Source organism: Erythrolamprus reginae, chromosome 2 (genome assembly GCF_031021105.1).
Source record: "Erythrolamprus reginae isolate rEryReg1 chromosome 2, rEryReg1.hap1, whole genome shotgun sequence".
Classification (NCBI taxonomy): domain Eukaryota; kingdom Metazoa; phylum Chordata; class Lepidosauria; order Squamata; family Dipsadidae; genus Erythrolamprus; species Erythrolamprus reginae.
Genome location: NC_091951.1, coordinates 9,280,756 through 9,413,304, shown reverse-complemented (window position 1 = coordinate 9,413,304; position 132,549 = coordinate 9,280,756). Strand labels below are relative to the sequence as shown.

Here is a 132,549-nt window from a genome sequence, read left to right as displayed (position 1 = left end):
AGTTTCATTTGTTAATCTAATAATTCTTTATACTTTGGTATCCTTCTATCCTGCATCAAATTAGGGTGGCAGATCGCCTCTAGTGGAGATATCCATTCTGGCACTGTTAAAAAGTGATCTTTCTTGATATCTTTCCAAACTTCTAATAAATACTTTCTTATTGTATGCCTTTTAAAATAAGAGTGTGTCCTATCTTTATCATACCAAATGAAGGCATGCGATCCAAGCATCAAGTGTTGGATGAAGGTGGTGCCGTGGATATTGCCTACCTGGACTTCAGCAAAGCCTTTGATACGGTTCCACATAAAGAGCTGATAGATAAATTAGTGAAGATTGGACTTAATCCCTGGATAGTTCAATGGATTTGCAGCTGGCTGAAGCATAGACATCAGAGAGTTATTGTTAACGGCGAGTATTCTGAGCAGAGTCAGGTTACAAGCGGTGTGCCACAAGGGTCTGTCCTGGGTCCTATTCTTTTTAATATGTTTGTGAGTGACATAGGGGAAGGTTTGGTAGGGAAGGTTTGCCTATTTGCCGATGACTCTAAAGTGTGCAATAGGGTTGATATTCCTGGAGGCGTCTGTAATATGGTAAATGATTTAGCTTTACTAGATAAATGGTCAAAGCAATGGAAACTGCAGTTTAATGTTTCCAAATGTAAAATAATGCACTTGGGGAAAAGGAATCCTCAATCTGAGTATTGTATTGGCAGTTCTGTGTTAGCAAATACTACAGAAGAAAAGGATTTAGGGGTAGTGATTTCTGATAGTCTCAAAATGGGTGAACAGTGCAGTCAGGTGGTAGGGAAAGCAAGTAGGATGCTTGGCTGCATAGCTAGAGGTATAACAAGCAGGAAGAGGGAGATTATGATCCTGCTATATAGAATGCTGGTGAGACCACATTTGGAATAATGTGTTCAGTTCTGGAGACCTCACCTACAAAAAGATATTGACAGAATTGAGGGGGGGACATTGAGGGGGGGACATGATCGAAACATTTAAATATATTAAAGGGTTAAATAAGGTCCAGGAGGGAAGTGTCTTTAAAAGGAAAGTGAACACAAGAACAAGGGGACACAATCTGAAGTTAGTTGGGGGAAAGATCAAAAGCAACATGAGAAAATATTATTTTACTGAAAGAGTAGTAGATCCTTGGAACAAACTTCCAGCAGACGTGGTAGATAAATCCACAGTAACTGAATTTAAACATGCCTGGGATAAACATATATCCATCCTAAGATAAAATACAGAAAATAGTATAAGGGCAGACTAGATGGACCAGGAGGTCTTTTTCTGCCGTCAGACTTCTATGTTTCTATGTTAAGTCGTGCCCTTCCAAATTTAATATTCTTCTATTTTCTAATGTCACCCATTCCTTTATCCAAGTTAATGTGGCTGCCTTATAATACAATTTCCAATTGGGCAAGGCAAAACCACCTCTTTCCTTTATATCTTCTAATATACTTTACTTTATTCTTGCCTTCTCCCCCTGCCATATAAATTTTTTAACAATTGTTGTTAAATCTTTTTAAAAAATTCCCCCTGGATTTTAAACTATTCCAAATTTCTAAGTCTTTTTAAATTTCTTTGATTACTTTTATATAATTATCATTTTTTAACGATATAGTTTTGGATGTAATCCAGATTCCCTGATATTTTACTTTCTTTACTATCTTCATATCTGTAATAATTTCTAATCTTCTTTCCTGCATATCTGTCATATTTTTAACTATAAGTTGAGTCTTATTTTTATTAATGTTTAATCCTGCTACCTTGCCATATTCTTCTACTGTATCAATCAAAATTGGTAATGTTGTCAGTGGATTTTCTATTATAAAAGTCATGTCATCAGTGTATGCTTGAATTTTATATGATTCTTTCCCAACAGTTTATCCTTGTATTTTGTGTTTTGCCCTACTCTTAATTAATAATGCTTCAAGGGATAAAATAAACAATAAAGGTGATATTGGACATCCTTGTCTCACTACTTTAAAAATTTCAAATTTTTCCAGTTGTTCATTGTTTAATATAATTTTAGTTGTTTGTTTAGAATATATAGCATCTATTAAATTCACAAATTTTGTACCAAATCTCATTTTATTTAATTGCATCTTAATAAATGTCCAATCTACATTGCCAAATGCTTTTTTGGCGTCTAAAAACATTAGTGACATTTGTTTTCCTGGATATTGTTCATAATATTGCAACGAATTAATAATCATTCAAAGATAATTTTTTATTTGCCTGCTCGGTAAAAATCCATTTTGATCTTGGTGTATTATCTCTCCTAAGATCTTTTTAAGTCCTTCTGTGTAGATTGAGGTAAATATTTTATAGTCAACATTTAATAATGATATAGGTCTATAATTTTGTATTTTATCTTTATCTGTCCCAGACTTGTGAATTAATGTTATTAACGATTCTGACCATGATTTTGGGATTTTACCATCCATTAAGCTTTCATTGAAAATTTCCAACATGTTGTTTATTATTACTTCACTTTCTATTTTGTACCATTTCGCCGGTATAGCGTCCGGCCCAGTTACTTTGTTATTCTTTTGTTTTTTAATGGTTGTCTGCAATTCTTATATTGTAATTAGGCTATTTAGTCATGCTTGTTATTCTTCCGTTAATTGTGGTAAATCTACTGAATTCAAATACTTAAAAATCTCATCTTCTTTAATTTCCTCTTTCTTATATAATTCTTTATAAAAGTCTTGTACTATTCTTGCTTTTTCATCAGTTCTATATTTTTTCGTACCTTTATTGTCTACTAATTCCTTAATTATTTTTGATTGTCTATACTTCCTTAGTTTATATGCAAGCCATCTTCCTGGTTTATTAGCATGTTCAAAGTATTGCGGTTTGGCCTTTTAAATTTTTTCTGCTATTTGCTTTTGTTCAATAAGCTTAATTTTATGCTTAATTAATTCTGTTTTTCTTTTAATCTCATACTCTTTAGAATTATATTGTGATACTAGTTCTAGTTGTTTTAATTCACTGATCAATTGTTCATATTGTATCTTCTGTTCTTTATTTTTCTTTGCTGTATAGGAAATCGTTAATCCTCTAATATATGCTTTAGCTATATCCCATAAGTTTTGAAAAGAGGTCTCTGAGTTTTTATTAATTTTAAAAAAAAAATCTAATTCTTTTTCTATCCATTCTTTATACAGTGTTCCCTCGCTTTTCGCGGGGGATGCGTTCCGAGACTGCCCGCGAAAGTCGAATTTCCGCGAAGTAGAGATGCGGAAGTAAATACACTATTTTTGGCTATGAACAGTATCACAAGCCTCCCCTTAACACTTTAAACCCCTAAATTACCATTTCCCATTCCCGTAGCAACCATTCAGATTATTACTCACCATGTTTATTTATTAAAGTTTATTTTAAAAAATACTTATTAAAGGCAGACGAAAGTTTGGCGATGACATATGACGTCATCGGGCGGGAAAAACCGTGGTATAGGGGGAAAACCCGCGAAGTATTTTTTAATTAATATTTTTGAAAAACCGTGGTATAGACTTTTCGCGAAGTTCGAACCCGCGAAAATCGAGGGAACACTGTACTGCTTATCTCTTATAACGTTCCTATTCATCTGCCAATTCACCTGTCTCTTATTATTTTTCCAGTATATCACTATAGGACTATGGTCGGCCCATATATTTGTGTTAATCTCAATTTCTCTAATTTGTTCTGCAGTTATTTTAGAAGCCCAGGCCATGTCTATTCTTGTCCAAATTTTATGGGGATTGGAATAAAAGGTATATTGCCTAGTTAAAGGATGTCTTTCCCTCCAAATATCATGTAATAATAACTCTGATCACATTTTCTGAAAGGTAGTTGGCAAAATGTTTTTCTTTTTTTTATCTTTTTTCTTCCCGGAATGGTCTAATGATCTATTAGAAATTGCATTAAAGTCGCCAATTATAATCATATTTTCAATGTTTAATTAACTTATCTTTTGATGTAATTGTTTATAAAATTTCAATCGGTTTTCATTCGGAGCATAAATAGAAACAATGATAAGAGTTTTGGTGTCTGTGTTTACCTGTACAATTAGTATTCTTCCCTCCTGATCTGTGTATAACATAGAAACATAGAAGTCTGACGGCAGAAAAAGACCTCATGGTCCATCTAGTCTGCCCTTATACTATTTTCTGTATTTTATCTTAGGATGGATATATGTTTATCCCAGGCATGTTTAAATTCAGTTACTGTGGATTTATCTACCACGTCTGCTGGAAGTTTGTTCCAAGGATCTACTACTCTTTCAGTAAAATAATATTTTCTCATGTTGCTTTTGATCTTTCCCCCAACTAACCTCAGATTGTGTCCCCTTGTTCTTGTGTTCACTTTCCTATTAAAAACACTTCCCTCCTGGACCTTATTTAACCCTTTAATATATTTAAATGTTTCGATCATGTCCCCCCTTTTCCTTCTGTCCTCCAGACTATACAGATTGAGTTCATTAAGTCTTTCCTGATACGTTTTATACTTAAGACCTTCCACCATTCTTGTAGCCCGTCTTTGGACCCGTTCAATTTTGTCAATATCTTTTTGTAGGTGAGGTCTCCAGAACTGAACACAGTATTCCAAATGTGGTCTCACCAGCATTCTATATAGCAGGATCATAATCTCCCTCTTCCTGCTTGTTATACCTCTAGCTATGCAGCCAAGCATCCTACTTGCTTTCCCTACTGCCTGACTGCACTGTTCACCCATTTTGAGACTGTCAGAAATCACTACGCCTAAATCCTTTTCTTTTGAAGTATTTGCTAACACAGAACTGCCAATACAATAGTCAGATTGAGGATTCCTTTTCCCCAAGTGCATTATTTTACATTTGGAAACATTAAACTGCAGTTTCCATTGCTTTGACCATATAATTGTTTGGAGTTTATTGAATTTTCAATGTATATTGCAATACCTCTTTTTTTTGATCCGCCAAACCGGTATAAATATTCCCAATTTTAGAATTTAATAATAGTTTTCTATTAGTCTTTTTAATATGTACTTCTTGTAAAATCAAAATTTGTGATTTTTGTTTTCTAAGTTTAGAAAATATTGGGTTTCTTTTTCTTGGTTTCTTTTAGTCCATTAACATTTACTGAGAAGATTTTCAAACCTTCTGATGCTGTCATTTATAGTATTTCTTGGAATCTTTAGATTTGCGCTGTGGTTTTTCCTTCTTGCTCCTTGTTGTTCCTCCTTCCCTTGGGCGGTGCCACCAGTCTCTTCGTCTTTTCTTGCAGATATTTCCAGCGTTGGTTGTTCAAATTTACGTATTCCACTTGTTTCATAAAATTGTCTGGCATCTTCAAGGTTTTCTATTTTTACTCATTGTGATTGCCAGTAAAGAGAGAGTCCTTCTGGTATAAGCCAACGGAAGGTTATATTTTCTTTTATTAAAATTTTGGTTAAGAAGTAGTAATCCCTCCTACTTTCTCTTACTCTTCTTGGGACTTGCTTCAATATCATAATTTCTTTCCCTTTATCTTGTAATTTTTCATTTCTTGTCCATTTCAAAATGTCATCTCTTATGGTCTTCCTCACGAATTTGATGTGGACTTCTCTCAGTAAATTATTTCTTCGAACATAGCTAGTTTGCACTCTAAAAACTTCGTCTATTTCTTTTATCAGTTCTAAAGGATCCACCTGTAGTATGCCTCCAATTATTTCTGCCATTTTTGTTTGTAGATCTTCTTCCTATTCTTCTGTTATATTCTGAAATCTCAAACGGTAGGAAGCCCGTTGTATTTCTAAGTGTGTGATAGATTCGTCGTATCTTTTATTGAAAAAATCTGATCTATCTTCAAAGTCGTCCATTCTTTGTTCTACTTTGGCAAATTTTCCCTTCAGCTGTCTTGATTCTTTGTTCATTTTCTTTCAAAGTCTGTTGTATTTCGGCAATTTTCTCATCAACTTCTTTCATGTTCGCTTTCATTTCACATGTGTCTGCTTTCATCTCTGCAGTGTCTACTTTTAATTCAGCTATTTCCGCCTTTAACTCTTCACGCTGTTGATTGGCATCATTTTGAGACTTTAACATGAAATCCTGCATTGTGTTTAGTGTTTCTTGTATCGTCTGAAGCGATGGTTGTGCTTGTGCCTTTTCTCTCTCTTTTTCTTCAGCTGACATACTTGCAGTTGCACTTTGATGTACAGGTGATGGCAGCGGTGAAACTTGTGTAGACGTTGATGAAGTTAAAGTTTGTTTTTTAATTGTCTTTGTGTATGTGGATGTCCTCGACATCCTATTTATAATGGTGGTTGATATCTATTTATTGTTGTTTCAATTGTATATAAGAATCAAATATGTATGTTCTTTTCTAAAAATTTCCCCAATCTTATTTTTAAAATTTACAAAAACCCAATAAACTCCAAACCAATCAAAGTTTCTTAGTAAATATTATCCCACTTATGAATTAATTATTGTGTCCTCTTAATTTCAAAACTTCATCCGACATAAATTCTTAACTTCTAGGTTTTTAAAAAAATTCTGTCAATATAATATTTTAGCTGAAAAATAATATATATTAAAAAATAGGTTTTTAAAAAATTCTATCAATATAATATTTTAGCTGAAAAATAATATACAGTGATCCCCCGGGTATCGCGACCCCGATCATTGCGAACGGGCTAAATCGCGATTTTCCAGCAATTGATACCATCTCGATCGTTGCGAAACGCTTTACAGGCTACATCGCGATTTTTCCAAAAAAAAAAATTAAAAATACGTGCGCGGTTTTTCCCGCCCGAACTGACCAAACTGACGTGTAGCATTGCTGGTTGGCCGAAATCTCGGCCAATCAGCTTTGCCATAGCAATAAGTTTGCCCGGCAATGGTGATACAGCAAAATTTCAGCCAATCACCGTTGTCATTGTTGATGGACAGAAATCTTGGCCAATCAGTGTTGTTTGCTCAGCTTTGCTTTGCTAAAAAACTTTTGCAACTTTTGCAGCCATTTCTTGGAGCCGTTTCTTGGAGTTGTGTCTTGCATCTGTGTCTTGGATTTGTTGTGTCTTGGAGCTGTGTCTTGCATCTGTGTCTTGGAGCTGTTTCTTGCATCTGTGTCTTGGAGCTGTTTCTTGCATCTGTGTCTTGGAGCTGTTTCTTGCATCTGTGTCTTGGAGCTGTTTGTGAAGACTTCTTTGAAGATGGCACCTAAACGTTGCACCCGTAGTGGAGCCGGCGATGCTAAAAAGACCCGGAAGATGCTGACAATCAAGGAGAAGATTGAACTTTTGGACATGCTGAAAGCGGGACGTTCTAATGTAGAGGTTGGTCGGCATTATGGGATCAACGAATCGACTGTGCGATACATTAGGAAAGATGAGAAGAAGATAAGGCAAACTTCTCTGATATCATTCAACAAGGCTGCAAAAAGAATAGTGACGCCTAGAAACAAACGCCTTATGAAGATGGAAGCTGCTTTGTCTGTGTGGGTACAAGACTGCCGAAAAAAGAGCATTGCTTTGGATACAAACACTATACGAACCAAGGCGCAGCAATTGTACAACCGTCTTGAAGACATAGAGGGAGGCGATGCAGATGAGGGAAACGCAGGTAAGGGCTGGGGTTTTTTATTCTGTCATTACTGTACATACTGTATTTAAGTGTTTTTTAAGGAAGGAGGGAGGGAGGGAAGGAGGGAGGGATGGAAGGAAGGAGGGAGGGAGAGAAGGGAAGGAGGGAGGGAGGGAGGGAGAGAAGGATGGAAGGAGGGAGGGATGGATGGAAGGAGGGAGGGATGGATGGATGGAAGGAGGGAGGGATGGATGGAAGGAGGGAGGGAGAGAAGGAGGGAGGGATGTTAGGAGGGAGGGAGAGAAGGGAAGGAGGGAGGGAGAGAAGGATGGAAGGAGGGAGGGATGGATGGAAGGAGGGAGGGAGGGATGGAAGGAGGGAGGGAGGGATGGATGGAAGGAGGGAGAGAAGGAGGGAGGGAGGGATGTTAGGAGGGAGGGAGAGAAGGGAAGGAGGGAGGGAGGGAGAGAAGGATGGAAGGAGGGAGGGATGGATGGAAGGAGGGAGGAATGGAAGGAGGGAGGGAGGGATGTTAGGAGGGAGGGAGAGAAGGGAAGGAAGGAGGGAGGGAGAGAAGGATGGAAGGAGGGAGGGAGGGATGGAAGGACTGTATGCTTTCATTCAAGTCACTTCTCTCTCCCTTTCCTGTCATCCTCTGTAGATGAAGGGGCTGTTGACTCTGAAGACCCCCAGCCATCAACATCTTCTGCTTCTTCAGCCCCAGCCACATTCACAGCAAGCAAAGGGTGGTTTGACAGATTTCAACGGCGCTATGGCCTGAAGAGTGTGTCATTGCATGGAGAAGCTGCCTCAGCAGATACAGGTGCAGCTGAAAACCTTGTCCGGCGCACGTTTAAAGATCTAATTGCAGAAGGGGGCTACCTTTCAGAACAGGTGTTCAACATGGACGAAACAGGCCTGTTCTGGAAGAGGATGCCTTCACGGACTTTCTTGATGCAAGATGAAGCCAAAGCCCCTGGCTTTAAGGCCATGAAAGATAGAGTGACTTTGATCATGTGTGGGAATGCAGCAGGCTTTTTGCTGAAGCCAGGGCTAATTTATAAGTCACAAAATCCAAGAGCCCTCAAGAACAGAAATAAGAATGCATTGCCAGTGTACTGGATGCATAATCCTAAAGCATGGATTACAAAACCCCTCACGCGGGACTGGTTTCACCAGTGCTTCATCCCACAGGTGCAGGTTTATTTGGCTGCCAAAGGACTAGATTTCAAAGTGCTTCTCCTAATGGACAATGCTGGAGGCCATGATGACCTGGCACATGAACATGATGGGGTGCAAGTCAAATTCTTGCCACCAAACACCACATCGCTTATCCAGCCGATGGATCAAGGTATTATCCACGCATTTAAGGCACTGTACACATGCAATTCTCTTGGAAGCATCGTGGAAGCAATGGATGCTGATCAAAACTTCACATTGAAGACCTACTGGCGTCAGTACACAATTGCATCTTGTCTGAAGAACATTCAGAGTGCCTTAATGGATATGAAGTCACAGACAATGAATGCCTGCTGGAGGAAATTGTGGCCAGAAGTGGTGAATTATCACAGGGGATTTGCTCCCGAAGAAATTCAAGATGCTGCAGTCCAGAACTCTGTGAAGCTGGCACAGGCACTGGGTGGAGAAGGCTTCGTTGACATGACACCAGAGGTTTGCTTGATGAGCATGGCCTACCGCTGACAGACAAAGATCTGGAGGAGCTGACCAGGTCAGCGAGTGAAGAAGAGGAGGGAGCTGAAGAAGCTGAGGAAGAAGATGTTGGCCTAACGCTTGAGCGGCTTGCAGAAGTGAACAGAACTGCTGCACATCTCCAACGCATGGTGGAACTTTGGGATCCCAACATGACTCGCTCTATACACTTTAAGGCCTCCCTTGACAACACCATTGCACCATACAGAGCCATGTTAGCCAAGCAACAGAAAATGCGCCAACAACTGCCCATAACTATGTTTGTCACGAAAACCAAGAGGTCTGCCACAACATCACCTGCAGCGTCCATTGTAGACATGGTGATAGAAGAAGATCCCGATTTATCCTAGTTATGCTAACCCCCCCCAAAAAAATGTAAAATGTAAATAAATATTTTTATTGTTTCTATCAGGATGACTAAGTGTTATTCAATGTGTACAGTACAGGTTACAGGTACAGGTAGAGGTACAGTACAGTACTGTACTGTACAGTACATTAAGGGGATGGGAAATGGTAATTTGTGGGTTGAAAGTGTTGGGACTGAGTGGCATAGAGAAGAATGAATGAATGACTGAGTGAATGAAATTCAAACACAGGTGAGGGCTGGGTTTTTTTTATTCTGTCATTGTTTAAGTGCTTTTTACGAAAGGAAGGAGGGATGGAAGGAGGGAGGGATGGAGGGAGGGATGGAAGGAGGGAGGGATGGAAGGAGGACATGAGGGCCAAAAAACCTGGTTCAAATTGGACTGGGAAATCAGAAGTGGTAAGTGTTCTCACTGAGAGCTAGCAACTTGGGAGGGCCAAAAAACCTGGTTCAAATTGGACTGGGAAATCATAAAGTGTAGTGTCCTCACTGAGAGCTAGCAACTTGAGAGCACAAAAAACCTGGTTCAAAATGGACTGGGAAATCATAAAGTGTAGTGTCCTCACTGAGAGCTAGCAACTTGAGAGCACAAAAAAACCTGGTTCAAAATGGACTGGGAAATCATAAGTGGCAAGTGTCCTCACTGAGAGCTAGCAACTTGAGAGCACAAAAAAACCTGGTTCAAAATGGACTGGGAAATCATAAGTGGCAAGTGTCCTCACTGAGAGCTAGCAACTTGAGAGCACAAAAAAACCTGGTTCAAAATGGACTGGGAAATCATAAGTGGCAAGTGTCCTCACTGAGAGCTAGCAACTTGAGAGCACAAAAAAACCTGGTTCAAAATGGACTGGGAAATCATAAAGTGTAGTGTCCTCACTGAGAGCTAGCAACTTGAGAGCACAAAAAAACCTGGTTCAAAATGGACTGGGAAATCATAAGTGGCAAGTGTCCTCACTGAGAGCTAGCAACTTGAGAGCACAAAAAAACCTGGTTCAAAATGGACTGGGAAATCATAAGTGGCAAGTGTCCTCACTGAGAGCTAGCAACTTGAGAGCACAAAAAACCTGGTTCAAAATGGACTGGGAAATCATAAGTGGCAAGTGTCCTCACTGAGAGCTAGCAACTTGAGAGCACAAAAAAACCTGGTTCAAAATGGACTGGGAAATCATAAAGTGTAGTGTCCTCACTGAGAGCTAGCAACTTGAGAGCACAAAAAACCCAGGTTAAAATTGGACTGGGGGGGGGGGCCAGCCTCCGAACTGCCGTCGCCCCACCGTCTGCGCCCCACCGTCTGCGCATGCGCGGCCTTAAAATAATAATAAAAAAGATTGCGCATGCGCAGATGGTGTTTTTACTTCCGCAGCGCTACTTCGTGAAAACCCGCTCATTGCGGGGGGTCCTGGAACGGAACCCTCGCAATAACCGGGGGATCACTGTATATTAAAAAAAATAAAGACAACTTATTGTATAATTATCAATCAATATTCCCACAAAGAATACTTATTTCTATATTCCACACTTGAGAAAAAGGACAAAATAGAATTATAAGTATTTTTAAAAAATTATAAACTCAATACTTAATGCTCAATAGGTTATATTTATAATGGTGAATATATATATTAGCTAAACAAAAAACCAATATAACTTAAACAACAAATAAAACTTAAAAAATTATTCAAACTATGAAAACCTTAATTAGATTTCTTTAAAATATTTTATATAAATTTATATGAGAAGAGAAATAAATTTAACTGCAGTTTAAAAAAGATAGAAACACCACTCCAAGGGAAGGTAGGAAATTAGAAGTTAGCAATTCATTATATTCATTTAATTTTATACAATAATAGTAATAATGCAAAGAGATATATTAAAAGAAACACTGAAAAAGAATCAATATATCAATATTATACTTATAAATTCCAAGATGGTGATAGTCTCTTGTTGATTGCAGATTGCAGATTCGCTCGGTGAATCCTCTGGACTGGCACAGGAGTTCATGGCCATCATGGCAGCCAAGGACCTGACCCAAGTAGTACAGGGTCCGACTCACGAGGGTGGGCATGCACCCGACATGGTATTCCTCTCTGAGCAACTGAGTAATGGTCTGAGACTAAGGGGCTTAGAAGTGTTGCCTTTGTCATTGTCAGACCATTTTCTGCTGTGGCTTGACTTCCTGGCTCCAATCCTCCCCCGCAGGGAGGCGTAACCCATTAAGTTGTTCCGCCCCAGGCGCCTGATGCATCCAGAAGGTTTTCAGAAGGCACTTGGGGTTCTTCCAGATGCACTCGTCCACAGTTCAGCAGAGTCTCTGGCTGAAGCCTGGAACAAGGCAGCAGCGGAGGCCCTTGACCGAATTGTGCCACTGTGACCTCTCCGCGGCGCTAGACCCCGTAGAGCTCGATGGTTCAATGAGGAGCTCCAGGAGTTGGAACGCCAGAAGAGACGTCTAGAGAAGCGATGGAGGAAGAGTATGTCCGAATCCGATCGAACACTTTTAAGAGCTCATATTAAGACATACATAGTGGCGCTCAAGGCGGCAAGATGTGTGTATCATGCCGCCTTGATTGCATCAGCGGAATCCCACCCAGCTGCTCTGTTTAGGGTAACCCGCTCCCTTTTAACAAGGGGGGAGTTGGGGAGCCCTTACAAAGTAGTGCCGAGGACTTTAACACATTTTTTGCTGATAAAATTGCGCTGATCCAAGCAGACCTCGACTCCAATTGTAAAAGAGAGTTGACTGACAACGAGTCAGTCGAGGTGACTGGGGCTAAACGTCCACCTGTCTGGGGGGAGTTTGACTTGGTGACACCTGATGAAGTAGACAAGGCCATTGGAACTGTAAGCTCAGCCACCTGTTTACTGGATCCGTGTCCCTCTTGGTTGGTTTCAGCAAGTCGAGAGGTGACAAGGAGCTGGGTCCAGGAGATTGTCAACACCTCCTTGGGGAGGGGGTCCTTTCCGGCTCCTTATAAGGAGGCACTTCTGCACCCCCTCCTCAAAAAGCCTTCCCTGGACCCAGCCGTGCTCAATAACTAACATCCAGTCTCCAACCTTCCCTTTATGGGGAAGGTTGTTGAGAAGGTGGTGGCGCTTCAACTCCAGCGGTCCTTGGAAGAAGCCGATTATCTAGGTCCTCAACAGACTGGATTCAGGCCTGGTTACAGCATGGAAACTGCTTTGGTCGCATTGATGGATGATCTCTGGCGGGCCTCTCAGCGGCTTTCGATACCATCGACCATGGTATCCTTCTGAGCCGGCTGGAGGGGTTGGGAGTGGGAGGCACTGTTCTTCAGTGGTTCTCCTCCTACTTCTCTGGTTGGTCGCAGTCGGTGTTAGTGGGGGGGTCAGAGGTCGACCTCTAGGTCTCTCCCTTGTTGGGTACCTCAGGGGTCAGTCCTCTCCCCCCTGCTATTTAATATCTACATGAAACTGCTGGGTGAGATCATCCAAGGGCATGGGGTGAGGTATCATCAATATGACGATGATACCCAGTTATACATCTCCACCCCATGTCCAGTCAACGAGGCAGTGGAAGTGATGTGCCAGTGCCTGGAGGCTGTTGGGGCCTGGATGGGTGTCAACAAACTCAAACTCAACTCAGACAAGACGGAGTGGCTGTGGGTCCTGCCTCCCAAGGACAATTCCATCTCTCCATCCATTACCCTGGGGAGAATCACTGACCCCCTCAGAGAGGGTTTGCAACTTGGGTGTCCTCCTCGATCCACAGCTCACATTAGAGAAACACCTTTCAGCTGTGGCGAGCGGGGGATTCGCCCAGGTTCGCCTGGTGCACCAGTTGCGACCCTATTTGGACTGGGAGTCACTACTCACAGTCACTCATGCCCTCATCACCTCGAGGCTCGACTACTGTAACGCTCTCTACATGGGGCTACATTTGAACAGTGTTCGGAAACTTCAGATCGTGCAAAATGCAGCTGCGAGAGCAATCATGGGCTTCCCCAAATATGCCCATGTTACTCCAACACTCCGCAGTCTGCATTGGTTGCCGATCAGTTTCCGGTCACAATTCAAAATGTTGGTTATGACCTATAAAGCCCTTCATGGCACCGGACTAGATTACCTTAGGGACCGCCTTCTGCTGCACGAATCCTAGCGACCAGTTAGGTCCCACAGAGTGGATCTTCTCCGTGTCCTGTCAACCAAACAATGTCGCTTGGCGGGACCCAGAGGAAGAGCCTTCTCTGTGGCGGCCCCGACCCTCTGGAACCAACTCCCCCCAGAGATTAGAATTGCCCCCACCCTCCTTGCCTTTCGTAAACTGCTTAAAACCCACCTCTGCCGCCAGGCATGGGGGAACTGAGATACACTTTCCCCCTAGGCCTTTACAATTTTATGCATGGTATGTTTGTATGTATGATTGGTTTTTATATAATGGGTTTTTTAAACTGTTTTTAGTATTGGATTTTGTTATATACTGTTTTACTGCTGTTGTTAGCGGCCCCAAGTCTGCGGAGAGGGGTGGCATACAAATCCAATAAATAAAAATAAGTATAAAGTTCTCTTCTAGTGTCCATTAATGCTGCAAATTAATCCCAAAAATTGGTATTCCAGAAGCAACTCCAAAATAATACTCTTATTAGTATAAATCTAGTTGTATTCAAAAAACAAATATTTCCAAACCAACGACAACAGTCCAAATTAGTCTTTGTAGCAAGAGTTTTAAAATGTCAGTTAATCCATCAGAGTCCAAATATAATGATTGAATTTATAATAGTTTTAAAATGTCAGTTAATCCATCAAAGTACAAATACAATGATTGAATTTATAATAGTTATAATCCAATAGTTTAATCCATGATAAAATAGTTAATTGTAATCCAATTCGAAGTTGTAATCCATTTTAAAAGTATAATCCTCCGATCGACAGAAATGGCAGAGAAGAAAAAAAAAAACACCTTTCATTTTCATTGGTAGTATCACAGATATTCCAAACGATCCGAAGAGGAGCCAAAAAAGCAACAGGATTCAATTAATATTAAATTCTTCTCTATTCTTATTCTTTATTCTTTATTCCTTTGACTGTTTTAAAAGCAAATTTTGTTCTTTTTTCCAGAAATAAGAAGCATAAAGCATAATCCTTCCACTGCAAGCACAAAAAAAGAAACCTGGATTTCCAGCTTTGTTTTCCTCTCACAGCCAGTTTAAATCTTTTACAATCTTATAGAAGTATCACTCTCACCCCTGTATGTCTCTTCAGGATGAGGTTGTAATATTTTAGTCTTTAGATCTTAAATTCACTTTAGTATTTAAAGAAACGAAAGTAAAAAATTAGTCCCAGCCACAAAATTTCATCGGCGTAAGGATATGATTTTTCTTTCCTTACAAACTTTCCTTTCGCCTTTATTTTTAAGTTTGTCTTGCTCTTGCTTCCGAAAAAAAAAATATCATATAAGAAAATTTATAACAAAGTTCTTTTCTTCTTCTTTTTCTTTTCTTTTCTTCCCACTGGTGAAGCAATGGCTTCCCACTGGTGAAGCAATTGAGCTGCAATGGCTGATGCCTCTAAGATAGAGGCTCAGTTCTTCGCTCTCCAAAGCTGCGGGGTGATCCTTTCCCTTCAGAGCCTCGGCGACAGCCCCTCGGGTACAGGAGAACCCCCTTTTCTAGGATCGGTCCATCCGGGCCCGATCCGATCGCTGGGGGCGACCTTTGGAGGGGTGAAGGGGGCCTCGGAGACAGAGCCCTGTCCCAAAGCCTCTGCAGCAGTCCCGGTCCAAACTGGAAGTCCATTCTTTTTTTTTAATGAATATTTTTCCCACATTATTTTTTCTGTTCCCCCCCCCCCTGTTTCCCCTCCCCCTTTTTGCTCATGCACAGAAGCTGGGTTTCCAGCACTTCTCATTCTGTGCCATCTTGTTTTTGGCTTTTTGGGGGACAGGGGGTATTTTTATTTTTTGCTGAAGTGAACTGGCAGTGACGTAAGTTAAAAACCACTCCTGGCCAATAAAGAAAAATACTGTATTGTCCGGAGTATAAGACACACCTTTTTCCCTCCTAAAGGAGGGTGAAAATGTCAGTGTGTCTTATACACCGAATAAAACAATTTCTGACCTCCCAAAGCTCTTGCTCTGCATCCCATTTTTGTGAAAAATGAAGAACAACGGGGTGGGCAAAAGGTCTGTGAAGCCTGCAGAGAGCTACTGGGGGCTCAGGGAAGGCAAAAATACACCCATTTGTGCAAATATATGGGCAGAAAATTGACCTTTTTTCAAAAATGGGGGCAGTTTATACTTCCCCAAGCCCCCAGGAGATCTCTGCAGGCCCCTCAGACCCTTTGCCCACCCCATTTTTGTGGAAAAAATGGGCTCATTTTTGAAAAAAAAAAAGGGGGGGGTGCACAGAGGTTTGAGAGGCTGGGGAGGACTAAAACTTTTTTTTTTAACTTACTTCTTTGAAATCTTGGTGCATCTTATAATCTGAAAAATATGGTACAAGAGATGCCACATCTTTCCTAATGGTCAAGCCTCACTTGTACTATGTCATTTAATGTCCTATATCAGTTTAGCCTGAATATTTTCTTTCATATAATTCACTAAGAAATAAATTTGTAATATATGAAGGGTTTTTTTTTTTTAGAAAAGCCAAGTCTTTCATGGATCAGGGTATATGGTCCTTCTGAAAGTCTGCTTTTTCTAATTCTGTCACCCACCTTCCTTGGAGGAGATGGTCCCTTCTGCACAAAAACGACAGTTGTAGCAACAGATGTGATTTCCCTCTTGAGTCACCTTCATGAATCCCTGAGGGCAGCTTTCCACACACCTGGAAGGAGGCAGGGCCTGAATAGAGAGAGAAAAAGAACACTGAAAAGGAGCTTATTTTAGAAAAAGAGCAAAGGAAGAAGGGTTTGGGAATCTTCCAGCTTTACTAAGTGTGAAGCCTTTGAACACCCTGGAACTCATCAAACCTCTTCTTGTTTTCCTATTTATTTTCTCTTTTTCCCAGTGTACAAATTTACTTTAAATTTTCTATTTCCATACATGAGGGAAATGTCGAAGGATTCTTTGTTTTGGTGAGATGAATCATGTTGCCTTGTGATTTAATTCACAGATAATTAATTAATTTTTAAAAAGTGTATCTTATACTCTGAAAAATACAGTATTAACATCAGGAGTGGTTTCTAACTTACCTCATTGCCAGTTCACTTGAGAAAAAAATAAAAATACCCCTGCCCCCCAATTTCCATCTGTCAACAATTGTGTAGGGTCCACTTCTTGATCGGGTGGTTGTACTAGATGACCTACAAAGCCCCTTCCAACTGTGAATTAATTAATCAATCAATTAATTAATTAATTAATTGTGGATTAATTAATTAACTAACTGTGGATTAATTAATTAATTAATTAATTAACTCTGGGTTGATTAATTAATTAACTGTGGATTAATTAATTAATTAACTGTGGATTAATTAATATATTTCTCACAGATTGACAGAGTTGGAAGGGGCTTTGTATGTCATCTAGTCCAATCACATGATCAAGAAGGGGGCCTAGACCTTTTTTGACAGATGGAAATCCAGAATCACTGCATTTCCATGTAATCCATCTAATATTTTTGTCTGGCCTTTGGGTACTTTGAAAAATAGGTTGATTCTCCTCCCACCTCTGTGGTTCATATTTTATTAGTTGTCCAGTAAGACTCCAAGATCCCTCTCAAAGTAACTACTATTAAGCCTGGATTAACCCAGTCTATACATATGTACTTTTGGTTTTTCTTTTCCAGCATCCAGCAGGAATGAAATGTTTATGTTCAATGTCAAACTTGTTTGATATTTTTTTCTTTTTTGTACACAATTTTTATTTTATGTTGTTTTTTGTGTTAGATGTATATTTTTCTATTTTTCTGTTTTTCGATTTTGCATTTTTTTCTTGCTAAAACTATATATTTCCCTGCACTAACAGTGGAATCATCCTGATAAGGCTTTCAGAAAGAGCTGAATGAAGTATTTCCCCTTACCTTATTCAATAGTTCCATCTTTGCAAGAGCTTGTTTCCTGATTGTAAAATTCATATCTAAGAATCCTGGTCTTTCTAAAGCCCCAAATATCACTCTGTTGACAGATGTATTAGTTAATTTCATCCAGTTTATAACGTAAAGGTCTGTTACCAGCTCTCCTTTCTCATTCAGATACACCCCATTGATGCAATTATTATAAAATTGAGATGTTTGAAGGAAAGAATGAAGCTGGAATAGAAGAAAAAATGAGTGTATAAAAAAGGGGCCTAGGACTCTCTATAATGGATCCTCACATTTGCACAGGAATGAAGCAAATATGCTGATGAACACAGAATAAAATCCCTGTAAAATGTCCCAAGAAACCTGCAATTCCTTTCAAAACTATTATAGAAGATTGATTGAAACATAGAAGTTTGACGGGAGAAAAAGACCACATGGTCCATCTAGTCTGCCCTTATATTATTTCCTGTATTTTATCTTAGGATGGATATATGTTTATCCCAGGCATGTTTAAATTCAGTTACTGTGGGTTCACCAACCACATCTGCTGGAAGTTTGTTCCAAGCATCTACTACTCTGTTAGTAAAATAATATTTTCTCACGTTGCTTCTGATCTTTCCCCCTACTAACCTCAGATTGTGACCCCTTGTTCTTGTGTTCACTTTCCTATTATTAATTCCTTTTCGAACTCCGGGGCTTCAGGGAAGCTTCTGTGAAGCCTCTAGAGGGCGAAACAGCCTATCTAGGGCTGAAAATCAGCTGGCCAGCATGTGCACTGGAGATGATATAGGGCAACACCTCTCATGCCCTCCAATGTGGCTCCATGTACGTCTTGTGGCACACGTGCTATAGGTTCGCCATAGCTGAGCTAGGTGATATTGATCTATCAGATGACTCTCACTTTGTTAAGGACCTAGGTGTACTTATCTCTGATGATCTATGCTCCAAAGTTCACTGTAAGAACATTGCTTTAAAAAAATCATTAAGAGTTGTAAATTCAATTCTACAAAGCTTATCTACCAGTATTAGATTGCCTAAGACAAACAATACTTCTTGTTAGACTGCATTGGCCACCGTAGTATTCTTGCTTGTAAAAAAAAGTTAAAGAAAAAAATATAGAAAAAATATATTTACCAAGGTGTTAACAAAGAATATATTGCAAAAGAAATGAGCTGATGCAAAAAGGAGAGCAAGAAATAGAAATGAAATACCTGCCATGACTTCAACATAGGAGTTTCCAGCTTTTTACCATCTTTGAATATTGTTCTCCTGGATCTGGATCTGGATAAATAAGCTGCATTCAAGGCTCGTGTCACAGCCCAAATGGTGTTGTAAATGAAATAGTTATCCAGAGTCAGGATCTGGTCAATCTGCTCTTTCTTCATACCCTCCAGTTCTTCTTTCTGTCTACATCGTTGAAAGTCTTTCACCGAAAACGCATCTTTGTGGTAGGAACATAGGAAAGAGTTCCTTGCAAAGCGTCTTGCAGAAAAATATAGATCCCAAAATAGACGGTAGTCTATCAGTTTAATGTGGTCCATCAGAAAGGAAAAAGCGCTATGGATGTATTGAAGAGGAAAGTTCTCTTCCATCAAATACATAGTGAAGTCCCAGCGGATGGTGGTGAGCAGGACTTTTCCTCTAAGAGATTCAGTAAATGATTCATAGATTATCATTAAAATATCAAACCCTATTTTGATTGAAGTATAGTCTGCATTAAAAATAAAGATGTTCACTTTTTTCCACTTGTGGAATAACTCAAAATCTACAATAATTTTGTAAAATGTTCTAGAAAAGATTTGCGATACAACTGGACAAATGCCATTCCTTATCAGCATCCCACTCAATGTCCTCATGAAATGTTCTCCATTCTCAGTGTCTGGAGCAATCAGACCAACCAAGGTCCACCTTAAATGGAGAAGCAGCTTGACCATCCCAGGGTATAGGATTCCTTCAGCAGGAAGAACTGAGTAGAAGAAAGGAAACTGAGTTTTGTCACTCAAAATCTGGGAAAAATAACTGTAACTTATCTGAAAAGGACAAAAAAGAAGATGCTATTTTATTTGAGACCCATAAATTCAAATATCTGGTCCTAATGAAAGAATTATTCTACTCCGTACAATAAATAAGCTTTTGTAGGGACATCTCTGGTCATTATTATCATTCATTGCTTCTCTACTCACTTCAGTGGAGCATTTTGTTCTTGCATACAATCAACAGAGATACACAGTAAGGAAATTTGCCAGGAAGATGTATCTGTTTGGATTCTTCTCTCCAACTCTTAATTAAGGTTAATTAATGCATTAGTCAGATCACACCTAAAGTACTGTATTCAATTCTGGTCACCTCACTACAAAAGGGACATAGAAACTCTGGAAAAGGTTCAGTAGAGAGCAATCAACATGATAAAGGGACTAGAAAACAAGACACATGAAGAGAGGTTACTGGAACTGGGCATGGATAGTAATGAAAAGGAGGGCCAGGGGGGGACATGATAGCATTACACAGATACTTCAGGGGTTGCCACAGAGAGGAGGGAGTCACACTATTTCCCAGAGCCAGACCAGGAGCAACGGATGGAAACTGATCAAGGAGAGATTCAACCTGAAAATAAGGAAGAACTTTCTGGTCGCGAGGGTGATCAACCAATGGAATGGTCTGCCAGCAGAGGTTGTGAATTCCCCAACACTCAACATATTCAATCCTACACCACCTGACTCAGATGGTGTAGGATTCCTGCTTGAGCAGGTGGTTGGACTAGATGACCTGCAAGGTCCCTTTCAACACAAACAAACAAACAAACAAACAAACAAAAAGTTTCTCATCACACATACATGCTAGTCGTTCCCTACTCTAGGGGCTGGTGCTCATCTCCATTGCTAAGCCCAAGAACCAGCACTGTCTGATGATTCCATGGTCATGTGGGCAGCATGAGAAAATGCCAAAGGCCCACAGAATGCTGTTACCTTCCCAATAAAGTGATCTCTATTTTTCTACTTGCATTTTTAACATGCTTTCGAATTGCTAGATTGGCAGAAGCTGTGACAAGTAACGGGAGCTCACTCCATTACATGGCGCTAGGGATTCGAACTGCCAAACTGCTGACCTTTCTGATGGACAAGATCAGCATCTCATCCACTGAGCCACCACATCTCCTAACACTTAATTAGTTAATAATTACTTACTTAATTAATTCTTCTTCATACAATTCTGATGATAAAACATTGATCTTCATTTACAGCTGAGGATATCTGACTGAAAATTGACTAAAATTGTATCCTCAGCAAAGACACACCTGTGGGGTTTTGTAGGTGCCCAACATGGTTGAAATCTGGTTGGAGATTCCAGTTTCAGCCCCTTCCAGAACGGCCATCAAGTTTCTCTGCTTTCCACAGCTGTAGTTGGGAACATTGGCCTCCCCATCTGAAAGCAGGTCCAGCAAAATCTCTGAAGTCATTTGTACACTGAAATAATTTTCATAGATACTATAACCCAGGGTGACATTGGTTGAAATTTGGGGATTCTGTTTGATCTCTTGAATGGCAAAGAAGAAGGATAACATTTTCGAATACTCTGTACCTGTCATCCTGAAAGTGTGAGTGCATTAGAACATAATCCATAGAAATAACATTGTATTTACAATTTACCACCTTTTTTACAATAATATTTTCAACCCAGCTTGGTGGGAAGTTTGAGGGACTGTTTCATTATATATTTGGATGGGTTGTTTCAAATTTCCAAACAAAGAACTGATGTATTTGAAGAAAACTCTTGGATACTTTCAATTTATAATTTTACTTTAAGAAACGGAATGAATCTTATGTGTGAGTGAATCTAAACATTAGTTTTGGCTAAATTGGTATTAATTAATAATGTTTACATACAATAAAACACTAATCAGGAGAAGACATTTAAATACATTTAAAATAAATAAATAAAAGCAGTGCAAGAAGATCGATTTACTGTTTTGATTGAATCACAGGTATTGTGTCAAAACTTAGTGGATGAAATGTAGCCTGTGTTGCAAAGATTATGCCCCCGATGAGAAACTCTCCTGGACTGTAATGGTTTTTTGGATCCACCTTGTCCCTCTTCAGAGTCAGAAGGCATTTGGCTTTGAGACTCCCCCATGCTGCTGGTGGCCACAGAAGTAGCAGAAGCAGCAACATGACTTGTGTTCCTGATCCAGTCTGCAGCCCTGTGTTTCTTTTGGAAAAAAAGAAGTGCATGAAGAAAAAAAAACCCAAAGCCTCTTGTCAAAACAGAAGTTTCAGAGGTTTTTCCTAATCCAGACAGAATCCAGCAAGATTTAATGTTTTAAAAGGGGGAACAAATGCAGCCCCTGCCTATCCTAAAAGGTTCTCTCTGCATTTATGTCCCCCAAAGATGTTCCAGGGCTAAGACATTATGTAACAAAGCTGATATGATATTATGGCTGTGTTTATGTGAAATCTGAAAGTTCTGAGGAAGAAGAAAAATGTCTTTAGAGACGTAGCACCAAGAAAACAAATCAATCATTATGATTTGGATAATGGCAACAAGGAGAGACACCGTCTCCCTTAAGTCTAAGTGGCTCAACAGGCAGCTGCCCATTGGGACAAATCACAGATGGGATGGAAAGTTTGAGGATGAGCCAAGAAGTGAGACAGGACAAATTGCTCCAAAGCTTATTTTTATTTATTTATTTATTTATTTATGCATTCATTCATTCACTTATTTATTTTGTCCAATACATTATACACATTGAAGAGAAAGATATGTAATAATATAAGTAAAGAAAAGAATAGAAGAAAATATACAAATGTATAGGTGAACATATTTGAAAGGAAGAAAAGATAAATGAGATAAGGAAAGACAATTGGATAGCTTCCTTTAGGAAATCTTTTGATATATTCTACAATCAAGAGAGATTTTCAACATTAGCATGAACTCTGAAATCTCCATATAGATATATGATTTTTACTACCTATTTTCCCAAACGAGCAGTAAAAAAAAATCCTTAAATTTTTTGTTTTGTTTTAAAAAAAGGTTCCAATGATTAGCAGTTTGACAATCAGCTGAGTGGGCAGTTGGAACTTTTTTAAATTATTTTTTTAAAGCATTTTTACTACCTATTCACCCAAACTGTGACTCTGTAAGGTTCCTGTTTATTACAGGGCCCATATTGTGTGAAGTCCAGCTGCTTCTGCATTGTGTGTAAATCAGCTGCGTAGGAGTCAGTTGTGTAGTGTGTGAAGTATGAGGGTTGGTTTTTGAGATTTCTGTGACTCTGTGAGGTTCCTGCTTGTTGTTGACTCCAGCTGTTTCTGCATTGTGTGCGAGACAGTTTTGTAGCTTTTGTGTTGTTTGTGTGTGAAGTGGAAAAATGGTTTTTGAGCTCTGTGAGGTTCCTGCTTGTTGTTTGTGTGTGACATGTGAAAGTTGGTTTTTGAGCTCACCCAGTCACATGACTAAGCCAAACCTGTGTCTTTTAGTAACATATTTTGGACTCATCCTCAGGGAACTTCTCTTCCTCTCCAGAATATATGCTGGAGTTGGTTTTTGAGCTTACCCAGTCACATGACCATGACCACCAAGCCATGCCCACCCAGTCACATGACCAAGATACACCCACCAAGCCCTGCCCAAAGAACTGGTAGGGAATTTTTGTATATTTCAACCCTAGTATTAGCACTTCATACTACCCTGATTCTATCCCTCTGTTTATGCAGCCTAGAACTGTGTTGGCTTTTTCGGTCATTGAATGTTGTAGAATGGGGCAAAATTGCCTTTTAGTAACATATTTTACACCCATTCTCAGGGAACTCCTCTTTCTGTCCAGAATATATGCACTGGATTGTTCGATGTATAATATTTATGCGGTCTGGTTATGCATGGCTTTTAGTTGTTAATTGGGATGTTGATGGCTGGTTATTAAGTCACTGATTGTTGTTCCTTGTGCTGCCATGCCCTTGACTCCTGAGAATAATTTCTCTAGCTATGTTTGTTCCTGGAGATAGAGGGGTTCACTGAGGATGGGCTCCAGCACAAGCTCAAAACCTTGGAAGAATAAAATTCTTGTCCCAGTAATTGATTCAGATTCGATCCTGCAATGTCAAGTGTTGTTATATACTTAATAAATTGCATTTTTTAAAAATTGAAACATTTCTCAAATCTCAATATGATGCTAGAATTTTGGAACATGCGTTAACTGAAAACCTCATATCACAATCTGTTTACCTTAAGCATGCACACTTCCCCCCTTTTTGTATACACGATACACTCAGAAGCAAATAGGAGAGAGTAAATTTTTTTTATTATAAAGTAGACATCCATTTATATCAATTAAAAAACAGAGTTGATGAGGTTTTTTTAGAGAGAGACAATGCTAAAATGTCAAATCCTATTTCTAGAATTAATAAATGCTATTTTGTAGAACACCTACCCAAAATTCACCTTGGGTATTCACTTTGACATCACATGTTCTTTTGTATTCAGATCTGGCCTGAGGAAAATAATATAGCATTTGGGGGAAAAGATGAAGCCCAGCAAGCCAGCGCTGGAAGCCAAGATGGAGAAGACCTGCACAGCCACCATGTACTTCCCCTTGGTGCTCAGATAGGTGGGAACAAAGGTTATCCAGACACTGCAGAAGACAAGCATGCTGAAGGTGATCAACTTGGCTTCATTGAAGGCTGCAGGAAGATTCCTGGCCAGGAAAGCCACTGTGAAACAGATGGCAGCCAGGAAACTCATGTAACCAAAGGCAGAGTAAAACATGGTGACAGACCCTTCATTGCATTGTAGAATGATCTCTTTGGATTGAGAATGCATGTCAGTGTGAAGAAATGGGGGATAAGTACCCAACCAAATGCTGCAGATGACAACTTGGACACCAGAACAACAAAGGATGAAGGAGTTAGCTAGGCTCTTCCCTAACCATCTCTGCACTTTGTTCCCTGGTCTTGTGGCCAAGAAGGCTAACACCACTGTGACTGTTTTGGCCAAGACGGAAGAAATGGCAGATGAGAAGATTATACTGAAAGCCATTTGTCGGAGAAGGCAGGTTGGTTTTGTTGGCCTTCCAATGAACAGGAAAGAGGTTAAGAAGGAAAGCAGGAGGGAAGCAAGGAGGATGAAGGAGAGGTCCCGATTGTTGGCTTTCACAATAGGTGAGTGCAGGGATTTAAGGAAGATACCCAAGACAAAGCCTGTGGTTAAAGACAGGAACAAGGCCATGGAAGCCAAGATGATTCCCACATTTTCCTTGTAAGAAAGGTAGTTTTCAATCTTAGGGATACAATCAACTCGATTGATATCTGAATGGAAATCTGGTGTACACTTGGTACATTTTTCTGCATCTGAAAGGAGCAAGAATAGGATCTCATATTAAGCATGTATTAATCAATCAATTAATTAATTAATTCGTTCTTTCATTCATTCATTCATTCATTCGATTTCTATACCACCCTTCTCCTGAGACTCAGGGTGGCTTACAACAATATACACACAATAGAAATCTATATAAAATTAAAACTAAACCCCCCACAGTTAATAGTACTTCTATAGACATTATAAGTAGTAATGGGGAAAGAGGGCAACCCTGTCTCACACTTTTCTGATATATAGGTTCTCTGTTTTGTCTCTGTTGATCAATATATTTGCTGTTTGTTGGGTGTATATACTTTCTATCATTTTAATAAATTTGTCACTGAATTGCATTGTCCTAATTTGTGTTATTATAAAATTCCAAAAGAAAATTCTTTTCTTTTGTTAATGTTACCATTTCATAATTGAAGAGGAAGGGAGGGAAGAAAGAAGGAAGGGAGGAGGGAGGGAGGGAGGAAGATCATTTACCATACCACATCTCTTCAGGGATCGAAGAGAATTTTGTAGCCATGAATGTTAGTTATCCATAGAAATGTTTCCATTTAGAATTAACGAACTGCAATAATACCTGATTTTCTCTTAAAACCCAATGAATGTCTTTATGCCCTGTTACCCTAGAGATTTTTACTTCAATGTTCACAATTAATGTTATGGTATAGTCTTCCCAGAAGTCTGCCCATTTCTTTGGTGTCACCCACCATCTATAGTAGAGATGGTTCCTTCTGCACAAGGAAGACAGTCATAGCAGCAGATGGGCCTCCCTTCTTGAGCCATTTTCCTAAATCCAGGATGACAACTATTCACGCACTTGGAAATAGGCAGGGGCTGAGCAGACAGAGGAAAAACATCCAGAATATGAATCATGAAAGGGTGAAAGAGAGAAAGGGATGTGGATTTCCAGTTGAAGATCTACTTTTTCTAAATTTTACCCCCCAAAAAAGGAGCTCATCAAACTGATTTGATTGAATGTTACTGTCAGTCTTGGAACCATTTTGGAAATCTTCAAGGGCTTCAAAAATAAAGCAAAGTGGAGGGAAATAGAGAAAACTGGGGGAATTGTAGCCAAATTAACATTATTTCCCATGGGGACCAAGGACCAGGTGCTCTACCCCTGCCCCCCAAACGTTCTCATTGCAAATCTATCAAATTATTCTAAAAAATTAGACTGTGCTCCCCTCTCTCTCTCTCCCTCCCTCCCTCCCTACCTACATGCATACATATATACAGATATGTAGATTGTTCTGAGTTCGGGTTTTGCCCAGTGTAATATTTTGAGTGTCTATACGACGTTTCGGTGAAATCACATTCACCATCATCAGGCTGAAGTTGTAAGCTTCGTGCTGCTCTAAATATAGTTTGTTTGCAACTGCCATTTGTTCCTTATAAATAGTGATGGGGTGGAGATTTGGTTTGAATGTAGCAAGTAGATTGGGTGGCTATGTTTTAGTGATTTGATTGGTTGGTGGAATCACATTTAGTTGAAGGATTGACATGGTGATGATTATGATATGTTTTTTTGTTTAGGGCTGGTTTCCAAATTTCTGGTAGGCGGGACGTGTCATCATGCTTATTCATGCTGAGGGGTGTTTTTCTATCTCTATGGCTTCCATGATTATTCTGTTCTGTTTTGGAAAGTAATTTAGTTTTTTCGGTCTTGGTATATTCGGGTTTCTTCCCATGTAGGATTTAGAAATTTCTGGCGATGTTTTGATGAGGTCCCGCTCGTCATCTTCAGGCTGGTGCTTCTGTCCTTGTTCTAGGGCGAACACAGCGAGACCTGAGCTGCCTTCCTTCTATAAATACTGGTGGCTGGGTGTGGTTTGATGGCTCAGCAATTGCCTGCTGTATAGAAACTTCCTGGTAAGTCAGTGGGGTAACACTTGGGGTCGTTGATTTAACTGAGGTATGCTGATTAGTTAATAATTGTGGATTAGGGGTGATATCCTGAATAGTTGGAGCTTGCAGGCTACTTGGTTGTTTTGCAATGTGTGTTCTGAGTCTGGTTTCAGTTTCTATGGCTGGGATACATTTGTTAATGAGGGCTGGTTTCCAGATGTCTGGTAGGCGGGAGGTATCATCCCGCTTTTTCATATTTTGGGGATGTTTTTCTATCTCGATGGCTTCCATGATTATTCTTTTGCTGTAGTGTTCTGTTTTGGAAATTAATTTAGTACTGTCAAAACCGTACTAAATATTGCTGAGCCATCAAACCACACCCAGCCGCCAGTATTTATAGAAGGAAGGCAGCTCAGGTCTCGCAGTGTTCGCCCTAGAACAAGGACAGAAGCACCAGCCTGAAGATGACAAGTGGGACCTCGTCAAAACGTTGCCAGAAATTTCCAAATCCTACATGGGAAATTTCTGGCGACGTTTCGATGAGGTCCCACTCATCATCCTCAGGCTGGTGTTTCTGTCCTTGTTCTCAGGCGAACACTGTGAGACCTAAGCTGCCTTCCTTCTATAAATACTGGTGGCTGGGTGTGGTTTGATGGCTCAGCAATTGCCTGCTGTGTAGAAACTTCCTGGTGAGTCAGAGGGGTAACAATTGGGGTCGTTGATGTAGCTGAGGTATGCTGATTAGTTAATGGTTGTAGATTAGGCGTGATGTCCTGAGTAGTTGGAACTTGCAGGCTACTTGATTGCTTTACAATGTGTGTTCTGAGTCTGGTTTCAGTTTCTATGGCTGGGATACATTTGTTAATGAGGGCTGGTTTCCAGATGTCTGGTAGGCGGGAGGTATCATCCCGCTTTTTCATATTTTGGGGATGTTTTTCTATCTCGATGGCTTCCATATTTTTTTACAACAAATATTTTTTTACTTCCAAATATATTTACAACAGCACGAAGCTTGAAACTTCAGCCTGATGATGGTGAATGTGATTTCACCGAAACGTCGCATAGACACTCAAAATATTACACGGGGCAAAACCCGAACTCAGAACAATCTACGTACATATACCCGTGAAAATCTACGAAAACATATATATATATATGTATATATGTATATATATATGTATATGTGAATATATATATATATATATATATGTGTGTGTGTGTGTGTGTGTGTGTGTGTGTGTGTGTGTGTGTTTTCGTAAATTTTCACGGGTATATGTATGTAGATTGTTCTGAGTTCGGTTTTTGCCCTGTGTAATATTTTGCATGTCTATGCGACGTTTTGGTGAAATCACATTCCATTTTTACAACAGCACGAAGCTTGAAACTTCAGCCTGATGATGGTGAATATGATTTCACCAAAACGTCGCATAGACATGCAAAATATTACACAGGGCAAAACCCGAACTCAGAACAATCTACATATATATATGGGTATGGCTAGCTGATGAGGCCAAAATAAGGCCGAAATAGATCTATCCTAGTCTCCTTTAATTTTCAAATTCAGCTTAAACATGTGACATATATATATATATATATATATATATATATATATATATATATATATATATATATATATATACACACAGCAGAGACTTTCCCCATGTAAACCAGCCCCAGGGCACCGTTGTTGTCATTGTTGCAGTGCAAAGCCACGCAGTCCCGGATCGCTCGCTTCTCCAGCCAACAAAGCCAGCTGTCCGGGAAGACACATTTGAAAAGCGCACGTTTAAAAAGTGTGCTGTTTTCCCGGGCAGCCGGCTTTGTTGGCCAGAGAAGCGAGCGATCCAGGACTGTGTGGCTTTGCACCACCACAACAACAACAGCGGCGCCCTGGCGGCCTTCAAGCATGGCCCTTCGCAGCGCCCCGCCACCCGTTCCTGCAGGAAGAGCCTCACTTACACTATAGGCCCATCGGCCCTGCAACTAGTTTACGTGGGGAAAGTCTCTGCGCAAAGCAAAAATTCCAACGAAGCTTCTTTTTTCTTCAGTAGTTGGTAAGGAGGCAAAGAAGGGGCCGAACTGGTTTTGCGAATTCGCGCTTAAGGCTTTCCCCTCATCCGCGCCGCATCCACAACAAGCCCAGAAGAAGGTTGCTTCTAAGTGGCAAACGGCGTTTGGAAAGGGGTGGTGGAGGGGGAGAAAAAAAGCCCCAGAAAGGAGTAGCCGCCTTTTCACCAAGCAAACTTGCTGCGGCACGCTCAGTTCTCCCCTCCTGCCTTCCACCAAGTTGGAGCTCTTTTTTTCTTTCTTTTTCCCCCCCTCCCCTCTTTGGAGGCACAGATTTTTTTTCTTTTCCCTCTTTCCAATCAGCAGGCGTGCATGTAGATAAGTCCAACCACTTCCACCACACCACCCGTTCCTGCAGGAAGGGGTCGGGCGTGCTACTGGGAGGCGGAGGTGGTGTGGGGCCGGGCGCTGGGTGCTATGGAGGGCAAAGGGGTGGACATGGCTGCTGCCTCATATCTGGAGAGCCAGATGGGGATGGAGGCGATGGCGAAGTCCGGTGCTGGTGCCATGCAGGGCCACTCATCCAGGGGGCCGTGGACCGGCAAGCCGCCCTCCGCTCTCTCTCTCTTTCTCTCTCTCTCAGCACAGCTTAGAGGTAACAGTGCTCAGGGACAGCAGCGGAGCTCGGAGGCTGCAGCAACGCAGCACCGAGAAGGACCGTCTGTTGGTTTCTTGAAGCCGCCACCACCTCTGTTTGGGCGAATTCAGGGGGGTTCCTGAATCTCCCATCCATTCACCATGGAGGAGGAGGTGGGGAGGAGGCGGGGAAGAGGTAAGGGGCGGGAAAGAAAGCGGGCCTGCAATTGGCCCCTTTCTCACCTTTAGGGAGAGGAACTATTGTTGCTCTGTCATAGGGCAGCAACAGTTTCTCTCTCTAAAGGTGGCAAAGAAAGGGGCCAATTGCAGGCCCGCTTTCCTCCCCGCCCCTTGCCTCTGTACCGCTTCCTCGCTCATCAGCAGACTGCGGTGAGTGGACAGGAGATTCGGGAGCTTATTATATCTATTGATACAATCTCGTGCACTGCCACGGGCCGGATAAATTGCCTCAGGGGGCCACATCCGGCCCATGGGCTGTAGTTTGGGGACCGCTGGTTTAGGCTAACCTCTTTCTCTGTGCCTAAGGCTTTGGAAAGAATGTCAGCCATAGTGTCAGGCAAGTCCTCGCTTCTTTCCTCTTTTAGGTTCTGAAAGCGGAGAAACTGGTTCGCTTTTTCAGATTCGAGCTGGATCACTGACAGTTCCAGCTCTTTATTTGCCTGCATTAATCTCTCATTCATTTCTTCTATATTTCTATGATTCTGAACTATTCTGTCTTGAATTTTTGAAGTCTTGAATTTTTTGCTCGTGTTTTAATATTTGCTATTGGAAAATTTCATGTTTTTGTCCATATTTTGAATTCTTTCTTTTAACTCGCTTGTATCATTCTTGATCTCTCCTAATTCTTTTTTTAATATCGTCATGATTTTTGGTCATCATTTCTTGCATATGTAACATCATGCTCTGAAAGTCTTTGAATGAATTTGATCTTTCTCTAGGAAGCGTATCCTTGAGAGATCTCTGAGAGGAAGGGCTTGGGATGGCGGAGGTAGACTGGTTAATTGGTCTTCTCCCCGATCCGAGTCTAGTAAGATTGGAAAGACTTATCATTTTTAAGATTTCCCACCAAGAATCCCACTTATTAACAACTTTTTTGATTCCTTCCACTCTTCCTAATGTTATGCTTAATTCAAACCTGAACACATTTTAAGATTCTTATCTTCTTCTTTTTCTTCTTACTTTTTCCAGGCTAATTTTTCTAACCAAAGTCTATCCGAGTATTATAAGATAAATCTATGTTATCAATACATCATTCTTACAGAGATACAAATAGTTCAGTTATTGCAGTTAACAATTATAAAGATAATTAAATATATATATAGTTCTTCAAATATATGGGATTGCAATTCATCAAATGTACGAAACCCGGATTTTGTAATATATCCAAAAACAAAAGAGACAAAGAACAAACAAACAAGCGATCCAATATAATTAGTTCCCCGCAGTAATATTACTAGCATTTCTGCGTAAGTCAAGATAAGTAAATAAGTCAGATCATAGATCTTAATAACTTTGTATGTTCAAGTAATAACAAAGACGGGTATTGAAGATTGTATTAGCCTGTATAAATGTATAAATATGAGTTTAACTAGGTGCAAGTATTTATATAATACAATACAATTATTTGCTATTATTTAACTCAATTAAATTCATTAAGTGTTATAAAATTATTATCCTCACTAGCTAAGTATTTTAAGAAACATAGAAACTTATTTAATTATATGTTAATTGTTTAATACTAATTTATTGGTTGATACTAATTGCTTATATATATTTATATATATATATATATAAAGATATTTCATTAGACAAAGAAGAGAAAAAATCAAGTATTAAAGAGGGTATAGTTACTATAATTGATATTTGTCACAGATCATTTACACATCAGTTCATCAGTTCAACATTTTATTTATTTATTTATTTATTTATTTATTTATTTGTTTGTTTGTTTGTTTGTTTGTTTATTTATTTATTTATTTATTTATTTATTTATTTGTATGCCGCCCCTCTCTGGAGACTTGGGGCGGCTAACAGTGACAATAAAACAGTGTACAATAGTAATTTGGTATTAGAAATGATTAAAAATCCATTAATATAAAAACCAAACATACATACATACATACCATGCATAGAATTGTAAAGGCCTAGGGGGAAAGAGGATCTCAATTCCCTCATGCCTGGCAGTAGAGGTGGGTTTTAAGTTGTTTACGAAAGGCAAGGAGGGTGGGGGCAGTTCTAATCTCTGGGGGGAGTTGGTGCCAGAGGGCCGGGGCCGCCACAGAGAAGGCTCTTCCCCTGGGTCCCGCCAGGCGACATTGCTTAGTTGATGGGACCCGGAGAAGATCCACTCTGTGGGACCTAACTGGTCACTGGGATTCGTGCAGCAGAAGGCGGTCCCTGAGGTAATCTGGTCTGGTGCCATGAAGGGCTTTATAGGTCATAACCAACACTTTGAATTGTGACCGGAAACTGATCCGCAACCAATGCAGACTGCAGAGTGTTGATGTAACGTGGGCATATTTGGGAAAGCCCATGATTGCTCTCGCAGCTGCATTCTACACGATCTGAAGTTTCCGAAAATTTTTCAAAGGTAGCCCCATGAAGAGAGTGTTACAGTAGTCAAGCCTCGACTTATGTAACACTTTTAAACAATAATGCTAATATGCTGAAGCTCAAGATTTCCTCTGAATGGATTACAATATTCTTGAAAATATTGACATGTCCAGACTTAGATATGTCATGAATACAATTGTTCTGCCTGGCATGACAGCTGAGCAGTAATTAAAGTCAAAATCAAACACACAGACTGGAGTTTCAGAAACACCAAAATATACAGTATTGCCTTAACAACTTGGCTGAAAGACGCAATTACGGCAAAAGAATGTCTGTTTACGCCAAAACGTCTGGGTTATCTTTAAGGCTGATAACGAATGTTCAAACTGCCCCCCCCTCCCATGTAGATAATGTCTCCGAACTGGGCTGAAGCAAAGGTATTCACTCTTTTTTTCAATAGCTACAGTCTTTCATAAAACAATTGTCCAAAAACTGGGTTTCTCCAAGGAAGCAGGGATGTTGGTTTAGAGAAAACTCTGGATCTGTTTTTCTTTCTTTGTTAAACCATGAACATAGAAACATAGAAGACTGACGGCAGAAAAAGATCTTATACTATTTCCTGTATTTTATCTTAGGATGGATATATGTTTATCCCAGGCATGTTTAAATTCAGTTACTGTGGATTTACCAACCATGTCTGTTGGAAGTTTGTTCCAAGGATCTACTACTCTTTCAGTGAAATAATATTTTCTCACGTTGCTTTTGATCTTTCCCCCAACTAACTTCAGATTGTGTCCCCTTGTTCTTGTGTTCACTTTCCTATTAAAAACACTTCCCTCCTGAACCTTATTTAACCCTTTAACATATTTAAATATTTCAATCATGTCCCCCCTTTTCCTTCTGCCTTCCAGACTATACAGATTGAGTTCATTAAGTCTTTCCTGATACGTTCTATGCTTAAGACCTTCCACCATTCTTGTAGCCCATCTTTGGACCCGTTCAATTTTGTCAATATCTTTTTGTAGGTGACGTCTCCAGAACTGAACACAGTATTCCAAATGTGGTCTCACCAGCGCTTTATATAAAGGGATCACAATCTCCCTCTTCCTGGTTGTTATACCTCTAGCTATGCAGCCAAGCACCCTACTTGCTTTTCCTACTGCCCGACCACACTGCTCACCCATTTTGAGACTGTCAGAAATCACTACCCCTAAATCCTTCTCTTCTGAAGTTTTTGCTAACACAGAACTGCCAATGCAATACTCAGATTGAGGATTCCTTTTCCCCAAGTGCATTATTTTACATTTGGAAACATTAAACTGCAGTTTCCATTGCTTTGACCATTTATCTAGTAAAGCCAAATCATTTACCATATTACAGACCCCTCCAGGAATATCAACCCTATTGCACACTTTAGAGTCATCGGCAAATAGGCAAACCTTCCCTACCAACCCTTCCCCTATGTCACTCACAAACATATTAAAAAGAATAGGACCCAGAACCGACCCTTGTGGCACACCGCTTGTAACCTGTCTCTGCTCAGAATACTTGCCATTAACAATAACTCTCTGATGTCTATGCTTCAGCCAGCTTGAAATCCACTGAACTATCCAGGGATTAAGTCCAATCTTCACTCTTTATGTGGAACCGTGTCAAAGGCTTTGCTGAAGTCCAGATAGGCAATATCCACGGCACCACCTTGATCCAACACCTTTGTGACATAGTCAAAGAAATCAATGAGATTAGTCTGACATGATTTTCCTTCAGTAAAGCCATGCTGATTTGGTTCCAATAAGTTATTGTTTTTTAGGTGCTGATTTATCCTCTTTTTGAGTAGAGTCTCCATCATTGCCATGTTTCATGTGGTTCACCTCCTATCTCTCCGGTCGGCTGCAGTCGGGGTTGGCAGGGGGGGTCACAGGTCGACTACTAGGTCCCTCCTTTGTGGGCTTGGGCTTGAGAGAGGGGTTAGCCCTCTCTCCCTGCTGTTCAATATCTACACGAAACTGCTGGGTGAGATCACCCGAAGGCATGGGGTACATTACCATCAGTATGCTGATGATACTTAGTTATACATTTCCACCCCATGTGCCAGTGTCTCCAGTATCTGGAGGCTGTTAGGGTTTGAATGGGCATTAACAGACTCTTCCTCGATCCACAGCTGACCTTAGAACCCCATATTTCAGCTGTGACAAGGGGGGCATTTGCCCAGGTTCACCTGGTGCACCAGTTGTGGCCCTACCTGGACAGAGAGTCTATACTCAAAGTCAACCATTCCCTTATCACCTCAAGGTTTGACTACTGCAGTGTTCTCTACATGGGGCTACTTTTGAAGAGTGTTTGAAGACTGCAGGTAGTACAGAATGTAGCCACACGAGCAATCATGGGCCTTCCAAGAAATGCCCATATCTCTACAGCACTCCACATGCTACACTGGTTGCCGATTAGTCTCCAAACACAATTCAAAGTGTTGGTTAAGACCTATAAAGCCCTGGGGACTTCCGGTCTGGAGGAGACCGCATCGGGATCTCCCTGGCAGCGCTCTGCCCTGAGATCCTTTCTACCCCCTCCGAAGGTCGCAATTGCGATCGGATCGGGCCCGGATGGCCCGATCCCAGAACAGGGGGCTCCCCTCTGCCCGAGGAGCCGTCGCCGAGACTCCGGAGGCAGCGGTTCGCCCCGCAGCTTCGGAGACGGGAGAACCGATCCTCCTTGCATAGGAGGATCGGCCAGCGCTTTCTCCCCTCACCCAGTGGGAAGCAAGAAAAAGTTTAACAAGTGAAAGTACTAAAACCAACTTGACTGAAAGAGAATACATCAGAGAAAGGACCTAAGGTAAAAAAAACCTCTTTTTGTTTCGTGTTTAAAAGCAGAAGATCTGATCGTGAAAGTTCTAAGTGAAAGTTTGGTTTTTTTTCAATAAGGCGAAGGTGAAAGTTTTTTTCCTTCTTTGGATTCATCTGCAAATAACAGCCGGATCTAATTTTTTCACTTTCATTTTTTCCATCTTGCACTTGAACTTTGGAACTTAAAAATATTTTTTTCTACTTTATGGATTAACAAAATAATTCAAGCTTGATATGACTATTTAGAAAATTTAAATTGCTAAAGAAATTTGTAATGATGAATAGAATTCGTTTCTGATAGATTGCTAAAAATATAGTGTTCCGGGCTTAAATTTTGATAGCGGAGGAACACAGTCTTGCTGCCTTTTTTCTCATCTTGTTGTCTTTTTTCACAACAATGAAATAACTCAATAACTACAAAATAAATGGAAAATAGAAGGAACTGAAACCTTTCCTTTGGATTATTTACTCCTGGATTAACCTACTTGGATTACTTGCTGAGCGCTTTTGGATTATTTGCTGACTGCCTTTGGATTATTTGCTGAGAACTTTTTAACACCTGCCTTGCTGTACGAATTTTAACCTGACTCCATTTTGGGATTTGTTTCTTTGCTTTTATCTTGAACTTGGAAAACAAACTGACTTCATTTTAAACACAAGAAATCTACTAATTTGACTTTCCCTTTGAACTTGAAATTGGAACTAAACATAACTTTATCCTTTGAGACTTGGATTTACATCCCTTATTCTCCAGCACAACTACTGGACCTATAAGAAGAATATAAGTATACAATATTGATATTGAAATTGTGTTTCTTGAATAATTATTCTTTTTTTTTTCCTGATCTCTCCTTGATTCTTTTCTTTCTCTTTTTTTGTGCACTGCCAGTTCTAAAAGAAACCTGATTTGAAACATATGCGTTGTTAACAAACCTTGGTCCCCTGCTCTATTTTAATTAGCTGAATTAAAATATTACCTCCTTTTTATTTTCTTTTTCCCCTAAAACAATTCTCTCCACTCCTTTTATTAATTTTCTCCTCTTTTCTCTCTCCCTCTTCTTTCCTTTTTCCATAATTTTTCTTTTTCATGCTCTCCTTTATTTCTTATGAATAGTTAATATCTTTTTTTTTTATTTACCTTGCCCTCCTACCAGACTACCTATTTTTAACTCTTACTTTTTACTTATTTTTTTTAAAAGGTTTTACACTTGTTCCTTCTGGTATTTCATATTTAAAGTTTAAAAAAAAAAAGAATAATAATTTTGTTGTTAATTGTTGGTAATTGAATTGGTATATATAGTCATACTTTAAGGGAAATTGTTAACAAAATAGATTGACAGATTTGGAATTTATAGGAATTCTTTTCCTTTTACTACATATAAATTGAAATTAATTTAAATTAATTCAAATTTTAAAGAGCGGATTCAAATTTGACAATGTCAAATACTTCAACCTTTGTTAAAACGGTTAAAAAACAAACTACAGCAACAATTCCCTCCCCACAAGGGTCACAGCATCCTTCTCCGTCGCACCAGGTGTTAACCATGTCTACCAAGGACAAAGACAAAGATAAAACAATGCAATCTAATTTTGCAACACTACAAGAAACTTTAAATACTTTGAAGGACTTTATGTTTAAATCCCAAGAAGAAGCCACCCAACAAAGAGAGGCCATAAAAGAAGATGCAACACAACAAAGAGAAGCTATAAAAGCAGACTTGGCAGAATTCAAAATGGAGATGGCTCAATTGAAAGTTGATATGGGTGAGATGAAAGACCAGATAAAGGAGATTCAACAAACACTACAAGAAAGTGATGACCGAGTTTAAAAAGTTGAAGAGAAATCTGACAAAAATGAAAAAAGAATGGACTACCTTGAAGGGAGAGCTGATGCAAGATACAGAAGATATGATGAATCAATCACTCAGTTGGAGATGCAACGAGCTTCTTATGGACTTCAATTTCAGAATATAAAAGAGGAAAAAGATGAAGACTTAAAAATGACTATGGCCGAAACTATTGGAGGAATACTCCAAGAGGATCCCACAGCACTACTGAAAGAAATCGATGAAGTCTACAGAATCTCGAATAGCTACATTCGTCACCACAACCTCCCAAGAGAGATTCACATCAAATTTACAAGGAAAGCTCTGTGAGATGACATACTTCATTGGTCAAGAAATGCTAAACTCCAACATCAAGGAGCTGAAATAAAAATATTAAAACAAGTTCCAAGAAGTGTCAGAGAAAGCAGAAGAGATTACCACTTTCTAACCAGAATTTTGATCAAAGAAAATATAACCTACCGTTGGCTTATTCCACAAGGCCTTTCTCTGACATGGCGCTCTACAAGATACAAATTGGAAAATGTAGAACAAGCTATGTACTTTTTTGAAAATAGTGGCATCAACCGCCTGGACTATGCAAATAAGCAACAAGTGGTCGAACAACAACCCGTCCAACAACAACCAGGGGAAAAATCAACAACTCAGCAAGAAGAAGATTTGGGGGCTACTGCTCAGGTAATAGAGCAGGACCAAGGTGCCAGAAGAGTTCAACCTCAGCGAGAAACCAAAATACCTATCAAATGACAATAAGTAAAGATTTAAAAATATTTTCTGTAAACGTTAATGGACTTAATGAACCAAGGAAAAGGAAACAATTTTTTTCTAAAATCAGAAATCAAAATGCTCAAATCACAATACTACAAGAAGTGCATATTAAAAAAAATAACCAAAAATTACTGTTGAATCCAAAAATTGGAAAAATGTATGCTGCATTAGCAGATCAAAAAAAAAGAGGTGTGGTGATGTATGTTGAGAATTCTATAAATTCCAAACAAATATTTAAGGATAATGAGGGTAGAATATTGATTGTACAAGTTGATATTGAACCTAGACCTTTAACTGTTGTTTCTATCTATGCTCCTAATGAAGATCAAATGACATTTTATAAAAATTTACATCAAACAATAATAGACCTAGCTATTGAAAATGTATTAATAATAGGTGATTTTAATGCTATTGCGAACAGACAATTAGACCATTCAGGGGGGGGAGGCAACAATAAAAGGAAAAGAAGCAAAAAAGCAAGAAGGAATTTGCTACCTAGTACCTTCCAAAAAATGAAAGTGGAATTATTGTTAAATGATATTTGGAGGGAAAGATACCCCCATAAGAGACAATATACTTTCTACTCTAACCCCCACAAAATATGGACAAGAATAGACATGGTATGGGCACCAAAAACGGTTGCAGAACAAATAAGAGAGGTAGAGATAGACGTTAATACATGGGCCGATCACAATCCAATAGTGGTTTCTATGAGAATGAATAACAAACAGAATAATTGGCGGATGAATAGAAATATATTGAATGATAAGAAATATAAGGATTGGATCGAAAAGGAATTAAAAATATTTTTTGAAATCAACAAAACTTCAGAAACTACGCCACAGAATTTATGGGATACAGCTAAAGCTTATATAAGAGGATTAACAATATCTTACATTGCAAAACATAACAAGGAAAATAAATTAAAGTATGCACAATTAATAAATGAATTGAAACAATTAGAATTCTTATCGCAGCAACACATTAAGAACAGAGACTTAAAAACAGAAATAAATGTAATTAAACATAAAATCAGAATTATAGAACAAAACCAAATAAATGAAAAAATTAAAAGAGCAAAGCAACACTACTTTGAACATGCAAATAAACCAGGTAGATGGTTAGCATATAAACTTAGAAAACAGCGTCAATCAAAATTAATTAAAAAACTAGAAGACAAAGATGGTAAAATAAAATATGATACAGAAGGAAAGGCTGATATTGTGTATAATTTTTATAAAGATCTATATGCCAAAGATAATGTTAGTGAAGATGAAGTCTTTAACTATTTACAAGCTTCAAAATTACCACAAATAACAGAAGATCAACAGGCCACCATGGAAGGACCGATAACAATGGAAGAACTTTTAACAACAATTAAAAAACAGAAAAGCAACAAGGCCACAGGCCCAGACGCCATACCGGCAGAATGGTACAAGATAGAAAATGAAACAATAAGAAACCACATGTTAGAAACCTTTAATCTATGTAGACTTGAGGGTAAAATTCCTAAATCTTGGTCAGAATCACTGACAACTTTAATACACAAACAGGGCACAGACCCAGAAAAAATTAAAAACTATAGGCTCATATCATTATTAAATGTAGATTATAAGATATTTATCGCCATTTATGCAGACAGACTCAAAAGAGTTATAAATGGAATAATACACCAAGACCAAAATGGGTTCCTACCAGGGAGACAAATTAAAAACAATCTTAGAACAGTAATAAATGCATTAGAGTATTACGAACAATATCCAGGCAAGACAGCATCTCTAATGTTTCTAGACACTCAAAAGGCCTTTGATAACGTCAATTGGATATTTATAAAAATGCAATTAAATAAAATGAGATTTGGCCCAAAATTTGTTAACTTAATAGATACTATATATTCAAAACAAACAACTAACATAATATTGAACAACAATCAATTACCAACACTTGATATAAATAAGGGAGTTCGTCAAGGTTGCCCTATATCACCATTGTTATTTATCATGATTCTTGAAACCCTACTAATTAAAATAAGAGCGGATCCTAAAATAAAAGGTCTAACCGTAGGAGATGAAACTAATAAAGTTCAAGCCTTTGCAGATGACTTAATGTTTATAATTGAAGAACCGATAACAACAGTTCCTACTCTATTGCAAGCTATTGAACAATATGGAAAGGTAGCAGGTTTAAAGATAAATAAAAGCAAAACACATTTTTTGACTAAAAATATGAACAAAACACAAGAATCTAAATTAGAAAGCATCTCTGGAATAAAGACTGTAAAAAAAGCAAAATACTTAGGAATAAATTTAACAGCGAAAACAATAACATTAAAAAATGATAATTATACAAAATTACTAACAGAAATTTAAAAAGATTTAGCAATGTGGAATAATTTGAAAATATCATTTTTAGGAAGAATTGCAACATTTAAGATGAATATTTTACCCAAGGTTTTATTTCTCTTCCAGGTAATTCCAATAAATCCAGGGGGAATTTTTTTTAAAACTTTAACAAACCTAGTTAAAAAATTCATATGGCAAGGGAAAAAAGCAAGGATAAAATTGAATTGCTTAGAAGATATCAAAGAAAGAGGAGGATTTGGCCTTCCAAATTGGAAATTATACTATCAGGCTGCCACATTAACATGGCTTAGAGAATGGATAACTCTAGAGAACAAAAGAATACTAAACTTAGAAGGACATGATCTCATGCTCGGATGGCACGCATTTGTATGGTACGATAAGGAAAAAAATCATTCATATTTTAAAAGGCATACATTAAGGAAGTATCTACTAGAAGTCTGGAAAGACATAAAGAAAAATCACTTTTTAAATATCCCAGAATGGCTAGCTCCCCTAGAAGCAATAACGCATCCAAAGTCCATAAAAGACAAGAAAATAACTTATAGATATAAGGAACTACTAAATGACCAGATGAAGTTAAAATCTAGGATTAAATTACAAGAAGAAGGGATAATAATAGACTGGTGGCATTATGCTCAGATTCGATCTAGATACCAGAAGGATAAAACTCTTTATATTTTCAATAAAAGTAAGAATATTTTAAGCAATCTAATTACTACCAATCCAATAAAAATGATAGGGAAAATATATAAATTTCTCATCGCTCATAAAAATATAGAGTTGACTTTAAAAGATACTATGATAAGATGGTGTAGAAATATTGGCAAGGAAATAGACATAGATACATGGGAGAAAGTTTGGATTAACAACTGGAAAATGACCAAATCAGTCTCATTAAAAGAAAATCAAATCAAAATGTTCTACAGATGGCATCTCCCACCAAATAGGATAGCAAAAATGTTTCCCAAAACATCCCCATTATACTGGAAATGTAAGAAGGACATAGGAACCTATTACCATCAATGGTGGACATGTGGTAAAGCTAAAATATATTGGAACATGATCGAGAAAATATTAAAAGAAATAACAAAGCAAGATATAGATAATACCCCGGAATTTTACTTATTAGGAGTTACCAATCAGACTTACAAGAAAGAAATTCTTTACTTAATTATACACATATTAACCGCGGCTAGAATAATATATGCGCAAAACTGGAAAGGGGAGGAAATCCCCAAGGAAGAAGAAGTTATAGCTAAAATACTAGATTGCGCTGAAATGGACATGATGACAAGAAGATTAAATGATCAAGAAGATACTAAATTCTATGAAACATGGAACAATGTTTATAAATGGATAGATAAGAAAAAATAAGATATATACATTTATTTTTAGCTAATTTTTTGTATTTGTTTTTACCTAGGTGATAACAATATTAATACTAGTTTAAATGCATTTTTTGATGATTATGACATAGTAGTTTATGTATAAGTATAACTATAAGCAACATATTAAGAATCTTGATGTATAATAGTTGAAATTAGTTTAAATGTTTTGTTTGATGAATATGGCATTTTACTATAGTAATTAAGATTACATTAAAGGTATTTTTTGATGACTATGTTATACTAACTTTATCTAATACTTATATTGTATTCAAGATTTGTAAAACCTTAATTCAAATTTACTAAACCTTATAACATTTAACATATATTCAATTATGTATTCTTTTTCTGTATCTGAATGTATACTTTCAAAAGAAGCGGGGGAAATACACCCCCACTTTATGTTTAGTGTTTGCATGTGTGTCTGTTTATTTTATGAAAATTAATAAAAAAATTGAAAAAAAAAAAAGACCTATAAAGCCCTACATGGCATGGGACTAGATTACGTACAGGACTGCCTTCTGCCTCATACATCCCAGTGGCTGGTCAGTTCCCACAGAGTCGGCCTTCTCTAGGTCCCATCAGCCAGACAACTGGTGGGGTCTAGGGGACGGGCCTTCTCTGTGGCTGCCCCATCCCTTTGGAACAAACTCCCCCCAGAGATTCATACTGCCCCCACTCTCCTGGCCTTCTGCAAAGCTTTGAAGACCCACTGCTGCTGTCAGGCTTGGGGCCATTGAAAGGAAGGAACAAAATGGAAGGAAAGGAAAGGAGGAAAGGAATGGAACAGATGAAAGAAGGAAAGAAAGAAAGAAAGAAAGAAAGAAAGAAAGAAACAAAGATGGCTCTAGCACAATGTTGGAAACAACCTGAAACACCGAACGATTCACTTGTCATTAAAAAAATACTAGAATGCGCAGAAGCAGATGCGTTAACATTAAAACTAAGAAACAAAGAAGACACCGATTACTATAAAATTTGGAAGGATGTTTACGACTGGTTAGCCAAAGGAAGGAAAACTAAATAATAAGATAGATAAGAATAAGATTATTGTTTCCTTTCTATCTAATATTTCATTTGGAAAATTACAATGAATTTAAGTATACATACATATGTACTTTATATATAGAAATAATAATTTTTAAGTTACTAATAACAAAGATAACCTCAACATAAGGCGGTAAATAAATAATAAACAGGTAGATAAACTCTTAAATAATCAAAAAGAATGACGGAACACCGATAACACATTATTAGCCGAATGACAAATGAAACTTAAACTTTTGTCTTTGGTCTCTCTAATCCCTTCTTATTACCCAAGAAACATGAAATATGTTTAAGATAATATGCACTTATTCCTTAATTTCTTTTTCTTTTGTATTGTTTTTTGTTATTTTATTTTGTTTTGTTTTACGTTGATTGTTGTAAGTGTTGATGTTTTTGACTATGGTTTCGAGCGGTATGTTATATGTGTTGTTTAATGGAAAATTCAATTAAAATGTCTTATAAAAAAAAGAAAGAAAGAAAGAAAAAGACTTATGACCACAATTGAGCCTAAAATTTGGTTGCTAAGCAAGAGCATTCTTGCTCTTGCTTAGCAAGAGTTAGATTTAACACATTATACTCAATCCATGACATTTCCTATCTCTAACAGTGATATGCAAGCTAGGGAAGTACATCTGAAGGCATGTGTAATGTTTTAATGTACAGATGGTATGGTTAAATTTGTGGCAGAAAGTGGACTGTGGGTATGTTTTTCCTATCGTAGTAAATGAGGTTGAATATGTATAATTTTAGAATAGCTGTGCGTATGTGTGTGTGTTTGTGTGTGTCTGTACATATAGTAGATAATGTATATTTTTGAGTGCCTATGTGTAATATGTATGTACACATATGGCATATATAATAGTATATTTTGGATGCTCCGTAATAGTAAATATCTTGTATCTCTCTGAGGAGAGGCCAGGCATCCTAATCCAAACCCTTGATGTGAACTGACGTCAGGTTGGCCACCTTTAAACCAGTCATATGACCTTTAAGCCACCCCCCCAGTCACATGATCGGCAAGCCACTCCCACCTGGTCACATAACTATCCAGCCACACACACAAAATAAGCCATGCCCACAGTGTGGTAGTAAAAATTTGTGTAGCCCTTCACTGACTTGGAGTCATGGATCCAGGTGTTGCCAAGCCAAAGTTCTTCCCCAGGGTGATGAAGCCCAATTTTTTTTTATTTATTCATTTGTCCATTTGTCCATTTGTCCATTTGTCCATTTGTCCATTTGTCCATTTGTCCATTTGTCCATTTGTCCATTTGTCCATTTGTCCATTTGTCCATTTGTCCATTTGTCCATTTGTCCATTTGTCCATTTGTCCATTTGTCCAAAACACAAATACGTAGGAAGAAAAATAGACATGTAGTAATATATATAAGGGTAAAAGTGAACTTAGAGGAGAAGATATATGAAAGAAAGAAAATATATATGATAAGTGAGAGAAAGGAAAGACAATTGGACAGGGGACAAAAGGCACACCAGTGCACTTATGTACGCTCCTTACTGACCTCTTAGGAACCTGGAGAGGTCAATCGTGGATAGTCTAAGGGAGAAATGTTGGGGGTTAGGGGTTGTCACAATTGAGTCCGGTAATGAGTTCCATGCTTTGATAACTCGATTGTTGAAATCATATTTTTTACAGTCAAGTTTGGAGCAGTTCGTATTAAGTTTGAATCTGTTGCGCGCTCTTGTGTTGTTGCAGTTGAAGCTGAAGTAGTTATTGACCGGTAGGACGTTGCAGCATATGATCTTGTGGGCAATACTCAAATCGTGTTTTAGGCGCCGTAGTTCTAGGCTTTCTAGGCCCAGAATTGTTAGTCTGTTTTTGTAGGATATTCTGTTTCGAGTGGAGGAGTGAAGGGCACTTCTGGTGAAATATCTTTGGACATTTTCAAGGGTGTTGATGTCTGAGATGTGGTATGGATTCCAGACAGATGACCCATCTAGGATGGGTCTGGCAAATGTTTTGTAGGCTCTTGTGAATAGTGAGAGATTGCCTGAGCAGAAGCTGCATAGGATCAGGTTAACAACTCTAGAAGCTTTTTTGGCGATATTGTTGCAGTGGGCTTTAGCACTTAGGTCATTCAATATTAGTATTCCAAGGTGTTTGACTGAGTGTGGGTTGAACACACCAAGGTGCATATTTGATTTATACAACTTTATTCTGTGAAAAAGGGCGGAAGGAAGTCTCCTCAAATACTTTGTGTCAACCCCTAATGATCAGAGTCTTTATAAGCAAAACCCACAATCCCCTACATCAATGATGGCAAACCTTTCTTTGCTCGGGTGCCAAAAGGGCCTGTGCAAGCCCACATCCATAATGCAATGACCTCCCTCCTGTGCATGTGCACACAATTCCCCTGCTGCCCTCCTGCACGCATGCATGCAGGGCTCGCTGAAGCCTCCAAAGCCTGAGAATGGCAAAAAAATTGATTCCAGCTGATTTTCGGCCTTCCGGATGGTGAGGGTATCTCATCTTCATTGGCTGCTGATCAGTTTCTGGTCACAATTCAAAGTGTTGGTCATGACCTTTAAAGCCCTACATGGCAATGGACCAGATTACCTCTGGAACCACCTGCTACCGCACGAATCCCAGCGACCGATAAGGTCCCGCAGAGTTGGCCTTCTCGGGGTCCCGTCGATTAAACAATGTCGTTTGGCGGGCCCCAGGGGAAGACCCTTCTCCGGCCCTCTGGAACCAACTTCCCCCAGAGATTAGAACTGCCCCCACCCTCCCTGTGTTTCGTAAACTACTCAAGACTCTTTTACACTGCCAGGCATGGGGGAGTTGAGATAGCTCTTCCCCCTAGGCCATTACAAGTTATGCATGGTATGTTTGGTTTTATAATAAGGGGGTTTTAGTTGTTTTTTATTATTGGATTGTACATGTTGTGTTTATTATTGTTGTTAGCCGCCCCGAGTCTGCGAAGAGGGACGGCATACAAATCCAATAAATTATTATTATTATTATCTTCACCTTTCACCAGGCTCCGGGAAAGCGTCCAGAACATGTGGATGGTGAAAAACAGATCCAAATAAGCAGAAGTTACAAATTGCAAACACAAGGGGAAGTTTCAAATAACTTCACTAAATATAAAAGTAACCCAAAATATATTATGGGAGAAGGCAAGAGGAAGGATGTAAAGTTAGCTATCAATAGAAACATAGAAACATGGAAGACTGATGGCAGAAAAAGACCTCATGGTCCATCTAGTCTGCCCTTATACTATTTCCTGTATTTTTATCTTAGGATGGATATATGTTTATCCCAGGCATGTTTAAATTCAGTTACTGTGGATTTACCAACCACGTCTGCTGGAAGTTTGTTCCAAGGATCTACTACTCTTTCAGTAAAATAATATTTTCTCATGTTGCTTTTGATCTTTCCCCCAACTAACTTCAGATTGTGTCCCCTTGTTCTTGTGTTCACTTTCCTATTAGAAACACTTCCCTCCTGAACCTTGTTCAACCCTTTAACATATTTAAATGTTTCAATCATGTCCCCCCTTTTCCTTCTGTCCTCCAGAATATACAGATTAAGTGAGGTCTCCAGAACTGAACACAGTATTCCAAATGTGGTCTCACCAGCGCTCTATATAGTGGGCTCACAATCTCCCTCTTCCTGCTTGTTATACCTCTAGCTATGCAGCCAAGCATCCTACTTGCTTTTCCTACCGCCTGACCACACTGCTCACCCATTTTGAGACTGTCAGAAATCACTACCCCTAAATCCTTCTCTTCTGAAGTTTTTGCTAACACAGAATTGCCAATGCAATACTCAGATTGAGGATTCCTTTTCCCCAAGTGCATTTGGAAACATTGGAACATTTGGAAACATTAAACTGCAGTTTCCATTGCTTTGACCATTTATCTAGTAAAGCTAAATCATTTACCATATTACAGACGCCTCCAGGAATATCATGAAAGGAATGAAATTGAATATGACTTAAATAAGCAAATGATCAACTCTGACCTATGGACAACAACATGGTTATTGCTGATATCGGCTGATATTTCATCAATTTTCTTAAAGGTTGTACAATGTTTGCTGAGATTTGTATAATAATGACCCTATGATTCTATCATATAGGGCCCTGATGGCGAACCTATAGTGTGTGTGCCACAGTTGGCATGGAGAGCCATAGCTTAGGGAATGAGCCGGGTGGTGCAGCAGGTAAAGTGCTGTACTGCAGGCCACTGAAGCTGACTGTAGATCTGTAGGTCAGTGGTTCAAATCTCATCACTGGCTCAAGGTTGACTCAGCCTTCCATCCTTTTGAGGTGGGTAAAATGAGGACCCGGATTGTGGGGCCAATATGCTGGCTCTGTTAATAAGTCCTATTGCTAACATGTTGTAAGCCGCCCTGAGTCTAAGGAGAAGGGTGGCATAAAAAATTGAATAAATAAATAAACAAATAAATGTGGGGCATTGCCCTATGTCAGTTATTTATTTATTTATTATTTTATTATTACTTGGATTTGTATGCCGCCCCTCTCCGAAGACTCGGGGCGGTTAACTTTCAGCCTTCCAGAGGGTGGGGGGAGGTCATTTTCGCAGCCTGTAGATGATGAAAAAAGGACCCCACTGGCCTATTGGAAGTTTGTTTCTGAACTTTCTGTTGGGCTGTTGAGCTATTTTTCACCCTCCCCAGATTTTTAGGATGCTTTCCTGAAGCCTAAGCAGGGTAGAAAATGGCCAGACCGGAAATTCAGAAACAAACTTCTGGTTGGGCCATTTTTTACTCTCCCCAGGTTTCAGGAAAGCCTGGGGAAGATAAAAAAAACAGCCTGCTAGGTTTCTCAACGCTGCCAAATACATTCTTTAGTTGCTTCTGTTGAAGATGGCTGGCAACAAACCCTCTGCACATGCACAAAGGCTTCTGCGCATGCACAAAAGCTTCTGCCTGTAGGGAAACTGCCCTTCCCCAGTGGGCCGACCTCTAGGAAGGCACAGGATGCCATAATTGCCACATCAAAATGAAGCAACGGAGAAGGTTTTCTCAGTTAGATGGACTTGATTGAATTGAGATCGTTCCTTTTATTGTATTTTACTTTTCCTGATATGTGGTACAGAATAACCAATCCACAAATGCCACATACATTAAGCCATCCCCCAACTACCATTCAGACATGCGCTGTATAAGGCAACCTCCTCATGACTTCCCTATAGATGATTAACGGAAGCTCCATTCATTGCCTTTTCCTGGATTGTGTGTTTACTGGTGATTGGCAAAGGAATGAGAATAAGGCATATATTTCCTTATATGGAAGTTAGCTCTACGTTATCTTCATGCTGTATATCAAGTTAATTATTTTCCACATGATCATGGACTTTTGCTCCCTTTCTATAGAGGAAGAATAAGGTTTTATTCAGCACCCAATTAGGCTAAAACATCACCCTCCAGTAATATCTTATCCCAGTGTTCAGTGCCTAAGAACCTATGATTACAACATCTGCCCCTGTGCAGAAGGTCAGTGCCTGAATGTAACATGCATGTGCATGCAAAGCGGGCACTTCCAACACAATGTGTGCACTTTCTCACCAGTAGGAAAGGTAAGAGACACCCACCCCTGATCCATTTCCTTCAAATATTAATCCCAACAATTTCAGCATTAATTTTTCCTGCAAATACACTCCACATTGAGGATAAGTAGAGTAAAAAACATATAATCACATAGTCATTTGTGGTACTCTCAGATTTAATAAGCAGATTAGAAGAACAGAAAAAATAATTGACTGAAGGCCAGAAGATACCATGGGTGATGTATGTATCAATTTCTAGGAGGATAAAATGATCTTAAGCATGAGGCAGAGACATTAAGACCAAAACAGAAGAAATTTGAAAATTGAAAATTTAGAATATAAACTTGGATCTATTAATAAAACTTTTGAAAAGCAGTTCCATAACAATAAGTTTCCCAATCTATTTTATCTTAAGATGTTCTTTTGTATTCAGCTTTGGCCTTAGCACAATAATGTAACACTTAGGGATGAAGATGCAGACAAGGAGACCAGAACTGGAAACCAAAATGGAGAAGACCTGCACAGCCACCATGTACTTCCCTTTGGTACTCAGATAGGCAGGAATGAATGACACCCAAACACTGCAGAAGACCAGCATACTGAAGGTAATCAGCTTGGCTTCATTAAAGGCCCCAGGGAGATTCCTGGCCAGGAAAGCCACTGTGAAACAACTGACAGCCAGGAAGCCCATGTAACCAAGAGCAAAATAAAACATGGTGACAGAGCCTTCATTGCATTTCAAGACAATCTCTTCAAGCTGAGAATGCAAGTCATATTCCAGGAAAGGGGGACAAGTCCCCAACCAAATGCTACCAATAACAATTTGGACACTTGAGCAAGACAGGACAATGGAGTTGGCTAAGCTTTTCCCCAACCATTTCTTCATCTTATTTCCTGGCTTTGTAGCCAAAAACACCAACACCACTGTGATTGTTTTGGCTAGCACTGAAGAAATGGCAGCTGTAAATATGGTGGTGAAGACCATTTGTTGGAAACAGCACATTGCTTGCACTGGTTGGCCAATGAATAGGAAGGAGGAGAAGAAGGAAAGCAGAAGTGAAACTAGGAGAATGAAGGAAAGGTTGCGATTGTTGGCCTTCACTATTGGAGTTTCTAGGAATTTAATGAAGATTCCCAGCACAAAGCTTGAGATTAAGACCATGAACCCAGCAAAGGAAACTAGAAGAATCCCCAAATGTTCTTCATAAGACAAATAAGTTATAATTTTAGGAACACAATGGTCTTTCTTCTCATTTGGATGCTGATCATCTGGACACCTAGTGCACTTTTCTGCATCTAAAAAAATTACAACATTAGATTAGATTAGATATATTCGATTTGTATGCCGCCCCTCTCCAGAGACTCAGAGCGGCATTAGCATTTCTTCCACTGCCTATTACTTTCCATACTATCCAGTATGTCTCATAGGTAGAAGCTGAAAACCAGGAGACTCAAAGACCATTTCTGATGGAGTGCAATGTGAATGTTTACATAGTGTGTGCAAAATATGATGTAGAGATGGAGGAGGAGGAGGAGAAGCTCATTAACAAAGGAAATAGGGAGTTGATGAAGTGACTGATTTAATTGTGTTATTCTACCATTGTGATAATCACTCACCTTCCTGAACAGAGATGGCCCCATCTACACAAACAACACAATGGTAACAACACATGGGTTGCCCTCTTTCAGCCATCTTGTGAAATCCAGGGTGACAACTTTCCACACATTTGGAAGGAGGCAGGGGCTAACCATAGAAACAAGAAAAACAAGGAAAATATCTTAGGACAATTTTAAGTCCATATAAAGCCTCAGTAAGTAAGGCTTACTAAGGTTGAAAGTATGTAACCCTTTGTCAAGCCGCTGTAGAAGTTGGTGATAAATTAACGGCTTGCCACACTATCTATAGAAGACCTGATGTTTGTGGAAACTTGGGAAGGGTAATTTCAGGAGGGAACAGATGCAACCCCCAAAACATTCTTTTAAATGATTCAAGGACATGCCCACCATCTTGTGCTAGGATGGCTCCAGAAATAAATTGGAACTTTGAGGAATACATTGACTTGGACTCTGATTTAGTTCAGATGTTACCTGGAACCTTGAAACCCTTCCTTATTTACTTAGTAAGTAAGACTTACAAACTTAATTACTGTGTATATTTGAATGGCTATTGCTTGTGGGGGGCTTATAAATGGGGGTTTTTTTAGTAATTAATATTTGACTTCTTTTTATTGTATTGTATTTTTTTATATTGTTGTAAGGTGCCCTGAGTTAGATTGGGATTGGGCGGCATAGAAGTCAACTAAAAATAATGGCTGACATTAGAAAATGTCGTAAATGTCACCGTTAGAGGTGTTGATTTGGGACAGAGCAAGGATGTGGTTAAGGTGCTGAGGTGTCTCCCAGGGGCCACTGCCAGCAGGGACAGGAGGCGGATTACAAACATTGTTAAGACTGTGAGTAAAGGTAATAACGTTGATGTGGTGGTGCATCTTGGCACAAATGATTTGTCCCAGAGAAATGTTAATGTAGTAAAAAGAGATTTTCAATGTCTAAGTGTGGAGCTGGGTAAAATAACTGATTCAGTGACTTTCTCAGAGGTGTTACCGGTTTGTGGCCAAGAGGATAAAACAATGTGTATCAGAGAGTTTAATGTGTGGTTAAGGCAGTGGTGTAAAGCTGAAGGTTTTGGCTATGTAAGTCATGATGTCAGTAGGTGGTCTAATAGGGAGTTGTTTAAGAGGGATGGTTTGCATCCATCATACAGAGGTACCCAGGTGCTCGGTGAGGAATTCAGAACTTTTTTGGACAGGCATTTAAACTAGGTAAAGGGGACAGAGATGTAACTGATGTGGGTGATTTCTGTCCCCGACCAATGAGGATAAAGCAGTTTTTGGAAGCTTATGAAAAGGGAGCTGCAAATAATATAGATGTAGTTGATGATAAGGGGCAAACTAATAACGAAAATAATGTTCTTCGGGTAATATGCACCAATGCTCGAAGCTTGAGCAACAAGCTCTGTGAATTAATGGCCATAATATCTAGAGATAATTTGGACCTGGTTGCCATAACTGAGACATGGTTTAAGGATTCTAATGAATGGGAAATATCCATACCAGGATATACACTGTATAGGAAGGATAGAATAGAGAGAAGGGGAGGTGGAGTAGCCATTTATATTAAAGAAAGTCTAAAAACAACACTAATTCAAAATACGTGTCAAGATCTAGAGACTCTCTGGATTTGCATGCAAAATAAAGAAGGTTCTGTCATTAGAATTGGGGTGATCTATAGGCCTCCAGGGCAATCCGAGGAATATGACAACAAGATGGTGGATGAAATTACCCAAATGGCAGTAAAGGGAGATATTGTGGTTATGGGTGATTTCAACATGCCTGATGTTGACTGGAATATCCCCAGTGCCCTTACATGCAAAAGTAAGAATATAGTAGAGGCCTTTACAGGAGCAGCTCTGGCACAGCTGGTTAAGACACCAACTAGAGGGGAGAATATTCTAGATTTAGTTTTTACGAATGGGAATTGGGTTTCAGATGTCAAGGTGGGAGAAAATTTAGGTTGCAGTGACCATCTATGTTTGTGGTTTGATGTAAAAACTCATTGTGAGCAATCCTATAATGCAACCAAAGTATTGGATTTCAGAAAAACAAATTTTAATGCAATGGGAGAATATTTAGATAATGAATTAAAGGGGAGGGATAAAATGGCAGGAGCGAGCATCCAGTGGACTGTATTAAAAAAGGCCATCTTAAAAGCCACTGGACTGTATGTAAGACAAATAACTAAAGGTAAAAGGAAGAAGAAACCGCTATGGTTTAGCAATGATGTAAGGGCTATAGTCAATGAAGAAAAGGCTGCCTATAGGAGGTATAAAGAGTCTGGAAGTATAGCTGATAGGGAGGTATATAAAATGAGGCAGAAGGAGGCGAAACAGATAATATATGCTGCTAAAGCCTCAAAAGAGGAAGAAATTGCCAAATCTGTAAAGAAGGGGGATAAAACCTTCTTCAGATATATTAATGATAAGAAGAAGAAAAACTGCGGCATCACGAAGCTTAGTACCGGGAATAATACATGCATTAATGGGAATAAGGAGATCGCTGACCATTTCAATAGCTACTTCTGTTCAGTTTTCTCAAAAGACACCTTACAAAATAATACTATAGAGGGATATAGCATTGCTTCCAGCTGTACGGATTCAGCTCCAGTGATCTTAGAAGCCGATGTCTTAGAAGAACTTGAACGATTAAAGATAAATAAGGCAATGGGTCCAGATGGCATCCACCCCAGAGTTCTTAAGGAACTCAGATCTGTCATTGCTACCCCCCTGACTGATTTGTTTAACCAATCCTTGTTAACAGGAGAAGTTCCTGAGGATTGGAGAATGGCCAGTGTTGTGCCTATTCACAAGAAGGGCAGTAGAGAAGAAGCTGGTAACTACAGGCCAGTTAGCTTGACATCAGTGGTAGTTAAAATGATGGAGACTCTACTCAAAAAGAGGATAAATCAGCACCTAAAAAACAATAACTTATTAGACCCAAATCAGCATGGCTTTACTGAAGGCAAATCATGTCAGACTAATCTCATTGATTTCTTTGACTATGTCACAAAGGTGTTGGACGAAGGTGGTGCCGTGGATATTGCCTACCTGGACTTCAGCAAAGCCTTTGATACGGTTCCACATAAAGAGCTGATAGATAAATTAGTGAAGATTGGACTTAATCCCTGGATAGTTCAATGGATTTGCAGCTGGCTGAAGCGTAGACATCAGAGAGTTATTGTTAATGGCGAGTATTCTGAGCAGAGTCAGGTTACAAGCGGTGTGCCACAAGGATCTGTTCTGGGTCCTATTCTTTTTAATATATTTGTGAGTGACATAGGGGAAGGTTTGGTAGGGAAGGTTTGCCTATTTGCCGATGACTCTAAAGTGTGCAATAGGGTTGATATTCCTGGAGGCGTCTGTAATATGGTAAATGATTTAGCTTTACTAGATAAATGGTCTAAGCAATGGAAACTGCAGTTTAATGTTTCCAAATGTAAAATAATGCACTTGGGGAAAAGGAATCCTCAATCTGAGTATTGTATTGGCAGTTCAGTGTTGGCAAATACTTCAAAAGAAAAGGATTTAGGGGTACTGATTTCTGACAGTTTCAAAATGGGTGAACAGTGCAGTCAGGCGGTAGGGAAAGCAAGTAGGATGCTTGGCTGCATAGCTAGAGGTATAACAAGCAGGAAGAGGGAGATTATGATCCCACTATATAGAATGCTGGTGAGACCACATTTGGAATACTGTGTTCAGTTCTGGAGACCTCACCTACAAAAAGATATTGACAAAATTGAACGGGTCCAAAGACGGGCTACAAGAATGGTGGAAGGTCTTAAGCATAAAACGTATCAGGAAAGACTTAATGAACTCAATCTGTATAGTCTGGAGGACAGAAGGAAAAGGGGGGACATGATCGAAACATTTAAATATATTAAAGGGTTAAATAAGGTCCAGGAGGGAAGTGTTTTTAATAGGAAAGTGAACACAAGAACAAGGGGACACAATCTGAAGTTAGTTGGGGGAAAGATCAAAAGCAACATGAGAAAATATTATTTTACTGAAAGAGTAGTAGATCCTTGGAACAAACTTCCAGCAGATGTGGTAGATAAATCCACAGTAACTGAATTTAAACATGCCTGGGATAAACATATATCCATCCTAAGATAAAATACAGAAAATAGTATAAGGGCAGACTAGATGGACCATGAGGTCTTTTTCTGCCGTCAGACTTCTATGTTTCTATGTTTCTATGTTTCTAATCAAAGATTGCTTAATCTAGAAGGTCACAACTTGATGGTCGGTTGGCACGCATTCGTATGGTATGATAAATTAAAAACCCACTCATATTTTAAAAATAATGTTATTAGAAAAGCATTGATAGAAGTGTGGAATGAAATAAAGAAAAATCACTTTTTAGTAATGCCAGAATGGGTTTCACCCTTTGAAGCCATTCTACACCCGAATCTTAAAGGAAAAGATAAGATTTGGAAATATAGTGACTTGTTAGATAATCAATTAAAATTCAGAACAAAACAAGAGTTATACGAATTAGGTATAGATTTAGATTGGTGGCATTATATGCAGATTAGTTCTAGATATCAAATAGACGTAAAGACTTATATTTTTAAAAAAGAAAATAATGTATTGAGTAAATTATTATTCCAAAATCAAACAAAGACAATTGGAAATGTTTATAAATATTTACTAAATTATAGAACGATAGGTTGGATATTGAAACATAACATGATCAGTTGGTGCAAAAATTTTGGTAAAGAGATCAATTTAGATACTTGGGAAAAGATATGGATGTACAATTGGAAAATAACAAAATCAATCTCTTTTAAAGAAAACCAAATTAAGATGTTTTATAGATGGCACCTTCCACCATATAGAATTTCTAAAATGTTTCCATCTGTATCGCCTATTTGTTGGAAATGCAAAAAAGAAGTTGGTACATATTATCATGCATGGTGGACCTGCCCTGAGACTAAAATATTTTGGAATAAAGTAGAGAATTGGATAAATGAAATAACAAAGGAGAAGATTAAAAAATCTCCTGAATTTTTCTTATTGGGTATTTCAAATATAAAGTATAAAAAAGAAATCTACTATTTAATAATACATATATTGGTGGCGGCACGAACAGTATTCGCACAAAAATGAAAAGAAAAGACGATACCGAAAGATACTGAGGTATTCAAAAAAATTATAGAATGTGCAGAATTAGACATGATGACTAAACGTTTGAACAACCAAACCGAAACAGAATTTTACAAAATATGGGATAAAGTATATGATTGGTGGAATGTTAAAAATAGTATTAAAAATTAAATATATAAGAATAAATGATTATTTGAAGAATTATAAGATAGAATTAAATAGTTTATATTATAACTAACTTAGAAGTGCTTATTTTATCTTCTTTTTGTATTACTAATAACTTGTTTATTTCTTTTTACGTATATATATATACACAAGTATATTATTTTTTTAAATACAAAGAAATTTAATTAATAAGTTTAATGTTAAAAACATAGAATTAAATTTAATAATAATGTAATCCACAAGTATGGTATTTCTGCATAGATCTGGTAATAGTCAGTGTTTTTTATATTCTGTATTAGTTAGACTTCTACTATAAGCAGAGCAATGGTAGCTCCTTAAATGTTCAATGTTGTATGTCTTTGTTTGTCCTTTATTGAAAATAATAAAAAATATTTTAAAAAATAAAATAAAATAAAAAATAAAATAAAATAAAATAAAATAAAATAAAATAAAATAAAATAAAATAAAATAAAATAAAATAAAATAAAATAAAATAAAATAAAATAAAATAAAATAAAATAAAATAAAATAAAATAAAATAAAATAAAATAAAATAAAATAAAATAAAATAAAATAAAATAAAATAAAATAAAATAAAATAAAATAAAATAAAATAAAATAAAATAAAATAAAATAAAATAAAATAAAATAAAATAAAATAAAATAAAATAAAATAAAATAAAATAAAATAAAATAAAATAAAATAAAATAAAATAAAATAAAATAAAATAAAATAAAATAAAATAAAATAAAATAAAATAAAATAAAATAAAATAAAATAAAATAAAATAAAATAAAATAAAATAAAATAAAATAAAATAAAATAAAATAAAATAAAATAAAATAAAATAAAATAAAATAAAATAAAATAAAATAAAATAAAATAAAATAAAATAAAATAAAATAAAATAAAATAAAATAAAATAAAATAAAATAAAATAAAATAAAATAAAATAAAATAAAATAAAATAAAATAAAATAAAATAAAATAAAATAAAATAAAATAAAATAAAATAAAATAAAATAAAATAAAATAAAATAAAATAAAATAAAATAAAATAAAATAAAATAAAATAAAATAAAATAAAATAAAATAAAATAAAATAAAATAAAATAAAATAAAATAAAATAAAATAAAATAAAATAAAATAAAATAAAATAAAATAAAATAAAATAAAATAAAATAAAATAAAATAAAATAAAATAAAATAAAATAAAATAAAATAAAATAAAATAAAATAAAATAAAATAAAATAAAATAAAATAAAATAAAATAAAATAAAATAAAATAAAATAAAATAAAATAAAATAAAATAAAATAAAATAAAATAAAATAAAATAAAATAAAATAAAATAAAATAAAATAAAATAAAATAAAATAAAATAAAATAAAATAAAATAAAATAAAATAAAATAAAATAAAATAAAATAAAATAAAATAAAATAAAATAAAATAAAATAAAATAAAATAAAATAAAATAAAATAAAATAAAATAAAATAAAATAAAATAAAATAAAATAAAATAAAATAAAATAAAATAAAATAAAATAAAATAAAATAAAATAAAATAAAATAAAATAAAATAAAATAAAATAAAATAAAATAAAATAAAATAAAATAAAATAAAATAAAATAAAATAAAATAAAATAAAATAAAATAAAATAAAATAAAATAAAATAAAATAAAATAAAATAAAATAAAATAAAATAAAATAAAATAAAATAAAATAAAATAAAATAAAATAAAATAAAATAAAATAAAATAAAATAAAATAAAATAAAATAAAATAAAATAAAATAAAATAAAATAAAATAAAATAAAATAAAATAAAATAAAATAAAATAAAATAAAATAAAATAAAATAAAATAAAATAAAATAAAATAAAATAAAATAAAATAAAATAAAATAAAATAAAATAAAATAAAAAAATACTAAGAATGTACGATTTAGTAAGGCTTTTAAAAGTCTTAATAATACCCACACCTGGAATATAACATTTAGATGTGGTCTCCACAATCCAAAAAAAGTGTTGAGATTTTGAATATGATGCAAAGAAGAGCAACAAAGGTGATTAAAGGCTTGGAGACTAAAGCATTTGATGAACAGTTGCAGGATTTAGGTTTGGCTAGTCCAGAGAAAAGAAGGACTTGAGACATGATAACAATATTCCAGTATTTGGGAGGCTGCCACAAAGAGGAGGGGGTCAATTTATTTTTCAAAGCACCAGAAGGCAAGACAAGAATCATTGAATAGAAACTTATCGAGGAGAGAAGCAACTAGGAAATTAAGGAGAAACTAATAGTGAGGACAATTAACCAGTGGAACAGCTTGCTTTCAGAAATTGTGAGTGCTGGAGGTTTTTAAAGAAAAGGCTATCTGAAATTGTATAGGGCAGCGATGGAGAACCTATGGCACGGGTGCCACAGGTGGCATGTGGAGCCATATTTGCTGGCATGCAAGCTGTTGCCATAGTTCAGCTCCAACGTGTATATGTGTGCTGGTCAGCAGATTGTTGGCTCACACAGAGGCTCTGGGAGGGCATTTTTGGCTTCCAGAGAGCCTCTGGGGGATGGGGGAGGGCGATTTTACCCTCCCCTTGCTCCAGGGAAGCTTTTGGAGCCTGGGGAGGTCGAAACACGAGTCTACTGGGTCCACCAGAAGTTGGGAAACAGGCAATTTCTGGCCTCCAGAGGGCCTCCAGGGGGTGTGGGAAGCTGTTTTCGCCCTCCGAAGGCATTGAATTATGGATGTGGACACACGCGCATGCGCGATAGCGCACACCCATGCTTTTTTGGCACCCGAGGATAAAAAGATTTGCCATCACTAGTATAGGGTCCCCTGTTAGAGCAGGAGGTTAGATTAGAAGACATTTATTTATTTGTTTGTTTGTTTGTTTATTTATTTATTTGTATGCCGCCCCTCTCCGGAGACTCGGGGTGGCTAACAGTGACAATAAAACAGTGTACAATAGTAATCTGATATTAGAAATGATCAGTGACAATAAAACAGTGTACAATAGTAATCTGATATTAGAAATGATTAAAAATCCATTAATATAAAAACCAAACATACATACATACATATCATGCATAGAATTGTAAAGGCCTAGGGGGAAAGAGGATTTCAATTCCCCCATGCCTGGTGGCAGAGGTGGGTTTTAAGTTGTTTACGAAACACAGGGAGGGTGGGGGCAGTTCTAATCTCTGGGGGTAGTTGGTTCCAGAGGGCCGGGGCTGCCACAGAGAAGGCTCTTCCCCTGGATCCCACCAAGCGACATTGTTTAGTTGACGGCACCCGGAGAAAGCCAACTCTGTGGAACCTAACCGGTCGCTGGGATTTGTGCGGCAGATTTAATTTCCTCAAGATGAATGACTTCTGATGGTGCTTGCATATTTCAATATAGAAACATAGAAGTCTGACGGCAGAAAAAGACCCCATGGTCCATCTAGTCTGCCCTTATACTATTTTCTGTATTTTATCTTAGGATGGATATATGTTTATCCCAGGCATGTTTAAATTCAGTTACTGTGGATTTATCTACCACGTCTGCTGGAAGTTTGTTCCAAGGATCTACTACTCTTTCAGTAAAATAATATTTTCTCATGTTGCTTTTGATCTTACCCCCAACTAACTTCAGATTGTGTCCCCTTGTTCTTGTGTTCACTTTCCTATTAAAAACACTTCCCTCCTGGACCTTATTTAACCCTTTAATATATTTAAATGTTTCGATCATGTCCCCCCTTTTCCTTCTGTCCTCCAGACTATACAGATTGAGTTCATTAAGTCTTTCCTGATACGTTTTATGCTTAAGACCTTCCACCATTCTTGTAGCCCGTCTTTGGACCCGTTCAATTTTGTCAATATCTTTTTGTAGGTGAGGTCTCCAGAACTGAACACAGTATTCCAAATGGGGTCTCACCAGCGCTCTATACAGCGGGATCACAATCTCCCTCTTCCTGCTTGTTATACCTCTAGCTATGCAGCCAAGCATCCTACTTGCTTTCCCTACCGCCTGACTGCACTGCTCACCCATTTTGAGACTGTCAGAAATCACTACCCCTAAATCCTTTTCTTCTGAAGTATTTGCTAACACAGAACTGCCAATACAATACTCAGATTGAGGATTCCTTTTCCCCAAATGCATTATTTTACATTTGGAAACATTAAACTGCAGTTTCCATTGCTTTGACCATTTATCTAGTAAAGCTAAATCATTTACCATATTACAGACGCCTCCAGGAATATCAACCCTATTGCACACTTTAGAGTCATCGGCAAATAGGCAAACCTTCCCTACCAAACCTTCCCCTATGTCACTCACAAACATATTAAAAAGAATAGGACCCAGAACAGACCCTTGTGGCACACCGCTTGTAACCTGACTCTGCTCAGAATACTCGCCGTTAACAATAACTCTCTGATGTCTACGCTTCAGCCAGCTGCAAATCCATTGAACTATCCAGGGATTAAGTCCAATCTTCACTAATTTATCTATCAGCTCTTTATGTGGAACCGTATCAAAGGCTTTGCTGAAGTCCAGGTAGGCAATATCCATGGCACCACCTTGATCCAACACCTTTGTGACATAGTCAAAGAAATCAATGAGATTAGTCTGACATGATTTGCCTTCAGCAAAGCCATGCTGATTTGGGTCCAATAAGTTATTGTTTTTTAGGTGCTGATTTATCCTCTTTTTGAGTAGAGTCTCCATCATTTTAACTACAACTGATGTCAAGCTAACTGGCCTGTAGTTACCAGCTTCTTCTCTACTGCCCTTCTTGTGGATAGGCACAACACTGGCCATTCTCCAATCCTCAGGAACATCTCCTGTTAACAAGGATTGGTTAAGCAAATCAGTCAGGGGGGTAGCAATGACAGATCTGAGTTCTTTAAGAACTCTGGGGTGGATGCCATCTGGACCCATTGCCTTATTTATCTTTAATCGTTCAAGTTCTTCTAAGACATCTAAGACACTATAAATATATAGTGATACAGCTATATCTGAGACTTCTCTGGATTTACCTGAATAGCAAAAATGAGAGCAGGTTCTCTTTCTGAGATCTCCACAATCATGCTATTATATTAAGAATTTGAGAAATCAAAGATTTCAGTTTCTGTACCTTGTTGAGTAATTTCAGGTGCCTGAGAGCATCCTGATTGATTGCAAATTTGAAGTCCGAGGATCTTTGTTTTTTTAGACTCCCAAATATCACTTTGGTGACAGAGTTATTTGGAAAAACTATCCAATTCATGATGTTGAAATCAGCTACCAGGTTTCCTTTTTCATCCAAATGTACTCCGTCTAAGGAATGATTGTACAGTTGAGATTTTTGGAGGAAAGGGTGAAGCTAGAATAATAACAGAAAAAAATAAAAGTGTAGCATATTTCTTAGCAAACAAGAAGCCTATTTGCTCTGACAATGGGTCATTTTTCTCTTGTGATTTCATTTAAATTTGTTTGTAAAGCTGCTCAGAGTTTGATGGCTGGGGTGATGCAACAGGTAGAGTGCTGTACTGCAGGCCACTGAAGCTGACTGCAGATCTGAAGGTCAGTGGTTCAAATCTCATCACCGGCTCAAGGTTAACTCACAATTCCATCCTTCCAAGGTGGGTAAAATGAGGACCTGGATTGTGGGGGCAATATGCTGGCTCTGTTAAAAAGTGCTATTGCTAACATGTTGTAAGCCGCCCTGAGTCTAAGGAGAAGGGCGGCATAAAAATCAAATAAATGAATGAATGAATGAATGAATGAATGAATGAATGAATGAATGAATAAATAAATAAATAAATATATGTTGAATGAATGAGTGAATGAATGCTTGTTTGTTGCTTGTTGGGGGAAAGATCAAAAGCAACATGAGAAAATATTATTTTACTGAAAGAGTAGTAGATCCTTGGAACAAACTTCCAGCAGACGTGGTTGGTAAATCCACAGTAACTGAATTTAAACATGCCTGGGATAAACATATATCCATTGTAAGATAAAATACAAGAAATAGTATAAGGGCGGACTAGATGGACCAAGAGGTCTTTTTCTGCCGTCAGTCTTCTACGTTTCTGATACTTGAATTGTTTACAGTTGAATCTTATTTCCAGATTCAAATAACTGTGTTTAGAGAGAGCTAATTTAGTCTTCTGACACACACCAAAAAAAGAGAAATCTTGTGACATTTTATAGGCCCATGATGGCGAACCTATGGCACATGTGCCACCTGTGGCATGTGGAGCGATAGCTGAGGCATTGCCCTATGTCAGTGTATGTGCTCACTGGCCAGCTGATGTTTGGCCTTGGGAAGGGCATTTTCACCCTCCCCAGGCTTTAGAAGGCTTCCCTGAATCCTCCGGAGTGTGAAAAATGGCCCAATGGGTAAACCATAAGTGCACTAGTGTGCCTTTCGTCCCCTGTCCAATTGTCTTTCCTTTATCTCATATCTCATATATATTTTCTTCCTTTCATATATCTTCGGGCTACAAGAATGGTGGAAGGTCTTAAGCATAAAACGTATCAGGAAAGACTTAATGAACTCAATCTGTATAGTCTGGAGGACAGAAGGAAAAGGGGGGACATGATTGAAACATTTAAATATATTAAAGGGTTAAATAAGGTCCAGGAGGGAAGTGTTTTTAATAGGAAAGTGAACACAAGAACAAGGGGACACAATCTGAAGTTAGTTGGGGGAAAGATCAAAAGCAACATGAGAAAATATTATTTTACTGAAAGAGTAGTAGATCCTTGGAACAAACGTCCATCAGACGTGGTAGATAAATCCACAGTAACTGAATTTAAACATGCCTGGGATAAACATATATCCATCCTAAGATAAAATACAGAAAATAGTATAAGGGCAGACTAGGTGGACCATGAGGTCTTTTTTCTGCCGTCAGACTTCTATGTTTCTATGTTTCTATGTTTCTCCTCTATTTTTACATATTATCTTTATATATATTACTTCATGTATATTCTTTTCCATATGCATTGTGTATTGGACAAATGAATTAATAAAATAATAAATAAAAAATAAACCAGATGTTTGGAAAAATAAACTTCCAGATTGCCCATCGAGCTGTTTTTTACACTTTTAGGGAAGCCTCCTGAGGGCAAAAAGTGGCTCAAAGGGCAAGCGTAAAGTCCATTTTCCTGAATTTCCAGTTTGCCCATTGAGGGAAGTTTCCTGAAGCCTCCGGAGTGCGAAAAAAAGGCCCAATGAGCAAATAGGAAGTCCAGAACTCAGGGAAGCCTGAGTTTGAAAAATGCCCCATGGTGGGGGTGGGGAGTGTTGGCGGGAACACATATGCGAGGATGTACACATGCACAGTGTGGTGTATATGGGGGTTTGTGTGTGCATGCACACCCATTTTGGCATGCAAGAAGACAAAGCTTTGACAGCACTGTTACTGGCTAACATTTCAACTTTTTTAAAAAAAATATATTATTTTTATTAAATTTTTATTACAACAAACAAACAAACAAACAAAAACTTAAAGAAAAAGTGCCCAACACCAATAAACCCCACCACCATTTAGGGGGTTAAATTATTTACAATAAATTTCAATTTCTTCCTTGGCTCCGGTTTACATTTCTTTACATACAAAAAGTGATTGCAATTTATTTTTCACATTGTCGTCATAAATTCTACTTAAGATATAATTTTTCACCTTATTCCATCGTGCCATCAGCTTCTCCAATTTATTTTCATCAAAGTTATTTAATCTTATTTCCATAATTTCGAAGTGGATGTGGTCCACCATAGAAACATAGAAACATAGAAGTCTGACGGCAGAAAAAGACCTCATGGTCCATCTAGTCTGCCCTTATTCTATTTTCTGTATTTTATCTTAGGATGGATATATGTTTATCCCAGGCATGTTTAAATTCAGTTACTGTGGATTTATCTACCACGTCTGCTGGAAGTTTGTTCCAAGGATCTACTACTCTTTCAGTAAAATAATATTTTCTCATGTTGCTTTTGATCTTTCCCCCAACTAACTTCAGATTGTGTCCCCTTGTTCTTGTGTTCACTTTCCTATTAAAAACACTTCCCTCCTGAACCTTATTTAACCCTTTAATATATTTAAATGTTTCAATCATGTCCCCCCTTTTCCTTCTGTCCTCCAGACTAAACAGATTGAGTTCATTAAGTCTTTCCTGATACGTTTCATGCTTAAGACCTTCCACCATTCTTGTAGCCCGTCTTTGGACCCATTCAATTTTGTCAATATCTTTCTGTAGGTGAGGTCTCCAGAACTGAACACAGTATTCCAAATGGGGTCTCACCAGCGCTCTATACAGCGGAATCACAATCTCCATCTTCCTGCTTGTTATACCTCTAGCTATGCAGCCAAGCATCCTACTTGCTTTCCCTACCGCCTGACTGCACTGCTCACCCATTTTGAGACTGTCAGAAATCACTACCCCTAAATCCTTTTCTTCTGAAGTATTTGCTAACACAGAACTGCCAATACAATACTCAGATTGAGGATTCCTTTTCCCCAAGTGCATTATTTTACATTTGGAAACATTAAACTGCAGTTTCCATTGCTTTGACCATTTATCTAGTAAAGCTAAATCATTTACCATATTACAGACGCCTCCAGGAATATCAACCCTATTGCACACTTTAGAGTCATCGGCAAATAGGCAAACCTTCCCTACCAAACCTTCCCCTATGTCACTCACAAACATATTAAAAAGAATAGGACCCAGAACAGACCCCTGTGGCACACCGCTTGTAACCTGACTCTGCTCAGAATACTCGCCGTTAACAATAACTCTCTGATGTCTACGCTTCAGCCAGCTGCAAATCCATTGAACTATCCAGGGATTAAGTCCAATCTTCACTAATTTATCTATCAGCTCTTTATGTGGAACCATATCAAAGGCTTTGCTGAAGTCCAGGTAGGCAATATCCACGGCACCACCTTCATCCAACACCTTTGTGACATAGTCAAAGAAATCAATGACATTAGTCTGACATGATTTGCCTTCAGTAAAGCCATGCTGATTTGGGTCCAATAAGTACCAATTCTGGATTGTCCATTTATTGCTATCCTTCCACCCTAATACCACTATTGCTTGAGCACTTTCCAAAGCTGCTGTTTTGATTTCTTTAAATTCTTGTAATTCCCCATGTTTAACTATTGTTGCTAATTCTTTCGTGATTATCCAATTAATGTTTTGTGGGGTGTCTCAGGGGTCGGTCCTCTCCCCCCTGCTATTTAATATCTACATGAAACCGCTGGGTCAGATCGTCCAAGGGCATGGGGTGAGGTATCATCAATATGCGAATGATACCCAGCTTTACATCTCCACCCCATGTCCAGTCAATGAAGCAGTGGAAGTGATGTGCCGGTGTCTGGAGGCTGTTGGGGCCTGGATGGGTGTCAACAGACTCAAACTCAACCCTGATAAGACGGAGTGGCTGTGGGTTTTGCTTCCCAAGGACAATTCCATCTGTCTGCCCATAAACCTGGGGGGGAATTATTGACCCCCTCAGAGAGGGTCCGCAATGTGGGCATCCTCCTTGATCCACAGCTCACATTAGAGTAACATCTTTCAGCTGTGGCGAGGGGGGCGTTTGCCCAAGTTGGCCTGGTGCACCAGTTGCGGCCCTATCTGGACCAGGAGTCACTGCTCACAGTCACTCATGCCCTCATCACCTCGAAGTTCGACTACTGTAACGCTCTCTACATGAGGCTACCTTTGAAGAGTGTTCAGGACCCAGAGGAAGAGCCTTCTCTATGGCGTCTCTGACCCTCTGGAATCAGCTCCCCCCAGAGATTAGGATTGCCCCCACCATCCTTGCCTTTCGCAAACTCCTTAAAACCCACCTCTGTCGTCAGGCATGGGGGAATTGAAAATTTTTCCCTTCCCCCTAGGCTTATAGAATTTATTCATGGTATGCTTGTTTGTATGATTGGTTTTTAAATTGGGTTTTTTTAGTTTATTTTTCATATTAGATTTGTCTACATTGTCTTTTTTATTGTTGTTAGCCGCCCCGAGTCTTCAGAGAGGGACGGCATACAAATCTAATAAATAAAATAAAATAAATAATAAATTAATTAATTAAAATGAAATTTCATTGCACACAGCTCTCAAAGGATCTCAACCTCCAACATACACTACATAAAAATGATAAATGAATGAATGAATGAATGCTTGCAAGTTTACCAGATGAATGGCATAGGGAAGCTGTTATAGAACCTGGTGGTCCTGCTAGAAATACTTTGAAACCTCATCCCAGAGGCAAGCAACAGACTGTGAAGTGGGTGTATGGCGTCTCTAACAATGTTTTGAGCTCTAACAACACATAGAACTTATAAGCTGTATCCTGAATAACAGGAAGCAAACTTCCTATAATCTTCTCGGTTGTCCTTAAGACTTTCTGTATGGGTTTTCTATCTGAGGCACTGCTGCCACCTAACCAAATGGTGATGCAGTTTGCTAAAACGCTCTCCATCATGTCTTTGTAAAACATTGCCAGGAATGAAGGAGAAAGATGAGCTCTCCTGTTTTTCCACAGCACTGTAAAAAAGAGCAAGAAGATAAAAGAAAAGTAGCACCCAATTACGAAACATGCATATTTTTAAAAAAAATATTTGATTATCATGCACAAGAACAATCTCTACATCAAAATACCTGCCAAGATTGTAGACTTGGAGTTTTCCATCTTTCTCCACTCATCTTTCTTTCCCCCTTGGATCTGGATGAAAAAGCAGCATGTAAGGCCCACGCCACAGCCCAGACAGTATTGTAAATGAAGTACTTGTCTAGGGAGAAAATGATTTCCACCTTATCTTGGGGCAGAATCTTTATTACCTGTTTCTCTTGGCATCTTCTCCAGCTTTTCACAGCCAAGACATGCCTTGTAGAAAAACAATGAAAAGCATTGAGTCTAAACTCCTTCATGTACTCATAGAAAGCTTTAAAATTGTTAATTTTTCTCTTTTTTTGGGGGGTAAGGATGAAGAAGGAGAAAAGGCTATGGATGTTTTGAAAAGACAATTTACGTTGGAACAGTTGCAGCGTGAAGTCCCACAAAGCTGTGGTGATCCAGATTTTCCCCACGATGGGTTTTGTCAAACTTTTAATGATGTCTTGTATGATGACGATTCCTTCTAGGAACGAATTACCTTCTGCACAGTAAATAAAGACATTGACCTGCCTCCATGTGTAGAAGAAAGCAGAAAAGATTTTCAGATTGTTATTAGTCACCAAGATGCTTTTTGATATAATGACACAAATCCCATTCTTCGAGAGTAGAGGAGTCAACGTCCTTAGGAACTGTTCTCCATTGTCAGTGTTTGAAGCAAAGAGACCAATGAAGCTCCACTCGAAGTGCAAAAGCAATTTGACAATTCCTGGGTATTGGGTTCCTTCTGCAGGGATCATTCGATAGAAAAAAGGAAACTGAATTTTATCACTCAGAACCTGGGAAACAAAAGTAAAGCTGATCTGAAAAAGGAATGGAGATGTTAAAGTTTGCTTTCAAGGTTAGTTGAATACTTATAGTTAAATATTAGCTAGGCACCTGATAGAGATACTTTCTTAAAACAGAATAACAGAGTTGGAGGGGACCTTGTAGGTCATCAAGCCCAATCACCTTGCTCAAACAGGAGACACCATTTCTGACAAGTAGCTGTCCAGTCTTTTCTTGAAAGCACCCCGGTGATGAACCACACTCAACTTCTGAATGCAAGCTGTTCCATTAGTTGATTGGTTTTGCTGTCAGAAAATAGGTTGCTCCTCTCCTCCCTGTGAAACTCTCAAATATTGGAAGACTGCTATCATGTCACCCCTGGTCCTTCTATTCACTAAGCCAGCCATGCCAATTATTTCAAGAATTCTTCACGTTTTCGCCTCCAGGCCCATAATCATCTTTGTTGCTTTTCTCTGCACTCTTTCTAGAGCCTCAACATGTTTGTTTGATTGATTGATTGATTGATTGATTGATTGATTCAGACAGTCATAGTCATCACCACCATCAACATTAGGTTCAATAGATCCAACCTAGATATCCAAACCAGACAGGCAGATTCTATTTTAGCAATCCTGATATAATGTCTTGCACAAGGGACTATGAAATATTATTAATAAAATATATAAAGAGAGATGGCTATTTTATCCATTGTTTATTATTTTTTGATTTAACTGTAATCACTTTGTTTGATTGATGTGAGAATTGAAGGTTGGGTGACATATGAGTTTAGATGATGATGATGATGATGATGATATCCTGTCATAACCAACTCTTGCCATTTCTATGGGTTACATATCTCCACATTTTCCAAGCTTGCAGTGTTTCTTTGAGTTGTTCTATGCCTATCATGGCAAACCTAGGTCATATCTGGGCCCACTAGGAGTCCAAAAAGAGCCTGTTTTCAGTCTCTGGGTGGGGTGGGGATGGTCAATCGTGGATAATGTAAGGGTAAAGTGTTGGGGGTTTGGGGATGACACTATGGAGTCCAGTAATGAGTTCCACACTTTGACAACTTGGTTACTGAAGTCGTATTTTTTACAGTCACGTTTGGAGCAGTTAATATTAAGTTTAAATCTGTTGTGAGCTCTTGTGTTGTTTTGGTTGAAGCTGAAGTAGTCGCCGACAGGCAGGATGTTGCAGCATATAATCTTGTGGACAATACTTAGATCATGTTTAAGGCGTCTTAGTTCTAAGCTTTCTATACCCAGGGTTGAAAGTCTAGTCTTGTAGGGTATTCTGTTTCGAGTGGAGGAGTGAAGGGCTCTTCTTGTGAAGTATCTTTGAACATTTTCAAGGGTGTTAATGTCTGAGAGGCGATATGGGTTCCAAATAGATGAGTTGTATTCGAGGGTGGGTCTGGTGAAATCTTTGTAAGCTCTAGTGAGTAGTGAGAGATTGCCAGAGCAGAAGCTACATAGGATTAGGTTTACAACTCTTGAAGCCTTCTTGGCTATGTTGTTACAGTGGGCCTTGGCACTTAAGTCTTTTGTTATTAATATACCAAGGTCTTTAACTGAGTGGGGGTTATCTGTGATAATTTGATTATTCAGTTCGTATTTGGAGTTCAGATTCTTTTTCCGAATGTGTAGGACAGAGCATTTGCTGGTTGAGATTTGTAGTTGCCATGTGTTAGACCACTCAGAAACAGTGTCCAGGTCTTTTTGGAGAGTAGTTGTGTTATCGGTGGTGTGGACGAGTTTTACATCATCGGCGAAAAGGACACAGTTGCTTGTGATGTAATCACAAAGGTCATTGATGTAGAGAATGAAGAGCGTTGGTCCCAGTACACTACCTTGGGGGACACCCTTTTAACAGGGATGGGGGTGGATATGGTGCTTCCTATTTTGACCACTTGTTGTCTGTTTGATAGGAATGCTGTAATCCAGCTGTGGAGTGATCCTGAGATTCCATAGGATTTGAGTTTTAGGAGTAGTTTATCATGAATCACTGAATCAAAAACTTTGCAGAAGTTGATATAAATTGCGTCTATAGATTTCCCTTGATCAGGATGATCAATATATCCATATATTTTTGCAGTGGAGGAGCTGCAGTTTGCAGGATAGTTTTTTTCTGAATCCAAATTGTTAGTTTCTAGATGGTGTGGGCACATGTGACCCCCCCCTCCTTTGGCACTGAAACAAAAAACATCACTGCTCTGAAGGAAAACCCAATCTCAAATGATTCTGTAAAGTACCTTACCACAGAGGTGCACAAAATGAAGGGCTACCAATATTTTTACTACCACACTGTGGGTGTGGCTTATGCATTTTCATCAACATCTTTCAGTGCAAATTGGGTGCTCTGGGGTGGAGCTCCATTTTCGCTTCCTCACTGTGTTCCTCCTGTCCAGGCAGCAGCCCACCCCTAGGTGCACACTTTCATTCCTTTTTAAAAAAAATATTTTTATTGATCTTTTAAAATATAAGACAAACAAAACAAACAACATTTAACATATATAGGAGCTACCATTGCTCCTCTTATTACAGAAGTCTTCCTAATACAAAAATGAAAAAACTAATTCTATTTAGATCAATACAGAAAAGTTAACTTATGAATAAAATATCTGTTTGTATTCAATACTAATATAAAAGAAATATGCAATTTCAAATATTTTCTATTGATTATATAATTATGATTAGAATAATTAAACTCAATTGATAAAAATGAAGTTATTCATCAAATGCGTTATATTCAACATTATACATTTGCTATTCCATACTTTATTTTATTATCTTCAATAATCTTTGCTTTTTTATTTTTTTGAATTCCACTGTTTATACACTTTTTCCCAAATTTTATAAAATTCAGATTCCACTTGATTATTTAACCTTCTCGTCATCATATCCAATTCTGCACATTCCATAATCTTCCTAAAAATCTCTTCATCTTTTGGAGTTTTCTTTTCTTTCCATTTTTGTGCGAATGCTATTCTTGCAGCTACTAATATATGAATTATTAAATAATATACTTCTTTTTTATATTTAATATCAGTGATGCCTAGTAAAAAAAATTCTGGAGTCTTCCTAATTTCCTTATTTGTAATTTCTTTCAACCATTTTTCTACCTTGTTCTAATACATCTTAGATTTTGGGCATGTCCACCAAGCATGGAAGTATGTGCCAATTTCCTTTTTACATTTCCAACACATAGGAGAGGCATCAGGAAACATCTTTGAAATCCTGTTTGATGGAAGATGCCATCTATAGAACATTTTAATTTGGTTCTCTTTGAAAGAAATTGATCTAGGTATCTTCCAGTTATATAGCCAAACCTTTTCCCATGTATCTAAATTTATTTCTTTTCCAAAATTTTTAAACCAACTGATCATATTATCTTTCAATATCCAGCCTATTGTCCTGTAATTTATTAAATATTTATATAACTTCCCGATCGATTTTCCTTGATTTTGAGTTAGTAATTCCCCAGGTACATTATTATCCTTCTTGAATATAAATATTCTTGTGTCTTTTTGATATCTAGAATTAATTTGGGCATACTGCCACCAATCTATTTCTACCCCTGATCCTTGTAATTCTTGTTTTGTTTTCAATTTTAATTGATTATTAAGTAAATCTCTATATTTCCATATAGAAATTGCTTCAATCGGTGAGATCCAATTAAATCATAGCCTTCTAAATTTAATATAGTGTTCCCTCAATTTTTGCGGGTTTGAACTTCGCAAAACGTCTATACCACGGTTTTTCAAAAATATTAATTAAAAAATACTTTGCGATTTTTTCCCCTATACCACAGTTTTTCCCACCCGATGATGTCATATGTTATTGCCAAACTTTTGTCTGCCTTTTAAAAACATTTTTTTAAATAAACTTTAATAAATAAACATAGTGAGTAATAATCTAAATGGAAACTAAGGGAATGGGAAATTGTAATTTAGGGGTTTAAAGTGTTAAGGGAAGGCTTGGGATTCTGTTCATAGCCAAAAATAGTGTATTTACTTCTGCATCTCTACTTCACGGAAATTCAACTTTTGCGGGTGGTCTAAGAACACATCTCCCGCGAAAATTGAGAGAACACCAAACCATCAAGTGCAGTTAGTAGAAATATAAAGAGGACACATTTTCTTGTGGGTGATTCGACTGTTAGAGGTGTTGATTTGGGACAGAGTAAGGACGTGGTGAAGGTGCTGAGGTGTCTCCCAGGGGCCACTGCCAGCAGGGACAGGAGGAGGATTACAAACATTGTCAAGGCTGTGAGTAAAGGTAATAACATTGATGTGGTGGTGCATCTTGGCACAAATGATTTGTCCCAGAGAAATGTCAATGTAGTAAAAAGAGATTTTCAATGTCTAAGTGTGGAGCTGGGTAAAATAGCAGATTCAGTGACTTTCTCAGAGGTGTTACCGGTTTGTGGCCAAGAGGATAAAACAACGTGTATCATAGAGTTTAATGTGTGGTTAAAGCAGTGGTGTAAAGCTGAAGGTTTTGGCTATGTAAGTCATGATGTCAGTAGGTGGTCTAATAGGGAGTTGTTTAAGAGGGATGGTTTGCATCCATCATACAGAGGTACCCAGGTACTCGGTGAGGAATTCAGAACTTTTTTGGACAGGCATTTAAACTAGGTAAAGGGGACAGAGATGTAACTGATGTGGGTGATTTCTGTCCCCGACCAATGAGGATAAAGCAGTTTTTGGAAGCTTATGAAAAGGGAGCTGCAAATAAAATAGATGTAGTTGTTGATGATAAGGGGCAAACTAATAATGAAAAGAATGTTCTTCGTGTAATGTGCACGAATGCTCGAAGCTTGAGCAACAAGCTCTGTGAATTAATGGCCATAATATCTAGAGATAATTTGGACCTGGTTGCCATAAATGAGACATGGTTTAAGGATTCTAATGAATGGGAAATATCCATATCAGGATATACACTGTATAGGAAGGATAGAATAGAGAGAAGGGGAGGTGGAGTAGCCATTTATGTTAAAGAAACTCTAAAAACAACACTAATTCAAAATACATGTCAAGATCTAGAGACCCTCTGGATTTGCATGCAAAATAAAGACGGTTCTGTCATTAGAATTGGGGTGATCTATAGGCCTCCAGGGCAATCTGAGGAATATGACAACAAGATGGTGGATGAAATTACCCAAATGGCAGTAAAGGGAGATATTGTGGTTATGGGTGATTTCAACATGCCTGATGTTGACTGGAATATCCCCAGTGCCCTTACATGCAAAAGTAAGAATATAGTAGAGGCCTTTACAGGAGCAGCTCTGGCACAGCTGGTTAAGACACCAACTAGAGGGGAGAATATTCTAGATTTAGTTTTTACGAATGGGAATTGGGTTTCAGATGTCAAGGTGGGAGAAAATTTAGGTTGCAGTGACCATCTATGTTTGTGGTTTGATGTAAAAACTCATTGTGAGCAATCCTATAATGCAACCAAAGTATTGGATTTCAGAAAAACAAATTTTAATGCAATGGGGGAATATTTAGATAATGAATTAAAGGGGAGGGATAAAATGGCAGGAGCGAGCACCCAGTGGACTGTATTTAAAAAGGCCATCTTAAAAGCCACTGGACTGTATGTAAGACAAATAACTAAAGGTAAAAGGAAGAAGAAACCGCTATGGTTTAGCAATGATGTAAGGACTATAGTCAATGAAAAAAAGGCTGCCTATAGGAGGTATAAAGAGTCTGGAAGTATAGCTGATAGGGAGGTGTATAAAATGAGACAGAAGGAGGCGAAACAGATAATATATGCTGCTAAAGCCTCAAAAGAGGAAGAAATTGCCAAATCTCTAAAGAAGGGGGATAAAACCTTCTTCAGATATATTAGTGATAAGAAGAAGAAAAACTGCGGCATCACGAAGCTTAGTACCGGGAAAAATACATGCATTAATGGGAATAAGGAGATCGCTGACCATTTCAATAGCTACTTCTGTTCAGTTTTCTCAAAAGACACCTTACAAAATAATACTATAGAGTGATATAGCATTGCCTCCAACTGTACGGATTCAGCTCCAGTGATCTTAGAAGCCGATGTCTTAGAAGAACTTGAACGATTAAAGATAAATAAGGCAATGGGTCCAGATGGCATCCACCCCAGAGTTCTTAAAGAACTCAGATCTGTCATTGCTACCCCCCTGACTGATTTGTTTAACCAATCCTTGTTAACAGGAGATGTTCCTGAGGATTGGAGAATGGCAAGTGTTGTGCCTATCCACAAGAAGGGCAGTAGAGAAGAAGCTGGTAACTACAGGCCAGTTAGCTTGACATCAGTTGTCGTTAAAATGATGGAGACTCTACTGAAAAAGAGGATAAATCAGCACCTAAAAAACAATAAATTATTGGACCCAAATCAGCATGGCTTTACTGAAGGCAAATCATGTCAGACTAATCTCATTGATTTCTTTGACTATGTCACAAAGGTGTTGGATGAAGGTGGTGCCGTGGATATTGCCTACCTGGACTTCAGCAAAGCCTTTGATACGGTTCCACATAAAGAGCTGATAGATAAATTAGTGAAGATTGGACTTAATCCCTGGATAGTTCAATGGATTTGCAGCTGGCTGAAGCATAGACACCAGAGGGTTGTTGTGAATGGTGAGTATTCTGAGCAGAGTCAGGTTACAAGCGGTGTGCCACAAGGGTCTGTTCTGGGTCCTATTCTTTTTAATATGTTTGTGAGTGACATAGGGGAAGGTCTGGTAGGGAAGGTTTGCCTATTTGCCGATGACTCTAAAGTGTGCAATAGGGTTGATATTCCTGGAGGCGTCGGCAATATGGTAAATGATTTAGCTTTACTAGATAAATGGTCAAAGCAATGGAAACTGCAGTTTAATGTTTCCAAATGTAAAATAATGCACTTGGGGAAAAGGAATCCTCAATCTGACTATTGTATTGGCAGTTCTGTGTTAGCAAATACTTCAAAAGAAAAGGATTTAGGCGTAGTGATTTCTGACAGTCTCAAAATGGGTGAACAGTGCAGTCAGGCAGTAGGGAAAGCAAGTAGGATGCTTGGCTGCATAGCTAGAGGTATAACAAGCAGGAAGAGGCAGATTATGATCCCGCTATATAGAATGCTGGTGAGACCACATTTGGAATACTGTGTTCAGTTCTGGAGACCTCACCTACAAAAAGATATTGACAAAATTGAACGGGTCCAAAGACGGGCTACAAGAATGGTGGAAGGTCTTAAGTATAAAGCGTATCAGGAAAGACTTAATGAACTCAATCTGTATAGTCTGGAGGACAGAAGGAAAAGGGGGGACATGATCGAAACATTTAAATATATTAAAGGGTTAAATAAGGTCCAGGAGGGAAGTGTTTTTAATAGGAAAGTGAACACAAGAACAAGGGGACACAATCTGAGGTTAGTTGGGAGAAAGATCAAAAGCAACATGAGAAAATATTATTTTACTGAAAGAGTAGTAGATCCTTGGAACAAACTTCCAGCAGACGTGGTAGATAAATCCATAGTAACTGAATTTAAACATGCCTGGGATAAACATATATCCATCCTAAGATAAAATACAGAAAATAGTATAAGGGCAGACTAGATGGACCATGGGGTCTTTTTCTGCCGTCAGACTTCTATGTTTCTATGTTTCTATGTAACACTGTGATCTTCTATTTTCCAAGGTTAACCATTCTTTTGTTCGTGATAGTGCCGCGGCTTGGTAGTATAACTTCCAATTTGGGAGGGCAAGTCCTCCTCTCTCCTTCTGATCTTCTAATGAGCTTTGTTTTATTCTTGGTTTCTTACCTTGCCTTGTAAATTTTTTGGTAATCTTAGTTAATTCTTTGAAAAAATTCCCTCCTGGATTTATTGGGATTACCTGAAATAAAAATAATACTTTAGGAAGAATATTCATTTTAATTCCTTACCTGTGGGATTTTGTAGATGGCTGCCATGGTTGAAATTTGTATGGAGATGTCTGAATCAGCTGCTTCCAGGAGAACCCAGAGATCTTTCTGTCTTCCACAGCTGTAGTTTGGAATGCTGGCATCTCCAACAGAAAGCAGGTCCATCAACGCATCTGAAGTCATCCTGGTGTTAAAAAAGTTGTTGTGAAGGTTGTAGCTCAAGGTGATGTTGGGTAAGAGTTTGGGATCCTGGTTGATCTCCTGGATGGCAAAAAGGAAGGACAGAATTTTCCAGTAATATGGAGATCCTTTCCTGCAAATATACATGTACCACATTACCAATCATGAAAATGGCTTGTTAGATATATAAGGCTGGGAATGCTTCAGAAATTAGTTGGAAGAATTGATTTGAGACAGACATGAACATTGCATTATCCAGCTACTAATTAAAGAAACACGAGTGCCTAAGGAACATAATAATCTAATGTCCTAAGTGCCAGAGCCCATTGTAACATTATTATTATTATTATTATTATTATTATTATTATTATTATTATTATTGTTGTTGTTGTTGTTGTTATTATTTAGATATGTATGCCGCCCCTCTCCGTAGACTCAGGGCGGCTCACAACAATAACAAAGACAATGTAAGAACAAATCTAATAATTTAAAAAACACTAAAAACCCCATTATTAAAAGCAAGCATACACACAAACATACCATGTATAAACTGTATAGGCCCAGGGGAGATGTTTCAGTTCCCCTATGCCTGACGGCAGAGATGGGTCTTAAGAACTTTACAAAAGGCAAGGAGGTTGGGGGCAGTTCTGATCTCCAGGGGGAGCTGGTTCCAAAAGGTTGGGGCCACCACAGAGAAGGCTCTTCTCCTGGGTCCCACCAAATGACATTGTTTAGTTGACGGGGCCCAGAGAAGGCCAACACTGTGGGACCTAACTGGTCGCTGGGATTCGTGCGGCAGAAGGCGGTCCCGGAGATATTCTGGTCCAATGACATGAAGGGCTTTATAGGTCATAACCAACACTTTGAATTGTGACTGGAAACTGATCGGCAACCAATGCAGACTGTGGGGTGTTGGTGTGACATGGGCATACCTGAGGAAGCCCATGATTGCTCTCGCAGCTGCATTCTGCACAATCTGAAGTTTCCGAACACTTTTCAAAGGTAGCCCCATGTGGAGAGAATTACAGTAGTCGAACCTCGAGGTGATGAGGGCATGAGTGACTGTGAGCAGTGACTCCCGGTCCAGATAGGGCCGCAACTGGTCCACCAGGTGAACCTGGGCAAACGCCCCCCCAAAAGGTACTAAGAGTTGTTAATCTAATGTCACATAGCCTCTTGTCTGGCAGTATTAAACTGCTACCCAGAACATACAAAACATTTGCTAGACCAATCCCTAAATAGACCTCACCAGTCTGGAACCTGCACTGCATATCAGACATTAATACGATTGAAGGAATCTAGAAATAGATTACATAAATCCTCCACTCCTCTGTTCGCAACAGAATACCTTATTCCACCAGACTTAAAATTTTGGCCTTAGAAAACCTAGAGCTACATTGCCTTTGATTTGATCTACCATAAATGCAGTTCATAAAATCATCTACCACAATGTCCTACTGGACAATGAATACTTCAGCTTCAATCACAACAATACACGTGCATAAAATAGATGCAAGCTCAAGGTAAACTGCTTGAAACTCGACTGCAAAAACTACGACTTCAACAACAGAGTGATCAATGCATGAAATGCACTACCCGACTCTGTGATTTCTTCTCCAAACCCTAAAATCTTTAACCTTAGACTGTCTACAGTTGACCTCACCACATTCCTAAGAGGTCTGTAAGGGGCATGCACAAGTGCAATATTGTGCCTATAGAGAAACATCTTTCAGCTGTGGCAAGGGGGGCGTTTGCCCAGGTTCGCCTGGTGCACCAGTAGCGGCCCTATTTGGACCGGGACTCACTGCTCACAGTCACTCATGCCCTCATCCCCTCGAGGCTCGACTACTGTAATGCTCTCTACATGGGGCTACCTTTGAAAAGTGTTCAGAAACTTCAGATCGTGCAGAATACAGCTGCGAGAGCAATCATGGGCTTCTCCGGGTCCCGTCAACTAAACAATGTCGTTTGGCGGGGCCCAGGGGAAGAGCCTTCTCTGTGGTGGCCCCAGCCCTCTGGAACCAACTCCCCCCGGAGATTAGAATTGCTCAGATGGGGGGAGGGAATGCAGTGGGGTAGGAAAAATGGAGCTCCACTCCAAAACACCCAATTTGCACTGAAAGATGTTGAAACAAAATGCATAAGCCACGCCCACGGTGTGGTAGTAAAACGTTTGGTAGCCCATCACTGCCCTGGATCTTGTAAGATTGGGATGAATTGTATAAACCATTTTTGGGATATGCTCTATTCTAATAAATCCCAACCCTAAAAACCAAATGATTGTTTTTTATATTAAGGGTTTTAAATTGTTAAACCATTGGATTTGTACTGTTTTGTTGTTGTGAGCCGCTCCGAGTCTCCGGAGAGAGGCGGCATACATATCTAATAAATGAATGAATGAATGAACGAACAAACAAACAAACAAACAAACAAACAAACAAACCCTGTTAGCCATTCATATGGTTTTAAAGCCTTATATTCATAAGTGACCTGGCTATTCCCTTGGTGTTTGGGCTAGGAAATTGAGTGAGCTTTTATTTTCTTAAATAGAATGATTTCTATTAATTTGGATATTAATGATGTGGATTGTTGATTTTTTAAATTTTAATTTTTGCCACCCTAGATGGTGGGTATAGCAACATGAATACTTTTAATCAAGCAAGCTAGCAAGCAATCCTGCCCATACCTTTAATCTACCCTCTCCCTTGGTAGATTACACTTTGCTAATAGCAATGAAAACTGGGGGGGGGGATTGCTATAAATACTTTGTAAAAGTTGTCCATCAAAAATATAAATTTGGAGGAGAGGGCTTCCCCGAGCCTAGAGACCTTTTCCCCAAAGAGCTTCAGTAAATACAGAGAATTTAGACTAGTTCTATTTCAAGACATTTCAAAATATAGAACTTCTCCCCCCCCCCCCCTGTTTTTAATCTATTTATTTGTGGTTTTTTTCAAATATAACATAAAAAAGAAAAAACATACACAGAAACATACACATACAACATTTGGGAAATGAAAGTTTCCCCACTTTTTAGGTGTTTGATTAGAGAATTTTGCTTCTTTCACATAGTATGAATTTTTCAATTTTTTTATTCGACGTGTTGCTTTGCGTAAATTTTTATTTATTTCTTTGTTGCTCTTTTCTTTAGCCAATCATAAAATTTTGCCCATATTTTATAGTAATCTGATTCTTCTTTTCCCTCTAATCTTTTAGATAACCTGTCCATCTCTGCACAGTCTAATATTTTTTAATTTATTGTATTTTCTTCCGGTAGTTTGTATATTTTCCATTGTTGGGCATATACTATCCTGGCAGCTGTTAGTATGTGTATAACTAAATATCTTACCTCTTTTTCTATTTTTTTAATTAAAAATACCCAATAAATATAATTCTGGGTTTTTTTCAATTTCTTCATTTACTATTTCTTTTAACGAATTTGTTATTTTATTCCAGAAACTTTTGGCCTGTACTTTTGGTGGTAGAACGTGCCTCTTTCTTTTTTGCACTTCCAGCAAATATAGAACTTCTAAAGAGCCAGTTTGCAGTAGTGGTAAATGCACCAGATTGGAAACCTGGTAATCATGAATTCTAGTATCATCATATAGTACTAACCAATTGGGTTACTCTGGGCCAGTCCTTCTCTCTGAGTCCCAAGAAGGAAACAATGGCAAACTATGCTGTGGATATAATATACTTCGGCAAATTTGACAAAGTAGACCACAACTCCTTCTTGACAAACTAGAAAAATGGGGGATAGACAACACCACAAGATGGATTTGTAACTGGATGACAAACCATATTTAATGAGTAAGTCTTTAATGGTATTAGAGCTACATGGAAGGAAGGAAGCAGTGGGGTACCACAAGGTTCCATCTTAGGGTGAATACTCTACAATATCATCATAAATGACTTAGAGGAAGGAATAGAAGAAGAACTCATCAAAATTGCAGATGACAACTTCGATGCCTCCGTTCTGACTTAACTATAGTTCATAAAGTCATCCACCACAATGTCCTACTGGTCAATGAATACTTTCACTGTCAATCGCAACAACTCATGTGCACAAAATAGATTCAAATTCAATGTAAACCACTCTAAATTAGACTGCAAAAAATATGACTTCAGCAACAGAGTGATGAGCACCAGAAATGCACTACCTGACTGTGGTTTCTACTCCTAACCCCAAAAACTTTAACCTTAGACTGTCTACAGTTGACATTTCCCCTTTTCGAAGAGGTCTGTAAGGGGTGGGCATAACCGCACCATTGTGCCTACCATCCCTTCCCTACTGTCTTATTGTCTTATATCATTACTTTTTATCAATACTTTTTCTAATGTTATGTTTATACAAACTACCATCCTACAATTTTTTGACAAAATGAATGAATGAATGAATGAATGAACAAATGAACGAATGAATGAACAAATGAAAGAACAAATGAGTGAATGAGTGAATAAATGAATGAATGAATAAATGAATGAATGAATGAATGAATGAATGAACGAATGAACGAACGAACGAATGAATGAATGAATGAATGAATGAATGATACTAAGCTGGCAGGAATAGCCAACAGCATGCTCAGGAGCCAAAAAGATCTTGATAGACTTGAACATGGATTCTATCCAACAAAATGTAATGTAATATGGAGAAAACCAATGTATTATGCCTAGAAAGAAAAAAATATAAAGGTACAAGTACAGATTAGGCAAAACAAGTATTTGTGAGGAGGACCTTGGAATCCTAATATAAAATATTGCTCTCATGTCACCTCTAGTCCTTGTTTAGATTAGCCATACCCAGTTCCTGCATAATTCTTCATACATTTTAATCTCCAGGCCTTTAATCATCTTAATTGCTCTTCTTTGCCTCCCACCCCCTGAAGTTTCAACATCTTTTTTATAATGTGGTGACCAAAACTGGATACAGTATCCCAGGTATGGTCTTACTGAAGTTTTATAAAGTGGCACTAATGTTTCATGCAGCTAATATTTCCTGAGCAGGAAATATTTTCCAGCTAATGAAACAAACCATAATAAGTAAATAATGTTAAGAAGAGCTCCTATCTATTGAGGAAACATGGAATACTTATATTTCACGGAATTCCCCTAGAAATACTGGCTAATCCTTGTGTTGGCATGAATATTCACATATCTTTATCTGGGCTTTCAAACTACCTGTAGAATAAATATGACCTGGTCTCAGTTATTTTCCTCCTCCTGGTTTCATTCACACAGTACAACTTACCATGAAATGTTAGCAGATGGAGGCCTTTGGAAATCGTTGAGTAGAAACTGGGCAGGTGATATAGAGAGAAGTCCGGCAATAAGATGGTCCCCTGGCTTATAGTGATTTCCTTCGTTGAATTCCTCCTGCTCCAAAGTCAGGTGGCACTTGGTGTGGCGCATCCCATTGGCACTGTGGGGCTGCAGCTGCAGCAGAAGCAGAAACAATAGGAGCATTCCTTGAGCACCTAAGTCCATGCCCTGTGTTGTGACAGTTTAAAGCATTGGGAGAAGAAACCTTGGCTGCCTTATCATGCTAAAATGTTGGTGGCTTTTCTAATTCAGGATACAGTTTGCCCCAAAGTTAATAACTAGAGTGGATCAACTTAAGATTTGTGTCCTTTACATGCCACACCTATTATTTTTCCTAGGACCTTTGGGGACCTGGGAACAATTCTGAGACCAGGCTTATTATGCAAACAGTTGCCTCATGTTGTTTTTCAGTCATTAGAACAGTTTGAGTGTGTGTATGTGGGGGGGATCCATAGAGATTATTAAAAAACACAATAATTTTGATAATTGTAAGACAGAGTATCATTTCAATAGCCTGTATTTTGTGTGATTCCACAAAGTTAAACAACACAGAAATGTGAATCTTTAGTTCTTCTGGATTACCCCTGAAAGTCTTTTGCCACCATTGATGGAAGTACTCTTAAACCATCTTTGAGAGAGAAAAATGAAAAATGAAACCAACTTTGATATGAAATCTGCTGGGACTTCCATGCTACTGGAATCCCTTATCTGGGATGGGATGGGATGGGACGGGACGGGACGGGATGCGATGAGATGGGATGGGATGGGATGAAAGAGAATGAAACAGAACAAAATAATAGGGATAGGGATAGGGGTAGGGGTAGGGATAGGGATAGGGATAGGGATAGGGATAGGGATAGGGATAGGGATAGGGATAGGGATAGGGATAGGGATAGGGATAGGGATAGGGATAGGGATAGGGATATTATTATTATTATTATTATTATTATTATTATTATTATTATTAATAATATTATTATTATTATTATTAATTAGATTTGTATGCCGCCCCTCTCCGTAGTGATAGTTATAGCGATAGGAATAGAATTTATTTATTATTTATTTGTTTGTTTGTTTGTTTGTTTGTTTGTTTATTTATTTATTTATTGGATTTCTATGCTGCCCTTCTCCGTAGACTCGGGGCAGCTAACAACAATGATAAAAACAGCATGTAACAATCCAATCCAATACTAAAATAGCTAAAAAAAAACCCTTAGTATAAAAACCAAACATATATACATACAGACATACCATGCATAAATTGTAAAGGCCTAGGGGGAAAGAATATCTCAGTTCCCCCATGCCTGATGGCAGAGGTAGGTTTTAAGAAGTTTACGAAAGGCGAGGAGGGTGGGGGCAATTCTAATCTCTGGGGGGAGTTGGTTCCAAAGGTCCGGGGCCACCACAGAGAAGGCTCTTCCCTTGGGTCCCGCCAGACAACATTGTTTAGTTGACGGGACCCGGAGAAGGCCCACTCTGTGGGACCTAACTGGTCGCTGGGATTCGTGCAGCAGAAGGCGGTCCCTGAGATAATCTGGTCTGGTGCCATGAAGGGCTTTATAGAATAGAATAGTGCAAAAGGTTGTAACTGAAAAATCATCATAAGTCACTTTTTTCAATGCTGTTGTAGCTTTGATTGGTCACTAAATAAATTATTATAAGTCAAGGACCATCTGTAGTACAATATCTAATACTTGGTAGAAATAAAGGATATTGTGCACTGAATCCAGAAATCTAGTAACCAGAGATGGGTCTTCGAGAGAAGCAATAGTGCGTAGGTTGTTAAATTTAAAGTTATGTATAACAGCCAGCTGAGTGCCTGGATGGGCTTCCTTCTCAGGGGGCTGCAGGGATGGTGGGCGGGGCTCTCTGCACCTCTTCCTTTCCAGGCCACATGGGAGCTGCGGTTCCAGAGGCTGCAGCACCCCCATCAAGAAGTGAGAGCAGCTACAGAACGAGCCTCTCCTGGCACCTCCCCACCGCAGACTCTGCAAGGGGGGTGGGTGGGCGCTGCTTTGGGGAAGCCTCTCTTGGGAGGGGCAGATTGAGCACTGCCAATTGCACCCATTGGGTGGGGAAAAACGGCTCCTAGCTCCACTCCTGGGGCAGGAGAGGCGAGGAGCAGCAGCGGCTGTGAAGTTGGAGACTCTTGCAAGGGGGCGGGAGGGAAGAGAACCTTTTTGTGACCATGAGTGTGTGTGTGTGAGAGAGAGAGAGAGAGAAAGAGAGAATCTCCAGTTTATTTAACAGTCTCTCTTTCAGAGCCTTCTAGCTGCCTCCGCACAAGTTTGGCTTGACCAGATAGCCCCTAGAATAAGATGACATGATCTTTCCAAAAATTGGGACATTTTTGAAATGCCGTGGGATGTGGGACAAATTATTAAAAAGATCTAGGAGGTGTTATAGAAACATAGAAACATAGAAGACTGATGGCAGAAAAAGACCTCATGGTCCATCTAGTCTGCCCTTATATTATTTCCTGTATTTTATCTTACGATGGATATATGTTTATCCCAGGCATGTTTAAATTCAGTTACTGTGGATTTACCAACCACGTCTGCTGGAAGTTTGTTCCAAGGATCTACCACTCTTTCAGAAAAATAATATTTTCTCGTGTTGCCTTTGATCTTTCCCCCAACTAGCTTCAGATTGTGTCACCTTGTTCTTGTGTTCACTTTCCTATTAAAAACACTTCCCTCCTGAACCTTATTTAACCCTTTAACATATTTAAATGTTTCGATCATTTCCCGCCTTTTCCTTCTGTCCTCCAGACTATACAGATTGAGTTCATTAAGTCTTTCCTGATACGTTTTATGCTTAAGACCTTCCACCATTCTTGTAGCCCGTCTTTGGACCCGTTCAGTTTTGTCAATATCTTTTTGTAGGTGAGGTCTCCAGAACTGAACACAGTATTCCAAATGTTGTCTCACCAGCGCTCTATATAAGGGGATCGCAATCTCCCTCTTCCTGCTTGTTATACCTCTAGGTATGCAGCCAAGCATCCTACTTGCTTTTCCTACTGCCCGACCACACTGCTCACCCATTTTGAGACTGTCAGAAATCACTACCCCTAAATCCTTCTCTTCTGAAGTCTTCTGAAGTTTTTGCTAACACAGAATATTATTTGAGTGTTCCTTTAATTTTTTTTGTGCAGTATATATTTATCTGTACTGAAAAAAGCCTTTCCTCCACTTTCTCCCATCTCTTTTTTTTCTTTACACTTTTGAACCTTTCCTCCTTTTGAATGTCCTCCTCCCTCCCTTTTTTGCAGTTTTGCAGTTGGAGAAAGAGAGAAAGAGTGTGTGAGAGAGACAGACAGATGCTATCCTGCACTGCTGATGTTCTCCTATCATTGGAGCAGATTGGATCAATCATGAATCTTTCCTGAAGAACAAGTATATCTTTCCTGCAGCATAAGGGCAGAATCTGGACTCAAGGCAGTAATGAATGTTTCTCTACAGTGTGACCTGGATGTTAAACTATATTAGACTTTAGAGGGTCAAGCCAAAGCCATTTTATTTGGGATCTTTGGCCTGCCACACGTTATACTTATTTTTATTTATTTTTATTTATTGTTAGAGTTGAAAGGGACCATGCAGGTCATCAAGTCCAACCCCCTGCCTGAGCAGGAATCCTAAAGCACCCCAGCCAAGTGGCAGTCCAATCTCCTCTTGAAAGTGACCAGAGTTGGGGAGTTCACAACCTCCGCAGGCAGGTTGTTCCAATGGTTGATCGCTCTGACCATCAGGAAGTTCTTCCTTACTTCTAGGTTGAATCTCTCCTTGGTCAGCTTCCAGCTGTTGTTCCTCGTCCGGCCCTCTGGTGCTCTGGAGAATAGAATGACCCCCTCCTCTCTGTGGCAACCCCTCATATACCTGTATACAGCTATTATGTCCCCTCTGGCCCTCCTTTTCTCAAGGCTATCCATGCCCAGTTCCTGCAATCTCTCTTCGTAAGTCTTGGTTTTACGTCCCCTAATCATTTTGGTTGCTCTTTTCTGCACCTTCTCCAGAGTTTCAATGTCTCTTTTGAAGTGTGGTGACCAGAACTGGATGCAGTACTTCAGATGTGGTCTGACCAGGACATAGTAGAGTGGTATTAAAACTTCCCTGGTCTTGGAATGTATCCCTCTGTTGATGCAGCTTAGGATGGTGTTGGCTTTTTTGGCCACTGCTGCACATTGATGGCTCATGTTTAGTTGATTATCCACCAAGACTCCAAGATCTCTTTCCCAGTTACTGCTGCTAAGTGGGGTTTCTCCCAGGCTGTATGTGTGTTCTCCCAGGCTGTACTATTCTGCTATGCATTTTCTACTGTGGTGAAATGCGAGGATGGATTGTATGAGGTTGTTAGTATATAGCCATAACAATTTTTCCTAGAAAGTCAAGGTCATCCTTTGTCTCTGCACCTCTGCACCAGCACCAAAAGGAGATTGGTGGATTCTGCCTCCATGGCAAGTGAAGATAGGATAACGTGATGGATTTGTGGGTGTGGGAGCAAGGTCTTGAAATTGACATTTCAACTGGGTAGTGAAACCTGGAGGACTTCAGATTTAGGTTTCATCTAGATGTACCAATATGGCAATACACAGTAGAAAATGCATAGCAGATAGAGCCGGGGTGGCACAGCAGGTAGAGTGCTGTACTGCAGACCAGATCATCACCGGCTCAAGGTTGACTCAGCCTTCCATCCTTCCGAGGTGGGTAAAATGAGGACCCGGATTGTGGGGGCAATATGCTGGCTCTGTTAAAAAGTGCTATTGCTAACATGTTGTAAGCCGACCTGAGTCTAAGGAGAAGGGCGGCATAAAAATCGAATAGATAGATAGATAGATAGATAGATAGATAGATAGATAGATAGACAGACAGACAGACAGACAGACAGACAGACAGACAGACAGACAGACAGACAGACAGACAGACAGACAGACAAAGAAAGAAAGAAAGAAAGAAAGAAAGAAAGAAAGAAAGAAAGAAAGAAAGAAAGAAAGAAAGAAAGAAAGAAAGTGTTCTGGTTTCTGGTAGAAGTTTAGTAATTACAAATAACTCTCATTAAATGCATCATTTCATGAATAAAGCAATTCCGTTTATTTCTCTGCTCTCTTGTACTCCAACACATTCCAGACATCAATCGGGCCATTATCTCTCTTCTAGCCACTTCTCACATTCCTTTTCCTGCTTCAATTAGGCAAGATTTATTTCCTAACTACATAGCTATAAAAAAACAGCAGCACTGACTAAATACAATACAAAATACTTTGTCTTACTTTAGCGTTGCGAAAAAAACCCTCCATATGTCTTTTCAGCAGCATTGAAACTCCACCCTTCTTCTCCACTAGCCCCCTGACGTGCCAATTATCTCATTACAATATTTAACCCATTCTTCTCCTTAATATCTTCTTCCAGACCTTTGCTCTCTATGTTTCTGAATTCTTCTGAATTTAGGATTAACCCAGCGAGCATCTGATTCTCCCTGACTAGATCCTGAACTCATAGTCTCATCCTGCGGCTGGCCTCCCACCTGTTCTACTACCTGTAACCCCGGGGCCCCCACTACTTCATAAACACTATCTGAATCCGAGTCCTCAATATCTTCATCATCCTCCAACTGATCAGGAGTATGTACAACAGTAAGTAAGTAAGTAAGTAAGTAAGTAAGTAAGTAAGTAAGTAAGTAAATAAATAAATAAATAAATAAATAAATAAATAAATGGCTCTAATAATAAATTGGGACTTTGAGGAATACTTTGACTTGGACTCTGATTTAATTTGGGTTGCTATTTAGAAACATAGAAACATAGAAGATTGACGGCAGAAAAAGACCTCATGGTCCATCCAGTCTGCCCTTATACTATTTTCTGTATTTTATCTTAGGATGGATGTTTATCCCAGGCATGTTTAAATTCTGTTACTGTGGATTTATCTACCACGTCTGCTGGAAGTTTGTTCCAAGGATCTACTACTCTTTCAGTAAAATAAAATTTTCTCATGTTGCTTTTGATCTTTCCCCCAACTAACTTCAGATTGTGTCCCCTTGTTCTTGTGTTCACTTTCCTATTAAAAACACTTCCCTCCTGGATCTTATTTAACCCTTTAACATATTTAAATGTTTCGATCATGTCCCCCCTTTTCCTTCTGTCCTCCAGACTATACAGATTGAGTCCATGAAGTCTTTCCTGATACATTTTATGCTTAAGACCTTCCACCATTCTTGTAGCCCGTCTTTGGACCCGTTCAATTTTGTCAATATCTTTTTGTAGGTGAGGTCTCCAGAACTGAACACAGTATTCCAAATGTGGTCTCGCCAGCACTCTATATAGCGGGATCATAATCTCCCTCTTCCTGCTTGTTATACCTCTAGCTATGCAGCCAAGCATCCTACTTGCTTTCCCTACCGCCTGACTGCACTGTTCACCCATTTTGAGAATGTCAGAAATCACTACCCCTAAATCCTGTTCTTCTGAAGTTTTTGCTAACACAGAACTGCCAATACAATACTCAGATTGTGGATTCCTTTTCCCCAAGTGCATTATTTTACATTTGGAAACATTAAATTGCAGTTTCCATTGCTTTGACCATTTATCTAGTAAAGCTAAATCATTTACTATATTACAGACGCCTCCAGGAATATCAACCCTATTTAGAATCCTGATATGGAGATGCATTACTTTTTCAGAAACTTATTCCCATTGTCCCTGCTCATGACATCACAAGGGTATTCAAACTCTAGTGCTTGTTTCCCTTACAATTCTCAACTGCTTAGTTCTTTTTCATGTTCGTGATGGTTGTGTGTCTGTTTTTGTTTGTTCACTCTCTAGGGGGTTGTGCAAACATTGCTTTTCATGAGAGCAACTGGAGGCCAAATCTTGAATCACAACATCTAGCTTTATAAGGTAAAGCAGAGAATCTGAGCAGGCAAAGATAGACCAGTGCTATGACACCTTCAATCATGGAGGTAAGAAAAGTCACTGAAGCTTCATTGTTCTGAAAGCTTTGGGATTTTTTTTCAGGGATTCTTCTAGGGTTGAAGAGAAACAACCACAACATATGACTCAGGTATGCCCAGAAATGCATTTCTTCTTATAGTCTTACTATGGCTTCTGATGCCCCATGTAGTCAATGGGGTGCTCAAAGCCAAATGTTCTCTGAGTGTCGGGAAGGTTGAATTAAATCAAAGGAATCATTACAGGCCAGGAAGTAATCTGTTAAGTGGTATCATCTCTACAACTGAAACTCAGCATTCAGCATTCAAGTTCCTCAGCTTTCCCTCTGCTAAAGCTTACAAGTAAGTCACTAGGTGCTGGATGATATTAACCTTTCTGCTCCTTGACAATTTTAAAAACTGCATTTCTCCTTAAAAGATTGCCCTCTTTGGGGGAATTTGATTGGATGGTTGTTCTCTGGGAAGTCATTGGCATTCTTCTGCTTGATTGTAACTGATGGAGCTTCAATTGAAGGATAAACCTCAGTGAGATGACAAAAAACATGTTAAGAAAATCATCTCTCCATCACATCAATAGTAAGTTGAGTATTCTGAGCAGAGACAGGTTACAAGCGGTGTGCCACAAGGGTCTGTTCTGGATCCTATTCTTTTTAATATGTTTGTGAGTGACATAGGGGAAGGTTTGGTAGGGAAGGTTTGCCTATTTGCCGATGACTCTAACGTGTGCAATAGGGTTGATATTCCTGGAGGGGTCTGTAATATGGTAAATGATTTAGCTTTACTAGATAAATGGTCAAAGCAATGGAAACTGCAGTTTAATGTTTCCAAATGTAAAATAATGCACTTGGGGGAAAGGAATCCTCAATCTGAGTATTGCATTGGCAATTCTGTGTTAGCAAAAACTTCAGAAGAGAAGGATTTAGGGGTAGTGATTTCTGACAGTCTCAAAATGGGTGAGCAGTGTGGTCGGGCAGTAGGAAAAGCAAGTAGGATGCTTGGCTGCATAGCTAGAGGTATAACAAGCAAGAAGAGGGAGATTGTGATCCCCTTATATAGAGCGCTGGTGAGACCACATTTGGAATACTGTGTTCAGTTCTGGAGACCTCACCTACAAAAAGATATTGACAAAATTGAACGGGTCCAAAGATGGGCTACAAGAATGGTGGAAAGTCTTAAGCATAAAACGTATCAGGAAAGACTTAATGAACTCAATCTGTATAGTCTGGAGGACAGAAGGAAAAGGGGGGACATGATCGAAACATTTAAATATGTTAAAGGGTTAAATAAGGTTCAGGAGGGAAGTGTTTTTAATAAGGAAAATGAACACAAGAACAAGGGGACACAATCTGAAGTTAGTTAGTTAGTTAGTTAGTTAGTTTGTTTGTTTGTTTGTTTGTTTGTTTGTTTATTTATTTATTTATTTATTTATTTATTTATTTATTTATTAGATTTGTATGCCGCCCCTTTCCGTAGACTCGGGGCGGCTCACAACACAATAGTTGGGGGAAAGATCAAAAGCAACGTGAGAAAATATTATTTTACTGAAAGAGTAGTAGATCCTTGGAACAAACTTCCAACAGACGTGGTTGGTAAATCCACAGTAACTGAATTTAAACATGCCTGGGATAAACATATATCCATTGTAAGATAAAATACAGGAAATAGTATAAGGGCAGACTAGATGGACCATGAGGTCTTTTTCTGCCGTCAGTCTTCTATGTTTCTATGTTTCTATGATGGGTTAAGGAAAGATGTTTCTGTTCCCCACTCTCTATCCTCCATCCCAGCTATTACTTAAGATGCTAAGATTGATATTAATAATATTAATACAATTTAATGAGTCCAGAGATATTTCACTCCCCTGCTCACAACAGAAGAGCTTATGCCACCAGACTTGAAATTTTGGGCTTCGACAACTTAGAACTTCTCAATCTTCGATTCAATCTAAATGTAGTACATAAAATGATCTGCTACAATGTCAAACCTGTCAACAAATACTTCAGCTTCAATCACAGCAATAAACAAGCACATAATAGGTACAAATGTATGGTAAACCGCTCCAAACTCGATTGCAGAAGATACGACTTCAGTAACAGAGTTATCAATTCCTGGAATGCACTACCTGACTCTGTGATTCCTTCCCCTAACCCCAAAAGGTTTAACCTTGGACTGTCTACTGTCAACCCCACCCTATTCCTGAGAGGTTTTAAGGGGAGTACATAAGTGCACCAGCATGGCTACCATCCCTGTCCTAATATTCCATTTCATGCATTCATAATCAGGTTTATACAGGGGGTGGACAAAAATAATGGAAACACCTTGCAGTTCTTCTGTGGAATCCAGATTTGTGAAGCTCCCTTCAAACAGTTTTTGTGGAAACTGTGTTCTGTACGTGTCTACTGAGCTCCGTAGTGATTTCAGGAGCTGCGGTCTTGCGATCCACTCTAACAATTCACTTTAGAGTCCGACAATCTCTCTCAGACAACTTCGACTTTTGACCAGACCTGTGCTTGGCTGAGGACGTTTTCCCTTCTCTTTCAAAAGCAGTCATTACTTTTGAGACATGACCTCTTGAAATGCCAAATATTCGGGCACTTTCTGTTACACTAGCCCCTGCCATTCGAACACCAACAATTTGGTCTCTTTGAAAGTCGGTGAGGTCTGCCATTTCTAGAAGGTTATAACCAATTTCCTTAAGTTTCTGTAAAAAAAAGGTAGTTTAAAAAAACATATCAAATAACAGAATTTTAAAAAAACATTAAAATATGTCAAGTTTTGATTGATTTGAACATGTTCAAACATTATGATGCCAAAAAGTCAAGTGTTTCCATTTTTTGTCCACTCCTGTACTTATATCTGTTATCCAATAGATAGACAGATAGATAGATAGATAGATAGATAGATAGATAGAAAGAAAGAAAGAAAGAAAGAAAGAAAGAAAGAAAGAAAGAAAGAAAGACTAGCTTGGAAATTGAGGATGTTGGAAAGGAGGACTTCGGAGAGGGGCGGCATACAAATCTAATAAATAAATAAATAAACAAATAAATAAATAAATAAATAAATAAATAAACAAACAAACAAACAAACAAACAAACAAACAGATAGATAGATAGATAGATAGATAGATAGATAGATAGATAGATAGATAGATAGATAAATAAATAAATAAATAAATAAATAAATAACAAGGAGATGTGTTGATTGATGTGTTTAAGTATAAATTAAAGTTTGAGGAGACATCTCCTTTCTTGCCACAAAGTATGCCTGTACCTGAATGATGTAAATTTCCATGTGAAGAATAGATTGCTACAGAAGAAGAATAGATTGCTACAGAAAGAGGGACAGAAAACAACTAAAGGCTCAAGAATGTACTCACAACTCATTTGTGCAATTCCTTCATTTTATTTAGAACAAATAAGAGCCGCCTGCCTCTCTTCCTTGGCAAAAAAAACAAGTCTCAAGAACTTTATCTAGTTTACAGCAAACTTTGGCCTCTTCTCACCTTTTTTCTCCCCTTCCCTTCCCTCCCATCCACCCTCCCTTCCCCTTCCCTCCCTTCTCACTACTTTTCTAAACTGAAAGTTTTGCATTCAGTCATTGCAACTCTTGATCCTAATTTCTTAAACTTTGGTTTACCAACGTTTTCTTTTTTGGAGTTGCTGGAAGAGCTCATTTAATTTTGCCCTTTAGGCCCAAAGGGAGGAAATGAGGGCCACACAGATGGACTTTGTAGTACTTGACAGATGATCTTTGTAATACTGTTCCACTGGTTAACTAACATGGATTTTTAATTACTGCTGTATTTGTATACTGTATTTCATTTTTACAGTTCAAACATTTAAGAATATATCAGCAGCCAGTTGTCAAAGAAGGCTACATGTTCCAGTTTCAATTTGAGCATCGAGAAAAAAATTTTGATAGCTCCTTTTATATGATAAAACAAAAAAATCCAACAGAACTTTGAGAATTTTACAGTCAGGGCCATTTAATTTATTGATGTTATGTGGCAAGCATATATTGGAAATGTAAGTTTTATGTGTTTAAAGTACAATGGTAGCGAAACAGGAAAGTCTTTCAAAGGTTGTTTTGCTTCAAAACTTTTAGAATCTGAGCATTTGCCCAGATCATTTGAATCACGAGGAAAATCGTAATTTGTTTCAAATATTCACCAAAATCAACAACTGATGGCAACTGTGCCTTAGCATTCATAACTGGACAAATGCTAACTTTGCATGGAAGAGGAAGGGACATTTTAAAAAGTGGAAGATTTATTTGTTTGTTTATTGGTTTACTTATATGCTCCTGAAGAAACATTAATTGAAAACCCCACTAAAACATATTATTATTATTATTATTATTATTATTATTATTATTATTATTATTAATTGGATTTGTATGCCGCCCCTCTCCGTAGATTCAGGGCGGCTAACAACAATGATAAAAACAGCATGTAACAATCCAATACTAAAACAACTAAAAGCCCTTATTATAAAACCAAACATACACACAAACATACCATGCATAAATTGTAAAGGCCTAGAGGGAAGGAATGTATCAGTTCCCCCATGCCTGACCACAGAGGTGGGTTTTAAGGAGCTTACGAAAGGCGAGGAGGGTGGGGGCAATTCTAATCTCTGGGGGGAGCTGGTTCCAGAGGGCCGGGGCCGCCACAGAGAAGGCTCTTCCCCTGGGTCCCGCCAAATGACATTGTTTAGTTGATGGGACTCAGAGAAGGCCCACTCTGTGGGATCTAACTGGTCGCTGGGATTCGTGCGGCAAAAGGTGGTCCCGGAGATAATCTCACCATCACTCATGGCTAGATCTAGGCAGTATCTCATTCGATCAACGGCCCCAGATCTGCCAGAAGAGCCAGGTCTTTACAGCTTTGCGGAAGGCCATCAAGGTGGGGAAGATATGACTCTCAGGAGGCAGTTGGTTCCATAGAGCAGGAACCACCACAGAGAAGGCCCTTTCCCACATACCCGCCAGTTGACATTGTTTAGCTGATGGGACCCAGAGAAGGCCGACTCTGTAGGCTCTTATTGGTCTCTGGGAGGTATGCAGCAGAAGGCGGTCCCACAGATAGCCTGGCCATGAGCCATATAGAGCTTTATAGGTCTTAACCAACACTTTGAATTACAATCGGAGACTGATTGGAAGCTAGTGCAGCTCGTGGAGCATTGGTGTTATGTGAGTGTACCTAGGTATACCCACAATGGCTCGCGCAGCTACATTCTGTACCAATTGGAGTCTCTGAATGCTTTTCAGGGGTAGCCTGAAGAGATGCAATAATGTTTTGACTGTGATAAGATACACATCTATATCATGTCATTCTCATCTTTCCCATCACCCATTTCCTCCCATAAATAACTGTGTGAAATTGTATCCTTACAATTTATATTGACTGGTTCATAATATGATTGGATTACTTATTTATACACAAACTATCAAGCTACTGCACGAATCCCAGCGACCGATAAGGTCCCACAGAGTTGGCTTTCTCTGGGTCTCGTCGACTAAACAATGTCATTTGGCGGGCCCCAGGGGAAGAGCCTTCTCTGTGGCGGCCCCAGCCCTCTGGAACCAACTCCCCCCGGAGATTAGAATTGCCCCCACTTTCCCTGTCTTTCGTAAACTACTCAAGACTCATTTATACCGCCACGCATGGGGGAGTTGAGATATTCCTTCCCCCTAGGCCATTACAAGTTATGCATGGTATGTCTGTGTGTATGTTTGGTTTCATAATAAGGGTTTTTAGTTGTTTTATTATTGGATTGTCACATGCTGTTTTTATCATTGTTGTTAGCCACCCCGAGTCTACGGAGAGGGGCGGCATACAAATCCAATAAATTATTATTATTATTATTATTATTATTATTATTTATTATTATTAAGTGTTGTGCTTTATGATTCTTTTCTTTTATGTACTGTACACCAAGGGCATATGCACCAAGATAAATTCTTTGTGTGTCCAATTACACTTAGCCAATAAAGAATTCTATTCTATTCTATTCTATTCTATTCTACTCTACTCTACTCTACTCTACTCTATTGACAGGAAAGGATACAAACAGCAGTGGAAAATCCTGTCCTTCCTTTTTGCCATCCGGGAGATCACCCAGCATCCCCAGCTCTTACCCAACCTCACCCTGGGCTACACTATCAATGACAATTATTTTGACAACAAAATCACCTCGGATGCCTTGCTAGACTTGCTTTCGACTGGGAAGGTCAATATTCCCAACTACAAGTGTGCAAAGGAGAAAAATATATTGGCTTTCCTCGAAGGGGATGTAGTTGACATTTCCATTCATATTTCAACCATATTGAGCCAATACAAAACCCCCCAGGTGTGTTTCTTGTGCTTCTCTCTGTGTTTGTGCCTGGCAGCTTCTCAGTTTAAATCCACTCATAGTTTTCTCTACAAAATTGAAGGATTGTTTCTACCTAAAATGTCACACAATCAGGAAGAATCGAAAGCAGCCACTTCTCTCAACATCACTGACCAAGGAGAGAAGCAACTAGAACTAAGGATAAACTTCCTAACAGTGAGGACAATTAACCAGAGGAACAGCTTGCCTTCAGAAGTTGTGGGTGCTACATCTCTTTCAAAAAGAGACTGGACAGCCATTTGCCTGAAATGGTAGAGGATCTCCTGCTTGAGCAGGGGGTTGGACTAGAAGTCCTGCAAGTCCCTTTCAATATTATTCTGTGCCTAACTGTTGTGGTTAGCTCTGGCCCAGCTCCTGCCCCAAGGACTGTGGGTGTGGGGGAGACATCCACATGCTGCAGGCCTGTTTTGCCCCCGGTGGAATCTGCTGATGAAGGCTCCTCTGACCAAGAAGACATGAGTGACAGGGAGGAGGAGAGTGGGGCAGACAGCTCAGAAGGAGATCAATTATCTAGCTCCTCCTTGGATTCAGAACAAGAGTTAATGATACAGCCACCCATGCAGAGAGCGATGCATAGGCAACAACAACTGAGAGATTATTATCAAAGAAAATGAGGCCACCTGTGGTTGGGTGGGGCTGTGGTAATTAGTGAGGCTGCTATAAATTTCAGCCTGTGGGTTTGGCCATTGTGGAGGATTATCTGATCGTTGTGTTTCGTGACTGCTTTACTGACTTTGACCTTTTGTGTGCTGATTTTTCTCCGCTTTGAAACTAAACCAGAGCAAAGTGTATGTCACTTTGTGAAAGAAGAAGGACTGTGAATTGCCTCACAGCTGCAAGCTAAGTATCACAGAACTGATAAGGGACTTGTACAAATTACCAGGTTGTTTGGAGATGAGTGCTCTTTGCTCTACAAAAAGAGGGCTTAGTTTAAATGAATTTTCATTATAAAGAACATTGTTTTAAATTTTCAAACATGTGTGTGTCTGAAATTTGTACCTTTGAATTTTTGGGAGGAGTCTACCAGAGAGCCCGACAGAACACTAACTACCAACCCAAGCTACTAATATTCAAACACATTTAATTATTCGGTGTTCTATATTTTATCACAGCCACAGTCTAGATTAGGGGCCAATGCTGGGAATGTTTGAAGGAATAATCCTACATCAAGGCTCATGCAAAAGGTTGTGAGGGATATGAACTGGTTCCAAAGGAAGGCAAGTTGTGTGTGATGGTAGTTCCACTGATTTGATCCAAAGTTTGTCATTTTCTTTTCAGGTCAGTTATGCTTTTGCTTCACCAGTTCTAAGTGATAAAAAACGCTTTCCTTTTTTCTACCAAGTGGTTCCTAGGGAAGGCATCCAATATCCAGGGATTATCAAAGTTCTCTTGTATTTTAGGTGGACGATGATAGGACTTGTTGCTCCAGTATCTGAGAATGGAGAGAGATTCACAAGAACATTTACTCCTATGCTTACACAAAACAGCATTTGTGTTGCTTTTTCATTAGGCACTTCTTTTTCTCTCAAGGACTTTGAGAAGGATATTGGTCAGTTGAACAAATGGAAAAAAGTCAATGTTTTTGTTTGTTATGTACAGAAAAGTTTCTTCCTTGGACAAATATTCTTCCTTCAGTTAATGATGCAAATGTTTATTGAGCTTGAGGCTGGCAAAATCTGGATGACCACAGCTTTATGGGATTTTAGCCTGGACTTAAAGTCTCAGAACTACCTCCCCTCTTTGTATGGGTTTTTATCGTTCTTTATCCACAGGCATAAGTGGGCAATAGATGACAAATTCCCAGTCCTTTACTCTTCCATTCTAAAATTTGTAGGTGAAGGCTTTCATTGTTTATACTCGGAACCAGCTGGGGCTGTGAAAGGATGGACGAGGTGCAGTGAAAATGGAGATTTGAGGATCCCTTCCCCAAAAGATTATGAAAAAATCCTGGCTCTGGATGGTTATCACATTTACAGCACTCTCTGGGCCATCGCACATGCCATATACATGGCTTATTCCTCCAGGTCCACCAGAAACAGGAACTACCAGTTGGAAGCTCAAATGCTTCAACCTTGGCAGGTATTCACTCTTTTTTATTTATTTGTTTGTTTGTTTGTTTGTTTGTTTGTTTGTCTGGTTGTCTGGTTGTGTATTTATCTATTTATCTATTTATCTATTTATCTATTTATCAATTTATCTATTTATCTATTTATCTATCTATCTATCTATCTATCTATCTATCTATCTATTTATTTATTTATTTATTTATTTATTTATTTATTTATTTATTTATTTATTTATTTATTTATTTATTAGATTTGTATGCTGCCCCTCTCCATAGACTCGGGGTGGCTCACAACACAATATGACAAATCTAATAATTTACAATTTTAAATATTTTTTTAAAAACCCATTATTAAGCAGACATACATACAAACATACCATACATAAATTGTATAGGCCCGGGGGAGATATCTCAGTTCCCCCATGCCTGACGACAAAGGTGGGTTTTGAGGAGTTTACGAAAGGCAAGGAGGGTAGGGGCAGTTCTAATCTCTGGGGAGGAAGCTGGTTCCAGAGAGTCGGGGCCGCCACAGAGAAGGCTCTTCCCCTGGGGCCCCCCCAGCGACATTGTTTAGTTGACGGGACCCGGAGAAGGTCTGTGGGACCTAATCGGTCGCTGGGATTCGTGCAGAAGACGGCAGTCTCGGAGATATTCTGGTCCGATGCCATGAAGGGCTTTATAGGTCATAACCAACACTTTGAATTGTGACCGGAAATTGATCGGCAACCAATGCAGACTGTGGAGTGTTGGTATAACATGGGCATATTTGCGAAAGCCCATGACTGCTCTCGCAGCTGCATTCTGCACGATCTGAAGTTTCCAAACACTTTTCAAAGGTAGCCCCATGTAGAGAGTGTTACAGTAGTCGAACCTCGAGGTGATGAGGGCATGAGTGACTGTGAGCAGTGAGTCCCGGTCCAAATAGGGCCGTAACTGGTGCACCAGGTGAACCTGGGCAAATGCCCCCCTCGCCACAGCTGAAAGATGGTTCTCTAATGTGAGCTGTGGATCGAGGAGGACGCCCAAGTTGCTGACCCTCTCCGATGGGGTCAATAATTCCCCCCAGGGTGATGGATGGACAGATGGAATTGTCCTTGGGAAGCAAAACCCACAGCCACTCCGTCTTATCAGGGTTGAGTTTGAGTCTGTTGACACCCATCCAAGCCCCACCAGCGTCCAGACACCGGCACATCACTTCCACTGCTTCATTGATTGGACATGGGGTGGAGATGTAAAGCTGGGTATCATCAGCGTACTGATGATACCTCACCCCATGCCCTTGGATGATCTCACCCAGCGGTTTCATGTAGATATTGAATAGCAGGGGGGAGAGGACCGACCCCTGAGGCACCCCACAAGGGAGAGACCTTGGGGTTTTCCACACCCACCTAGCAGGTCATTAGGCAGATTGTATTAGTGGTCTGCAGAATTTAAAATTATAAATTTAATGGTTCCTGGGGTCCAAAAGGTTGGTGACCCCCGCACTATTCTACATTTCCTTTAAACGAGAATCAAATATTTAAAGGGTGTTATGAGTATCCAGCAGAGGTGGCACTTATTGGCCAGGCTGGTGACCCCAAAACATCAGCTTGATTAAGCTGGCCTAACCCTGTGTCAAGAGAGGGCCCTACCCAGGGTAGCCTATGCTTGCCTAACCGAAAACAGGCTCCACTGAGCTCAATGTGACTTACTCTCAGGTAAGTGGGAGCAACCTTTCCCAGCCAATAGTTTGCTTGCAGCTTTTAATAATTAAAATAATAAATATCAACACTAAAATTCTATTGGGGCCGAGATCAGAGTTGGGGGGCACAAAATGTGTACTTCTTCCTGGGTGGGGGGGGCATAGCAGAAAATAACAGAGAAGCACTGATCTAGCAGGAATAGCCAACATCACAGAAGATAAGCTCAGGATCCAAACAGATCTTGACAGGCTTGAACAATGAGCCCTATCCAACAACATCAAATTTAAAGTGGAGAAAAGCAAGGTTTTACCCTTAAGCAGGAAAAAACAAAGGTACAAGTTCAGATTAGGCAAAACCTGACTCAAAAACAGTAACTGCAAGAGAGACTTTGTTGTCCTAGTGGACGATCACTTAAATATGAGCCAGACGATCGCTTAAATATGAGCCAACACTTAATACAAGCCTTGGTTGTATAAACAGTTCTGTGTTAGCAAAAACTTCAGAAGAGAAGGATTTAGGGGTAGTGATTTCTGACAGTCTCAAAATGGGTGAACAGTGCACTCAGGCTGTAGGGAAAGCAAGTAGAATGCTTGGCTGCATAGCTAGAGGTATAACAAGCAGGAAGAGGAAGATTATGATCCCCCTATATAGAGTGCTGGTGAGACCACATTTGGAATACTGTTTTCAGTTCTGGAGACCTCACCTACAAAAAGATATTGACAAAACTGAACGGGTCCAAAGACGGGCTACAAGAATGGTGGAAGGTCTTAAGCATAAAACGTATCAGGAAAGACTTCATGAACTCAATCTGTATAGTCTGGAGGACAGAAGGAAAAGGGGGGACATGATCAAAACATTTAAATATCTTAAAGGGTTAAGGTCCAGGAGGGAAGTGTTTTTAATAGGAAAGTGAACACAAGAACAAGGGGACGCAATCTGAAGTTAGTAGGGCGAAAGATCAAAAGCAGCATGAGAAAATATTATTTTACTGAAAGAGTAGTAGATCCTTGGAAAAAGCTTCTAGCAAACGTGGTTGGTAAATCCACAGTAACTGAATTTAAACATGCCTGGGATAAACATATATCCATCCTAAGATAAAATACAGAAAATAGTATAAGGGCAGACTAGATGGATCATGAGGTCTTTTTCTGCCGTCAGTCTTCTATGTTTCTATGTTTCTATTATCTAATCTGGGTAAAGAAACATCTGCAAGATAACAACCAAGCTCAGAGAGCACCAAGGACTCCTCAGTTCAATCCTGAACTATAAATACTTGTACAAATACATTGCTTAAGCAGTGAAAAGTTTCAGCTCAAAAAAGAAAAGAAGTCCAGGTTTTATTTGTTTGTTTGCTTGCTTGTTTGTTTGTTTGTTGTGTCAAGTATGTATTGGTAGTATACAAAGATATAACAATATTTATATACATGATGCTAATAAAAGAGAAACATTAGGACAGGGGATGGAAGGCACTCTGGTGCACTTATGCACACCTCTTACTGACCTCATAGGAATTGGGAGAGGTCAACAGTGGATAGTATAAGGGTAAAGTTTGGGGGCGTTAGGTGATGATACTACAGAGTCTGGTATTGAGTTCCATGCATCAACTACATGTTGCTAAAGTCATATTTCCTGCAGTCGAGTTTAGAGCAGTTTACTTTAAGTTTATATCTGTTATGTGCTCGTGTGTTGTTGTAGTTGAAGCTGAAGTAGTCATTGATAAGAAGGACATTGTAGCAGATGATTTTATGGGCAATGCTTAAGTCTTGTTTAAGGTGATGTAGTTCAAGTCAACCTCCAGGTAACTCTAGCTAGATGACTGATAATTTTTATTAACATTTTCTTCTACTGTTGCCCTTCATCTGGAAGTTTTCTCTTCCTTTTGTCTTCTAGCTCCACCCATTCCTGCAAAGTCCTCAGTTTCACAATGGTTCCATGGATGGAGTCTATTTGGATGAAAACAGAGAACTGGCAGCTGACTTGGATATCATGAGCTGGATTATGTTCCCCAACATGTCCTTCTTTAAACTGAAACTAGGAGATCTCGAAAGACAAGGATCCCCAGATCTCAAATTTACTCTTGATCAAGGTGGTTTTGCAAAACTGAAATGGCTCAAGAAGGTAAGAAAAATGGATCCCTTCCATTTCATGGACTCCAAAAGTTTTAAATTCTGTAATGGTGCTCTTGAATTCTTTCTTTATTCTTTATTGGCCAAATGTGATTACACACACAAGGAATTTGTCTTTGGTGCAGATGCTCTCAGTGTACATAAAAGAAAAAGATACATTTGTCAATAATCATGAGCTACAACACTTAATGATTGCCATAGGGATCAAATAAGCAATGAGAAAACAATTAATATAAATAAAAATCCTAAGGATACAAGCAACAAGTTACAGTCATACAGTCATAAGCGGGAGGAAATGGGAAATAGGAATGATGGGGAAAGCTAGTAGTAATAGTAGTGCAGACTTAGTAAATAGTTTGAGAGTGTTGAGAGAATTATTTGTTTAGCAGAATGATGGTGTTTGGGAAAAAACTGTGGTTGTAATCAGTAGTGGATTGCAAGACCTGTTGCCACCAGTTTATTTTTTATTTATTTTATTTTTATTCATTTGTCCAATACACAAATACATAGGAAGAAAAATAGACATGTAGTAATATATATGTGTAAAAGTGAACTTAGAGGAGAGGATATATGAAAGGAAGAGAATATATAAGATAGGTGAAAGAAAGGAAAGACAATTGGACAGGGGACGAAAGGCACACCAGTGCACTTATGTACGCCCCTTACTGGCCTCTTAGGAACCTGGAGAGGTCAATCGTGGGGAGTCTAAGGGAGAAATGTTGCGGGTTAGGGGTTGACACAATTGAGTCCGGTAATGAGTTCCACGCTTCGATAACTCGATTGTTGAAATCATATTTTTTACAGTCAAGTTTGGAGTGGTGCATATTAAGTTTGAATCTGTTGCGTGCTCTTGTGTTGTTGCGGTTGAAGCTGAAGTAGTCATTGACCGGTAGGACATTGCAGCATATGATCTTATGGGCAATACTCAAATCATGTTTTAGGCGCCATAGTTCTAGGCTTTACTTGTGTGCATGCTTCTGTTTCATTTGTAGCCTGTATTTTCATTGAGCCTCCCATCGCTGCTGCTAACAGTTTGTAGATTTGGGCCAAATGGTAGTAACCCGCCACTTTTTGAAATGAGCTATTGAGGTTCTCAAATTGTTACTCAATCCTGAAATCAGGGGTGAAATGCTCCTGGTTTGCTCATGCCTGTTGGTTGTTGGAGAGCCAATTGTGAATGGAGCATAAGGTTCCGCCCACCTGCCCGGATGCCACCATTTGAGTTCTTTTACCCTCTTTGCATGCGCAGAGGGTAAAAGAACTCAAGTGGCAGTGTCCTGGCAGGTGAGTAGAGACTTATGCTCCCTTCTTGATCAGCTCTCTGACGACCAATAGGCATGATCGAATCGGGAGCATTTCAACCCTGCCTGAAATGTGTACAACCCTCCCTTCTGAATTGTAAATGGTTCCAATATAATCCAAGTTCAACTCAAAACAGAAGATCAATTTTCATTGTTCATATATTTTTTCCTATTATTTCCATTTTGGGGGGAGGGGAAGCAGGTAATATTAAGTCACTGTTGATTCCTGGCAAGTTTCAGAACAAGCCCCTGCAGTTTTCTTGACAAAATTTCAAAAATTGTTTGCTATTGCCTCCTTCCTGTTCTGCCTGGCCCCAGGTCACCCAGTAGTAACCCAGAAGTAATTAATCAAACACACCCACACAGGCTTGTAAAAATAAAGCAAAGAGGTGTTCTTTATATACAGATGGCCGCCAGCCATGGAGTTCCAGAGCATGTTAGTTTAAGAGTCCAGCAGGTCAGAGTTAACCTAATCCTTCGCAGCTTCTTCTCTGGTAATTTTGAACTGCTAACAAGAGCTTACAAAACATTTGTCAGACCAATCCTAGAATACAGCTCGCCTGTATGGAACCCACATTGCATATCTGACATCAACACAATTGAGAGAGTCCAGAAATATTTCACAAGAAGAGTACTTCATTCCTCTTCTCACAACAAAATACCTTACTCCACCAGACTTGAAATGCTTGGTTTAGACAACTTACAACTCCGTCATCTCCGTTCCGACTTAATTATAGTTCATAAAATCATATACCAAAATGTCCTATCTGTTAACGACTACTTCACCTTCAACTGCAACAACACACGAGCACGAAATCGATTTAAACTAAATGTCAACCGCTCCAAACTTGACTGCAAAAAATACGACTTCAACGACAGAGTAATCAATGCATAGAATGCACTACCTGATTCTGTGGTTTCTACTCCTAACCCCAAAACTTTTAACCTTAGACTATCTACAATTGATCTCTCCTCCTTTCTAAGAGGTCTGTAAGGGACGTGCATAAGCGCACCACTGTGCCTACCGTCCCTGTCCTATTGTCTACTTTTTATCATTACTTATCTAATGTTTTATATGTACAAATTATCACCCTATAATTGTTTGACAAATAAATAAAATAAAAATAAAATAAAATAAAAATAATCCTCCAAGTCAGTACAGAAGCCTTTCTGGTTTGCCTCAGCCAATTACTTCATGGCTTAAATGTCAGAATGCCCAAAGTTATCCACAGCAAACATGAAAACACAATTCATCAAAGTCACTCCAAGAACTGAACTAATAATCTTCCACACTGTTATCTGCAAACACTTGCCTTTATCAAGGCTGCAGCAGCGTCTTTAATTATGAACACCTGTGACCTAGAATATTTCTGCATTTGCACAGCTGCTTTTGGCGTCCCATCATTCTCCTGACCCGAACATTCAGAATAGGATTATTCCTAAAATCCTCCCCATCTGATTCAGAGGAAACTCTAGCTGACTGGCTCCCTCTTTCGCCTCCAACCCTTTCCTCATCCCTTTCCCCTCCTGGTTCACTATCTGATTCCTCCTCCAGCCAGACAAGTCTTCTGTGATCAGACGGCCCCCACTCTTCTGAGTCAAACTCATCAGCCATAGGAGCTGGCCTGAAGCCAACCACAACACTTCCTAGAGCTAAAAAAAAGTGATTGGCTCAAGATCACCCCATGACAAGACTAAAATTCAGGGTCTACAACTTTCTACTGTTTTAGTCACTTTTTTATTTATTTATATTTATATTTATATTTATATTTATATTTATATTTATATTTATATTTATATTTATATTTATATTTATATTTATATTTATATTTATATTTATATTTATATTTATATTTATATTTATATTTATATTTATATTTATATTTATATTTATATTTATATTTATATTTATATTTATATTTATATTTATATTTATATTTATATTTATATTTATATTTATATTTATATTTATATTTATATTTATATTTATATTTATATTATTTATATTTATATTATTTATATTTATATTTATATTTATATTTATATTTATATTTATATTTATATTTATATTTATATTTATATTTATATTTATATTTATATTTATATTTATATTTATATTTATATTTATATTTATATTTATATTTACTTATTTACTTATTTACTTATTTACTTACTTACTTACTTACTTACTTACTTACTTACTTACTTACTTACTTACTTACTTATTTATTTATTGTTAGAGTTGAAAGGGATCATGAAGGCCATCAGGTTCAACCCCCTGCCCAAGCAGGAACCCTATAGTACATCAGTCAAGTGGCAGTTCAATCTTCTCTTAAAAATGTCAGTTCACAATGTCCAGATCAGCTGTCAGATCTCCTTTGTCATCCAAATATACCCCGTCCATGGAATAATTGTGAAACTGAGAGCTTTGAAGGAATGGGTGAAGCTGGAAAGGAAAAGAAGAGTTTCAGAAAGAAGATCAGATGTTCTTTGAAAATATATTTTGGTCTATGTTTGTTTGTTTGTTTGTTTGTTTGTTTTATTGATTGATTGATTGATAGAGTTATAAGGGATCATGAAGGCCATCGAGTTCAACCCCCTGCCCAAGCAGGAACCCTATAGTACACCAGTCAAGTGGCAGTTCAATCTTCTCTTAAAAATGTCCAGAGTGTTGGAGTTCACAACGTCCACTGGTAGGTTGTTCCATTGGTTGATCGCTCTGACCGTCAGGAAGTTCCTCCTTATCTCCATGTTGAATCTCTCCTTGGTCAGCTTCCAGCCGTTGTTCCTCGTCCGGCCCTCTGGTGCCCCAAATGAATAAAGTGATCCCCTCCTCTATGTGACATCCCCTCGTATACTTGTAGACTGTTATCATGTCTGCTCTGGCCCTCCTTTTCTCTAGGCTATCCATGCCCAGTTCCCTCAGTCTCTCTTCGTAAGTCTTTTCTTCTCATGTGTTAATCTTCACTTGTTTCTCCTTTATTGCTCTTACATTTTTTTGCACAGGGCCTCCTTCCTTCCAGGTGTGTGGAAAGTTGTCAACCTGGATTTGCTAAGGCAACTCAGGAAGGAAAACCTATCTGCTGTTACCTCTGCCTTCCCTGTGCAGAAGGAACAATCTCCACTCAGAAAGGTGAGTGAAAGCACCTTTCGAGAAAACAAGATATTTTGGGAGGGTATTTCTAACCTTAAGCCTTTCAGAGTTAGTACAGAAAATACGTTATTTGTTTCCATTGTGTGTGTCCTATTCTTTTTAATATGTTTGTGAGTGACATAAGGGAAGGTTTGGTAGAGAAGGTTTGCCTATTTGCCGATGACTCTAAAGTTTGCAATAGGGTTGATATTCCTGGAGGGGTCTGTAATATGGTAAATGATTTAGCTTTACTAGATAAATGGTCAAAGCAATGGAAACTGCAGTTTAATGTTTCCAAATGTAAAATAATGCAATTGGGGAAAAGGAATCCTCAATCTGAGTATTGCATTGGCAGTTCTGTGTTAGCAAAAACGTCAGAAGAGAAGGATTTAGGGGTAGTGATTTCTGACAGTCTCAAAATGGGTGAGCAGTGTGATCAGGCGGTAGGAAAAGCAAGTAGGATGCTTGGCTGCATAGCTAGAGGTATAACAAGCAGGAAGAGGGAGATTGTGATCCCCTTATATAGAGTGCTGGTGAGACCACATTTGGAGTACTGTGTTCAGTTCTGGAGACCTCACCTACAAAAAGATATTGACAAAATTGAACGGGTCCAAAGACGGGCTACAAGAATGGTGGAAGGTCTTAAGCATAAAACGTATCAGGAAAGACTTAATGAACTCAATCTGTATAGTCTGGAGCAGAGGTCCCCAACCTTTTTTGCACCAGGGACCGGCTTTAAGCTAGACCAGTTTTCCATGGCCCGGTGGGGGGGGGAGCTAGCTGTCAGCGGCGCCGTAAAAGGGGCGATCAAGAGAGGAATGGGTGAATGAATGGACGGAGGGTGGGAAGGAAGGAAGGAAAGAGGGAAGGGACAGGAACAAAAGAAGGGTGCAAAGGAAGCAAGGAAAGGTGTGAAAGGGGAGAGTAAGAGAGGAAGGAGTGAAAGAAGGGAATGAGGGAGGAAAGAAGGGAGGAAGGAAAAGGAAAGCAAGAAATGGAGGGAGGAAAGGAAGGGAAGAAAGAAAGAAAGAAAGAAAGAAAGAAAGAAAGAAAGAAAGAAAGGGGGAAGGGACAGGAACAGAGGAAGGAAGCAAGGAAACTTATGAAAGGGGAGAGTAAGGGAAGAAGGTAGGAAGGAGAAAGAAAAGAAGAAATAGAGGAAGGGAAGGTAAAAGAGAGAAAGAAAAAGAGCAAGAAAGAAAGAGAAAGAAAGAAAGGCAACTTCAAAGAAAGGCTCACTGAGCATCTCTCACTCTCTCTCTCTTTCTATCCCTCTTTCTTTCTTTCTCTTCCTTTCTCTCTCTCCTCTTCCTTTATCTCCTCTCTCTCTCCCTCTCTCTTTCTCTCCCCCTCTCTCCCCCTTTCCCTCTCTCCCTCTCTTGCTATCTCTCCCCCCTCTCCCTCTCTCTTTCTCCCTCTCCCTCTCTTTCTCTCTCTCCCCCCTCTCTTTCTCTCTCTCTCCCCCTCTTTCTCTCTCTTCTTCTCACTTTCTCTCTCTTGTTTTCTTTCTGTCTCTTTTGCTTTCTCTCTCTCTCACTCTTTCTTGTTTTCTTTCTCACGCTCTTTCTCTCTCTTGTTCTCTCTCTTGCTATCTCTTTCTCTCCCCCCCTTTCTCACTCTCTCTTTCTCACTTTCTCTCTATCTTGCTGTCTGTTGCTGTCACTCACTCTCGTTCTCTCTCCGTTCTTCTCAGCGATGATGCGCGCACGCCCTGCCCGCCTCACCTTTGCGAGAGCACTTTCGCCCCGGGCTCTCAGCAAGGGGGTTTGCAGGAGAGGCGGGGCCGGCGAAGGTGATATTGAATGTCGGGGGAGAGCGGGCGGTTGCACGCGCTCCCTATCCCCCTGCTAGCCCACTCGGAATATTCAAAATAAGAAAAGCCTTCGCCGGCAAAGGTTTTTCTTATTTTGAATATTCCGAGTGGGCTAGCAGGGAGATAGGGAGCGCGTGCAACCGCCCGTTCTCCCCCGACATTCAATATCACCTTCGCCGGCCTCCGCTGAGGAAAGCCTTTGCCGGCATTTCCTCTCGGCATCAAGGAGGCGCAGCGGCGGGCGGAGAGAGGGAAGGGGGGGGCAGCGACGTCCCTCCTGGCCTTGGCGGGCCGCCCAACCCTCCCCACCTCCTGCAAACGCGGCGGGCGGCGGGGGGAGAGCGAGGAGCCGGTTCCGGCGGGCGCGGGGCTTGGCTGGCTGGCGGGGGGAGCGCCGCTGGTGGTGCGGAAAGGCCGAGGGGGCCCTGGCACCGCGGACCGGCTGAAAAGCCCCAACGGCCCGGTCCCGGTCCGCGGACCGGCGGTTGGGGACCTCTGGTCTGGAGGACAGAAAGAATAGGGGGGACATGATCGAAACATTTAAATATGTTAAAGGGTTAAATAAGGTTCAGGAGGGAAGTGTTTTTAATAGGAAGGTGAACACAAGAACAAGAGACACAATCTGAAGTTAGTTGGGGGAAAGATCAAAAGCAACGTGAGAAAATATTATTTTACTGAAAGAGTGGTAGATCCTTGGAACAAACTTCTAGCAGACGTGGTTGGTAAATCCACAGTAACTGAATTTAAACATGCCTGGGATAAATATATATCCATTGTAAGATAAAATACAGGAAATATTATAAGGGCAGACTAGATGGACCATGAGGTCTTTTTCTGCCGTCAGTCTTCTATGTTTCTATGTTTCTATGTCATTCCCATGCTACAAATTAAACAGGGCTGACATTTTTTGTCTATTTTATGACATAAGATGGTTTAAGCAAATTATGCATTTTGGGATTGTTGGACAATCTGGAGTCCAGTTTACTTGCCCTCTAATAAACATCCAAAGTAGATCTTTATCAGAACCACCCCTGTAGTTGGCAAAGGCTTCTGTGTGTGTGTGCGATTTTTTTACAATATTCCCATCCATTTCACTACTTCAATCGTGCAAGGAGAATCTTTACAACTTCCTCTAATGCAAAGCTGTCTAATTCCCAGCCTGTGAGCTGGATGTGTCACATGCTGCCCATGCCCACACCTGGTTTAACAAAGGGAGAAAAATTCACAATACATCATGTGATAATGCAAGTGTTGGTTATGACCTATAAAGCCCTTCATGGCACCGGACCAGATTATCTCAGGGACCATCTTCTGCTGCACGAATCCCAGCGACCAGTTAGGTCCCACAGAGTGGGTCTTCTCCGGGTCCTGTCAACTAAACAATGTCGCTTGGTGGGACCCAGGGGAAGAGCCTTCTCTGTGGTGGCCCCGGCCCTCTAGAACCAACTCCCCCCAGAGATTAGAATTGCCCCCACCTTCCTTGACTTTTGTAAGCTTCTTAAAACCCACCTCTGCCGCCAGGCATGGGGGAACTGAGATACTCTTTCCCCCTAGGCCTTTACAATTTTATGCATGGTATGTCTGTATGTATGTTTGGTTTTATAATAAGGGTTTTTAACTGTTTTAATATTGGATTGTTATATGCTGTTTTTATTACTGTTGTTAGCCGCCCCAAGTCTGCGGAGAGGGGCGGCATACAAATCCAATAAATAAATAAATTAATAAGTTTGACATTAATGCAAGCAGCTCTTCTGCTCAGAGACTGTGAAGCTTCTTTGGTCTCCAAGGACTGGATATAGCACAGTTTAGCAAATCTGTGTGCTACACATTATTGCTGCACATACTTTCCTTAGTCTAGGCCAGGAATAGGCAAAGTTGGCTCTTCTGTGGCTTGTGGACTTCAACTCCTAGAATTCCTGAGCCAGTCATGCTAGCTCAGGAATTCTGGGAGTTGAAGTCCACAGGTCACAGAAGAGCCAACTTTGCCTACCCCTGGTCTAGGCCAATGATGGCGAATCTTTTTTGCTTGGGTGCCAAAAGGGTGCTCACATGCATGATCCTGCACATGCGTGTTCTCATAATACAATGCCTCCATAGGCATGCATGCATAAGCCATGTGGATGGCAAAAAATGGACCCAAAAGCCTAAAGTCTTGGAAAAGCAAAAACGACCTTCCCCTGTCCACTGGAAGACCAAAAACCTGCTGCCTAGCATGTTGAAGCTGATATAGGACAATGTCTCATGTGCTCTCGGATATGACTTCAAATGCCACCTGTGGCACCTGTTCCATAGGTTCGCCATCACAGCACTAGGCTGGGGTATCGTTCCTCCTTCTAGAATCTTGCAAGGTATGTATGTATGTATGTATGTATGTATGTATGTATGTATGTATTTATTTATTTATTTATTTATTTATTTATTTATTTATTTATTTGATTTGTATGCCACCCCTCTCCGCAGACTCGAGGTGGCTAATAACAATAGTAAAACAACATGTAACAATCCAATTTAATAAAACAACTAAAAACCCTTATTATAAAAAACCAAACATACACACAAACATACCATGCATAAATTGTAATGGCCTAGGGGAAGGAATATCTTAACACCCCCATGCCTGGCAACAAAGGTGGGTCTTGAGTAATTTGCGAAAGACAAGGAGGGTGGGGACCGTTCTAATCTCTGGGGGGAGTTGATTCCAGATGGCTGGGGCAGCCACAGAGAAGGCTCTTCCCCTTGGGCCCGCCAAACGACATTGTTTGGTCGATGGGACCTGGAGAAGGCCAACTCTGTGGGACCTTATCGGCCGCTGGGATTCGTGCGGTAGAAGGTGGTTCCGGATGTATTCTGGCCCAATGCCATGTAGGGCTTTAAAGGTCATTACCAACACTTATCAAAACTCAGTCTTTTCATATTCATTTTACAGAAAGTTTTCAAAGTCTATCGGGAAGCATTCAGCCATTGCCTTTCCCCAAAAATCTTGCACTAGTTGGAAGGAGGTGCTGTTTCAATGTGGCTGCTCTTCTTCTAGGTACAGTGATGTTGCTTTTGAGCATTCCAGCAGACCTCTGAGCTGAGCTGAGCTCCAGTCAGGGCTCCCCATAAATATGCTGCCTTCCATAGCTCGATAGATGGATTGTTGGAGAAGCCATATTGTTTTCCTTGGGTGACAAGAACAGGGGGTGGGGAAGTTAAGCTATTCATCAAAGCACCAAAGGCAGTACAAAAAAGCAATGGATGGAAATTAATCAAGAAGTGAACCAACCTAGAACTTAGGAGAAATTTCCTGACAGAACAAACAATCAGTGGGAAAACTTGCCTCCAGAAGTTGTGAGTGCTCCACCACTGCAGGTTTTTAAGAATAGATTGCAGAATTATTTGCAGAGGTGGGCTTCACATATTATAACAACTGGTTCACCTAGCATTGGAAATGAGAGTGTGCACCATCCATTCATGCATGCGATGTCACAAAAATGTCACACATTTGTGTCACACATACATTGCATTATGGGGTTCGGCATGCAAAGACCATAAGGACCGGGAGTCACTGCTCACAGTCACTCATGCCCTCATCACCTCGAGGCTTGACTACTGTAATGCTCTCTACATGGGACTATCTTTGAAAAGTGTTTGGAAACTTCAGATCATCCAGAATGCAGCTGCGAGAGCAATCATGGGCTTCCCAAGACATGCCCATATAACACCAACACTCCGCAGTCTGCATTGGTTGCCGATCAGTTTCCGGTCACAATTCAAAGTGTTGGTTATGACCTATAAAGCCCTCCATGGCACTCGACCAGATTATCTCAGGGACCGCCTTCTGCTGCACGAATCCCAGCGACCAGTTAGGCCCCACAGAGTGGGCCTTCTCCAGGTCCCGTCAAGTAAACAATGTCATTTGGCAGGGCCCAAGGGAAGAGCCTTCTCTGTGGCGGCCCCGGCCCTCTGGAACCAACTCCTCCCAGAGATTAGAATTGCCCCCACCCTCCTCGCCTTTTGTAAGCTCCTTAAAACCCACCTCTGCCATCAGGCATGGGGGAACTGAGATATCTCCCCGGGCCTATACAATTTATGTATGGTATGTTTGTATGTATGTCTGCTTAATAATGGGGTTTTTTAAATATTTTAAATTGTAACTTATTAGATTTGTCATGAACTGTTTTATTGTGTTGTGAGCCACCCCGAGTCTACGGAGAGGGGCAGCATACATCTAATAGATAGATAGATAGATAGATAGATAGATAGATAGATAGATAGATAGATAGATAGATAGATAGATAAAATAAGGTTAGCCATTACTGCTGTAAACCAAAGAAGAATAAGTAATAAAGGGCGTATCCCGTTTTTTTCAGATGCAGAAAAATGCAGGAGGTGTCCAGATGATCAATATCCAAATCAGGAACAAATCCAATGTATCTTCAAAGTCACCACATATCTGTCCTATGAAGAAACTCTAGGAGTCATTTTGGTTTCCTTTATTGTATTCCTTTCCTTCCTTACCTGTGTAATATTAGCCATCTTCATTAAATATCTAGAAACTCCAATAGTCAAGGCCAATAATCGTGACCTCTCCTATATTATCCTTTTTTCCCTGCTTCTTTCCTTCTTAACCTCCTTCCTTTTCATTGGTCCTCCAAGTAAAACAACATGCCTTCTTCGACAGTCAGTCTTCAGCATTATCTTCTCAGTTGCTGTCTCTTGTGTCTTGGCCAAAACAATCGTGGTGGTGATGGCCTTCTTGGCTACAAAGCCAGGAAACACAATGAGAAGATGGCTGGGGAAGAGCCTGGCCAACTCCATCATCCTTTCTTGTTCCAGTGTCCAAGTTGCCATCTGTATTTTCTGGCTATGGAATTCTCCACCCTTCCCTGACTCTGACATGTACTCTCGGCTTGGAGAGATCACATTACAATGCAATGAAGGATCTGTTGCCATGTTTTATATTGCTCTTGGCTACATGGGCTTTTTGTCTTCTGTCTGCTTCACAGTGGCTTTCCTGGCCAGGAACCTCCCTGGAGCCTTCAATGAAGCTAAGCTGATCACCTTCAGCATGCTGGTTTTCTGCAGTGTCTGGATCTCCTTTGTACCCACTTATCTTAGCACCAAGGGAAAATACACAGTGGCTGTGCAGATCTTCTCTATTTTGGCTTCTAGTGCTGGTCTTCTGGGCTGTATCTTCATCCCTAAATGCTACATTATTTTACTAAGACCAGATCTAAACACAAAGGAACAGCTAATGATAAAAGTAAAATAGAAAGAAATATTTTAATAAATCTTTCTTCAAGGAGAGTCCTCTTTTCTTGGACACATCTGTGTTGTCAAAGGATCATCTCTTCCCCTGCGTTGATCCATTAGACTATTTTAACTGTTATCTATCTGGTTAAGAAACAATTGTATTTAGAAACATAGAAACATAGAAGTCTGACGGCAGAAAAAGACCCCATGGTCCATCTAGTCTGCCCTTATACTATTTTCTGTATTTTATCTTAGGATGGATATATGTTTATCCCAGGCATGTTTAAATTCAGTTACTGTGGATTTATCTACCACGTCTGCTGGAAGTTTGTTCCAAGGATCTACTACTCTTTCAGTAAAATAATATTTTCTCATGTTGCTTTTGATCTTTCCCCCAACTAACCTCAGATTGTGTCCCCTTGTTCTTGTGTTCACTTTCCTATTAAAAACACTTCCCTCCTGGACCTTATTTAACCCTTTAATATATTTAAATGTTTCGATCATTTAATGCCCCTTCTCCTTGAATTCAAAAAATTGCATTTGCATTTTTTGAATTCAAGGAGAAGGGGCATTTATAACTGGCTGTTACAGACAATTTTATTAGCAGTTTGTTTTCAAACACAGACCAATCAGATTAGGCTGGGGCAGGATTAGACTGGGAAGTATAAAAGGCAGGAAAAAGCCATTTTACTTTGCACTTCAGATCACAGAGAAGGAGAGGAAGGTAGTGCTGTTTACTTTTTGCATTTGCATTTTTTGAATTCAAGGAGAAGGGGCATTTATAACTGGCTGTTACAGACAATTTTCTTAGCAGTTTGTTTTCAAACACAGACCAATCAGATTAGGCTGAGGCAGGATTAGACTGGGAAGTATAAAAGGCAGGAAAAAGCCATTTTACTTTGCACTTCAGATCACAGAGAAGGAGAGGAAGGTAGTGCTGTTTACTTTTTGCATTTGCATTTTTTGATCAAGGAGAAGGGGCATTTATAACTGGCTGTTACAGACAATTTTATTAGCAGTTTGTTTTCAAACACAGACCAATCAGATTAGGCTGGGGCAGGATTAGACTGGGAAGTATAAAAGGCAGGAAAAAGCCATTTTAATTTGCACTTCAGATCACAGAGAAGGAGAGGAAGGTAGTGGCCCGCGTGCCTAACGGCGCGCGAATCATATAACTATAAACCAAAATCAGCAAAGTTTGGTAGCAATAGGGGTTGTTGATTTTCCTGCTAAGTACTTGTATTTCAATACATTGTTAAGATGACTGGCTTGGTGCAGTGTAACATTTGTTTGGCTGTTGTCTTCCGTAGTACCTTGTGGAACCTGGGGTACTGCCCTCTTTGCATAAGGACATCTAGGTTAGATGGCGAGATCTCTAGATTGCAGTCCTTAGTTTGTAGCTTGCAGTCAGAAGTGGAAAGATTGTCCCAGCCACGTGCTGTAATGCAGCCATGTGTCCAGCCTCCACTTCCACAGCGCCCCCCGAGGAGGAGGGCTGTGTGGACAACTGTCGGTTCAGGAAGATTGCGTGCAGTTGAGCAAAAACATAGCAATTTTGGTCTCTCTGTATCGAATTCTTATAGTGTTCTTGCGGATTTAAATAGTAAGGATGTTGGAGATATTAGCAAGGTCCCTCAGGCAGAGAATGAGGGGATGTTCAAAGGGGAAGTTGTCGTAAATGTCACCAAACCATCAAGTACAGTTAGTAGAAATAAAAAGAGAACACATTTTCTTGTGGGTGATTCGACCGTTAGAGGTGTTGATTTGGGACAGAGCAAGGATGTGGTGAAGGTGCTGAGGTGTCTCCCAGGGGCCACTGCCAGCAGGGACAGGAGGCGGATTACAAACTTTGTTAAGACTGTGAGTAAAGGTAATAACGTTGATGTGGTGGTGCATCTTGGCACAAATGATTTGTCCCAGAGAAATGTTAATGTAGTAAAAAGAGATTTTCAATGTCTAAGTGTGGAGCTGGGTAAAATAACTGATTCAGTGACTTTCTCTGAGGTGTTACCGGTTTGTGGTCAAGAGGATAAAATAACGTGTATCAGAGAGTTTAATGTGTGTTTAAGGCAGTGGTGTAAAGCTGAAGGTTTTGGCTATGTAAGTCATGATGTCAGTAGGTGGTCTAATAGGGAGTTGTTTAACAGGGATGGTTTGCATCCATCATACAGAGGTACCCAGGTGCTCGGTGAGGAATTCAGAACTTTTTTGGACAGGCATTTAAACTAGGTAAAGGGGACAGAGATGTAACTGATGTGGGTGATTTCTGTCCCCGACCAATGAGGATAAAGCAGTTTTTGAAAGCTTATGAAAAGGGAGCTGCAAATAATATAGATGTAGTTGTTGATGATAAGGGGCAAACTAATAACGAAAATAATGTTCTTCGGGTAATGTGCACAAATGCTCGAAGCTTGAGCAACAAGCTCTGTGAATTAATGGCCATAATATCTAGAGATAATTTGGACCTGGTTGCCATAACTGAGACATGGTTTAAGGATTCTAATGAATGGGAAATATCCATACCAGGATATACACTGTATAGGAAGGATAGAATAGAGAGAAGGGGAGGTGGAGTAGCCATTTATGTTAAAGAAAGTCTAAAAACAATACTAATTCAAAATACATGTAAAGATCTGGAGACCCTCTGTATGAGGGGCGGCATACAAATCCAAATAATAAATAAAAATAAATAAATAAAATAAAGACGGTTCTTTCATTAGAATTGGGGTGATCTATAGGCCTCCAGGGCAATCTGAGGAACATGACAACAAGATGGTGGATGAGATTACCCTAATGGCAGTAAAGGGAGATATTGTGGTTATGGGTGATTTCAACATGCCTGATGTTGACTGGAATATCACCAGTGCCCTTACATGCAAAAGTAAGAATATAGTAGAGGCCTTTACAGGAGCAGCTATGGCACAGCTAGTTAAGACACCAACTAGAGGGGAGAATATTCTAGATTTAGTTTTTACCAATGGGAATCGGGTTTCAGAGGTCAAGGTGGGAGAAAATTTAGATTGCAGTGACCATCTATGTTTGTGGTTTGATGTAAAAACTGATGGTGAGCAATCCTATACTGCAACCAAAGTATTGGATTTCAGAAAAACAAATTTTAATGCAATGGGGGAATATTTAAATAATGAATTAAAGGGGAGGGATAAAATGGCAGGAGCAAGCACCCAGTGGATTGTATTAAAAAGGGCCATCTTAAAAGCCACAAGACTTTATGTAAAGCAAGTAACTAAAGGTAAAAGGAAGAAGAAACCGCTATGGTTTAGCAATGATGTAAGGGCTATAGTCAATGAAAAAAAGGCTGCCTATAGGAGGTATAAAGAGTCTGGAAGTATAGCTGATAGAGAGGTGTATAAAATGAGACAGAAGGAGGCGAAACAGATAATATATGCTGCTAAAGCCTCAAAAGAGGAAGAAATAGCAAAATCTGTAAAGAAGGGGGATAAAACCTTCTTCAGATATATTAGTGATAGGAAGAAGAAAAACTGCAGCATCACAAAGCTTAGTACCGGGAATAATACATGCATTGATGGGAATAAGGAGATCGCTGACCATTTCAATAGCTACTTCTGTTCAGTTTTCTCAAAAGACACCTTACAAAATAATAATAATACTATAGAGGGATATAGCATTGCTTCCAGCTGTACGGATTCAGCTCCAGTGATCTTAGAAGCCGATGTCTTAGAAGAACTTGAAAGATTAAAAATAAATAAGGCAATGGGTCCAGATGGCATCCACCCCAGAGTTCTTAAAGAACTCAGATCTGTCATTGCTACCCCCCTGACTGATTTGTTTAACAAATCCCTGTTAACAGGAGATGTTCCTGAGGATTGGAGAATGGCCAGTGTTGTGCCTATCCACAAGAAGGGCAGTAGAGAAGAAGCTGGTAACTACAGGCCAGTTAGCTTGACATCAGTTGTAGTTAAAATGATGGAGACTCTACTCAAAAAGAGGCTAAATCAGCATCTAAAAAACAATAACTTATTGGACCCAAATCAGCATGGCTTTACTGAAGGCAAATCGTGTCAGACTAATCTCATTGAGTTCTTTGACTATGTCACAAAGGTGTTGGATGAAGGCAGTGCCGTGGATATTGCCTACCTGGACTTCAGCAAAGCCTTTGATACGGTTCCACATAAAGAGCTGATAGATAAATTAGTGAAGATTGGACTTAATCCCTGGATAGTTCAGTGGATTTCAAGCTGGCTGAAGCATAGACATCAGAGAGTTATTGTTAATGGCGAGTATTCTGAGCAGAGACAGGTTACAAGCGGTGTGCCACAAGGGTCTGTTCTGGGTCCTATTCTTTTTAATATGTTTGTGAGTGGCATAGGGGAAGGTTTGGTAGGGAAGGTTTGCCTATTTGCTGATGACTCTAAAGTGTGCAATAGGGTTGATATTCCTGGAGGGGTCTGTAATATGGTAAATGATTTAGCGTTACTAGATAAATGGTCAAAGCAATGGAAACTGCAGTTTAATGTTTCCAAATGTAAAATAATGCACTTGGGGAAAAGGAATCCTAAATCTGAGTATTGCATTGGCAGTTCTGTGTTAGCAAAAACTTCAGAAGAGAAGGATTTAGGGGTAGTGATTTCTGACAGTCTCAAAATGGGTGAGCAGTGTGGTCGGGCAGTAGGAAAAGCAAGTAGGATGCTTGGCTGCATAGCTAGAGGTATAACAAGCAGGAAGAGGGAGATTGTGATCCCCTTATATAGAGCGCTGGTGAGACCACATTTGGAATACTGTGTTCAGTTCTGGAGACCTCACCTACAAAAAGATATTGACAAAATTGAACGGGTCCAAAGACGGGCTACAAGAATGGTGGAAGGTCTTAAGTATAAAACGTATCAGGAAAGACTTCATGAACTCAATCTGTATAGTCTGGAAGACAGAAGGAAAAGGGGGGACATGATCGAAACATTTAAATATGTTAAAGGGTTAAATAGGGTTCAGGAGGGAAGTGTTTTTAACAGGAAAGTGAACACAAGAACAAGGGGACACAATCTGAAGTTAGTTGGGGGAAAGATCAAAGGCAATATGAGAAAATATTATTTTACTGAAAGAGTAGTAGATCCTTGGAACAAACTTCCAGCAGACGTGGTTGGGAAATCCACAGCAACTGAATTTAAACATGCCTGGGATAAACATATATCCATTGTAAGATAAAATACAGGAAATAGTAAAAGGGCAGACTAGATGGACCATGAGGTCTTTTTCTGCCGTCAGTCTTCTATGTTTCTATGTTTCTAGTATTTTAATATTAGATTTCTACACACTTGTATTTATTATGTTATACATCACCCTGAGTCAGTTGAGAATGGTGGCATAGAAGTCAAACAAACAAACAAATTCCTTGTAGGCAGCTGCACATTTGCATCAGGGGTGGGTTCCATTTACCTTAACAGGAGTTTGCATCACGACATTCGACGTGCAAGAACGAGCAGAGTGAGCGCACATACATATGTGCCCTCTCATGTAATTTTGCTTTCGCGCATGCTTAGTTGCAGGATTCAGCCCAAAATATAGCTGAGGAGCTGATCAATTTTGCTTCGGGTGAAGAAGTAAAGATCAGTATTAACGCGAGGTTGGGTGGGCAGGAGGGCCCTTTTTTCAGCAGCAGAAGAGGAGAAGCCATCCAAAAGGGATAATCCTCCACAATGGCCTAACCCACAGACTGCTATTTATAGCAGCCTCACTAATTACCACAGCCATACCCAACCACAGGTGGCCTCATTTTCTTTGATAATAATCTCTCAGTTTTTGTTGCCTATGCATCGCTCTCCGCATGCGTGGCTGTATCATTAACTCTTGTTCTGAATCCAAGGAGGAGCTAGATAATTGATCTCCTTCTGAGCTGTCTGCCACACTCTCCTCCTCCCTGTCACTCATGTCTTCTTGGTCAGAGGAGCCTTCATTATCAGATTCCACAGGGGCATGAATGGGTGTCAACAGACTCAAACTCAACCCTGATAAGATGGAGTGGCTGTGGGTTTTGCTCCCAAGGACAATTTCATCTGTCCATCCATAACTCTGGGGGGGATTACTGACCCCCTCAGAGAGGGTCCGCAACTTGGGCATCCTCCTCGACCCACAGCTCACATTAGAGAAACATCTTTCAGCTGTGGCGAGGGGGACGTTTGCCTAGGTTCGCCTGGTGCACCAGTTGCGGCCCTATCTGGACCGGGACTCACTGCTCACAATCACTCATGCCCTCATCACCTCGAGGTTCGACTACTGTAATGCTCTCTACATGGGGCTACCTTTGAAAAATGTTTGGAAACTTCAGATCGTGCAGAATGCAGCTGCGAGAGCAATCATGGGCTTCCCAAGGCATGCCCATGTTACACTAACACACTATTTTTTCCCTTCCCCCTAGGCTTGTAGAATTTATACATGGTATGCTTGTTTGTATGATTGGTCTCTTAAATTGGTTTTTTTTAATATTATTTTTTAATATTAGATTTGTTACATTGTTTTCTTTAATAAATAAATAAACAAACAAACAAACAAACAAATGAACAAATAAACAAACAAACAACAGAGTCCGGTAGTGAATTCAAGGCGTTGATCACTCTATTGCTGAAATTGTATTTTCTGCAGTCTAGTTTGGAGTGATTTACATTTAGTTTGTATCTATTGCGTGCTCTTTTGTTGCTGTTGTTAAATGTGAAGTAGTCGCTAACAGGGAGTGCTCTCCGAGTCTACAGAGAGGGGCGGCATACAAATCTAATAAATAAATGGATGGATGGATGGATGGATGGATGGATGGATGGATGGATGGATGGATAAATACATAAATACATAAATACATAAATACATAAATACATAAATACATAAATACATAAATACATAAATACATAAATACATAAATACATAAATACATAAATACATAAATACATAAATACATAAATACATAAATACATAAATACATAAATACATAAATACATAAATACATAAATACATAAATACATAAATACATAAATACATAAATAAAAATTGTGATGTATGATTTTATGAACAACAGTTATATCAGTTTGGAGGTGGTGTAGCTGTAAATTTTCTAAATTTGGTAATTGAAATCTGGAGGAGTAAGATCATTTGTTGTATCAGGAGGACTGGAGGACTCTTCTTGTGAAGTATTTCTGGACTCCAATTGTATGAATGTCTGTTATGCAGTGTGGATTCCATACAGGTGAACTGTATTCAAGAATTGTTTTGACAAACGTTTTGTATGCTCTGGTTAGTAGATCGGTGTTTTTAGAGAAGAAGCTGTGTAGAATTAAGTTTGTGACTCTTAGTGCTTTTTTGGCAATGCTGTTGCAGTGGGCTCTGACACTTAGGTCATTGGAAATGAGTACTCCAAGGTCTTTGACTGAGTGAGGGTCCTCTGCGAGTTCATTTTGTCCAAGTGTGTATTTAGTATTCGGATTCTTTTTACCAATGTGTGGGACAGAGCATTTTTTGGATGAGATTTGGAGTTGCCAGTTGTTAGACCATTCAACTACATGGTGAAGGTCCTTTTGAAGGGTAGAAGTATTATCAGAGATATTAAATATTTTAACATCATCAGCAAACAGAATACAATTACTTGTAATGTTGTCACAGAGATTGTTTATGTAGAGTATAAAGAGAGTGGGTCCTAGGACACTGCCTTGGGGAAAACCACTGTTGACTGGAGCAGGATTAGATATGGCATTTCCTATTTTGACCACCCGTTGTCTGTTTAACAGGAACGTTGATATCCAATCATGCAGTGGTCCTGAGATGCCATAAGATTTTAGTTTCATAAGAAGTTTATATATCCTAAAACATTTCATTTCTCTAGAAGGGGTGGGTGGGTACTAACTTCCTTCAATAGAAATACAGAAACAAAGATGTTCAGCTCATCTTAGCAAGCAAAGAAAAGAAAAGACTAACAGCTGAATCACATTTACAGAAAAAGAAGCCAAAAACTGCTGAGGTAGCTCATTCAGAGCAAAACGTCTCACTCTCAGGATTTTGCTGGATTTTACAGCAAGCAGAAGAGAATGTTACTATGATCAGCAGGAAATTACTTTGCTAATCCCCAAATTTTTCTGTCTCTAAAAAGGAACTAACTGCCCATCACTAAACAAGAGCCACAGGTACTTTCACACTTATCAGCAAAGTCCCCGAGAAAAAAAATGGCTGATTGAAATTAGATTGGATTTGAGTTTCAAGATAATTTAGGGGTCTTTTTCCTTTACAATAAATAACCAAGGCATACATTTATAAAAGATAAATTTATAAAATACCTTAACGTAACCCATATTTGAAGGGGGTGGAAATCACTAAGCTGGTAGAAATAGGCACCACTCCAGAAGATAAGCCCAGGATCCAAAAAGATATTGATAGGCTTAAACAATGACCCTTATCCAACAGCATGAAATGTAATGTGGAGAAAAGCAAGATTTTACACATAGGCAGGAAAAACTAAAGATACAAGTACAGATTAGGTGAAAACTGGCTCAAAAACAGTAACAGAGAAAGATCTTAGAGTCCTAGTATGCAATCACTTAAATATGAGCCAGCAATATATGTGGCAACCAAAAAAGCTAATATAATCCTTGGTTGTATAAAGAGAGGCATAGAATCAAAATCAGATAAAGTATTAGTACTGTCTTAGTAAGGCCACACCTGGAATGCTGCATTAAGGAAGAGGGAGATTGTGATCCCCTTATATAGAGCGCTGGTGAGACCATATTTGGAATACTGTGTTCAGTTCTGGAGACCTCACCTACAAAAAGATATTGACAAAATTGAACGGAGCCAAAGACGGGCTACAAGAATGGTGGAAGGTCTTAAGCATAAAACGTATCAGGAAAGACTTAATGAACTCAATCTGTATAGTCTGGAGGACAGAAGGAAAAGGGGGGACATGATCGAAACATTTAAATATGTTAAAGGGTTAAATAAGGTTCAGGAGGGAAGTGTTTTTAACAGGAAAGTGGACACAAGAACAAGGGGACACAATCTGAAGTTAGTTGGGGGAAAGATCAAAAGCAATGTGAGAAAATATTATTTTACTGAAAGAGTAGTAGATCCTTGGAACAAAATTCCAGCAAATGTGGTTGGTAAATCCACAGTAACTGAATTTAAACATGCCTGGGATTAACATATATACATTGTAAGATAAAATACAAGAAATAGTATAAGGGCAGACTAGATGGACCATGAGGTCTTTTTCTGCTGTCAGTCTTCTGTGTTGCACTTCAGATCACAGAGAAGGAGAGGAAAGTAGTGCTGTTTACTTTTTGCATTTGCATTTGCATTTTGCATTTGCATTTTTTGAATTCAAGGAGAAGGGGCATTTATAACTGGCTGTTACAGACAATTTTATTAGCAGTTTGTTTTCAAACACAGACCAATCAGATTAGGCTGGGGCAGGATTAGACTGGGAAGTATAAAAGGCAGGAAAAAGCCATTTTAATTTGCACTTCAGATCACAGAGAAGGAGAGGAAAGTAGTGCTGTTTACTTTTTGCATTTGCATTTTTTGAATTCAAGGAGAAGGGGCATTTATAACTGGCTGTTACAGACAATTTTATTAGCAGTTTGTTTTCAAACACAGACCAATCAGATTAGGCTGGGGCAGGATTAGACTGGGAAGTATAAAAGGCAGGAAAAAGCCATTTTAATTTGCACTTCAGATCACAGAGAAGGAGAGGAAAGTAGTGCTGTTTACTTTTTGCATTTGCATTTTTTGAATTCAAGGAGAAGGGGCATTTATAACTGGCTGTTACAGACAATTTTATTAGCAGTTTGTTTTCAAACACAGACCAATCAGATTAGGCTGGGGCAGGATTAGACTGGGAAGTATAAAAGGCAGGAAAAAGCCATTTTAATTTGCACTTCAGATCACAGAGAAGGAGAAGAAGGTAGTGCTGTTTACTTTTTGCATTTGCATTTTTTGAATTCAAGGAGAAGGGGCATTTATAACTATAAACCAAAATCAGCAAAGTTTGGTAGCAATAGGGATTGTTGATTTTCCTGCTAAGTACTTGTATTTCAATACATTGTTAAGATGACTGGCTTGGTGCAGTGTAACATTTGTTTGGCTGTTGTCTTCCGTAGTACCTTGTGGAACTTGGGGTACTGCCCTCTTTGCATAAGGACATCTAGGTTAGATGGCGAGATCTCTAGATTGCAGTCCTTAGTTTGTAGCTTGCAGTCAGAAGTGGAAAGATTGTCCCAGCCACGTGCTGTAATGCAGCCATGTGTCCAGCCTCCACTTCCACAGCGCCCCCCGAGGAGGAGGGCTGTGTGGACAACTGTCGGTTCAGGAAGATTGCGTGCAGTTGAGCAAAAACATAGCAATTTTGGTCTCTCTGTATCGAATTCCTATAGTGTTCTTGCGGATTTAAATAGTAAGGATGTTGGAGATATTAGCAAGGTCCCTCAGGCAGAGAATGAGGGGATGTTCAAAGGGGAAGTTGTCGTAAATGTCACCAAACCATCAAGTACAGTTAGTAGAAATAAAAAGAGGACACATTTTCTTGTGGGTGATTCGACCGTTAGAGGTGTTGATTTGGGACAGAGCAAGGATGTGGTTAAGGTGCTGAGGTGTCTCCCAGGGGCCACTGCCAGCAGGGACAGGAGGCGGATTACAAACATTGTTAAGACTGTGAGTAAAGGTAATAACGTTGATGTGGTGGTGCATCTTGGCACAAATGATTTGTCCCAGAGAAATGTTAATGTAGTAAAAAGAGATTTTCAATGTCTAAGTGTGGAGCTGGGTAAAATAACTGATTCAGTGACTTTCTCAGAGGGTTACCGGTTTGTGGCCAAGAGGATAAAACAACGTGTATCAGAGAGTTTAATGTGTGGTTAAGGCAGTGGTGTAAAGCTGAAGGTTTTGGCTATGTAAGTCATGATGTCAGTAGGTGGTCTAATAGGGAGTTGTTTAAGAGGGATGGTTTGCATCCATCATACAGAGGTACCCAGGTGCTCGGTAAGGAATTCAGAACTTTTTTGGACAGGCATTTAAACTAGGTAAAGGGGACAGAGATGTAACTGATGTGGGTGATTTCTGTCCCCGACCAATGAGGATAAAGCAGTTTTTGGAAGCTTATGAAAAGGGAGCTGCAAATAATATAGATGTAGTTGTTGATGATAAGGGGCAAACTAATAATGAAAATAATGTTCTTCGGGTAATGTGCACAAATGCTCGAAGCTTGAGCAACAAGCTCTGTGAATTAATGGCCATAATATCTAGAGATAATTTGGACCTGGTTGCCATAACTGAGACATGGTTTAAGGATTCTAATGAATGGGAAATATCCATACCAGGATATACACTGTATAGGAAGGATAGAATAGAGAGAAGGGGAGGTGGAGTAGCCATTTATATTAAAGAAAGTCTAAAAACAACACTAATTCAAAATACGTGTCAAGATCTAGAGACTCTCTGGATTTGCATGCAAAATAAAGAAGGTTCTGACATTAGAATTGGGGTGATCTATAGGCCTCCAGGGCAATCCGAGGAATATGACAACAAGATGGTGGATGAAATTACCCAAATGGCAGTAAAGGGAGATATTGTGGTTATGGGTGATTTCAACATGCCTGATGTTGACTGGAATATCCCCAGTGCCCTTACATGCAAAAGTAAGAATATAGTAGAGGCCTTTACAGGAGCAGCTCTGGCACAGCTGGTTAAAACACCAACTAGAGGGGAGAATATTCTAGATTTAGTTTTTACGAATGGGAATTGGGTTTCAGATGTCAAGGTGGGAGAAAATTTAGGTTGCAGTGACCATCTATGTTTGTGGTTTGATGTAAAAACTCATTGTGAGCAATCCTATAATGCAACCAAAGTATTGGATTTCAGAAAAACAAATTTTAATGCAATGGGAGAATATTTAGATAATGAATTAAAGGGGAGGGATAAAATGGCAGGAGCGAGCATCCAGTGGACTGTATTTAAAAAGGCCATCTTAAAAGCCACTGGACTGTATGTAAGACAAATAACTAAAGGTAAAAGGAAGAAGAAACCGCTATGGTTTAGCAATGATGTAAGGGCTATAGTCAATGAAAAAAAGGCTGCCTATAGGAGGTATAAAGAGTCTGGAAGTATAGCTGATAGGGAGGTATATAAAATGAGACAGAAGGAGGCGAAACAGATAATATATGCTGCTAAAGCCTCAAAAGAGGAAGAAATTGCCAAATCTGTAAAGAAGGGGGATAAAACCTTCTTCAGATATATTAATGATAAGAAGAAGAAAAACTGCGGCATCACGAAGCTTAGTACCGGGAATAATACATGCATTAATGGGAATAAGGAGATCGCTGACCATTTCAATAGCTACTTCTGTTCAGTTTTCTCAAAAGACACCTTACAAAATAATACTATAGAGGGATATAGCATTGCTTCCAGCTGTACGGATTCAGCTCCAGTGATCTTAGAAGCCGATGTCTTAGAAGAACTTGAACGATTAAAGATAAATAAGGCAATGGGTCCAGATGGCATCCACCCCAGAGTTCTTAAAGAACTCAGATCTGTCATTGCTACCCCCCTGACTGATTTGTTTAACCAATCCTTGTTAACAGGAGAAGTTCCTGAGGATTGGAGAATGGCCAGTGTTGTGCCTATTCACAAGAAGGGCAGTAGAGAAGAAGCTGGTAACTACAGGCCAGTTAGCTTGACATCAGTTGTAGTTAAAATGATGGAGACTCTACTCAAAAAGAGGATAAATCAGCACCTAAAAAACAATAACTTATTAGACCCAAATCAGCATGGCTTTACTGAAGGCAAATCATGTCAGACTAATCTCATTGATTTCTTTGACTATGTCACAAAGGTGTTGGATGAAGGTGGTGCCGTGGATATTGCCTACCTGGACTTCTGCAAAGCCTTTGATACGGTTCCACATAAAGAGCTGATAGATAAATTAGTGAAGATTGGACTTAATCCCTGGATAGTTCAATGGATTTGCAGCTGGCTGAAGCGTAGACATCAGAGAGTTATTGTTAATGGCGAGTATTCTGAGCAGAGTCAGGTTACAAGCGGTGTGCCACAAGGATCTGTTCTGGGTCCTATTCTTTTTAATATATTTGTGAGTGACATAGGGGAAGGTTTGGTAGGGAAGGTTTGCCTATTTGCCGATGACTCTAAAGTGTGCAATAGGGTTGATATTCCTGGAGGCGTCTGTAATATGGTAAATGATTTAGCTTTACTAGATAAATGGTCTAAGCAATGGAAACTGCAGTTTAATGTTTCCAAATGTAAAATAATGCACTTGGGGAAAAGGAATCCTCAATCTGAGTATTGTATTGGCAGTTCAGTGTTGGCAAATACTTCAAAAGAAAAGGATTTAGGGGTAGTGATTTCTGACAGTCTCAAAATGGGTGAACAGTGCAGTCAGGCGGTAGGGAAAGCAAGTAGGATGCTTGGCTGCATAGCTAGAGGTATAACAAGCAGGAAGAGGGAGATTATGATCCCACTATATAGAATGCTGGTGAGACCACATTTGGAATACTGTGTTCAGTTCTGGAGACCTCACCTACAAAAAGATATTGACAAAATTGAACGGGTCCAAAGACGGGCTACAAGAATGGTGGAAGGTCTTAAGCATAAAACGTATCAGGAAAGACTTAATGAACTCAATCTGTATAGTCTGGAGGACAGAAGGAAAAGGGGGGACATGATCGAAACATTTAAATATATTAAAGGGTTAAATAAGGTCCAGGAGGGAAGTGTTTTTAATAGGAAAGTGAACACAAGAACAAGGGGACACAATCTGAAGTTAGTTGGGGGAAAGATCAAAAGCAACATGAGAAAATATTATTTTACTGAAAGAGTAGTAGATCCTTGGAACAAACTTCCAGCAGATGTGGTAGATAAATCCACAGTAACTGAATTTAAACATGCCTGGGATAAACATATATCCATCCTAAGATAAAATACAGAAAATAGTATAAGGGCAGACTAGATGGACCATGAGGTCTTTTTCTGCCGTCAGACTTCTATGTTTCTATGTTTCTATGTTTCTATGTTTCTATAATAGCAGTATTCCAATACTGTATTTAAGGGGCTGCCACAAAGAAGTGGGCGTCGTTTATTTTCCAAGGCACCTGAAAGCCGGATAAGAAACAATGGATGAAAAGTAATCAAGGAGAGGACCTCCTCTTTGAGCAAGGTTTTGGATTAGAAGACCTCTGAAATGGCCATTCTGAAATGGCTAACTAAATCCATATTATGATGTCATTCTTCATTGCCTTGCTTAAAAGTCATTGTTAATTCTGGGTTTTCAAAAGATATTCCATTGAAAAGATTTGGGACCAAATTCTTCAATCTCCTTCACAGCCCATATTCAAAATTTGGGGTCGCATCTATGAGCACCTGACTGTTCAATGTTCATCTAGGTGATGGCTTCTCTTCCATTCAATTATCCAAATCTTAGTGATTTATTTGTTGACTTTATATTACATCCCTAGAGATATTTCTGCAAACATTGGGAAAATAAAAGCCAAACACGTCAGAAAATATTTTGACGTCAACATCAGCAATTTTGGGTGGAGTCTACATCAGAAATGCTGGATACTTAAATAGCTCCAGAAACAGAAGGAAAATCTGGGGGTTGGTTTTTAGACAGACAGGAGCTGTGTTTCCTTCTCTTGACTTGATCTGAAGCTTCTGTGTTGAAAGTGTTTTATGTTTTTGCCACCGCTTTCTCTCATTCTTTCTTAAAAAGCAAACGTGACAGAGCAGACTGAAACAGGAATGAAAGTCATATCACTGACACTTCTACTTGTGATCCTTTTCTGGCCAAGGGGATCCTGTCATATATGCAAAGCCAAATGCCTCCTGACCCTGGAGCAAAATGAGGAGCAGGAACAAAATTATTACAAGTCAGGAGAGTATATGATTAGTGTCATAATATCTGCAATGAAGGCCAGGTTTCAACCATTAAACTTTGATAGAAGTCCTTCAACAAAATTCTTAGTGTAAGTCAATCTTCCTCAGTGTAAGTCAATCTTTCCCCCTAGAATCTCTACATATTTAACTGCTTGTAATGAAGCTCAGTTTGAGCTTCCAAACATCAATACCAAACCAAGTCTGGAGACAGAGGGACGGAATTACTTTTCTCTCCCTCTCACCCCTGAGTTTTGCTAGACTCTGGGCAACTTCTCATCTAAACAGAGAAGGATGCTATATTTTGTCTCTGCTTCCAAGATGAGATAAATCCAGATAAATGATTTTCCATACCAATAATTACTGCTGGAAGGAAAGAGTCCCAGTTAAGATTTTAGACATTTGTTAAATTTGAAAATGTCCCTGATTTTGATTCAAGATAAGATAAGATAAGATTTATTGATTTATTGATTTTATTTATTTTGTCCAATACACAATGAGGGTTTTAGTGGGTATATATCTATATACACATAGTAAAATACAGGATTAAGGTTATAGAGGAGATACTCATAGTAAAATATATCTAATAAATAATAGAAAAGAAGGCATAGTAATAGAACATATCAATGAAAGAATAGAAGACACATAGGAATAGAATAAAGGTATAGGAGATATAGGAGAGCAATAGGACAGGGGACAGAAGGCACTCTAGTGCACTTGTACTCGCTATGAGTACAAGTGCTATGATAGATGAGTTAACCTTTATTGTAATTTTTTGTTATGAATACACTGGGGCACACTAAAAATGTAATTATTTTGCCTGCACTCAAGACAATGTATACATCTATCTGTATACATACATAACACACATATACTGCTCAAAAAAAAAATAAAGGGAACAACCAAATAACACATCCTAAATCTGAATGAATGAAATATTCTCATTGAATACTTTGTTCTGTATAAAGTTGAATGAGATAAATCCAGATACATGATTTTCCACAGCAATAACTACTGCTGGAATGAAAGAGTCCCAGTTAAGATTTTAGTCATTTGTTTAGATATTGTACCAATACATGATACTTTGTTCTGTATAAAGTTGAATGTGCACAACAGCATGTGAAATTGATTGCCAATCAGTGTTGCTTCCTAAGTGGACAGTTTGATTAACTTGGCGTTATATTGTGTTGTTTACGTGTTCCCTTTATTTTTTTGAGCAGTGTATATACATTATATATACATACATACTTATATTAACTGTGCATGTACATACACACGTAGCTTTATTAAATTTCTACATATAAAAACAGTCACAATAAACAAAACATACAAAGAAAAGCTCAGGTTTTAAAGAGATAGTTTGTGATGTAATTTGCTCTAAACAGCTTTTAATTTTTAACCAATAATTTTTAGCATCAGGGCAGGTCAACCATAAATGATACCAGGTTCCTATATCTTTTTTACATTTCCAACAGAGGGGTGAAAGGTTAGGGAACATTTTAGCAAGTGGCACTGGGGGAAGAGGCCAACAGTAAAACATTTTGTATATGTTTTTCTAATAAGATATTGCCAATGTCAGTTTATAGTTAATATTCCATATTTTCTCCCATTCAATTAAATTTATGGGCTACCCAAACTTTGAGTCCACACTACTATTGTGCTCTTCACCTCTTCCTCAATTGTAAAGGAGGAAATTATATAATTTATATAAGTTACCATTATTTTGAAACCCATATTTGCTTTTATCATCTTTATATTTTGATCGAACTTGCAAATAGTGCCACCAATCCAAATTAATTCCCCTTTCCATAAGTGTTTGTTTAGGCATCAGTTCATCTTGATCATCCAATATTTGTTCGCAGGTTACTATTTTATTGGGATCTAGTGTAATTGGATATATTACTGCCTCCGTTACTGATATCCATTTTGGTATCGCATGGTAATGGCGTCTTCTTATTATCAACCATATGTCTAGCAAGCTTCTCCTGAGATAATGTCACTGGAAATAGTCATATGTTCTGTTCCCCCCCCCCGCCCCATCACCCATTTTAAGACAGAGGAAAAATATGATAAAATACATGAAATTGATGTGGGGTTAGTATAACTAAGGCAAGTTATTTTGAAATTCTCTATCATCTAAAATGTCTCATTGGTTTTACTTTATTTGTGTGATAATATTGTGGAATGTTACAAACTGTTTGGAATAGCATTTGTAATTGAGTGGATTAACAATATGACTGTGAAAAAATTTTGCACTCCACATTTAATAGGGATATTGATCTATAATTTTAAATTTGATTTGGGTCTGTATCATTTTTATGAATTAATGTTATGTAGGTTTCTTCCCAGGATATTGGGCAGATTGCTGTTTCTAGGATTTCATTATAAACTTCCAACATCAAATCTCCTATAATATCAATTGTGACCTTATAAAATTCACCGGGAAAGCCATCCGGTCCAGGGGTTTTATTATTTTTCTGCTTCAAAACTGCAAATAATAGTTCCTCTTCAGTTATTATATTATTCAGCATATCATTGTCGTCTTTTTCTATTGTATTTAGATTCTTGTCTTGCAAGTATTTTGTTACTTCTATCTTAATTTCACCCTTTGCATATAAATATATGTGAAATAAAAGTTAAATGTTATATTCATTGATACATCGGTACCTGCAGAAAAACATCCAAATTTTACTGGAAATTCTTGTCCATCCTTTTGGCTTCCAAGGACATCAACCAGAATACCAATTTCTTACCAAACATCACCCTGGGTTATAATATCTATGAAAATTTCTTCAAGCCAGAAATGACTACAGATCCTTTGCTAGATCTGCTTTCAGACGGGGAAGCCAATGTGCCCAACTACAGGTGTGGAAGGGAGATGAACACAGTGGCTGTTCTGGAAGAGGCTGAGACTGGCATCTCCATCCAGATTTCAACCATGTTGGGCACCTATAAAGTCCCTCAGGTGTGTCTTTCTCTGAGTGATTATTTTCACCCATGCCACTGTCAGCCAGAGATCCTGTTGTGTAAATGAAAAGCAGAGTTTGATTTTAGAAATGAGAAGAATTATATTTTGGTTTTAAGGGCAGTAGGAAAAGCAAGTAGGATGCTTGGCTGCATAGCTAGAGGTATAACAAGCAAGAAGAGGGAGATTTTGATCCCCTTATATAGAGCGCTGGTGAGACCACGTTTGGAATCCTGTGTTCAGTTCTGAAGACCTCACCTACAAAAAGATATTGACAAAATTGAACGGGTCCAAAGACGGGCTACAAGAATGGTGGAAGGTCTTAAGCATAAAATGTATCAGGAAAGACTTAATGAACTCAATCTGTATAGTCTGGAGGACAGAAGGAAAAGGGGGGACATGATTGAAACATTTAAATATGTCAAAGGGTTAAATAAGGTCCATGAGGGAAGTGTTTTTAATAGGAAAGTGAACACAAGAACAAGGGGACACAATCTGAAGCTAGTTAAGGGAAAGATCAAAGCAACGTGAGAAAATATTATTTCACTGAAAGAGTAGTAGATCCTTGGAACAAACTTCCAGCAGACGTGGTGGGTAAATCCACAGTAACTGAATTTAAACATGCCTGGGATAAACATATATCCATTGTAAGATAAAATACAGGAAATAGTATAAGGGCAGACTAGATGGACCATGAGGTCTTTTTCTGCCGTCAGTCTTCTATGTTTCTATGTTTCTATGTAAATAAGCACCATCTTCCTTTTTTCATTTGTAGGTCAATTACAATTTTGCTTCCCACATTCTAAAGGATAAAACTCAATTTCCTTTCTTTTACCCAATGTTCCCTACTGAAGGAGTGCAATACCCAGGGATGGTCAAATTGCTCCTCTATTTCCAGTGGACCTTGGTTGGTCTCTTTGCTCCAGAAACTGATCAAGGGGAGAACTTCTTGAGGACAATGTCTTCATTGATGTTAAGAAATGGCATTTGTGCAGTAATACATCAAACCTTTCCATTGAATGTGATTGATATACGTTTGTCACCAAAAAAATATCGCAAGTGGAGAAAAGTCAATGTTTTTGTTTATAGTGCACAGTCTAGTTCATTCGCTATTGGAATGATGATTATAGAAGGCATATTTGAAAACTTTCGGAAACCTATTACAGAAAAAGTCTGGATCACCACAGCTTATTGGAATCTGAGTTTTAATCTCATGCTTACTTTGGTTTCTATTAAATACTTCAGCAGCAATTTTTCCTTTCTGATACCAAAAGGGAAATGGATAAATTATGATACATTTCCCGACCCTTATGTATTGCTTGACTTTTTAGAAAATTCCTTTACATGTACGTCCACTAAGGATGGCATTTCGGTAAAAATCGGGAGACGGTGCAAACAGAAGGAAGAACTGGTGGCTCTGAGGAAAGAAGAGATCGATCAGATCCTGACTGTGGACAGCTACTTCAGCTACAATACCTTCTGGGCTGTGGGAAGAGCCTTAATTTCAGCTTACAGCTCCACATCAAACAGATCAAGGAGGAAAAGGGCTATAAAGGTAAATGCCTTTATTGCCCTGAACAATCTGGGTACTCATTTTACCCACCATGAAAGGATGAAAGGCTGAGCTAACCTTGAGCCAGTCAGGATTATACTGCTGGTAGTCTGCAAAATTAGCTGTAATACTGCATTCAAAGCATTGCACCACCACAGCTCAAGGCAAGAGTTTTTCTGCAGCAGATATATTCCCAGTGTGCTGAGAGAGAGAGATAAATATCTGCCTCTACACACAAAAGAACTCACTTTTTCTATTTCTAACATTATCACAGTACTTTTTAGCTCTTTTTCTGCTTGGGTCAGATCATAATTTATGTATTCACTTTTTTCTTTATTTCTCCTCCATTTCCTTTGCTCATTTTTTGTTATCATTTGTTGAAAGTTCTCAATTTTTTTATCCATAGTTTGAAAGTTTTCCTTCATCTCTCCCATATCATTTCTCCCTTCTCCTATATTTTTCTTTATCTCATTATGGGTTTTTATCATGGACTCCTGTAACAAGTGAAGCCAACATTTCTGTTTGGAACGTATTTGATTTCTCCATCTGTAACCTCTGATTAAATGCACTCGAGGAAGCTGATGATGGTGTAGAAGATGCCTTCTTCCCTATTTTGGTTAAATTTGTGATGCTTGACATCTCAACAGTTAATATTAATTCCTTCCTTCTCTTCTTTCCCCTATTTGTAATATAGCAACAGGTACACCACCAGTCCTATAAACAGCCAAGGGCAAACCAATCAAAATCTAACCACCAATAGCACCTCAATACTTCAATATCCCACATGTCAGCTTAGAAAGGGAAAAAGAAAGGACTATATTATAAATCCAGTTCCCTCCAATTCAAGTTCAATCTGTCTTCAGTATCTCAATATCTCAGTATCTCAAAATCAGAATCACTTAAGTTTACAATCCATAAGACCGCTTAAGCCTGATTCAAAAATCCGCAGGGTCAATCCATACTGGCCATATTTTATAAGAAGAAAATCAAAAAGGAATAAAGGAAAGAGGAAAAAAATACTTATCGTTAAGAATGTCTTTTATACTGTATTCTATCAATTAGTTTTTTTAACCCACAAGGCCTACTGTGTCCCCAAACTTTAATACTCCCATATTCCAATATGTCAAACTAAAATCCAAGTTCTTCTTCTCACATTCTCAAAATTGAACTTGATGGCCTTCATGATCCCTTACAACTCTAACAATAAATAAATAAATAAATAAATAAATAAATAAATAAATAAATAAATAAATAAATAAACATAGACCAAAATATATTTTCAAAGAACTTCTGATCTTCTTTCTTAAACTCTTCTTTTCCTTTCCAGCTTCACCCATTCCTCCAAAGCTCTCAGTTTCACAATTATTCCATGGATGGGGTATATTTGGATGACAAAGGAGATCTGACAGCTGACCTGGACATTGTGAACTGGATGGTTTTCCCCAACAGTTCTGTCAAGAGAGTAAAATGTGGGAGTCTAGAAAAAGGGGCATCCTGGGATTTTAAAGTTCTCATTGACCAAAAGAGTATCGCCCATGTTGAAATGATGAAAGTAAGATTAATATTTCTTTTCTTCCATTGAAAAAGGTGGCAATGGTAACACAGGTCCACAAACATATTTTTTGCAAACATTGCAGTTGACCTTGTACTTTTCTGAATCATTTTTTGTTCTGATTTCAAAAATGTATATAGTTTTTCTATAGCAGGTATAGTTTCCATGGAGCAGCATCATTATTATAAGATATAGAAAATATACTGGTGACATTAAAAAAAACAATAATCAACATATCAGAAAGAAATGCTTGACCTTACAAAACAGTTTTTATTGAACCAAAATAATTTCACATGCAAAATAGAAATAAAAATATGAGCAAAAATTTAAACGGTGCTTGATATTAGACTGTCATTGATATGATTTTTCAGTGTTGTCCCTATATAACATTCAACAGTAACCTGCCATCTTTGAATCATTCCAAAAACCCTGGTAGTGGTGTTTCATTATTTAATGTCCTGGTGAAACCACTCATCTTGTTCATCGCTTACATCCCCAAGATTTGGAAGGAAGAAATCTAAATGTGAAGGCAAAAAGTGTATTTTCAGAGACATGCTACATCCAAGACACTGGTATGCATTTAGCAGTTTCTCACACCTTCAACATATTCTCGAGATTTATTTTTCCCTAAGAAGTTTTCACAGATCCATTTGAAGCTTTTCCAAGCTCTCAATTCCTTATCATTTAGAGATCCTTCAAACACATCATCTCTCATAAGCTCTCTAATGTGAGGACCAACAAATACCCCTTCCTTCAATTTTGCTGTTGAAATGCTGGAGAATTTCTATGAAATGTGCCGGAACCCTTGTTAATTTGTCTTTGCCTTGGCTGTCACTAAGTTTTAAATCAATCCCAACCCTGTATGTAGTGGAGCAACTGAAGGATTATGCTATACATTGTGTCTACCTGGAGCACAGATGTTTTTCTGTCCCCAATCACGTCAAACATAATGCTCTACTGTATTTCTACTGTCTCATAAACTCAAGAAACAACAATATTTTGCGAAACCTCCTTGCTTTCCCATTAGCAGACCAATCACTTTCAAATCTCCACTAATATTCCTTTGATGATGCTTATATTGTATAGCATCCAAAACAACTGACAGGTTTTCATAACTTTCCTTTAGATTACATGAGTGAACAATAGGGAGTGATGCTTTCATATTTCCATTGTGAAGCAACACTGCTTTAAAACTTCTCTGGGATGAGTCAATAAACAATTGGAACAAAATACTCTTGATTCAGTTCTTCAAAGAGGCCATTCACATTGTTACAGTACACCATTGGTCCATCAACTGTGAACAGTTGTGTTACACTGTTATTTCTGTTTTGGTAATAACACTCTTGACATCATTATGAAGAAGATTCTTCTGTTTTAACTTAGATGCAAGAGGTTCTACACTTAATATGTAGAAATAACATAATAACAAAAA

The 132,549-nt window shown here is 38.9% G+C and overlaps 3 protein-coding genes across 3 annotated transcripts in view; 2 read left to right on the top strand and 1 right to left on the bottom strand.

The window, feature by feature from the left end:
• Positions 1-48,183: 48,183 nt before the first annotated feature.
• On the bottom strand, positions 48,184-89,706 carry LOC139159115 (vomeronasal type-2 receptor 26-like). The gene is made up of 8 exons (XM_070736474.1): positions 89,686-89,706; positions 88,970-89,116; positions 79,403-79,587; positions 73,996-74,287; positions 65,309-66,124; positions 59,793-60,020; positions 49,401-49,527; positions 48,184-49,079 (listed from the first exon to the last, which is right to left on the bottom strand). Exons 1-8 carry the CDS (start codon positions 89,704-89,706, stop codon positions 48,184-48,186), a joined length of 2,712 nt encoding a protein of 903 aa, XP_070592575.1.
• A 1,521-nt stretch (positions 89,707-91,227) lies between these two features.
• On the top strand, positions 91,228-110,181 carry LOC139159114 (vomeronasal type-2 receptor 26-like). The gene is made up of 6 exons (XM_070736473.1): positions 91,228-91,346; positions 92,474-92,765; positions 94,086-94,886; positions 98,445-98,672; positions 102,988-103,114; positions 109,280-110,181. The coding sequence occupies exons 1-6, from the start codon at positions 91,228-91,230 to the stop codon at positions 110,179-110,181; spliced, it is 2,469 nt and encodes an 822-aa protein (XP_070592574.1).
• Positions 110,182-127,851: 17,670 nt separating this feature from the next.
• Positions 127,852-132,549, top strand: part of LOC139159668 (vomeronasal type-2 receptor 26-like) — a 10,484-nt gene continuing 5,786 nt past the window's right edge. Inside the window, exons 1-3 of the mRNA XM_070736990.1 lie at positions 127,852-128,013; positions 128,789-129,580; positions 130,875-131,102. Coding sequence (XP_070593091.1) covers positions 127,852-128,013; positions 128,789-129,580; positions 130,875-131,102 — 1,182 coding nt within the window. The remainder of the gene's footprint in view (positions 128,014-128,788; positions 129,581-130,874; positions 131,103-132,549) is intronic.

Coding starts and splice junctions, on each gene's coding strand:
- LOC139159115 (XM_070736474.1), bottom strand. CDS start 89,706: ATGGAAATTTACATCATTCAG. Junction 79,588..88,969: donor CAAGAGGTCATGTCTCAAAA/GTAATGACTGCT, acceptor CTTCTGCTGCAG/CTGCAGCCCCACAGTGCCAA. Junction 49,528..59,792: donor ACCTGAAATTACTCAACAAG/GTACAGAAACTG, acceptor TTCTATGGTTAG/CCCCTGCCTCCTTCCAAATG.
- LOC139159114 (XM_070736473.1), top strand. CDS start 91,228: ATGGCTAGATCTAGGCAGTATCTCATTCGATCAACGGCCCCAGATCTG. Junction 94,887..98,444: donor AAATGCTTCAACCTTGGCAG/GTATTCACTCTT, acceptor TTTGTCTTCTAG/CTCCACCCATTCCTGCAAAG. Junction 103,115..109,279: donor AACAATCTCCACTCAGAAAG/GTGAGTGAAAGC, acceptor CGTTTTTTTCAG/ATGCAGAAAAATGCAGGAGG.